The sequence below is a fragment of the Megalobrama amblycephala genome, linkage group LG15 (assembly GCF_018812025.1).
Source record: "Megalobrama amblycephala isolate DHTTF-2021 linkage group LG15, ASM1881202v1, whole genome shotgun sequence".
Taxonomy (NCBI): domain Eukaryota; kingdom Metazoa; phylum Chordata; class Actinopteri; order Cypriniformes; family Xenocyprididae; genus Megalobrama; species Megalobrama amblycephala.
The window spans coordinates 4,023,082-4,163,359 of record NC_063058.1 but is presented as its reverse complement, the minus strand read 5'-3'; the positions used below and the strand labels follow the sequence as shown (position 1 = coordinate 4,163,359).

Sequence of the window (140,278 nt, the reverse complement as noted above, 5' to 3'; positions counted from 1 at the left end):
GGTAACACTTTAGAATAACTCACGCTATGAAGCATTAGTTAAGCATTAGTAAATAGTTAATTCATCATTTATAAAACATTAATAGACATTAGTAAGCCATTTATAAATACAGCTATAAATGCTTTGTTCTTGATTTATAAGCATATCTATAATGAGTTTAATAATTGTATTTTCATACTTTATTAATGATCAATTTATCATTTCTAAATTATGTATTACATTATTCACAAACCAGTAATTTAGGAGTTGTCAGTGGTTCATAAGATCATTTAGGAAGTGTAAGTAAATGATTAATAAAATATTTAAATGTACATTTATGCATCTTATTATTTAGACATATAGTATTAGTTACTCAGTGTGTTAATAAATGCTTTATTAACATATTCCTAGTGTCAAAACTACCTCGGTACTAACTTTAAAACATTAGAGAACAGCAGTGCAGAAGATCACTGAACCTTTAAATCTCATTTATAAAAGCTTTACAAAGCATAAATAGTCCTCACTTTAGATGAGCTCACAAAAATAGTTAACTGACTGCTTCTAAATGTTTTATAATTATCTGAATTAATCATGAATTGCAGTAGGAATATGTGTTAATAAAACATTTACTAACACACTAAGTAACTATTACTATGTGTCTAAATAATAAGATGTATAAATGAATGTTTAAATAGTTTATTAATCATTTACTTACACTTACTAAATGAACTACTGACAACTCCTAAATAACTGGTTTGTAAATAATGTAATACTTAATTTAGAAATGATAAATTGATAATTAATAAAGTATGAAAATACAATTATTAAACACATTATAGATATGATTATAAATCAAGAATAAAGCAATTATAGCTGTATTTATAAATGACTTACTAATGTCTATTAATGCTTTATAAGTGATTAATTAACTATTAACTAATGCTTAACTAATGCTTCATAGTGTGCAGTTATTATAAAGTGTTACCCAAATATTTTGCCAGAAGAAAATTTTGATGCATTTTAAGATTAAATGCATCAATCTGGTGCACTTTGAGAGCTCAAAATTAAGAGCTTCAACCCATGTACAGTATGCACATTGACCAAAGAAACAGCATTGTACCTGGACATGAAAGAGGGTTCAAACATCTTTTTAGTTGTGATATTGTCTACATTGTGTTTTAGGATGCCAAACAATTATTACAATAATATAAAAATAATAACATAATAGTGTTTTAAGGCCTATATAATTATTCATATGACAGTTATATCCACATACTGTAACAGATGCACTCTAAATTAAATTTAAAAATAAAAAATTACTTTACACAACAGTACACAAAAACTATTTTACACAAAAGTTACTTTACACCATAGGCGTAATTTGCGGGTGGGACATGTCCCCACCACTTTTTGAAACATCTCGCAGCATCTCGCAGATATCTAATACAAAAGAAACACCTCTAGTTGATTATCAATTTGTGTTAATAATAGGCAATAGACAATCTGGCGCTGGGATGTGTTGTTTTTGAAATCATGTTGAGTGCTCGTTGTCGCTGCTATCAGAGGCGCAACAGTGTTCTCTTGGCGCTCGTGCACGATGCGCAGTGTTCACACGGACGAGCCCTTCAATCTATCGCTTAACTGTTGCAGAGACTCTCTATTCGTTACGTTGAATCACAAAACAAAATACACATAAACATGTCCCTGCTCTTGATATACAATCACTGACGAACATCTGTGGTTTTAATGAGAGAAAAAAAAATCATATATGATTATCATATACATAATAATCATAATCATAATCATATACATGGTTGGATTCGAACCCCAAATCTCTTGCATGCTAAACGAAAATATTATTTATATTAATATTTTTAACAGCGGATCCACATATTTATTAACTAATATACATACTCTTGAGACATATTTTATTATAGTAGATGTAAGGAAGAAACTATCATACTAATTTTAATATCATATTATTATTATTGTAATAATACAATTACAATACCCCCCCCCCCCCCCCCCCCCCCCCACATACACCTTTCTGTCCCACCCACTTTTTAAACAAAGTTACGCCACTGCGTAAATGTTTCTCAACTGGTGGGTTGCAAGATCGCACACTGTTCAATCACACGCAAATACGGCGCGCTGTATATAAATAAAGCGCAAAAGAATTACGAGCATGCAACGTCGTACTTCTGTTGTCTATAAAATAACCAAAAAGGCAATTTAAGCTGCGTTAAAAACTGTGCATGAATGTATGTAGGCCTATTACATAAATATCAAAATAATGAGTTTTACATTCTGTAATTTATGTGCCGTTTAATTTAGGTATGATAGAACTGTTGCAATTATATATTTTAACAATATAGAAAGTTAAACATAGAGCATTTACTTTTTTGGTTAGCTTTTGAAAAAGTCAAACACAGAATTGTTGAATAGTTCATTGATTATACATAAAATTCAATGAAGGTTGAATAATCTTTGAACTACAGTAATTATCTGCATGTCTCATCCATGGAGATGCAGCAATGGAGAACAAGCTATTGGGGCTTTTTGAGAACCAGAACTGACTGAACAAGTTGAATTTTAGCTATAGTGTGAGCCCCTTATATATATATATATATATATATAAAAGGTCAAATTCACTCAGCGTTCCATGATCTAATTCACTATCTCAATAACAATTAAGTACAAATTAACTCTATTTAATTGTGTTGTAGGCACATTCCAGTACATTATAGTTAGACTCATTTTTATGTTGAAATAATGAAGATTTCTGTGCCACTCCAGACTGGTTGCTGGCCCCTGCCTGGCCACCCCTGTGAAAAAATCCTGGCTCCGCCACTGCCGGAACCTGCAAAAAGCAAACCACAACAAAATTATTACTGTTTCTACTAACAACATAATAACAACCCATTTTTTTTATAACAGTAACATGCCAGGACTACATTTACGACAATAACAGTCCTATCTGTAGCTATTGCAAAAGTGTCTGCTTCATGTATTACAAGTCCAAACGTTTAGGTGGTTTTCTAATTCTGGAATAGCAACGTGGACTCTGAGTAACCCCTGTAATCCCTCCACAGTCCTTTTGAGAAAACTCAGAAACTGCTTGTTTCTCCTCTTCTGGTTCACTGGGTTGAAAAGAAGTGTCCATCTCTGAGCAATCAGTCTCTTTAACAAGTTCATCCCCTACAAACCTGGGTCTCAACTGATCACCATGTCTCCTGAAAGTGACATCAGCGTCTCGTCCCTGAACCTTGTAAGACACTGGCCCAGTTTGCTTTACTATCACACCTGGAACCCATTTGTTCCCTCCTCCTGTGGTGTTACGAAGGTAAACCGCATCTTTTTCAGAAAAAGACCTCTCCACCGCTCATTGGTCCTGATAGAACTTTTGCAGATACTGCTTCCTGAGAACAGTGACAGCGACATCTGGATGAACAAAATTCAGACGAGTGCACACATGGCGGTTAAGGAAAAGATCCGCTGGTGATTGACCTGTAGCACAGTTTGGAGTAGTGCGATAATGCATCAGGAAAAGCGAGATCTTATCTTCCAAGTCCATTGTCAAATGAGCAAGTTTCTTTATTCCGCCTTTAAATGTCTGCACATACCTTTCTGCCAGACCTTTGGTATAGCAGGATGACCGGGAGCACTCGTTGAATGGAGAATACCATTTTGCTGCATGAATTTTTTTAACTCCACAGACGTAAATTGTGTTCCATTGTCTGTAACAATGTGCTCCGGCAGTCCGTATGCTGCAAACAACCTCCTTAGTCTTGTGATGGTCGCTTGTGAGGTGAGGCTAGGCATTTTGAACACCTCCAACCACTTTGAATACGCATCCACAAATATCATGAATGTGTGTCCCTGAAAAGGACTGGCAAAGTCTATGTGTAGTTTTTTCCAACATTGACCTGGAAATTCCCAAGGGTGTAATGGAACTTGACGTGTTGCTTTTTGTTCCATCTGGCATGACTTACATGCTCTGCTAACCTGTTCCAGATCTGCATCTACTTTAGGCCACCACACATACTTGCGAGTGAGAGCTTTCATCTTAACTATCCCTGGATGACCCACATGCACTTCTTTCAGCACAATTTTTCTCAGTCTATCCGGAAATATCACTCTGGTGCCCCAGAGCACACATCTTCTCTCTGCAGACAATTAATTTCTGCGTGAGTGATAAGCTTTCAAACTCTCGTCCACATTCATTGGACCTTCCATTACATACTTCAGGACTTTGGATAACACGTTGTCTCAGCGTGTTACACGTGCCACCTGATCTGCATTCAGAGGAGCTTGTTCAAAATGTTCGGCGATTAAAGCATGAATATTCTCTGACACAGCCGCTGTGCCTACATCCGTCGTGTCAGGTAAGGGAACCCGTGAAAGACCATCCGCATTGCTGTGTTTCTCAGAAGGACAGTACTCAATATGGTAATCATAAGTTGAAAGAATGATCGCCCACCTCTGAATCCTGGCCGCTGCCATGGTGGGTAGACTTTTATGTTCTCCGAACAAAGTCAACAGAGGTTTATGGTCAGTTACCATCTTGAACTTCCTTCCCCACAGATATTGATGAAACGTTTTAATTCCAAAAATGAGCGCCAGTCCCTCTTTCTCAATTTGAGAGTACTTTTTCTCAGCAGGCGCAAGAGTTCGTGAGGCATAAGCCACTGGACATTCCTCTCCAGTGGCCATGGTGTGTTGTGTAACAGATGTTATATCAATTTATTAATTTCACACAAAATCTCTCCCAGTATTTTTATACTGATTTTTGTTATTTGAGTTATTTTCTATGCTTATAAGTTCATTCTCTTTTGTGTTTGTAGTAATTGTTAAACAATGGTACACGGCTCCTTTAAGAATTGAGTTCCGGTCGCTTTCCTTCAGTTCGCGGTAAGCGCAGCTGAAGGAAGGTGAGTTCTACTTAAGCTCTGTCTATAAAGTTTAAAATTAGCTATTAAATGACAGGAAACAATCTATTTTTGTGTTAAAAATGGTTCTGGAACATGATGTATTTGTTTTGAGTGTTTAACCAAGATCTGTGGCTAAAATTATTTGTTTTGACTGGCAGGTCGATGCTGAAAGGCCACAGATTGTCTTTTGATTTTGTTTTTATTATCTCAGGTATGTTTTCCATCTATGCTTCTGTTCATATTATTGTCTTGAATTTATATAAAATGTTTTATAGTGTGAAAAATGTTAATGTTAAATGTAAAGTTTGTTGATCAGATCATATGCAGTTCATGTGAAACTGTAATATAAAGTGCAGTTCGCGGTAAGGGCAGCTGAAGGAAGGTCGATGCTGAAAGGCCACAGATTGTCTTTTGATTTTGTTTTTATTATCTCAGAATAAAAACAAGTGGTCTAAGGAATCTCTGTTGTCCGGTCTCTTCAATAAACCACAACGCAGAGTAGGGCTGGACAATTAATCGAAAACTAATCGAAACCGAAATTCAGAACCTCTAACCGACGTAATTTTCCCATGTCGGTTATTTCGTTTTTTTTAATCCTGTTAATACTTCCCCCTTAAAAACATAACTGCGTGTGTAACCACGTGACTCCGCCCAGTCCAGTCAGTGGCATAAAAGACTTCGGTAAAGTTGGTTTTATATTCGCACATTCAGACTTCTGATGAATTCAGACTTTCCAATAAATGTGCAATAAATTAATGTTTGCGAATTTTAAGCAGCGACATGATATTGACAACCAACGATTGTCAACTTACAACATTTTTCACAGTCGATCAAAATAAGCAAGTATTGTTTTAATGGCATATTTACTTGTGAATGTCCACTGAATGTCCAATGTAGTGTGATTAACAAGGCTATTGAATACGGATGTCCGAATGTGCGAATATAAAACCAACTTTACCCAAGTGCATAAAAGCAAAACACGGAGGTGAACGCTGGTTCAACACATAGTGATGGCGCGCGAGCGATGAGCCTTGCGTCTTGACTAAACTTTGTCAGTTGTATTTGTTTTATGGTTTGGACATTCAAGCGATTAGACGATCGGATGTGTATTATATCGAGCTACCGCGCTCGCATAGATATATACATCTATGCCGCGCTCGCGCAGCTGCATGTGGCACGAACACTCATACAAACAGCTGCGCAAAACGTGAAGATCGCGCGCACACAGAGGAACGCAGAAACTTGTTGTCAGCGCTGTCCTGTGATTTATCACTAAAATAGCTTAGAAACTTAAAAGTTATAGCATCTATTTTTCTACTTTTGAAGGAACTATTTACAACCCACAGCTTCACAATTAATAGAGAGACGGTATGACTAATTCACACACGCAATCACTACTGGTACTGTGCTAATTTATCTTTATCTGATTTACAACGAGCAGAAACCTGTAAGAAATGTTACAAACCATAGATAAAATAACTGCTGATAGTGAGCTATGATGTCAGATCACTCTTTCAACAGGAAAAAAAATATCCCACCTTAATAGTCAATCATAGGCTATTTACAGTACAAACCTTGTCAGTGAACTATGAGGGCAAAAAAAACCAAAAAACAAATCAGAAATAAAATAATCGTTCATTAATCGTAATCGAGGTAAAATGTTCAATTAATCAAGGTTTTGATTTTAGGCCATAATCGTCCAGCCCTAACGCAGAGTGAAGGCGCAGACCGGTCACAATGGTGCTGTGACTTTTCTCTGATGCAAGTCATCGTGGATCCTCTTTGATCAACATCAGCTTGGTCACCGAGGTTTGCTGCATTCTGGAGCGTCCAAATTCTGCCTTGTACCTGTGCTGAAGAAAAATAAAGGTTGGACATTAGACTGCACATAATTCAGAAAAAGACTGAAAGCTCATATTTTTAGAAAAAAAAAAAAAACGGAAGAAGAAAGGTTTTGAAATTGTTATGCCATTCGTGTTTGATTATTTGGTTGTGCGTTATTTTTAGCTGTGTGCACAAGTGAACAGTTTTTTTTATGTGGTCATTAACTGTTCTAATTTACCTTTGATTTGTAAATATTCAAGATGTCACAAAATAGTGATAAGACAAGTTACTCCCCTAGTGATGGGTTTGAATTGGGTTTTGCTAGGGGTCGTATCTTTGCTGAACTTGAACAGACACCACTCAGAAGGACAGTTAATATTGGTTCTCCTGAATTCTGTTCTACCCGTAACCCAAAGTGGAATAGTCATGACAGTCTGGAGGTGAACTACTCACCACAAGGAGCTGGTCCTTTAAACCATTAGACCCACATTTGGAGAGGGGATGTGTGGGTGAGAATCAAACCCTCATAAGTGATCTGGAACAGCAGTACGAGAATGCATGCCATACAGCATCTGATGGAACCTGTGTGATATACGCACAAAATATGCAGAAAATAAAAGCTTTTGATGATCTTTTCTATACTTCTGTGGTTGTGAATGACCAGTTCCATATGAGAGGAATGCTTGACACTGGCTCCATGTCTTGTACCCTCAGTGAGACAGCTGAACAAAAGTTGTTGGCTGAAAATGTCGTCCTGGACAAAACATCGCTACCTGAGAATATCATTCTTGTCGGTGTTGGGGGTAAGACCGCACAGCCAAACTGTTTGTACGAAGTTACCATGAAAGTGTATGGTATCAGCTGTCGAGTTCCACTTCTCGTTGTTCCAGGACAACATGATGATTTAATTATCGGCACCAACTTGATCAAGCACATTGTGAATCAAATGAAGAGCACAGATGAGTATTGGGACTTCATATCGCAAAGGGCTACACAGTTATCGCCGGATGGTGAACACTTTTTGGATGTGATGTCAAATCTCACACGCTGGCGACATGATGAGATACCTAGCAAAATTGGAACAGTGAAGCTCCAGCATGCTGTCACTCTTGCTGCGAGACAAGAACACTTAGTGTGGGGAAGACTGCCCAGCAACACTCCATTGTCCCTTGGGAGCACCATTCTCGTTGAACCAACTTCCTCCAAGACTATGCCAAGCAATATCATGGTAGCCCGTGTGATAACATCTATGCGAGCTGGCAGTGGTGACGGACGCAAGAGCGCGTGAGTGTTTTGCTTAATATCTGTTCTGAGTCAGTTGCTTCGTTTATTCTTTGCTGCTAGGAAGGATTTAATTCGTATCTGTGTTTGTCCTATTTCCTACCTCGACTATATAGAATTGTATTTTAATTGTACTTGTTTAGAATAACAGCTGCGTTTGCAGACTTTATTGGTGTTATTGCCCGCACTTAAGCTTTAGTTAGTTTCGGTTTTCAGCCATTCACGGGTTTAGGCTTTTGCACTGCTGATTTGCAAGGCGGGCCTGGCGAGGGTAAACATACTTAAACTCGTGTAATTCAGAAGTGAGCAGGACTAGCGAGCTGGCAGTGGTGACGGACGCAAGAGCGCGTGAGTGTTTTGCTTAATATCTGTTCTGAGTCAGTTGCTTCGTTTATTCTTTGCTGCTAGGAAGGATTTAATTCGTATCTGTGTTTGTCCTATTTCCTACCTCGACTATATAGAATTGTATTTTAATTGTACTTGTTTAGAATAACAGCTGCGTTTGCAGACTTTATTGGTGTTATTGCCCGCACTTAAGCTTTAGTTAGTTTCGGTTTTCAGCCATTCACGGGTTTAGGCTTTTGCACTGCTGATTTGCAAGGCGGGCCTAGCTCGTTTCAATCACGTGTTAATAAGCAGTATATTAATTGTGTGTGCGTGCTGTCGCGGAAGCGTCAGCGGGAGCGTTCAGCCTCCTCGTGTGAAGACCGACTCGGGTAAAGACCTGCGACTCTACCTGCGCGACTCCACCGAGCAACGAAACCGGTAGGCACTTAAGTTTCTTCCCTCCTTTCACACTTTTCCTTCTTCCTCAGCATGTGCTTTCAACTCATTCCTGTTGTCTCTCGGCAACGCTCCACTAACCCACGTAAAAGGCAGCGCAATGTTTCTAACCTGCGTCCTGTTTACTCCTCTTCTAACACTAATACTCCCCCTCTCTGTCTCTGTGGGTCTATGGAATTGTCAGTCAGCAGTTAACAAAGCTGACTTCATTCCAGCCTTTGCTACTAATTCTTCTCTTAATATCTTGGGCTTGACTGAGACCTGGATTCGTCCAGAGGACTCAGCAACTCCTGCTGCTCTCTCCAACAACTTCACTTTCTCTCATACCCCTCGCCAATCTGGTAGGGGTGGGGGCACAGGTCTTCTCATTTCTGACAATTGGAAATACTCGACTCATTCCTCTCTTTGCAACTACAGTTCATTTGAGTTTCATGCTATTACAATCGCAATTCCTGTCAAAATTCATATCGTAGTACTTTATCGCCCCCCAGGCCAACTGGGTACCTTTGTAGAGGAACTGGACATGCTGCTGTCCTCATTCCCAGAGGATGGTAGCCCACTTGTAGTTTTTGGCGATTTCAACATTCATCTAGAGAAGCCTTATGCTTCAGACTTCCACTCTCTTCTAGCCTCATTCGATCTTAATCGGCTCATTTCCACAAGTACACACAAATCTGGCAACCAACTTGATCTCATTTACACACGCAACTGCATCACCGACAACATTCTTGTAAAACCTCTGCACATTTCCGATCATTTCTTCATTACTTTTAATCTACAACTCCCCATTTGTTCACCACCAACCCCGCTACCAGTTACCTTCAGACGAAACCTGCGCTCTCTTTTTCTTCTGATCTTTCCTCTACTGTATCATCCTCTCTTCCCTCACCCTCACAATTCGCATCTCTAGATGTGAATACAGCAACAGACACTTTATGTTCCACATTAACTTCTTCTCTAGATAGTATCTGTCCTCTGTCATCCAGGCCTGCACGTGCCACTCCCTCTAATCCCTGGTTATCTGATGTTCTTCGTGAACATCGGACCAAACTCAGGGCTGCAGAGAGGAAGTGGCACAAATCAAAAGACCAATTTGACCTAAGTAGCTATCAATCTCTGCTCTCATCCTTTTCTGCTGAAATTCATGCTGCTAAATCTTCCTATTTCCACAACAAAATCAACAGCGCTCCAAACACACGCACACTTTTCAAAACATTCAACTCTCTCCTCTGCCCCCCTCCACCACCACCCACCTCATCCCTTACTGCTGATAATTTTGCTACATTTTTCACTGATAAAACATCTACCATCAGCAGTCAGTTCTCCGCTCCACACACACAGGAACTCAGACCAACCACACACACAGCCACACACCTCCTCTCTTCATTCTCCCCCCTCACTGAGACAGAAGTATCCAAACTTCTCCTCTCCAGCCATCCCGCCACCTGCCCTCTAGATCCCATCCCCACACACCTTCTACAAGCCATCGCTCCCACACTTTTACCAGCACTGACACACATCATCAACACATCTCTCCACACTGGCACTTTCCCTAACACATTCAAGCAGGCTCGGGTAACCCCACTGCTTAAGAAACCCACATTAAACACGTCTATTGTAGACAGCTACAGACCTGTTTCTCTCCTACCATTCATAGGAAAAACACTTGAACGAGTTGTTTTCAACCAGGTGTCATCTTTCCTCTCACAGAGCAACCAATTGGATGTCAATCAATCCGGTTTCAAGAGTGGCCACTCGACTGAGACTGCACTGCTGTCGGTCACTGAATCCCTGCGGATTGCAAAGGCTGATTCCAAATCATCAGTTCTCATTCTGCTCGATCTATCTGCTGCCTTTGACACGGTGAATCATCAGATCCTCCTGTCCACCCTCTCATCACTGGGCATCACAGGTACTCCGCTTCTCTGGTTTGAATCCTAACTCACAGGAAGGTCTTTCAGGGTTGCCTGGAGAGGGGAGGTATCCAAAGCTCATCAACTAACCACGGGTGTTCCTCAGGGTTCAGTTCTTGGACCCCTCCTCTTCTCCATTTACACTACATCACTTGGTCCCATCATTCAGGCACATGGTTTCTCCTACCATTGCTATGCTGATGACACACAACTCTTCCTTTCATTCCAACCAGATGATCCCACAGTAGCTGCACGAATCTCAAGCTGTCTGGCGGGCATCTCGGCATGGATGAAAGAACATCATCTACAGCTCAACCTGGCTAAGACTGAGCTTCTCGTCTTCCCTGCCAATCCGACTCTAAATCACGATTTCAGCATCCAGATAGGTACATCCTCAATTACCCCGTCAAATTCGGCCAGAAATCTTGGAGTAATCCTTGATGACCAACTGTCCTTCAAAGACCACATTGCAAAGACAGCTCGGTCATGCAGATTTGCACTATACAACATCAGGAAATCAGGCCCTTTCTAACAGAACATGCAACACAACTTCTGGTCCAGGCCCTGGTCATTTCTAGGCTTGATTACTGCAATGCTCTTCTGGCTGGACTGCCATCATGCACAATCAAGCCTCTACAAATGATTCAGAACGCTGCAGCACGTCTCGTCTTCAACGAGCCCAAAAGAGCCCACGTCACGCCTCTCTTCATCTCTCTTCACTGGCTACCACTTGCTGCTCGTATCAAATTCAAGGCGTTGACGCTTGCTTACAGATCTGCCACAGGCTCAGCACCCTCCTACTTCCACTCACTCTTACGAGTCTACACTCCTACCAGAAACCTGCGCTCATTAAAGGAGCGAAGGCTTGTGGTACCATCACAGAGAGGCACAAAATCACTTTCCAGAACGTTCTCGTTCACTGTTCCTTGCTGGTGGAACGATCTTCCTGCCTCCATCCGGAATGCGGAATCCCTGGCAATATTCAAAAGACAGCTGAAAACCCATCTCTTTCGTGAGCACTTAACCTCATCTTAAAAAAATAAAAAAAAAAAAATAAAAAAAATAAAAAAAAAAAACTTCTTACTCCTATCCTTTCACTTCCTCTAATCCCTCTCTATTGTAGCTTAGGATAATCTGAGCACTGCCTATAACTTGTATTATGAGCACTTCTTGTCTATTTGCCTCGTCATGACGACTCGCTTGTTGTATTCCTCACTTGTAAGTCGCTTTGGATAAAAGCGTCTGCCAAATGAATAAATGTAAATGTAAATGTAAATGTGGGGTGATAGGTGGATACCTATGAAAATAACCAATTTGTCTGACCAACCTGTCACGCTAAGGAAGAATTGGAAATTGGCAGATGTTTCACCTTGTCTGGCTGCAGAAGATTTCCCAGTCTTTCAGGGCACTGGAAAGATAAAGGAGGTTAGTTCAGAGATGCAAACTACTCCAAATTGCACTTTAAATTTGACACTGCAAGATGTTGGGTTAAGTGAAATTGACATTGATCTCTGCAAAGTCACTGATGCATCCAAAGAAAAAAACTTGTACAGTTATTAGTGAGTTACAATGATGTGTTTTCCAAAAATCCCTTGGACTGTGGAGAAGCTAAGGCATTTGAACACCGTATCCAACTTACAGATGAGAGGCCTTTCCGTTTACCATATCGGAGGATCCCTCCTGCTCATTACCAGAAGTTGCGTCAGGTGTTAACTGAAATGGAGGAGCAGGGGATAATTAGAAAATCGGTCAGCGAATATGCATCGCCCTTGGTGCTTGTATGGAAAAAAGATGGAAGCCTCCGCATCTGTACGGACTTCAGGTGGCTTAATGCGAGAACACTAAAAGATGCTCACCCACTCCCTCATCAGTCCGACTGCCTTGCTGCTTTAGGAGGTAACAATTACTTCAGCACCCTGGACTTAACCTCTGGATTCTATAATTTGCCCATGCATGAACAAGACAAAAAATACACCGCTTTCATTACTCCCATGGGACTACATGAGTATAACCGCATGCCTCAAGGCCTGTGCAACAGTCCAGCTTCATTCATGCAGATGATGCTGAGCATTTTTGGGGATATGAACTTCAGCAGTTTGCTCTGCTATTTAGATGATTTGCTTGTGTTTGCGCCCACAGAGCAAGAGGCTTTGAGCAGGCTTGAAATGGTTTTTCAGCGGCTTCGGTTACATCACCTCAAACTGAGTCCCAAAAAGTGTCATTTCTTGCGTGATTCAGTGAAGTTCTTGGGTCATGTCATTTCTGGCCATGGTGTCTCTGTGGAATTCACGAAGGTGGATGCTATATCAAAAATGAACAAATTACAATTTATGGAGGAAGATGGCTTGACTCCATCAGCGCGAAGAATCAAGTCATTTTTAGGAATGATTTTCTACTATCAACACTTTATTCCTAATTGTTCTTCGATCGCCAAGCCTCTCTTTGCTCTAACTGCAGGTCAGAAGAGAAAAGGCGAAGGAAGTGTTAGGAAGCCTGTTGGCACGTTCAGAAAGCTGAATCCAAGTGATTGGACAGAAGAGTGCGATATTGCTTTCAATGCACTCAAGGAGAAGTTGTTGAACTGTGCTGTGCTTGTACATTCTGATTTCTCTAGGCCCTTGATTCTTTCGATTGATGCATCTCTGGATGGGTTAGGGGCTGTGCTATCCCAAGTTCCAGCTGGGGAAGAAATAGCTCGGCCAATTGCCTTCGCCAGCAAAACCCTGACCACGTCACAAAAGAAGTACCCTGCGCACAGGCTCGAGTTTTTGGCTTTGAAGTGGAGTGTGTGCAAAAAGTTCAGCCACTGGCTCAAGGGGCACAGCTTCACAGTTTGGACTGACAACAATCCACTTACGCACATTATGACTAAGCCAAAACTTGATGCCTGTGAACAAAGGTGGGTTTCAAAATTGGCCCCTTATTCTTTCGACATCAGACATATTGCAGGAGTTAAGAACATTGTGGCTGACACCTTAAGCAGAGATCCATTTGCAAGGTCAATTAGTCATAGGCTCATGAATGAGAGTTACAACCGCTTACTTACTGAAGCTGATGCTGTGGAAGAAGAAGGAATACAGGATGTGTTTCGTCTGAAGGTTGAGTGCCACTGATAAGTGATTAGATTGGATGTCAATCAAGCTGTCACGTGCAGTCATGTGATCCAGCAGCTGTCAAGACACTTTGCCAAGTCCAAGAAGACTGGGAAACAGCGGCAGTGACACGAGCAGTTCAGTTAGTGCAGTTAGTTCAGCAGGCTGCAGCCACTAGCCAAAATGAACAACCTCTGCTTATGTTCTCTCATGACGAGTTGGAGAGAAGTCAAGAGCTCGACCTTACAATTTCCAAGGTACTCCCTTTCGTACTTCGTAAAAGACGCCCTTCCAGACGAGAGAGAGAAAAGCTCGACTACAAGGCATTGGCTCTTGTCAAGCAATGGGATCACCTAAAAGTGTGTGATGGGATTCTGTACAGGGTAACTAAGGACCCAATAAGCAGACAGAGAAGACATCAGTATGTTCTGCCTCAGAGCATGGTAGGAAAAGCCCTACATGGTCTGCATGATCTTGCCGGTCACCAAGGACAGGCTAGGACAGTTCACTTGGCAAGACAGCGCTTCTTCTGGCCCAAGATGGAGCGTGAGATCAGAAAATATGTGAAGTGTTGCAAGAGGTGTATTCTGGCAAAAACACCTGAGCCAGCTGCTCGAGCTCCACTGGAAAGCATTCAAACCTCCACACCTATGGAGTTGGTTTGTCTTGATTTTTGGAGTGCAGAGGATAACAAACAGCACTCAGTGGATGTGTTGGTTCTGACGGACCATTTCACTAAACTTGCACACGCCTTTCCTTGCATCAACCAGACGGCTAAGCAAGTTGCTCGGAAGTTATGGGACCATGTGTTCTGCGTGTATGGTTTCCCTGAGCGGATCCACACGGATCAAGGAACAAATTTCGAAAGTGAGCTCATTGCTGAATTGTTAACACTTTCTGGGGTCTCCAAATCTCGCACGACTGCATATCATCCTATGGGCAATGGCATCACAGAGCGGTTCAACCGAACCCTAGGAAATATGCTTTGCTCCTTGCCCTTGAGATCTAAGGATAAGTGGCCGCAACAAATTCAGACTCTGACCTTCACGTACAACTCCACAGTACATGAGACGACGGGTTACGCACCTTTCCAACTCATGTTTGGACGTGTCCCACGATTACCTGTGGATGTAATGTTCAAGCAAGTATCGAAGGATCCAGTGATTGTTGATTACAGCAGCTATGTCGCAACTTTAATGTCTCATCTTCACGAAGCAGCTGAAATTGCTCAAAAACATGCTGTGCAGGAACAGAGGAAACAGACAAAGGTTTATAACCGCAAGATCAAGGGAGTACATTTGAACAATGGAGATAGAGTGCTCATTGCCAATAAAGGAGAAAGAGGGAAAAGAAAGTTGGCAGATAGATGGGAACCTACTGTGTACACCATTGTGGATAATGACCCTCAGACACACATATACAAAGTGAAAGATGACAAAGGACACATTAAAGTGGTACATCGAAATATGCTCTTAGACATCAGTTTCTTACCAGTGACTTGTCTTGAGGATGAAACATGTAGATCTTCAGTTGCCGACTGCACAAACGATTCTGACTGCGAGAGCCAATCAACAAACTCCACTGATTCCTTGGAGGACGAAGATCCTGAAAACAGAACACATTCATTAGTATTCAATGACGATGTCTCAAAGAGTTTGAAATCGTTTGATGTACAAATGGAACAGGAAGAAGATGGGAGTGATAGCACTTACTGTGTTGATTCTGTTCCAGACAGTCAAAACCAGTTGCTCCCTGATAAAACACTGAGCGCAGGAACTTCTGATTGTGATAAAGTATCGGCAACAGTTGACTTTACCAATTTAGGTATCACTGACCCTGACTTACCTGTCTGTGATGATGTGTCAGTGTCAGTTCCTGACCAAGCGCAAGGCACGGTTACAACACGAGCTGGTAGAGTAGTAAAAAAAGTAAACCGTTTGATTGAAACCATGGCCCAAAAACCATTTAAAATGGCTAAGTTGTCAGACAGGCTTCAGAAAAAGTCTCAGTCGCTTTTGAGCCTATTCTAATCTTTATGATTGTGTAGGAAGTTTACTTTCTATATATTTTTCTCTTCCTTTATCTTTTTGAGAAATCTTTTTTCATTAAGTGTAATATATAAAATGTGAATGAGGATTTGTTGCAAAGGTTAAGTGTGGTATGATGTACTTGGCAACATACTTTACTAAGAGGTTTTGAGGTCTGATCACCCTCAAAAGACAGAACTGGAATTCTGTAACTGGAATTTTTGCATTGTGATTCTTTAGAAAAAATCCTCTTTCTGTACATGCAGAATTTTGGTGAAATTAGGGGAGGTGAATGTAACAGATGTTATATCAATTTATTAATTTCACACAAAATCTCTCCCAGTATTTTTATACTGATTTTTGTTATTTGAGTTATTTTCTATGCTTATAAGTTCATTCTCTTTTGTGTTTGTAGTAATTGTTAAAAAATGGTACACGGCTCCTTTAAGAATTGAGTTCCGGTCGCTTTCCTTCAGTTCGCGGTAAGCGCAGCTGAAGGAAGGTGAGTTCTACTTAAGCTCTGTCTATAAAGTTTAAAATTAGCTATTAAATGACAGGAAACGATCTATTTTTGTGTTAAAAATGGTTCTGGAACATGATGTATTTGTTTTGAGTGTTTAACCAAGATCTGTGGCTAAAATTATTTGTTTTGACTGGCAGGTCGATGCTGAAAGGCCACAGATTGTCTTTTGATTTTGTTTTTATTATCTCAGGTATGTTTTCCATCTATGCTTCTGTTCATATTATTGTCTTGAATTTATATAAAATGTTTTATAGTGTGAAAAATGTTAATGTTAAATGTAAAGTTTGTTGATCAGATCATATGCAGTTCATGTGAAACTGTAATATAAAGTGCAGTTCGCGGTAAGCACAGCTGAAGGAAGGTCGATGCTGAAAGGCCACAGATTGTCTTTTGATTTTGTTTTTATTATCTCAGAATAAAAACAAGTGGTCTGAGGAATCTCTGTTGTCCGGTCTCTTCAATAAACCACAACGCAGAGTGAAGGCGCAGACCGGTCACAGTTGCAGAACCGCTCCAATTCCATATGCCGACGAATTACAGGCTAAGGTAAGTGGAAGACTTGGATCATAATGTACCAGAACGCTTTCATCCGTCAGCAAATCTTTGCATTTTTTAAACGCTCTTTGCTCTGACTGTTTCCATTCCCAGGTTACATTATCTCTCAACAGCCTGTAGAGAGGAGCTTCCATTGTACTTTGGCTGGGCAAAAAACGTCCATAGTAATTGACTAAACCCAGAAATGCTCTCAGCTCCTTCACACTGGTACACAGTAAAATCCACAGAGTTAAATCAACTCTGCTCAGATAACATTTGGTCCCTCTCTGAATATTGTTAAAATAACACTGAAGCAGAGTTAAAGTTAATGAGATAATTAAGCTATTAATTAAGGGATGATTGAACATTAATGATGAACACCTGCTGTTAACAAGCAGAATAACTGAAGAAAAGAGTAACACAAGAACTACAAGTGACTTCAGCCAAAACCATTTAATTGAAATCAACAGAAGGTAAAAGACATTAAATCTCTCAAGATCTGATTAAAAGATCTGATTTACTTATTACTAACCATATTGACTTTATTTCTGTCACATGTCTAAATAATTTCTTATTGAGAATTAACAGAGGTTTAAATGTTGGTGTTTTATTGGTCAATAAATTTTGCCACCATCGTGGTGGTCAGGGCTTGTTTTAGTTGGGGTCTTGACCTTTTTTATGTTTTTAAAATAATTTGTGTTTGAGCAATTGCAATAGTGTTTCACAGCAAACACTTGTGCTTTGCCGAATCAAAAGACTAAAGGAGCAGATCCACATAAGTTTGCAGCTTGAAAGCCATTTCAAATAAGCATCCCCAAGAGGTCTCATTCTCTTTGATTTCTTGACTGAAATTCAGTTATCAAAAAGTTACAACAGAAACAACAAAATTCTATTAAACAAATGCCACCGTAATACTTCAGTGCTAAAAATGAGCAGCTATTACAGCTCAAGCTTATACAAGAAAATATAGCATACAATCCTCAACAGTGGTGACAATAATTATTCATACTGCAGTGCATGATGGGAGTTTTGTCATATGGTGATACCCAGCATGCATTGTAGCATGAAGCATCTTATTTTTATCACCATTGTTGAGATTCATATGCTGATGATATGCTGTTTTACAGGGTTGCTAATGCAAAACCAAAATGTACAAATAACTAAACATATGATCAGTTGCTTTGGATACAATCAGGCCATCTCACAATGACTATATCAGCATATAAGCACTGACTTTACAACAACATATACATTGTTGCAGAGAAAAACCTGACATAGAAAGGATCTGCTCGTTTAGTCTTTTGATTCAGCAATGCACAAGTGTTTGCTGTGAAACACTATTGCAATTGCTCAAACACAAATTATTTTAAAAACATAGAAAGGTCAAGAGCCCAACTAAAACAAACCCTGACCACCACGATGGTGGCATAATTTATTGACCAATAAAACACCAACATTTAAACCTATGTTAATTCTCAATAAGAAATTATTTAGACATGTGACAGAAATAAAGTCAATATGGTTAGTAATAAGTAAATCATATCTTGAGAGATTTAATGTCTTTTACCTTCAGTTGATTTCAATTAAATGGTTTTGGCTGAAGTCACTCATAGTTCTTGTGTTTCTCTTTTCTTCAGTTATTCTGCTTGTTAACAGCAGGTGTTCATCATTAATGTTCAATCATCTGTTAATTAATAGCTTAATTATCCCATTAACTTTAACTCTGCTTCAGTATTATTTTAACACTATTCAGAGAGGGACCAAATGTTATCTGAGCAGAGTTGATTTAACTCTGTGGATTTTACTGTGTAGGTGCTGGCGCATCCTTGATTGCAGCCACTTTGTCTGGAGATGGATGAAGGCCCTTGCTGTCTAACACAAATCCTAGATATTCAATTAGCGTCTTGCCAAACTCACATTTTGACTTCTTCACTCTCAAGCCGTTCTCCTTGAGTCTTTGCAGCACTGCCTGTAGACGCAGCAGATGTTCATGTTCTGTTCTTCCAGTGACCAGGAGGTCATCAAGGTAAACGACAACATCAAGATCTTTCATGATGTTCTCCATAATTCTTTGAAAAATTGAGGGTCTATTTTAGAAAACACAGTTCCTCCACTCAGAGAAGCCATCAACTCCTCAATCCGGGTACGTTTGGGTATGTTTCTGTAGTAGCTGCTTGATTCACAGTTAATTTATAGTCTCCACACAGTCTTATAGTTTTGTCTTTTTTTATCACCGGCACAATGGGTGCTGCCAATTCACTGTGTTTTACAGGTGTGATTATTCCAGCCTTCTCCAGTCTGTCCAATTCTGTGTCAACTTGAACCTTCATGGAAAAAGGCAGTGGGCGAGGTTTACAAAAACGTGGGGAAATTTCAGGATTCACCAGTATCTTTGCCTTAATCCCACTGAGTGTGCCTAATTCCTCTTTGAACACCTCTGGCCATAAATCTAGCACCTCTTGAAGTGTCTTTGGTTGATGCACTTGACTGACATGTTTAATTTTTTTCCAATTCAAGGTAAGCTTTTGTAGCCAATTTCTGCCACACAGAGCTGGCCCCTCCCCTTTTACTACAATCAAGGGTTGCAGTACACTTTGTCCTTCATAGCTCACTTTCGCTTTAAACTGTCTCAATACAGGCATAATCTCTCCTGTATAAGTCTTAAGTTTGACCCCTGCGACCTCTAGTGGCTCTGTTGGGAACGCAGCTTGGAGCAGTTTCTCAGATATGATGCTCACGGCCAGGGTTGGGCAAAAATACATCAAAATAAACTACAAAATACAGCAGCCACAACATGTATCAAAATGAACTACTGTATTTTTGTATTTTAAAAATACTAAAAAATACTTTTACAAGGGAGCATGAAATTTCTTCAAAACCTTTCATCAATTGACTCAGTTGATTAAGTAAATAATGTTTGATATCACCAGCTTTTCTCTGCCCAAGTCAATCAATAAATCTGACATATGCAACCAAAGGCACAATATGTAGGATTTTTAGATTAAAATATCCAAAAGACACTAGAACAATGTTATATATTATGTTGACTTGTGTACTTAGATTATCTCAAATGTTTCTAAGAATGTTTAATTCCATAGAAATAAACTATTTTAACCAGGACACAGACACTTGGGTAAAGTTGGTTTTATATTTGCACATTCGGACATCTGTATTCAATAGCCTTGTTAATCACACTACATTGGACATTCAGTGGACATTCACAAGTAAATATGCCATTAAAACAATACTTGCCTATTTTGATCGACTGTGAAAAATGTTGTAAGTTGACAATCGTTGGTTGTCAATATCATGTTGCTGCTTAAAATTCGCGAACATTAATTTATTGCACATTTATTGGAAAGTTTGAATTTATCAGAAGTCTGAATGTGCGAATATAAATCCAACTTTACCCAAGTGACACAGACCATGTCTGTGCGTCGCCTATCACCCAGCCAGCAGAGCCATGTGGGGCCCAAATGGGTTTGACCTGGGCTATCTAACTGGGACCCAGCCAGTTTTGCACCCAGTTTCCATGTAGGCCCCACATGGGTTTGCCCAGATGAAATGAACACTGCTTAGTGTGCACACTACAGGCTGTTTAATGTAACACTTAATCAGTGTTGGAGGTAATGAGATAATTAAGTGATTGAATAATGATTTTGTATTAGTGAAGAACACCTGCTGTTAACAAGCATAATCACTGAAGGAAAGAGAAACACAAGAACTACTTCCAGCCACAGCCTTGGATGAAATCAACTGAAGATAAAATACATTACATCTCTCAAGATCTGATTAAACAACTCCACAAACAACATTAGCTTCACTTATTACTAACCAGATCAACAATAATAATCTCAACAATGGTGACATGCTTCATGGTGCAATGCATTCTGAGTGCATCATACGAAACTTATCCATGGCTCCCAGAATGCATTGCACCATTGAAGCATGTCACCATTGTTGAGATTCATATGCTGATTCTTGATGTCTGTGTGCGAGTAAAACTCACAGGAGCCCAAAATATGTAAATGGTGTGTTATAAATCGTTTGATGTTCTGATTAAATTCTATTATTCTCTTGCTGTAGAATCATAACAATAAAACAGAATTAATAACATACTACCCGTATAAACCTCCCACATAATATCAATGAGTTAAGCCAATATATGATGATTATATTCTTATCATCAATCAGCTTACAGCATCTGATTACATTTTCTCTTGCTGTTCTCACCATAACAAACAGACACAGCTGTCAAAAGAAAAACTAATGTTAAAAAGTCAAGAGCCTGACTAAAGCACACACTGATCGCCACAATGGTAACATCAAATCAAACTATTACTTTCATATAAGTAATCAACATCTAAGCCTCTTCTTAATTCTTAATACGAACTTCTGTAGATGTCTGACAGAAATAAAGTCAGTCTGGTTAGTAATAAGTGAAGCTAATGTTGTTTGTGGAGTTGTTTAATCAGATCTTGAGAGATGTAATGTATTTTATCTTCAGTTGATTTCATCCAAGGCTGTGGCTGGAAGTAGTTCTTGTGTTTCTCTTTCCTTCAGTGATTCTGCTTGTTAACAGCAGGTGTTCTTCACTAATACAAAATCATTATTCAATCACTTAATGATCTCATTACCTCCAACACTGATTAAGTGTTACATTAAACAGCCTGTAGTGTGCACACTAAGCAGTTTTCATTTCATCTGGGCAAATCCATGTGGGCCTACATGGAAACTGGGTGCAAAACTGGCTGGGTCCCAGTTAGATAGCCCAGGTCAAACCCATTTGGGCCCCACATGGCTCTGCTGGCTGGGCAGTGACATCATTACCCTCGATTTCCAACATCAAAGACACCTTAGTATATTATGTGTTTTATTAGACAAGTGAGCAACTGTCGGCACAAATGATGTTCGACTTTGCCAGTCGGAGATCACTAAAATTAACATTAAAGAGGTATGTGAACTCGCAAGTACAATGTCAGGAGAAGTAATTTGCTCTGGCCCTCTTCCTGTTCATCGAAGTGATGAGATAGTTAGCAGATTATCATCACTCAATGGCTGGCTGTCTAAGTGGTGTCCGCAGAATAATATAGGTTTCATAGACAATTGGAAACGTTTTTGGGGCAGACCTGACCTGTTGAAAAGAGATGGTACTCATCCGTCCCGGGATGGTGCTGCTCTTCTCTCTAGTAATATGGCACATAGTCTTAGAGCTGAAACATGACAAACTGGGGCCCAGGACAGGAAGCAGACAGACTGGCTAAACCGACCGTCTGCTAGCTGCCTCACGTTACAGAAGTCAGATAAATCCCAACACATAGAAACTCTTACACCTAGATATTATCACATAGAGACTGTGTCTGTACCCTGAATTAGTAAAAACAAAAAACTTCCAAACCCATTTAATGGTAAAAATTTAATTGATGTTCAACAAATAAAAAATAGAGATAATAATGATAAACAAATGATAAAGCTTGGATTGTTAAATATTAGATCACTTTCTTCAAAAGCACTTATTGTAAACGATATTATCACAGACAATAATCTAGATGTGCTGTGTTTGACAGAAACCTGGCTAAAACCGGACGATTACATTACTTTAAATGAGTCTAGTCCTCAAGGTTATGATTATCGACACAATCCTCGTCAGAAAGGCAAAAGGGGAGGTGTTGCTGTAATTTATAATAATATTTACAGTATCAGCCAGAAGTCTTTCAAATATAACTCCTTCGAAGTGATGGTGCTTTACGTAACATTATGTAAGTTGACATTTGTGCTGGCTACTGTATACAGGCCACCAGGACACCATACGGACTTTATCAAAGAATTTGCCGATTTTCTATCAGAATTAGTACTAGCTGCAGATAAAGTCCTTGTTGTTGGTGATTTTAATATCCATGTAGATAATAAAAAAGACTCATTGGGATTGGCATTTACAGAGTTTATTCTAAACTCTATTGGTGTTAGACAACACGTGTCAGGACCCACTCATTGTCGTAATCATACTTTAGATCTAATATTGTCACATGGAATCGATATTGATGCCGTTGAAATTCTGCAGCAGAGTGACGACATCTCAGATCATTATCTAGTCTTGTGTGTACTACATTTAGTGAAAGGGGCTAAACTGCCTCCCTGCCATAAATATGGTAGAACCATCACTTCTACCACTAAAGATCGCTTTATAAATAATCTTCCTGATCAGTTTCATCGCCTTAGCATACCAGACAGCTTAGAAGACCTCGATGTTGCAACAGAAACTATTGCCTCTGTCTTTTCCAGCACATTAGACTCAGTTGCTCCTTTGCGTTTAAAAAAGATTAAGGAAATTAATCCAACGCCATGGTACAATGAGCACACTCGAGCCCTAAAAACAGCAGCTAGAAAAAATGGAGCGCAGCTGGAAGAAAACAAAACTAGAAGTATTTCGCATTTCGTGGAGAGAGAGAATGATTGAGTACAGAAAGGCCTTAAAAACTGCTAGATCTGCCTATTTTTCAAAACTTTTAGAAGAAAATAAACACAACCCTAGGTATTTATTTGATACAGTGGCTAAATTAACAAGAAATAAAGCTTCAACTTCTGATGTTTCCAAAGAGCATAGCAGTAATGACTTTATGAACTTCTTTACTTGCAAGATTGATAATATTAGAGAGAAAATTATAACCATGCAACCGTCTACTACAGTATTGTGTCAGACAGTGCATTGTAGTGTCCCTGAAGAAAAATTCAATTCATTTACTGCTTTAGGAGAGGAATAATTGTCTAAACTTGTTAAATCATCAAAATCAACAACATGTATGTTAGACCCTATACCGACTAAGCTATTGAAAGAGATGCTTCCGGAGGTCATAGATCCTCTTCTTAATATTGTTAATTCATCTTTATCACTAGGATACATACCAAAAACTTTTAGGCTGGCTGTTATTAAACCTCTTATTAAAAAAACACAACTTGATCCTACAGAATTGGTCAATTACAGGCCGATTTCAAATCTCACTTTTCTGTCAAAAATTAAAAAAAAGGCAGTTTCATCACAACTATGTTCCTTTTTAGAAAGAAATAGTATCTGTGAGGATTTCCAGTCAGGATTTAGACCATACCATAGTACTAAGACTGCTCTCATTAGAGTTACTAATGATTTGCTCGTATCATCAGATCGTGGTTGTATCTCTCTATTAGTGTTACTGGATCTTAGTGCTGCATTTGACACTATTGATCACAATATTCTTCTAAATAGACTTGAAAACTATGTTGGCATTAGTGGAATTGCATTGGCATGGTTCAAATCATACTTATCTGACCGTTATCAGTTTGTAGTAGTAAACGATGAGATGTCATATCAATCACAAGTTCAATATGGAGTACCGCAAGGCTCAGTACTAGGACCGTTGCTTTTTACTCTGTACATGCTACCTTTGGGAGATATCATTAGGAAGCATGGCGTTAGTTTTCATTGTTAAGCTGATGATACTCAGCTCTATATTTCTTCGAGCCCTGACGAAAATCACCAATTCGCTAAATTAACAGAATGTATAGCTGATATAAAAACTGGATGACCAGTAATTTCCTACTACTAAATTCAGGAAAAACAGAGATTCTAATTTTTGGACCGAAAACTTCTTCACGCAATAATCTAGAATACTGTCTAACACTGGCTGCTCTGCTAAGTCTTCATCGTCAGTTAGGAACCTGGGTGTGCTCTTTGATACCAATCTTTCATTTGAAGGCCATGTTACTAGCATCTGTAAAACTGCATTCTTCCATCTGAAAAATATATCTAAACTACGACATATGCTCTCAATGAAAAATGCAGAACAGTTAGTTCATGTGTTCATGACCTCGAGGCTAGATTACTGTAATGCTCTACTGGGTGGTTGTTCTGCTCGCTTGATAAATAAACTACAGCTCGTACAAAATGCAGCAGCTAGAGTTCTTACTAGAACTAGGAAGTATGACCATATTAGCCCAGTTCTGTCATCACTGCATTGGCTTCCTGTTAAACATTGTATAGATTTTAAAATCTTGCTAATTAGCTCTGGACAGCAGGTTAGGTGAGACATTTTCATTAATAAATCCACTACAGTACTCAAAGTTTTTCTGTCTTATAGATTTTTAAAAATAATTATTTATCTTCATTATATTTATTTATTGGTTTGGTGTTTTATTTATATTTGTGAGTTTGTGGTCAGTATTTCAGAATAAAGTGTGTCTCTTCTCCACTAGCGTGTGTGTTGGTCAGTATGTGAATCATCTCGTCCCACTTTGTCCATCTCTTTAAATAACCCAGAGCAGCTGAAACAAAGCCTGAGAGACTGGAACAGTTAAAGGTGCTAAAGAGGATGTTTTGTTTTATACATTTTTGCAATATTACTTGAAACTGTCTTTACTAACTGATAAAAGACTATTTATTAGGTGCACTGAAAGGAATAATATTAATATACATCATCTGTGCACGAGGTAAGGGCTTAAAAACATCAGCCAATCGTTTACGCGATCATCGCGTAAACGATTGGCCTTCTGGCTTGTCAATCACTGCCGTGACGTTCCTTGTGAGAGACTTGCGCGCAAGGAGGAGGACGCACAAGAAAGACTTTAAGTCACTGAGAAGAGGAGAAAATTGTCAGAAGAACGTAATCTAACCAGAGTCGTTCTTGGAGAAACATTTCAACGCTGAAGAGCAAGAGAGGTGTAAAGACAGACACGCAGTTCGCAAAAATTCTTCTCGACAGGTAAAAGTGATTATTCTTTCTTTGTGGAATAATTATTGTTGTACTGTTATTCAGGTATATCGACGTTGTTCTTGTACTGTAGTTGTAAGGCAGTGACCAGTCTGCTAAATACTACATGCTAGTTGAAATGGGAGTAGCGTCGTGTCAGCATCTTCAGTGCTCTAATACACAGTAAATTACAACTGAGTTCACGAATTTACAGAAAAATAAAGCATATTCAGTATGCAACTGTAATGCTATACGATAGCTAAGCTTTATTGATACAGTTTGTGCCTAAATACAAACATATCCGAAATTTCGACTTACAATGTTGGAAATGCTTTGACTGTATTGGCAGATATTTTTCAAATAACAATGTTTTTGTCAGGAGTAACTGCAGATTATGAGTTACCTGCGGTGAGTCCGACATAATGAATCCACTAACACGACACAGCGAATGCCGGTGGTAAACACTCGTGTTCCAATACTCGTGCACGAGTTTTGGGATGCGTTCCCTAGAAATTAGCTGTGAAGGAGGGGGGCTGTTCTTACGCATGCACTCATTTCAAAAATTCAGTAACAGTCTTTGGATTCTCAGTCGACGAAAAAATCCTCTCTATCACCTTTAATGCTGAGGACTGAAGTGACATGACTGAAGAAAACATGCAAACTAACTGAATATATATGAGGGCACAACAAGACCAGATCATCCAGACATTTGATCCGTGTGGGACTGTGAAGATGACTTGAGTCAAACCAAAATATAATAGATCTAATAGTTCAGATCATGGGTGACAAAAGCCTGTTTTACCAGCTGATAGGTGTGTTCGACATCGGCTGCGGCCAGATGCAACTGATCGGCGAGAGTAGCCGTGTGCAGGCGGGGAGGAGCTGAAAACGGAGACGTGAAGTCGGATAGTTTCTGCTTCACGTAGTGACGCCCCCCAATAATACTGCACTTGCATACTTTATTACAGCTGAAGTGAAATAAATACAATATTTGACTAACACACCGATCTTTCAAAAATACATTTTCATTCAATACTTTATGTAATGCTTACAGTGTATTTTTACAAGAATAAAGTTCAACATAAGCATATATTATTTAAATACCAATGTAGCGGGGTCTACGCTTTTTATCAGTTTTATTTTGATACACAATATAACTTCGTGACTACATGAAAAGAGCTTTAACTGTTATAAAAATACAGATTTGTGAGCATTAGTGGAACTGAAGGCGTGACAATAAACACGAAACACACGTGATCGTTGTCATGCGGTGAAACCGACCAATTATGGAACAGCTGTGTCGTCATCAGAACTCGCGCAGCTCCTCTTGAGATGCTGTGCTGGCTGACTCAGATGGCTGCTCTTGAATCGCTCTCGCGGTACTTTGAAATCATACGTCACAGTCACATGCCTTCAGCGCCAGCTCAAGTCGGACAAAAGTACTAACCGGAATGCACTGCTTCAAGTCAGCCGTCAATTGGTCTGCGCAGCGCCACATGAGCTCAAACACATCTAATGACTCTTCATGTGACTCAAATCCATCTGAGCATCAGTGTCATCATTAACAGCAGATCTTTCTCATGTTGTGTGTGAAAACTCATCTGTATCTATGAGAAAACACACGACACAAGAGACAAACAGTGGATGTTAATGATCACAGGCTCATGTGAATATGAGTTTATATCAGACAGACGTCTATATCAAACACTAGAGAACATGACAGCAGGATCACAACTGTCTGTCTGTTACATTCACGCCTTCCTGGACTCCAATTCCCAGCATCCTCCTGTTCTCCACACCTGTCTTCACTTCCCTCATCAGTCTTCCCACCATCTCCCCGGATTCCCAACACCTGTTGTCCTCGTCAGCACTCCCTTTAAGTTGGACTCACTCCCTGCACTTCTTGTCTGTGATATTGTTTGCTTTAGTGTGTTATGTTGCATCTCCAACCCTTGTTTACTACTAAAGCCTATCTTATTGTGGATTTCTGTACTTGACTCATCTCTGCAGCAATGCACATAACAGAATCACAGACCGAAACTGCTGGAGATCTGCATTTAAAAGATGGGCTTATTCCTTGTCTCTGAGATTCCTGCCTCTTCTGTGTCTCCTAAGCCATCCACAGCATCGGATTGCCTCGTTGGGTTCCGGCAGGATGGTCGATCGCTGGAGAGGTATGTGGAGGAATTTGTCAAGCTTGCTTATTTGGCGAATTGGCCAGATGCATGTTTAAACGCCTGTTTTCTGGCAGGGCTGGATGAGGACATGATTTGTTTTAAAGAACCTGCCTGTTATTTTTCCCTAGTTGATGCAATTAATCTGATTTTGTTCCTAAATTGTTCAGAGTTTGTAATTGAGGAGGTTCTCGATAGATCATACGATCCTCGTCCAGTCACCCTAGAAACACAGGCGGCCTGGCCAGTTTGCCAATCTCCATTTTCCTCCGCCTACCCCTCCAGATGGGTGTCACCTGGGCAGAGGTGTATAGTCCAGGGGTCAGAAAGTAGAAGTCCTGCCATATTTTTCATTTCACCCACTGGAGCGGTGTTAAAGTTAATGAGATAATTAAGTGATTAATTGAGTGATGATTGGCCATTATTGAAGACACCTGATGATAACAAGCAGAATCACCAAAGGAGAAAATCACAATTTTTAAGCCACCATCGTGGAGATGAGTGTTTGCTTTAGTTTGGCTCTTGACCCTTGACTTTTTAATATTAGATCTTGCTTGGGCTGTTAACTGAGTCAAGTAAATAAAAAAGAGGATCAGGTGGTGTTGGTTATGTTTTCACATAATCATTAATTGATCTGAATCACTGAACTCATTTAGAGCCTAATCTCTGAGTTAGATTAACATTATTGATTACAGCAGAACTGTGATTCTACAGCAGAAGATCAGCTTTTTCAATATAATCCAAAGGTTTTCACAAAAGTTGTTCTGAATAAAACAAAAAAATTATTTTAGGCACACACGGACATCAAGTATCAGCCTGTGAATCTCAACGACGGTGACAGGCTACATATTCTGATAAACAGATCAACTCTGAACATTAGAAAACAAGCTACTAAAAAGTCACAGAAAAAAAGCAAAAAATAAAATAGTGAGAATAAAGGAAATTACTAAAACAATTCAGCTCATAATTTATTCATGCAGCAATGCATGATGGGAGCCATGGATGAATTTTGATTGGTGGCACCCAGAATGCACTGCAACATGCTTTATGATGGCCACCACTGTTGAGATTCACAGGATGATTCTTGATGTCTGTGTCTCTAAATAAAAGTGATTTTTTTTATTTTTTTTTATCAGAACATCTTTTGCAAAATCCCTTAGATTATATTGATAAAGCTGATCTTGTGCTGTAGAATAACAGTGCTGCTGTAATCAATAATGTCAACCTAACTCAGAGATTGGGCTCTAAATGAGTTCAGGTCAAATTACAATTATGTGAAAACACAACCAACACCTGATCATTTTTACTCTTTGCTTGTCTGGCTGTTACAACTCAATTAATAGCTCAAATAAATCTAATTTTAAGAGTCAAGGGTCAAGAGCTCAACTAAAACAAACCCTCACCTTGATGATGGTAACTTAAAAATTGTGATTTTCTCCTTTGGTGATTCTGCTTGTTATCATCAGGTGTCTTCAATTATGGTCAATCATCACTCAATTTATCACTTAATTATCTCATTAACTTTAATACTGCTTCAGTGGGTGGAATGAAAAATATGGCAGGACTTCTACTTTCTGACCCCTGGACTATAAACCTCTGCACCTGGGCTGCCTAAATGGGGCCCAGACATTTTTGTCCACGGTTTCCATGGAGACCCCACATGGGTTAGCCCAGATGAACTGAACACTGCTCAGTGTGCACACTACAGGCTGTTAAATGTAACACAGAAACATGCTGGAGTTAATGAGATAATTAGGTGATAACGAGCAGAATCACTGAAGGACAGAGGAACAACAAGAACTACGACTTCAGCCACAGCCTTCGATGAAATCAACTGAAGATAAAAGACATTAAATCTCTGAAGATCTGATTAAACATCTCCACAAACAGCATTACCAGCTTCACTTATTACTAACCAGACTGACTTTATTTCTGACATAAGTCTACAAAAGTTGTTATTGAGAATTACCAGAGGTTTAGATGTTGATGATTTGTTGAAAATAAGTTTGGTTTGATGTCACTGTGATCGAGGTCAGCGCTTACTTCAGTTAAGCAGTTTGACTCTTGACTGTTTTAGTGTTAGTGTTTCTCTGGCTGCTGTTTGATGATAAAAATATAATTATCATGTAGTGGCTTTATTCACTGATCTAATGATTGAGCTTTATATGATGTATGTACTTAACTTTGAGCTGGATCTTTTCTAGAATAACAATACAGTTAAAAAATCAGATCAAAAAAATAAAACTGAAAAATACAACGTACATTAACTCCTTTAAAACACCTGCAAGATTTATTAACACACAGACATCAAGAATCAGCGTATGATTCTCAACAATGGTGACATGCTTCATGCTGCAATGCATTCTGGGTGCCTCATACAAAACTCATCCATGGCTCCCAGAATGCATTGCAGCATGAAACATGTCACCATTGTTGAGATTCATACGCTGATTCTTGATGTCTGTGTGTAAGTGAACCTTGCAGTAGGTTTGAAGTGTTTACTGAACAAAGTGTTTTTCAAATTTTCTGATTGAAACATTTTTATTGTTGCAATTCAAGAAAAAATCCAGCACAACATTAAACACATTTTGCTCATAAAAACTTAAGTGAATTCATTAATTATATACTTATCTAACAGTTGATCATATTGTCACTTGTTTCTCTTGCCACAAATAGCTAGAGCAGCCAGAAAAGCACTAAAACAGTCAAGAGTCAAACTGCTTAACTGAAGTAAGCGCTGACCTCGATCACGGTGACATCAAACCAAACTTATTTTCAACAAATCATCAACATCTAAACCTCTGGTAATTCTCAATAACAACTTTTGTAGATGAATGTCAGAAATAAAGTCAGTCTATTTAGTAATAAGTGAAGCTGGTAATGCTGTTTGTGGAGATGTTTAATCAGATCTTCAGAGATTTAATGTCTTTTATCTTCAGTTGATTTCATCGAAGGCTGTGGCTGAAGTCGTAGTTCTTGTTGTTTCTCTGTCCTTCAGCGATTCTGCTCGTTATCACCTAATTATCTCATTAACTCCAGCATGTTTCTGTGTTACATTTAACAGCCTGTAGTGTGCACACTGAGCAGTGTTCAGTTCATCTGGGCTAACCCATGTGGGGCCTCCATGGAAACCGTGGACAAAAATGTCTGGGCCCCAGTTAGGCTGCCCAGGTGACACCCATCTGGGCCCCACCATGCTATGTTGGCTGGGCTCCAGCCTCCGCCGAGTGAGATGGCTTGAGTTCATACAGGCAGAAAGTGTCGCTTGTGTTAATTCTGACACATTCACTGAGTCAATGATTCTACAGCACAAGATCAACTTTATCAATATAATCCAAAGGGTTTCTCAAAAGTTGTAATTAAAAATAAATAATAATAATACTAAACTCAAACTTTATTTTAGGCACACAAAAACATCAAGAATCAGTCTGTGAATCTCAACAGCAGTGACTGTCATAAAGCATGTTGCAGTGCATTCTGGGTGCCACCAATCAAAATTCATCCGTGGTTCCCATCATGCATTGCTGCATCAATAAATTATGAGCTGAATTGTCTTAGTAATTTTCTTTATTCTCACTATTTAAATTTTGCTGTTTTTCTGTGACTTTTTAGTAGCTTGTTTTCTAATGTTCATAGTTGATCTGTTTATCAGAATATGTTGCTTGTCACCGTCGTTGAGATTCATACGCTGATTCTTGATGTTTGTGTGTGCCTAAAAGAATGCTTTTATTTTTTTTATTCAGAACAATTTTAGATAAATCCTTCAGATAATATTGATAATCTTCTGCTGTAGAATCACAGTGCTGCTGTAATCAATAATGTAAATCTAACTCAGAGATAGGGCTCTAAATGAGTTCAGCGATTCAGATCAAATAACTATGTGAAAACATAACCAAAACCACCTGATCATCTTTTAACTTTGCTTGTCTGGTTGGTTTTAATGCAGTTAAATCTGCTCAAACAAAATCAAATATTAAAAAGTCAATGGTCAAGAGCTCAACTAAAACAAACCCTGACCTCGATGATGGTAACTTAAAAATTGTGATTTTCTCCTTTGGTGATTCTGCTTGTTATCATCAGGTGTCTTCAATAATGCTCAATCATCACTCAATTAAACACTTAATTATCTCATTAACTTTAACACTGCTTCAATGGTACTTTAACTCAGGAGTACGCAAACACATGAACACTAAGCAGTGTTATATAGCCTGGACATACTATTAGATAAATCTTACCTATTTCATTTACATATGATTTACAAATATGAATCACGTTAAAGGTACAATCTGTAAGATATTCACAGTAAAATATCCAAAAAGCACTAAGCTAGTGTTATATATTTTGTCCAGCTGATTACTAACAATATCTCTAATGTTTTCAACTACTTGTAAATCATGAGAAAGTTCCCATTCTAAACAGTGACACGGAGCAGTGCAGTCACCTGTCAATGACGTCAGTTACCCTTTGTTACCGCCTTTACTGACGTAGAAATCACATGACAACAGTGTCGTGGACAAATGCGGAAGTAGTGTCTAGCGTCCAGCAAAGCACTAGCTTGCTTGAAGCAGTTCCTTATTTACTTCTTGCACATTTTATGGTGGATTGTGTTACTTATTTATGGAACATAATTACTGTTTACCATCTGCCGCTGGTTCTGTCGACAAGGACAGCTCCCATAAACCTCATACTCATGACCGGAAAAGCGGAAGCGGTGCCGGTGACTGTGACATAATAAAAGTTCCGCTGCTCGTGAGGTGTGTGTTGCGCAATCGCTCCAGCGGCCCTGTTCAGCTTCCGGAACACTTGGTCCTGCTCTGCTTCATACTACAGTAACGTTAAAGGCGCTCTAAGCGATTCTGAGTGGAGTAACTTCCTGTTGACGTTCGAAGTGTTGTCAAACAAAACAGAGGCTAGCTAGACCCTCCCTCCTACTCCTCCTGGCCCTCCCCTCCGTGCTTCCTGAAACAGTCATGAACGCGCATTTAAAATGTAAGTAGCTTGCGTATTGACGCTGCTTGTCGGTTATTGGCTGGAGCATGTTTATTATGTTAAGTGGTCCAGGCTGCACCAGTTTGTTTTTATTGCAGTTTTCGGAGCTTGTGGCGACTACAGAGACTGCGTTTTTTTACAGTGTGTTCAGGGGACAGGCAGCTAGCGCATAGTGAGGAGATGTTTGCTGTACGTGACAAAAAAAAAATTGGGCCTAAAAACGCGTCAAATCGCTTTGAGCGCCTTTAATAATCGCATCATGAACATGAGTTCTTCCCGACTCCAATCCCTATTCTTTTGCACCGTCCGTTGAGATGGAGACCACATGTCCCAAGTTTCCGCTCTAAAACTTGGCGTCATCAAACTACGCCTTTGTTTTGAATAGGCCTCTAGCGACCTCTAGCGGAAAAAAATATTACAGATTGTACCTTTAAGTTTATTAGTTTGTTTATGTAAAAACTATGTAATCCAAATGGATGGAAAATTTGGATGTAATTCAATTACATAAAACTTAAGTTTAGACTGAAATATTTTTGGGACTCCCCTGATTCAGATCGGTCATAGTTAATGCTATGATAAAGCCCGCCGGACGTTGACATGATTGGTTACAAAGTAGTTTGATTTTTCAAACCGTCTTTGGTTCACTGCAGTTTTAAAGAAAAAAACACTCAGCTGATGAATTTGCACATGGTTTGTTTTAAAGCATATTTAAAACACTACATAGACATATAAACAACATTAAAAACTGATTTTCACCACAAGGTGTCTTTAAGATTTTTTTTGTGAACATGACCCATGTTGTTGTTCTTTGACATGCTGTTTCGCACACACCCAGGAACTCAACAACACTTCCACACCAGGAAGAGACTATCGTGTAATTTCTCTTTCATGACTCTCTACTTTCTTGAGTAAAGAAAACAGAATGAGCAATTAATGAAGGAGGAAAATTTCAACAAGGATTTATGAGAAATTTGTTTCTGAACAAACAGCAGATTTTTCTGATTTTCATGGTTATTCATTTTTGAAACTATCATTCAGAAAGTGAAAGTAAGAGATAAAGTTTAGATCTCTGAAGCTCAAAATGGCGTCACTGCATGTATCTGGAGAAGAACTTTCTTGTTCGGTGTGCTCTGAAATCTTCAAGTCTCCTGTTCTTCTGTCCTGTAGTCACAGTTTCTGTAAAGAGTGTCTTCAACAGTTCTGGAAAACCAAAACAACTCAGGAGTGTCCTGTCTGCAGGAGAAGATCCTCAAAACTCGAACCTCCAGTTAATCTTGCATTAAAGAACTTGTGTGAGTCGTTCCTGAAGGAGAGAAATAAGATCCGTTCATCAGAGTCTGAGGAGATCTGCAGTTTACACAATGAGAAACTCAAACTCTTCTGTCTGGAGGACAAACAGCCTGTGTGTGTAGTGTGCAGAGATTCACTGAAACACGTCAAACACACATTCAGACCCATCAGTGAAGCTGTTTCATCATACAAGGTAAGAGATTTATTTCTGAGGATTAAAGCTTGTCGATCATACAAATGTCTCAATACCATTTTGCACATAGTGTATACATTGGCGTACAGAGACCCCACCCGCTGATGGGCCATGTCGCAGATTCACCTATTTTCTACCACCCACACAGCTAAAGGACTCCGTGGCGGATCCACAGCGGAGGTATCGCGCAGAGGTGGAAAGTCCAGGGCTCAAAAAGTAAAAGTCCTGCCATATTTTTTTTTCAACCCACTGAAGCGGTCTTAAAGTTAATGAGATAATTAAGTAATTAATTGAGTGATGATTGAGCATTATTGAAGACACCTGATGATAACAAGCAGAATCACCAAAGGAGAAAATCACAATTTTTAAGTTACCATCATCGAGGTCAGGGTTTCTTTTAGTTGAGCTCTTGACCCTTGACTTCTTAATAATAAAATTTATTTGGGCAGTTTTAACTGCATTAAAACCAACCAGACAAGCAAAGTTAAAAGATGAACAGGTGGTGTTGGTTATGTTTTCTCAAAATCATTATTTGACATGAATCACTGAACTCATTTAGAGCTCAATCTCTGAGTTATATTTACGTTATTGATTACAGCAGCACTGTGATTCTGCAGCAGAAGATCCAGTTTTTTTTTTTCAAAATAATTCAATCATCAAAAGTTGTTCTTACAAAAAAAAAGGCTTTCATTTAGACACAGACATCAAGAATCAGCCTGTGAATCTCAACAATGGTGAGAATAATAAAGCATGTTGCAGTGCATTCTGGGTGCCACCAATCAAAACTCATCCACGGCTCCCATCATGCATTGCTGCATGAATAAATTATGAGCTGAATTGTCTTAGTAATTTCTTTATTCTCACTATTTAAATTTTGCTGTTTTTCTGTGACTTTTTAGTAGCTTGTTTTCTAATGTTCAGAGTTGATCAGTTTATCAGAATATGTTGCTTGTCACCGTCGTTGAGATTCATATGCTGATTCTTGATGTCTGTGTGTGCCTAAAAAAAGGATTTTTTTTTTTTTTTTTGATCAGAACAACTTTTAAGAAATCCTTCATATTTTATTGATAAAACTGATCGTCTGTAGAATCACAGTGCTGCTGTAATCAATAATGTAAATCTAACTCAGAGATTGTGTTCTAAATGAGATCAGATCAAATAATGATTATGTGAAAACATAACCAACACCCCCTGATCATCTTTTCTCTTTGCTTGTCCGGCTGTTATAACTCAGTTACAACAGCCCAAACAAATTCCAATATTAAAAAGTCAAGGGTCAAGAGCCCAACTAAAGCAAACCGTGACCTCTGTGATGGTAACTTAAAAATTGTGATTTTCTCCTTTGGTGATTCTGCTTGTTATCATCAGGTGTCTTCAATAATGCTCAATCATCACTCAATTAATCACTTATTTATCTCATTAACTTTAACAGCGCTTCAGCGGGTGAAAAAAAAAAATATAGCAGGACTTTTACTTTCTGACCCCTGGACTATACACCTCTGCCGCGAACGGACCCGTATCGGAGTCCACTTGCGCGCAGTGACGGATCTGTAACGAAGGCGGATCGCGGACCCCGCCTTGGCTCCGCGCTGCATCCACTCCGCATCCGCGATTAAAACCTTACCTCCGTGGCGGGTCCGTTTGGGACCCGCAAATTGATACAACCGTTACAGTAAAGGCGCGTGCGCGTCCGCGGATCCGACATGGGTCCGCTCAAGACCCGCTGATTGACAGTAGAATTTATGGCAGGGATGGACAACTCCGGTCCTGGAGGGCCGGTGTCCAGCAGAGTTTAGCTCCAACCCTAATCAAACACACCTGAACCAGCTAATCAAGGTCTTTAGGATTAGTACACAGCAAAAACTGCAGTGTTAAATTAACTCTCCTGGGAGTACATGTGAGACCATACTCAAGAGTGTTAAAGTGTTAAAATAAGAGTGTTAAAAGAACACTGAAAAGTGTTAAAGTTAATAAGATAATTAAGTGATTAATTGAGTAATGATTGACCATTATTGAAGACACCTGATGATAACAAGCAGAATCACCAAAGGAGAAAATCACAATTTTTAAGCCACCATCGTGGAGATGAGGGTTTGCTTTAGTTGGGCTCTTGTCCCTTGACTTTTTAAAATAATATTTAGCTTGGGCTGTTTTAACTGGGTTATGACATCCAGACAAACAAATGGAAAAAATGATCAGGTGGTGTTGGTTATGTTTTCACATAATCATTATTTGACCTAAATCACTGGACTCATTTAGAGCCCAATCTCTGAGTTAGATTGACATTATGATTACAGCAGAACTGTGATTCTACAGCAGATCAGCTTTATCAATATAATCTGAAGGATTTCACAAACAGTTCTGAGCAAAAAAAAATGTTTCTCTTAGGCACACACAGACATCAAGTATCAGCCTGTGAATCTCAACAGTGGTGAGAATAATAAAGCATGTTGCAGTGTATTCTGGGTGCCACCAATCAAAATTCATCCATGGCTCCCATCATGCATTGCTGAATGAATAAATTATGAGCTGGATTGTTTTAGTAATTTCCTTTATTCTCATATTTTATTTTGTTCCGTTTATGCGACTTTTAGTAGCTTGTTTTCTAATGTTCAGAGTTTGATCTGTTGATCAGAATATGTTGCTTGTCACCGTCATTGAGATTCACAGGCTGATTCTTGATGTCTGTGTGTGCCTAAGAGAAAGATTCTTTTTTTTTTTGCTCAGAACAACTGTTTGTGAAATCCTTCAAATTATATTGATAGAGCTGATCTTGTGCTGTAGAATCACAGTTCTGCTGTAATCAATAATGTCAATCTAACTCAGAGATTGGGCTCTAAATGAGTTCAGATATTCAGACCAAATAATGATTATGTGAAAACATAACCAACACCACCTGATCATTTTTTCCATTTGTTTGTCTGGATGTCATAACTCAGTTAAAACAGCCCAAACTAAATATTATTTTAAAAAGTCAAGGGACAAGAGCCCAACTAAAGCAAACCCTCATCTCCACGATGGTGGCTTAAAAATTGTGATTTTCTCCTTTGGTGATTCTGCTTGTTATCATCAGGTGTCTTCAATAATGGTCAATCATTACTCAATTAATCACTTAATTATCTTATTAACTTTAACACTTTTCAGTGTTCTTTTAACACTCTTATTTTAACACTTTAACACTCTTGAGTATGGTCTCACATGTACTCCCAGGAGAGTTAATTTAACACTGCAGTTTTTGCTGTGTACTAATCCTAAAGACCTTGATTAGCTGGTTCAGGTGTGTTTGATTAGGATTGGAGCTAAACTCTGCTGGACACCGGCCCTCCAGGACCGGAGTTGTCCATCCCTGATTTATGGCGTCGCCCGGATGCGGACCTGATCCTCTGGGCGGCGTCAAAACAAATGTGACAGTCACGCGGATTTGGCGACTTGAATGCGGATCCGCCTAGGAGTCCCCTGCTGTGTGGGCAGTAGCCTTTTAGAACCGAACTCAATTGACTTAAGATGAATTTAAGATCACAGGAAATAGTGCTAAATTACAAAGATAAAAAAAAAGAAAGAAAGAAAAAGTTAATGTTGTTTCTGTCGCCCATTTGTAAGTTACAGAAGCAGGCCTTGACACGCTGTTACTGTAATAGCAGAAGTGTGCTATTAGCTGATGTAGAAAAACTTAGCTAAAATATGTTTGGTCTTTGCTGAGACACATTATTATTATTATTATTATTATTATTATTATTATTTTGCACAAATGTATTTACCCTATCGCCTACTAGTTCTGTTAATTCTTTATTATTCTACTGTGAATACATGAATTTTGTTTAGGTCTATATCATTTTATGCACCGAAATTACTGAAAATTTGCGGCTATGTTCTGTTGAAATAGTTTTGGAGGGCTGAAAACAGCAATGTTTAAATATAGCTGCAAGCAGTGATGGCGGCCCCAAGCCCGGTTGCACCACCAACCCGGTGGCTTCAGGGCAACTGTGCACAGTGGGCAATATGCATTTAAAACCTCCCTGAACTATCATTTGTGCAACAGTCTTATGCTCCAAAAGCATGCTTTCATTAAATTTCAATATGTGTGGTATAAAAAATAAAATTATAAAATTAATAAATAGAGCCAAAGGGGGGGCGCACGTGCGCATATCATGGAGTAGTCGCCTTTTTCTGAGCTCTTCTCCGTTGACGTTACATTTCGAATATTTTTGTAATTAAAGTACCGTCAATCCACTTCACAGTCGATATTGACTTACTGAGAGTCAAATTTAGTAAGTTGTCTTGAATATTTAGTGAAATTTAAGTGCGTTCAGGGTGATTTTCGTTACTTCGCTGACTCGTTCTGTCAGGAAAATGGCGTCTAAGAAATCCTCAAAAACGGTTGCAACTAAGGAGGATGTCAACTCAGGTGATCCTATTTCACAGGGAAATGTGAATGCGATACTTGTCGCAATCGGTACCCAAGGGGGATGATTTTAAAAAGTTGATAGAGGATAAGATGACAGCATTAATCAAACAGTTTCAGTCTTATATGTCTGAGTGTTTAACCCAATTTTTAGAGACCAAATGACAAGGGGGATGTTTCAGACTCTTGTTTGTGGGAAACTTGTAAAGTTGTGTTAAGAGGTCATATTATTACATATGAATCTTCGTTGAGCAGGGAAAAGCGTAGGCTTCTGCCCACATAGCAACATTGTGTCGGCCCAGAACCGGCCCACATCTGGCACATGTGGCATGATGATCTGGCCCCACATGCTGCAATGAATTACGGCCCTTGTGTGGGCCGTTTCTGTTTGCCAGATCTGAGCCACAAGCAGGCCACAGCAATGCCACATGTCAGCCAAGAGCAAAGAAATAAACCAGAACTGGACCTTATCTGAGCCACAAAATCTGTGTATATTAAGTATAGAGTGATCTCAGCCTTAATAAGCCTGTTAACAAGCAGAATCATTAAAGGAAAGAAGAGAACAGAAAAAGAAATGAGCAGAAACACAAGAACTACAACTGACTTCAGCCGCAGCCTTAGATGAAATCAACTGAAGATGAAAGAAGACATTGAGTCTCTCAAGATTTCAACAGATGATGATTAAACAACTCTACAAACAGCATTACCAGATTCACTTATTACTAACCACATTGACTTTATGTTAGACATCAACAAAGGTTGTTATTGAGAATTAACAGAGGTTTAACTCTGTTTCATTTGAAGTCACCATAATGGTGAATAGTTGTTCCATTAGTTGGGCTCTTAACTCTTATTATACATTTATTTTCTCTGGCTGCTGTGACAGTGTGTTTGTTAAACACATTTGCAGTAGTAAAGACAGCTGAAGTAAAATGACATCATATGATGATTGTTATCTGTTGATTGTTTTGTGTCATCATGAAATGGCCTGATGTCATTTTAACCTAATAATTGTGCTGTGCTATTAATTTATATTATAACCCTGTGTTACTACAGAATGAATTATTGCACCAATCAGAAGATTTTAACAGACATGAGCACTAAAAGTTAGTTCATGATGACACACACAGACATCAAGAATCAGCCTATGAATCTCAACAGTGGTGACAATTAAAAGTGGGATGCATGCTGGGTACCAGCATACTACAAAACACCCAGCATGCATTGCAGCATGGCACTTTTGATTGTCACCATAGTTGAGATTCATATGCTGATTCTTGATGTCTGTGTCTTTCATCATAGACTATTTTTTAGTGCTCATGTCTGTTAAAATCTTCTGATTGGTGCAATAGTTCATTCTGTAGTAACACAGGGTTATAATGTAAATGTATTAACGGCAACACAATTGTTAGATTCAAAAGACATCAGGGGCAATTTCATGATGACTACAAAACAACCAACAGACAGCTATCATCTTCGAATGAAAGAGTTAAACCTCTGTTAATTCTCAATAACAACTTTTGTTGATGTCTAACAGAAATATAGTCAATCTGGTAAGTAATAAGTGAATCTGTTAATGCTGTTTGTAGAGTTGTTTAATCATCCTCTGTTGAAATCTTGAGAGATTTAATGTCTTTCATCTTCAGTTGATTTCATCTAAGGCTGTGGCTGAAGTCAGTTGTAGTTCTTGTGTTTCTGCTCATTTCTTTTTCTGTTCTCTTCTTTCCTTTAATGATTCTGCTTGTTAACAGGCTTATTAAGGCTGAGATCACTCTATACTTAATATACACAGATTTTGTGGCTCAGATAAGGTCCAGTTCTGGTTTATTTCTTTGCTCTTGGCTGACATGTGGCATTGCTGTGGCCTGCTTGTGGCTCAGATCTGGCAAACAGAAACGGCCCACACAAGGGCCGTAATTCATTGCAGCATGTGGGCCAGATCATCATGCCACATGTGCCAGATGTGGGCCGGTTCTGGGCCGACACAATGTTGCTATGTGGGATGTTTCCCAGCAAACAGGGAATGTTAACATAACTTTTACTACACTGTTAGACCTTGCCAGGCTTTTTTTTTTACAGTAAAATACTGGCAACAGAGTTTCTAGTACTTTGCTGTTGATTGTATAGTTATTTACTGTAATCTACAGTAGGTCATTGTAAAATACCATGCATTAAAATAAAACTTGTATTTTCATTCATTTAATTTGCAGAAACCAACAGTCTCAAATTGCCCGACTGCGATTCAAATTAAATATTCCAGCCCATAAAGTACTGCATACACAGTAAAATCCCCAGAGTTAAATCAACTCTGCTCAGAGAACATTTAGTCCCTCTTTAAACAGCAGAGGTGGGAAGTCCAGAAAGTAAAAGTCCTGCCATATTTTTATTCCACCCACTGAAGCATTAATGAGATAAATAAGTGATTAATTGAGTGATGATTGAGCATTATTGAAGACACCTGATGATAACAAGCAGAATCAACAAAGGAGAAAATCACAATTTTTAAGTTACCATCATCGAGGTCAGGGTTTGTTTTAGTTGAGCTCTTGACCCTTGACTTTTTAATGTTAAATTTGTTTGAGCAGTTTTAGCTGCATTAAAACCAACCAGACAAGCAAAGTTAAAAGATGATCAGAACTAAAACAAATCCTGACCACCATGATGGTGGTGTAATTTTTTTTGACCAATAGATCAATTAGATCTTTAGAGATTTAATCTAAGGCTGTGGCTTAAGTCAGCTGTAGTTCTTGTGTTTCTCTTTTCTTCAGTGATTCTGCTTGTTAACAGCAGGTGTTCATCATTAATGTTCAAACATCACTTAATGAATTGCTTAATTATCTCATTAACTCTAACTCTGCTTTAGTGTTACTTTAACACTATTTAGAGAGGGACCAAATGTTATCTGACCAGAGTTGATTTAACTCTGGGGATTTTACTGTATAATTACAAAGAATTTACAATGTAACTTTCGATAATTATAGTGTACCTATAAAGTAAGTATGTGTAAGTATAGGGGAACAATATGTAAGTCTGAATAAAGGGGTAACAACCAGGAAAATAACAAATTATTTATTCTGTAAGTATTTAAGAACTAAGGGGTACTTATACTATTATGATAGACAACAATCTTACGTTTGGGAGCAATTTAGCGAGAAAGTGCACTGATTAAGTTGTTTCAAGGAAAGTAGAAAGAACTATTGCAATCTTTTTTAATACATGGGGAAATATACTTTTGTTTCATGTAGTTACAGGGTAAGTAATAAAAAACGCAAACAATCTGATATCACTCTGAAACCTTTATTTGAAAAACAGCTTATTTCAAAACAGGTCTACAACACTTATTTTTCATTTATTAATTTTTTTAAATAAAATTTTCATTTCAAATTCTACACAGCAAAAACTGCAGTGTTAAATTAACTCTCCTGGGAGTACATGTGAGACCATACTCAAGAGTGATTCTTGATGTCTGTGTGTGCCTAAAAGAAAGTTTTTTTTTTTTTTTTTTTTTTAAATCAGAACATAACATAAGAACATAAAAACGGGCTGATGACTTCCTTGTTCTATGAAGTCCCTCCTTCAGAAATACGTAACGAGTTCTGATTGTGCCAGCGGTTCCTGTGTTGTGATTCGACAGCAGCTTAGCGAACCTTGCCCGGAAAGGTCACGCCTCTTACCATAACGTGGAGATGCACGCGCTCAGTGTTATTGTAAACATGTCTTTAATTTTACCCTATCAATTTGAGCCGGAATCAGACCCGGTGATTGGACTGCGGGATGAAAATAACAGCGTTTCGACGACATGGCGACAAACACACTCTACAAACGCAACTCTTGTGTATTCCTGTGGGCGGAGGTTAGTCAAAAAACTGTTTTAGTGACGTCATTACAGAAGGAAGTAGAGGGATGTAGTCCAAACTGGCCGTTCGATGTAGGCGACTTCTGTTAAATAAAATATCTCGCTTGGCATTGAACTTTGAGCTTTAAAATTTTACAGATTTTATTTATTCTCTAACAACAACATTACACACTAACTAAAGTTTGAAACATAGGATCATGAAGTACAGGACCTTTAAAACAGCCCAAACAAAATTTTATTTTAAAAAGTTAAGGGTCAAGAGCTCAACTAAAACAAACCCTGACCTCGATAATGGTAACTTAAAAATTGTGATTTTCTCCTTTGGTGATTCTGCTTGTTATCATCAGGTGTCTTCAATAATGCTCAATCATCACTGTTAATCACTTATTTATCTCATTAATGCTTCAGTGGGTGGAATAAAAATATGGCAGGACTTTTACTTTCTGACCTCTGGACTACACCTCTGTGGACAATGAACACAGGTGGATTTTATTGATGGCATTTTGAATGCACAGAGATACCGTGTCGAGATCCTGAGGCCCATTGTTGTGCCATTCAGCCAGAGGTGGAGATTCCAGGGGTCAGAAAGTAAAAGTCCTGCCATATTTTTATCTCATCCACTGAAGCATTAATGAGATAAATAAGTGATTAATTGAGTGATGATTGAGCATTATTGAAGACACCTGATGATAACAAGCAGAATCACCAAAGGAGAAAATCACAATTTTTAAGTTACCATCATCAAGGTCAGGGTTTGTTTTAGTTGAGCTCTTGACCCTTGCCTTTTTAGTATTAGATTTTGTTTGGGCAGTTTTAACTGCATTAAAACCAACCAGACAAGCAAAGTTAAAAGATGATCAGGTGTTGTTGGTTATGTTTTCTCAAAACCATTATTTGATCTGAATCACTGAACTCATTTACAGCCCAATCTCTGAGTTAGTTTTACATTATTGATTACAGCAGCACTGTGATTCTGCAGAAGATCAGCTTACACAATACAGAATTATTTTTAAAAAAAAAAAAGTTGTCCTTATCACAAAAAAAAAAATAAAAACTTCTTTTAGGCACACACAGACATCAAGTATCAGCCTGTGAATCTCAACGACGGTGACAAGCAACATATTCTGATCAACAGATCAATTCTGAACATTAGAAAACAAGCTACTAAAAAGTCACAGAAAAACAGCAAAATTTTAATAGTGAGAATAAATGAAATTACTAAGACAATTTAGCCCATAATTTATTCATACAGCAATGCATGATGGGAGCCATGGATGAATTTTGATTGGTGGCTCCCAGAATGCACTGCAACATGCTTTATGATGGTCACCACTGTTGAGATTCACAGGATGATTCTTGATGTTTGTGTGTTTAAATGAGCACTTTTTTTTTTTTTTTTTTTTTAAATCAGAACTCTTAAAAAAAAAAATTGTATTGTAAAAGCTGATCTTGTGCTGTAGAATCACAGTTCTGCTGTAATCGATAATGTAAATCTAACTCAGAGATTGGGCTCTAAATGAGTTCAGTGATTGAGACCAAATATGTAAAAACATAACCAACAACACCTGACCATCTTCTAACTTTGTTTGTCTGTTTGGTTTTAATGCAGTTAAAACTGCCCAAACAAAATCTAATATTAAACAGTCAAGGATCAAGAGCTCAACTAAAACAAACCCTGACCTCGATGATGGTAACTTAAAAATTTTGATTTTCTCCTTTGGTGATTCTGCTTGTTATCATCAGGTGTCTTCAATAATGCTCAATCGTCACTCAATTAATCACTTATTTATCTCATTAATGCTTCAGTGGGTGGAATAAAAATATGGCAGGACTTTTACTTTCTGACCCCTGGAATCTCCACCTCTGCATTCAGCAACAACTATCACCTCATGTTGCAGCATGATGCATGGCCCCATGTTGCAAGCATCTGTACACAATTCCTGGAAACTGAAAACATCCCACTTTTATTGTGGCCAGCCTAAGGCACACCTGTGCAATAATCATGCTGTCTAATCAGTATCTTGATATGCCACACCTGTGAGGTGGATAGATCATCTCTGCAAAGCAGAAGTACTCACTAACACAGATTTGTGAACAATATTTGAGAGAAATGGGCCTTTTGTGTACATAGAATAAGTTTTAGATCTTTGAGTTCAGCTCATGAAAAATGGGGGCAAAAACAAAAGTGTTGCGTTTATAATTTTGTTCAATGTCAAGACCTCCAGCATGCATAATCAACGTTTCTTGAACATGAACACAAGAACTACAATTGTCTTCCAGCTATTGCACATTACTACACTGACCAGTTAAACTTTATTTCTACAGAAGATCTTATTGATAACATAAATGTACATGTTGATGTTTTATCGAAAATGTTTGGTTTGGTGTCAAACCAGTGTTTGGTGTAGTTGAACTCTTGACCCTTGACTTTTTATTGATTAATTTTTGTTTTTGCAAGCCTCATTTATTATGGCAAAAACAAATGTGGAGAAAAAAATTATTGAGTGCTGATGATTATGTGTTGATGAAAAAATAACCATTAAACAGTCTCTTGATTCACTGAACTCAAGCTGTGTTTAATCCCTTGTATTACATAATCACCACTGTGAAACTACAGAAAGAGCTCCAAAAACGATCAGTTAAAAAGATTTTTTTAAACACCATGCAAAAAACAAACAAAAAAAAAAAACAACAAAAAAGTAAATGCAGATTTATTTAGACACAAAGATATAAAAAAAATCTAACCATCTCAACAATGGTGGCAATAAAATGACCATTCAGATGCAGAATTTATTCATGCTGCAGTGCATTCTGGTAGTTTTGTATTATGCTGGCACCCAGCATGCATTGCAACATTAAATTTTTGGATGTCACCATTGTAGAGATTCATATTCTGATTGTTGATGTCTCTGCTATCCAAGTTATGCAGGAGCTTAATATGTTTTATGTATTATATGACTTCAGTATTTTTATGGATGACTGATTACTGAAACATTGCTAGTTCTTACTAGTGATGTGTCGTTCTTGAACGATTCGTTCATTTTGAACGAATCTTTAATGTGACTCGGGAAGAACGAGTCGTCTCGGGGGGTGATTCGTTCAGTCGCGCATGTGCAATATTCTATAGGGTGTGATTTAGAACACAGCCTCTGAGTGTCGACTTTGAGCGATGTTAAAGGGTTAGTTCACCCAAAAATGAAAGTTCTGTCATTAATTACTCACCCTCATGTCGTTCCACACCCACAAGACCTTCGTTCATCTTCAGAACACAAATTAATTTTAGTTGAAATCCGATTGCTCTGTGAGGCCTTTATAGGGAGCAACGACGCACCAAAAATATTCTTGTTGCTTTATAATATTAATATTAAACCACTATACTCACATGAACTGATTTAAATATGTTTTTAGTACATTAATGGATCTTGAGAGAGGAAATGTCATTACTGGCTATGGAGGCCTCACGGAGCCATCGGATTTCAAGTAAATTATCGTAATTTGTGTTCTGAAGATGAACGAAGGTCTTGCGGGTGTGGAACAACATGAGGGTGAGCAGTGGTGTAATGTAATGAAGTAATAATACTTTGTTACAGTACTTAAGTATTTTTTGGGAGAATCTGTACTTTACTTGAGTTTTTATATTTCTGTCAACTTTTACTTTTACTCCACTACATTTCCTAAATAAAATGTATACTTTTACTCCGATACATTTTCCCAAAGCATTTTCGTTACTTACTACAAAATAAAGTCGGAAGAACACAAACTGTAAGCAAGCATGTGCAAACAAGTGCTCGCACAACCGCGGTTGATTTTCCGGGTTGCGTCCATTGCTGGAGCGGCTGAGAAGAGAGCGCTGTCATTACGAGACATTACGAGAGCGACCTCTAGAGGCGAAATAAAAACTATCATTGATGCCTCGTATGTTTTTTTTTTTTTTTTGACACGTGACGTGAGGCTGCGCACTGCACAGAGCGGGTCACTTCAAAAACGGATTTAAAACGGACAACAAAACGGTATGTTATACAGTGTACACTACTGTACATGTTTTCATATCATTATAAAGTAATTCGTTTATTGACTAGATGCTGCATTAGTGGTGAACAGTATGTTTGCCGTCGAGGCTGAAAGGATGCTAACATTAGTACCTCAAGCAGTTAAAACAATGTGACAAAAACACAAACTGTTTAATGTCATGTTTGTTATCTATTTGTTCGCTGTTATGCATTCATTATCCAGTGAAGTTGCATATTTAATCTGTATCCTCATCATGCAGTGACAGAAACATAAATCAGAAATGTATTCGATTTCAGTTATTTATTTTTCGGCACTGTAACACATTTTGAATAGATAATCAAGTATTCTAAAATAGAACCAAATAATGTGTGAAAGTATACATATAATAGACCCATGCTCTGCCTTAGTGTGTAAAGATGGTAATTTTTAAGCATGACTGTTTGGATTTATAGGAAATGAAAACACTTTACAATAAGAGTCCATTTGTAACATTAAATAAGGTTATTAAAAATATTGTTCATTTTTAACATTTACATTTTAACATTTTAAAGTTGTCTCTTACATTAGTTATAATGCACTATGAATTAACATGAACGATCAATGTATAATTAATATATTAGTATTTTTTATATTTAAAACTTACAATAAACATTTAGCCCTTTTTTAATTCAAAGAAACAAAATGTAAGAGTTAAAATTGAACACAATCTTGCTGCTCAAACTGTGTAAAACAATTTTTAATATTTTTTTTTGCTCCTTTTGTATTTTACATTTACTTTTATTTTCAATACTTAAGTACGTTTAATATCAAAAAAATACTTTTTGTACTTAAGTACAAAAAATATCACATACTTTACAACTTTTACTCAAGTAACATTCTAAACAGTGACTTTAACTTCTACCAAAGTCATTTTCTGGTAAGATAACTATACTTTTACTCAAGTATGGTTTTCGAGTACTTTATACACCACTGAGGGTGAGTAATTAATGACAGAACTTTCATTTTTGGGTGAACTAACCCTTTAACATCGCTCAAAGTCGACACTCAGAGGCTGTGTTCCAAATCACACTCTATACCCTCATTCACTATTCCCTACATTAGTTCACTATTATAGTCCACTTGAGAGAATAAATGGAAACACATGTGAATTCAGACAATGATGAACACCTGATGAGCAGAATCACTGAAGGACAGAGAAACAAGACCAGAAAAAAGAGACGAGCAGAAACACAAGAACTACAACTGACTTTTCATTTTTGGGTGAACTAACCCTTTAACTCACAGTATATTCCTGTAGGCTACTTTCTCCAAAATGACAAATATTACCCAGAATGCATTGTTTTCTAAGGTATATTCCAATTTTAATGGAAAATGGTTTGCTACTGTCACAATTTGGCCATTTTCTTACAGCAAGGTTTAACAGTGAGTGTACACATGGTTATGGAATTATTAACTGAAATGTAAAGATGCTTTTTATAGTGCCACCTTGTGGCCAATGTTCACAAAACTTGGTACAAGTATTAATTGTTATAAAATGTACACCCCACAAAGAAAATACATACCAATTTTCAATTTCATGAATCATGGTTGCAGAGTTATAATGTTTTTATTTATTTATTTATTTTTGCAGCGCTTGGTGGAATTTTATGAAAATTGATCCAAATCCTAACTTTTTTGCCAGCATTGTCTAGCTGCTGTGTTCTTATTTTGGTGATCAAACCAATGTTGTTATAAATAATTTTGCTACATAAATGATGGTGTTCATCTTGGAATCTTTTGGAATCAATAATAAATTTAAGACAGAAAATAATGATAAATGATGTAGTCTTACCCTTCTGATGACAAGTGAGATTCTTAACTGGTTTGAAAGTTGGAGGGTCTTCCAGTTTACAAAGCGGTTTCACGCTTTGAAAAACATAGACATTATATAAATAGCATAATTTTTTTAATGGGAATATTAAAACTCCTTAGCGTTTTGCTATATTTTGTTCGTGTTGTTTTTTAAATATTATACTTGCAGAGGAACTCATTATTTCAAGATCAACATCAATAAATTTAATTTAAAAATAGCATATGTGAAGAGCAATACAAAAAGCTAGCAAACAATATGCATATGCACTGTTATTTACTTCATTGTTTATGAAATATTGTCATTAGTTAGTCCTTAAGTTCTGTGAAAAACTTCTTGACAGTGATCAGACATAATTTCACTACAGATCATAATTCTGTAAAATGGATATACTTACAATATTATCTGTGCTGAACAGTCCGTCTTTTTCAACTGGCAAAAATGAACTAGACAGATAACTAGATCAGGAAGCTGATTTATACTGAAGCCAACGCCCATTTTCTGAAAGTCACATGCTTTTTAGGAAAACCATAAATGTGTTTCATACTGATCAACGAGATTAAGAAGCGTTTTCGAAAGTAAGCATGCTCTCTGTTTTTGAGCTGAATTCTCATTAAGATGTGTAATTATAAGGAAATTATGCTATGTGGTATAACCATACTTTTTAGCTAAAAATCAGAGTAATGAAAATTGCATGTAAACTGGAATGAAGAGTTCTGCTCATGTCATGTAAACATCTTACAGCAATCAATGCTGCCTTCACGTGCAATCGAAAATTTTATATAATTCCCACTCGTGATTATGAGCTCATTGCATTTAAGTTTCCAAAGGGCTTTCATGGGCAATTTTTATCTAGGAAACTCAATAATTCCTAGAGCATGTGAAGGCAGCATAAGAACTTACTATCATTATGAGAAATAATTGTATTATTGGTGCACATGTAAACGTAGTCAATGAAGCAGTGTTGAAGTTAACAAAATAATTAAGTGATTAATTAAGTGATTGAGAATTAGTGAAGTAAAATACAGGTAATAATATCTGTGTGTATTTAAAGAGTGCCATTGCTCAAAAAATTTAAGTTGTCACCGGGGATGAATTTAAATGATATGTAATTGTTAATGCATAACCTATTTAATCAAAAACTGCGCTCTGAATAAAATTAGTGAAGGAGGGTGTTACATGATGATTATATTTTTATCATCAAGCTAACATCATCTGATCACATTTTTTCTTGCTGCACCCTATACCCTCATTCACTATTCCTTACATTAGTTCACTAATATAGTCAACTTGACAGAGTCAATTAAAAGAAGTGAATGAATTCAGACACTGATGAACACCTGATAGGCCAGGGGTCCTCAAATCCAGACCTCGAGATCCACATTTCTGCAGAGTTTAGCTCCAACCCTAACAGTTAAGGTGCAGTATGTAATAATTCTGTCCGATTGAGGTCGCTAGAAGCCTATTCAAAACAAAGGTGTAGCTTGATGACGCCAAATTTGAGCGCGGAATCTTGGGACATGGTCTCCACCTCAACGGACAGTGCAAAAGAATAGGGATTGGAGTAGGGAAGAAATCATGTTCATGGATGTGATTATTAACGTTACTGTAGTATGAAGCAGAGCAGGACCAAGTGTTGTGGGAGCTGAACGAGGAGCTGGAGCGATTGATCAACACACACCGGCGCCGCGCCGCTTCCGCTTTTCCTGTCATGAGTATGAGGTAACGCAGATCTGTTTATTATTAGATACATTTGAATGTGTTGAAAATTAAGTTATAACATCACTCTGTGTGTTCACTCTGCGGCTGCTGTGAGACACTTGTTTGATGACGACAACTGCGATTGTTTTGCCAAAGAAAATGAAGCAAAAGATCAAACGGTAAAAGTACATCAAAATAACATGAAAAAATCATAAAATAGTAGGAAGTACAAATCAAAATAATTAACAAGTAGTTTAATCTAACGATAAAGAATAGATGTTAAAATTGAGCATGAGTTTATTTTTATCTCTTTGTCACATGACACTATTTTAAAGGTCGTAGAAGATCTAACGTCTTCTTTTATCTTCAGTTCATCGAAGGCTGTGGCTGAAGTCAGTTGTAGTTCTTGTGTTTCTCTTTTCTTCACTGATTCTGCTTGTTAATAGCACATGTTCATCATTAAAGCGTAATCATGCCTTAATTAATCACTTAATTGTATCATTAACTGTTGGAGTTGGAACTAAACTCTGCAGGAATGTGGATCTCGAGGTCCGGATTTGAGGACCCCTGGCATAAATTTCACTCATTCATTCATTCACTCTCGCTGTACTTTGATGTCATATGCCAATTGTTCCGCACATCTCCAATACATCTCGAACAAGCCTCATGTCTACATGTCTAAATGCTTTGAGTTACTGCCATGCCACATAGCAACATTGTGTCGGCCCAGAACCGGCCCACATCTGGCACATGTGGCATGATGATCTGGCCCACATGCTGCAATGAATTACGGCCCTTGTGTGGGCCGTTTCTGTTTGCCAGATCTGAGCCACAAGCAGGCCACAGCAATGCCACATGTCAGCCAAGAGCAAAGAAATAAACCAGAACTGGACCTTATCTGAGCCACAAAATCTGTGTATATTAAGTATAGAGTGATCTCAGCCTTAATAAGCCTGTTAACAAGCAGAATTTACTGAAGGAAAGAAGAGAACAGAAAAAGAGACGAGCAGAAACACAAGAACTACAACTGACTTCAGCCGCAGCCTTAGATGAAATCAACTGAAGATGAAAGAAGACATTGAGTCTCTCAAGATCTCAACAGATGATGATTAAACAACTCTACAAACAGCATTAACAGATTCACTTATTACTAACCACATTGACTTTATGTTAGACATCAACAAAGGTTGTTATTGAGAATTAACAGAGGTTTAACTCTGTTTCATTTGAAGTCACCATAATGGTGAATAGTTGTTCCATTAGTTGGGCTCCTAACTCTTATTAAACGTTTGTCTTTTCTGATCGCTGTGACAGTGTGTTTGTTAAACACATTTGTAGTAGTAAAGACAGCCGAAGTAAAATGACATCATATGATGATCGTTATCTGTTGATTGTTTTGTGTCATCATGAAATGGCCTGATGTCAATTTAACCTAATAATTGTGTTGTGCTCTTAATATATTTACATTATAATCCTGTGTTACTACAGAATGAATTATTGCACCAATCAGAAGATTTTAACAGACATGAGCACTAAAAGTTAGTTCATGATGACACACACAGACATCAAGAATCAGCCTATGAATCTCAACTATGGTGACAATTAAAAGTGGGATGCATGCTGGGTACCAGCATACTACAAAACACCCAGCATGCATTGCAGCATGGCACTTTTGATTGTCACCATAGTTGAGATTCATATGCTGATTCTTGATGTCTGTGTCTTTCATCATAGACTATTTTTTAGTGCTCATGTCTGTTAAAATCTTCTGATTGGTGCAATAGTTCATTCTGTAGTAACACAGGGTTATAATGTAAATGTATTAACGGCAACACAATTGTTAGATTCAAAAGACATCAGGCCATTTCATGATGACTACAAAACAACCAACAGACAGCTATCATCACCTGATGACATTTTGCTTTACCTTCCTTTGCTACTGTAACAACAAACACACTGTCACAGCGATCAGAAAAGACAAATGTATTATATAAGAGTTAGGAGCCCAACTAATGGAACAACTATTCACCATTATGGTGACTTCAAATGAAACAGAGTTAAACCTCTGTTAATTCTCAATAACAACCTTTGTTGATGTCTAACATAAAGTCAATCTGGTTAGTAATAAGTGAATCTGTTAATGCTGTTTGTAGAGTTGTTTAATCATCATCTGTTGAGATCTTGAGAGACTCAATGTCTTCTTTCATCTTCAGTTGATTTCATCTAAGGCTGCGGCTGAAGTCAGTTGTAGTTCTTGTGTTTCTGCTCATTTCTTTTTCTGTTCTCTTCTTTCCTTCAGTAAATTCTGCTTGTTAACAGGCTTATTAAGGCTGAGATCACTCTATACTTAATATACACAGATTTTGTGGCTCAGAAAAGGTCCAGTTCTGGATTATTTCTTTGCTCTTGGCTGACATGTGGCATTGCTGTGGCCTGCTTGTGGCTCAGATCTGGCAAACAGAAACGGCCCACACAAGGGCCGTAATTCATTGCAGCATGTGGGCCAGATCATCATGCCACATGTGCCAGATGTGGGCCGGTTCTGGGCCGACACAATGTTGCTATGTGGGTGGGTGTACACACACTAACCGCTCTGAACCGTGCCCGAGCGCGTTTGACCCTCAAAGCCCGGTTTGTTTGACAAGTGTGAGTGCTCCATTCTGTACCCTGGTGCGGTTTGGTTAGCTGGCTCTGGCCCGATTGGAAGAGGTGGGCAAGAGCGCGGTTCGGTTGGGCTCGAGCACGGTTCGCATACAGTGTGAGCTCAAACCATGCCTGAGCACGGAACGGCTACTACTTTTGTGTGCGCAACTGTCAACATTATGACGGCAAACATCTTTATTACTACTCTGATAATACACTTATCAAACCAAACCTTGTCTTCTCTCTGAACACCCAACATGTAGTTGATCATCACATTGATCAGGGTTGTTTTTCCTGTTCCTGTTTCTAATAAATAAATTGCTAATAAAACAATCAAATGCACCTTTAACAAGTCAACAAGCTGTGTAAAATAAAAATGTTCTGTTTTTCTGACAGATCAAACATGACCAGTTTATGTCAAAAAGAGAATAAATTTGGTGAAGTCATCATGAAAAGCATCTTAACTGAAGATGGAAATTCTATTTCAAGATTATAAATTCTAATTCCAAATTACATAAGAAGGAGGAAACAATGGTGTGAGACTCACTGTATGTCATTTCCATGTACAGAACTCTAATTATTTAACTATATGCCAAGGTAAAATCAATTTTAAATTCTAGGGCACCTTTAAATTATTTGAAGATCATTTGATTTGCTACAAATTGATTTGCTACAAAGAAAGCTACAAATTATTTTATTTCCTTTTATTGAAGGGACAACACAAAAACACAAAAGGAGGTTCTAAAGTTTGCATGATACACATGCTGACACAGTGAACAGCCCACATGCAAGGTGAATAGTTTCAGGGGGTTTTTTTCTCCTTTTTTTCATTATTATACAGACACTATGTACCCACTGAGCAAATTACGTCCAGAAGACGTCTTTTTGAGGTCTTGTCTCAGGTTGAAAAGACGTCCACTGAGGGGCCAGAATGAAAGTTTTTATGACGTCTTTTTTTGACGTCTTCTGGACATCCGATATAGACGAACAAGCAGAATCACCAAAGGAGAAAAATCACAATTTTTAAGCCACCATCGTGGAGATGAGTGTTTGCTTTAGTTGGGCTCTTGACCATTGACTTATTATATTAAAATTTGTTTGTGCTGTTTTAACTAAGTCATAACAGCAAGATAAGCAAAGAGAAATGATCAGGTGTTGATTATGTTTTCATATAATCATTATTTGACCTGAATCACTGAGTTAGTTTTACATTATTGATTACAGCAGAACTGTGATTCTACAGCACAAGATCAGCTTTTACAATATGATTCAAATGATTTCAGAAAAGGTGTGCTTAACAAAAAATAAAAGATCTTTCTTTTAGGCACACACAGACATCAAGAATCAGCCTGTGAATCTCAACAGTGGTGACCATCAAAAAGCATGTTGCAGTGCATTCTGGGAGCCACCAATCAAAATTCACCCATGGCTCCCATCATGCATTGCTTCATGAATAAATTATGAGCTGAATTGTCTTAGTAATTTTCTTTATTCTCACTATTTAAATTTTGCTGTTTTTCTGTGACTTTTTAGTAGCTTGTTTTCTAATGTTCAGAGTTGATCTGTTGATCAGAATATGTTGCTTGTCACCGTCGTTGAGATTCACAGGTTGATTCTTGATGTCTGTGTGCACCTAAAAGAAAGATTTTTTTTTTTATCATGTAAAATCTTTCAGATTATATTGATAAAGCTGATCTTGTGCTGTAGAATCACAGTGCTGCTGTAATCAATAATGTAAATCTAACTCAGAGATTGGGCTCTAAATGAGTTCAGTGATTCAGATCAAATAATGATTAAGTGAAAACATAACTGACACCTGATCATTTCTCTTTGCTTGTCTGGCTGTTTTGACTCAGTTGAACCGATGTTAAAGGGACAGTCATCACATTATAAAATGCGGTTATATTTTTTCCGGCATCACCGGGGCCCTCCCTCAGCCCGGGGCCCTGGGCTTAAGCCCAGGTAAGCCCGTGCATTAATGCGGCCCAGGGTATATCACACTGAAGTTGGCTGCTTATAAATTATCATTTATTTAAAATAAAAGTCCTTATTTGGCTAAATTACACTTCCTTAATAGCATAAACACAGGCTTTGTAAAAAATAAATAAATAAATAAAAGATTTGCCTGGCAGCAGAGTTTCGAGTGAATGTCTGTTAAAAATCAGAAAAGTACTGTCAAATAATAAAAAAATGTTAAAAAAAGATTTAAATCCAGAAAATACAGTAATTTACTGTTAAACCTAACAGTCAAACTTAATAAAAGAAATCTGTCAATTTCACACAACTATTAGTGAAAGTTCATTGCATTTACTAGATAATTTTTTAACTCAATAGAGAATAAATGTTGAATTTTTTTCTAAGCATTTTGTAAGCATATTCGCGCATGACATGCAATAGTAACCCAGCCAACATAGCATGATGGGGTCCAGATGGGTGTCACCTGGGCAGCCTAACTGGGGCCCAGACATTTTTGTCCATGGTTTCCATGTAGGCTCCACATGGGTTTGCCCAGATGAAATGAACACTACTCAGTGTGAACACTTTAGGCTGTTAAATGCAACACAGAAACATGCTGGAGTTAATGAGATAATTAGGTGATAATGAGCAGAATCACTGAAGGACAGAGAAACAACAAGAACTACGACTTCAGCCACAGCCTTTGATGAAATCAACTGAAGATAACAGACATTAAATCTCTGAAGATCTGATCAAACATCTCCACAAACAGCATTACCAGCTTCACTTATCACTAACCAGACTGACTTTATCTCTGTCACACGCTCTTATTGTGAATTACCAGAGGTTTAGATGTTGATGATTTGCTGAAAATAATAGTTTTGTTTGATGTCACCGTGATCGAGGTCAGTCTTTGCTTTAGTTAGGCAGTTTTACTCTTAACTTTTTTAGTGTTAGTTTTATTGTGTCTGTTGTCGCTGTTTGTTATGGCAACAATGACAAGAGAAAATATGATCAGCTGCTTTATGATAAGAACATAACTGTTATGTAGTGGCTTATTTCACTGATCTAATGATTGAGCTTTATATGAATAAAATGTTACGTTTGTGTTGACTCTTCTAGAAATACAATGATAAAACTGTTTTAGTCAGAAAAGCTGAATGAGTTTTAAAACACATTGTACACTAAACACTTTAAAGCTCCAGCAAAACTTTCTCACACACAGACATCAAGAATCAGCGTATGAATCTCAACAATGGTGACATGCTTCATGCAAAAAAGAATACATTGCAGCATTAAGCATGTCATTAAGCGAGTGAATACAGGAGAATTATGCCAAAGTCATTTCAAAATGCCACACTTCCTGCTATCAACAGGTGGCGCTTTGACCGTAACTGAATATTGCTATGTTGATGTCTTCAGGCCAGGACTTTTATTGAACATGTGAAGTTTGGAGTAGATCAGACATCTTATGCCTGAGTTACAACAACTTCCTGTTTCTTTAGTGGCGTTAATTGCATAAATTAGCACTCAGCCAAGTGTTGCATGATTTAACGTGTCTCTAGCATGTTTGGTACTTCGTGGCATAATAAAATGTGAATCTGGTAGTGAATTACAGTGTAAAGCATGATGTTTCCTGTTGCCAGTAGGTGGCGCTATAGCTAACTGAATATTGTCATATAGATGTCTTTAGGCCAGGACTTTTATCACTCATGTGAAGTTTGGAGCAAATCAGACATAGTATACCTGAGTTACAGCAGCTTCCTCTTTCATGGCGAAACATCAGACTTTGTCAGGCCGCCACAGACACGCCCTTCAGTGAAAACTCTAGATCTTTGATATTTATCATTGCTAAGGTCTTAAGATTAGACTGATAACATTTGATGTGTATCTGGTTAAATCTCTATGAGGAGTTAATCACAGTGTAAAACATGTAATTTCCTGTTGCCTGCAGGTGGCGATATGGCTATAACTGAATATTGTTATGAAGATGTCCTCAGGCCAGGACTCTAATAAAACATGTGAAGTTTAGGGCAGATCAGACATTGTATGCCCGAGCAGTGTTGGGCACGTTACTTTAAAAAAGTAATTAGTTATAGTTACTAGTTACTTCTCACAAATAGTAACGGAGTTAGTAACTGAGTTACAGCATTATAAAAGTAACTAATTACCAGGGAAAGTAACTATTGCGTTACTTTAATTTTTTTTTTTAAATATGTCAAATAACTTGAATGCCCCCAATATTAAATATAAGTCTAAGAATAAATTATTCTTGATCTGACTCGTGACTCATGATCCGCTCTTCCTCACGACATGGAATTTCTCTGTACTGTACTATACGTGTTGGTAGCCATTAAAGAAAATGTAGTTTCATATTTATGTTTAAATAGTCCTATGTTATGTTTTAAATTCATTTACTTGATTATGAAAACTGAACAGCATGAGTAAGATGCATCATAAGATGCGCAATATATCGGGAGACATGGAGTGGGTCAGACACGATTTTGACCACTTCATTAAGTTTTGTTTTATAGAAAGCCTCTCTTTAAAGTGAATTTCATTTTGTAAAAATTGTATCTTAATTTTAATCAATGTTTGATCAATCAATTGCCTGGATTTAATAAATAAGAAGCAAAAATAGCAGACTCATGGCAGGCGCAGGCGCGATCACTGGCGCGTGAACTGGAGCGCGTCTTACAGGCTACAGAACCGAAACTCAGAGGCTGCTTGCCTCACAGACATGAGAAATATATCTATAGAAAGCTTGAAATATCTAAAAACGAAAAGAAATAGGCTAGGCCTACTCTGATTATGCAGCCTAATCCGAATGAAATGTGCACTCTCTTTCTACGCGTGTCCAGTATATGCGGAGATGATGAGAGTCTGCAATGTCAACTTCATCTTTGCAGCCGACACTGATTCAGAAAACATTATTTTATTAATAAACAATTAAAATGTCTCCTTGCTGTTTTGGTCACATTCATAATTATTACTTTTGCCGGTTCTTTATGGCAAGCTTTATGCATGCGCTTGAGTGTCTATTACATAAACGCTCATATTATGGTTTATTCTCTCCAGTATTTAAGAAATTAAATTAATATAAATGTGATTAGTCAACTAATGGTTTAAATGAATAGCTACTATTCGACTAAACAACTTATTTCCCATTTTTTCGATCCAGCATGTCACAAAGGGTATTCTGGTTTGAGCTCGCACTCAGCTCGCATGCTCATAGACACACAGACAAAGCATCGAACATTATCAGTTTAAAATTATATTTGAGTATGACTAACCCCAACACACACCAGAGAAAAAAAACTTTGCAGGTCCTATGGCTAAGAGAGAGCCTACTCAGATGAAAACCGCTTCAGTGAGCTCAATTATAGTAACGCAGCATTTTTTTTGCCAGCAACGGTAACGGTGTTGTAATGGGAGAAAAAGTAATTCATTTGATTACTTGTTACTGAAAAAAGTAACGGCGTTAGTAACGCCGTTTATTTATAACGCCGTTATTCCCATCACTGTGCCTGAGTTACAACAACTTCCTGTTTCATGGCGAAACATCAGACTTTGCCAGGCCACCACGGACACGCCTTTCAGTGAAAACTCTAGATCTTCGCAATTTAACATCGCAAAGGCCTTTAGATTAGACTGACCAAATATGATGTTGATCTGATTAAAGCTCTAGGAGGAGTTCATTAAAGTACAACGTCTGGAAATGGCAAAAACTGCCCAAATTTTGCAAAGAAAGTTCAAAATATCTGACTTCCTGTTGGTTTTCAGATTTCACTCCAAGAGACTTTTTTGTAGGTATTGGGCTGTTAGATGTGTGTACCAAATTTCATACCTGTACATGAAATGTAGTGTCAGGGGCACTTCGTTGAAATTTTTTAGGTGGCGCTATCGAGCCATTTTGCCACACTTAATTCTGAAACCCATATCAGACGTAAATTTTCACCACTTCTGATGCATCTGCAAAGTTTCATGAGTTTTCGAGTATGTTTCGGCACCTCAAAAAAGTGATTCACCTTACATGGCGAAACATCAGACTTTGTCGGTCACCACGGACACGCCCTTCAACGAAAACTCAAGATCTTTGCAATTTAACATCTCAAAGGCCTTTAGATTAGACTGGCCATATATGATGTTGATCTGGTTTAATCTCTATGAGGAGTTAATCACAGTGTAAAACATGTCATTTCCTGTTGCCCCCAGGTGGCGCTATGACTGTAACTGAATATTGTCATGAAGATGTCTTCAGATCAGGACTCTAATAAAACATGTGAAGTTTGGGGCAGATCAGACATTATATACCCGAGTTACAACAACTTCCTGTTTCATGGCGAAACATCGAACTTTGCCAGGCCACCACGGACACGCCCTTCAGCGAAAACTCTAGATCTTTGCAATTTAATATCTCAAAGGCCTTTAGATTATACTGAACAAATATGATCTTGATCTGATTAAAGCTCTAGGAGGAGTTCGTTAAAGTACAACATGTGGAAATGGCAAAAACTGCCAAAATTTTGTAGAGAAAATTCAAAATATCTCACTTCCTGTTGGGTTTACAAACTTTGCACCCATGGGCTTTTTTGTAGGTATTGGGCTGTTACATCTGCCTACCGAATTTCATAACTGTACGTGAAACGTAGCACGAAGGGCACTTAATTGAAATTTTGTAGGTGGCGCTATCGAGCCATTTTGCCACACTTAATTCTGAAACCCATATCAGACGTAAATTTTCACCACTTCTGATGCGTGTGCAAAGTTTCATGAGTTTTTGAGAACGTTTAGGCCAGTGGTCTCAAACTGCCGGCCCGCGGGCCATTTACGGCCTGCCCTCCCCCTCTACCCGGCCCGCAACTGATCTCAAAAATAAAACATAATCCGGCCCGCTAAATTATTATTATTATTATTCTCCTCTAGTTGCTACCTGTCTGATATGCAAAGAAAAAGTCGCCGTTCTATGGGGGCATATTCACATATCGCGTCACATAAGCGGTCGAGCCGCATTCTCCTTCTTTCCAATGCGCTTCTGTCGTTGCTATGCAACCATGAGCCGCACTCTCAACCGCGTCGCTTCTATTATGAGCGCTCTTGCCCAAATTACAGTAAAAGCACTCGACTTTGAGTCACGAGCGTCGATTTAAACCACCGAAACGCGTCCGATGCAGCCATTAAACGTTACCGATGCTCAAACGGCATCTTGGACAAATGTGTCTCAGCTGTGTGAGCACAAGCGCTGCCAGGTGTCTGTCAAGAAACAGAAGAGTGTACAAATGTATTCAGGGATTGTATTTGTTCAGTACAGTGTTGGTCAGTGCAAGATTTTAATGTTATTTAAGCTAACATAAAGTAAGGGAAAATACTTCCACTAAATATTAAAAACTAATAATGTATGTAACAATGAGAGATTTTTATTTTTTGGCAAAATAAAGTTGATATATATATAGTTCCAGTTTTTTTTTGTTTATTTCTGACCCCTCCACGCCACAAGTGTTGATGGTTTTGTTCCTAAATTACTATATTTTTTTTATTGCATGCACATTGTTGGATGTGAGAAGTTGCAATTAATAGTATATTAGGCCTAGTAGTATTATATTAGTAACAGTATTATATAATTATATTACACTCTGTAACAATGAGAGAGACACTGCTGTTTACATTTAGTATGGTAAATAAGATATTTATAGTATAGGTATAAAGATATTTTAGTAGGCAAATTTGATGTAAATGAGAAATAATGCAAAGGAAAGTAAATTTTCTGAAATGTTGCGCTTTCTTGCGGTTGAATGTTAATATGGCCCTCCTATGAGGTGTCAATTACAGAAACGGCCCCCCGCCAATTTGAGTTTGAGACCCCTGGTTTAGGCCCTCAAAAATGCGATTCATTTTGGAGAAGAAGAATAATTGAAAAATAAAAGAGCCCAACTAAAGCAAACACTGATCTCCATGATGATGCCTTAAAATTGTGATTTTTCTCCTTCACTGAATTATTCACTTAATTATCTCATTAACTTTAACACTGCTTCAGTGGGTGGAATAAAAATATGACAGGACTTCTACTTTCTGACCCCTGGACTATACACCTCTGTGTCTGACAGAAATAAAATCAATCTGGGGAGTAATATAGGAAGATATAATGCTGTTTGTGGAGTTCTTTAATCCTCCTCTGCTGAAATCTTCAGAGATTTAATGTGTTTTATCTGAAGTTGATTTAATCTAAGGCTGTGGCTGAAGTCAGTTGTAGATCTTGTGTTTCTCTTTCCTTGTTCATTACTACTGCTCAATCATCACTTAATTATACAATTATTATCTAATTATCATGCTGTGAACTAGAAATGTTCTACAACTCATTCAGTTTGAGTTCTGTTTCAGCCATTGTGTCCACATAACTTTCCTTAACATTGAGTGCAATGAACTCAAATTTATTTAGTACATATCACTGTTAGGTTTTACAGTGTAGTGCATAAGTACATAAAGCATAAGTGCACAGTGTGTAATTTGGGACACAACTGTGTAACTGTGTAATTGTTGTTAATGGTATGTGTGTTGACCTGCTCTCTCAATTGTCCAAGACAGCTTTCTCCAAAGGGAGACAATAAATGATAAACTAAATAACGTCATAGATGTCATTGAACTCTATTCTCTATTCTTAGAAATATTAAAATCTGAGTGAATTATTATTCAAAAATAAAGAACAAAATTAAAATAGTTTTAAAGTAGTTTTAGATAAAGTAATCACAGGACTTGTCCCTATAATTTACTAAAAGTATTTCATGTAACTATCCAACTTTTTTCTCTGTGGCATGTTTGCATTGTTAGGTTTGCAGGTTTCATTGTAAATAAAAGCAAAAACAACATTCCACTTGTGCGTGACTGGTATAACAATGAACAGAACTGACTATTGACTGACTATTGACATTGCATGTGGGCTTTATCAGCAAGTGTGCATCACACAAACTGTAGTGGTTGGTGGTTTTGTGTGGTATCGCAATCACAATAGTATGCCATACTTCCTTTTGGTAAAGAGAAGTTTCTTGTTGAAACATCTTTTGTCTTTGCTCGTCTGGCTGTTATAACTTAATTAAAGCAGGCAAACAAAATCTACATTTAAAAAGTCAATGGTCAGGAGCCCAACCCCAGCCAGCACAGCATGATAGAGCCCAGATGGGTGTCACCTGGGCTGTCTAACTGGGGCTTAGACTTTTTTTTTTCTTGCCTTCCTTGCCATAACAATCAGCAAGAGCAGCCAAAGAAACACTAAAACAGTCAAGAGTCAAACTGCCTAACTGAAGTAAGCGCTGACCTCGATCACAGTGACATCAAACCAAACTTATTCTCAACAAATCATCAACATCTAAACCTCTGGTAATTCTCAATAAGAGCGTGTGACAGAGATAAAGTCAGTCTGGTTAGTAATAAGTGAAGGTGGTAATGCTGTTTGTGGAGATGTTTAATCAGATCTTCAGTGATTTAATGTCTTTTATCTTCAGTTGATTTCATCGAAGGCTGTGGCTGAAGTCGTAGTTCTTGTTGTTCCTCTGTCCTTCAGTGATTCTGCTTGTTATCACCTAATTATCTCATTAACTCCAGCATGTTTCTGTGTTGCATTTAACAGCCTGTAGTGTGCACACTGAGCAGTGTTCAGTTCATCTGGGCTAAACCATGTGGGGCCTCCATGGAAACCATAGACAAAAATGTCTGGGCCCCAGTTAGATAGCCCAGGTGACACCCATCTGGACCCCATCATGCTATGTTGACTGGGACTAAAGCAAACCCTGATTTCCATGATGGCGACATACAAATTGTGATTTTCTCCTTATTAGCAAATCCGAGTGACTGGAACAAAATACTGAAGAGGACTTTTACTTTCTGAACCTGGACTCTACACCTCTGATATTAGTACCTTTTGGAGTAAAAAGGTACAAAAATGTCCCTTTAAAGGTACTCAAGGTAGGGGGGCAAGATTTCTTTTTATATTTCCATTTTAAATGATGAAGGCGAGCTAGTGGATATCACACAAACAATGTCTCAAGTCTCAAGCTCCAGTCAATTAGGCCTATTCACTACAGAAACTGAAAGTAAAAACTGACTGAGCTTTTGCCATCCGACGCTGCAATAATGGCACATATTCTTTTGGAGACAATGAGAGATGAATCTAATTTATTTTCGTAATATTTCCTCTTGTGGCCCATAGTGAGAAAAATAGTATTTTTGTGAATTGAGAAGTATTTTGTGTTAAATAAGTTGTTCTTTAAATTAGGAGTAAGCTATCTAACTAATATTTTATTGTCCTCGCAGCACGTCGGTTATGAGTTTCAGGAGTATCTTTGAATGGCTCGTGCGCTCATGGGAAAAAGAGTATCTTTGAAAGGCTCGCACGCTCATGGGCAAAGGAGTATCTTTGAATGGCTTGCATGCTCAGCAGGCAAAGTAGTATTTTTGAAAGGATCACGCGCTCAGGGGGCAAAGGAGTATCTTAGAAAGACTTGCGCACTTAACTGTGCACGAGACAGAGGGGAATGTGGGAAATGAAGTATACCGGGGCCTTAACCGCTCCAAATTAGTGAACTGGAGCTGACGGATCACTTCTGGAAAAATATGGGGGGGCAATGACGTACATCCAAGTCATGAGAATTATGACATTGAGTTTTCCTTGAGCTTTTAAAATATATGATATCTTTATACCATTGAAACATCCTACAAGTTTCATAGCTTAAATTGTCTTCCTTGCATTTATTTAAAGGGGTCAAGGCATAGATTTTGTATTATTTTATTATCACTCATAATGTTAACATTTGATTATTTTCTACCCTCATTCTGACCCACACAAAGGGGGTATTAATATTAAATATTAATACATGTTAAAAGGCTGCATGAATAACAATTAAAAAGGATTATTTTAATTAGTAAAATTAGCTTTAAAGCTGCAGTAGGGAGTTTTTAGAAAACGTTGACTTTGTATTTTGCAATACATGTAATGTAACTATATGACGTTGCACTATTTCTATAAGCAGAGGTGGAGATTCCAGGGGTCAGAAAGTAAAAGTCCTGCCATATTTTTATCTCATCCACTGAAGCATTAATGAGATAATTAAGTGATAAATTGAGTGATGATTGAGCATTATTGAAGACACCTGATGACACAATTTTTAAGTTACCATCATCGAGGTCAGGGTTTGTTTTAGTTGAGCTCTTGATCCTTGACTGTTTAATATTAGATTTTGTTTGGGCAGTTTTAACTGCATTAAAACCAACCAGACAAGCAAAATTAAAAGATGATCAGGTGTTGTTGGTTATGTTTTCACTTAATCATTATTTGATCTGAATCACTGAACTCATTTAGAGCCCAATCTCTGAGTTAGATTGACATTATTGATTACAGCAGCACTGTGATTCTGCAGAAGATCAGCTTATACAATACAGAATTTTTTTTTTTTTTTTTAAAAAGTTGTCCTTATCACAAAAAAAAAAATTCTTTTAGGCACACACAGACATCAAGAATCAGCCTGTGAATCTCAACAACGGTGACAAGCAACATATTCTGATCAACAGATCAACTCTGAACATTAGAAAACAAGCTACTAAAAGTCACAGAAAAACAGCAAAATTTTAATAGTGAGAATAAATGAAATTACTAAAACAATTCAGCTCATAATTTATTCATGCAGCAATGCATGATGGGAGCCATGGATGAATTTTGATTGGTGGCTCCCAGAATGCACTGCAACATGCTTTATGATGGTCACCACTGTTGAGATTCACAGGATGATTCTTGATGTCTGTGTGTTTAACTGAGCGCTTTTTATTTAAATCAGAACTCTAAAAAACAAAAACAAAAAATTGTATTGATAAAGCTGATCTTGTGCTGTAGAATCACAGTTCTGCTGTAATCAATAATGTAAATCTAACTCAGAGATTGGGCTCTAAATGAGTTCAGTGATTCAGATCAAATAATGATTAAGTGAAAACATAACCAACACCACCTGATCATCTTTTAACTTTGCTTGTCTGTTTGGTTTTAATGCAGTTAAAACTGCCCAAACAAAATCTAATACTAAAAAGGCAAGGGTCAAGAGCTCAACTAAAACAAACCCTGACCTCGATGATGGTAACTTAAAAATTGTGATTTTCTCCTTTGGTGATTCTGCTTGTTATCATCAGGTGTCTTCAATAATGCTCAATCATCACTCAATTAATCACTTATTTATCTCATTAATGCTTCAGTGGGTGGAATAAAAATATGGCAGGACTTTTACTTTCTGACCCCTGGAATGTCCACCTCTGTCTATAAGTAATAAATAGCTAGTAAGATAATATAACGGTAACTAACGTTACAGTATGTAAGTAATATTCTATCGATATGTAATGATAAATAACGTTTGCTAGTACATTATTTCAGCAACATGACAAGCCAGTGAATTAGCAGGTTTCAATAGTTGCTTTGCACAGTGCGTGACATTTTATCTGTATGTTATGCAGCTAGAGTTTTGACACTGAGTCAATGGGCTCCGACGAGGATATGGCAGGACTTTTACTTTCTGACCCCTGGACTATACACCTCTGCTGAACAAATACACAGGTTGAGTTCATTTTAAATCTACACACAATATGTGTAAAACAATTGAATTCTTCCAACACATTTTTATGCAAAATTGACACAAAATGTGTAAACTAGAGTGTTACACATAATGTCATTTTTCTACACACTTCTTCTTAGAGTGTCTGTTGTCTCATTCCCTAACCTATAAAACATATAAAATACATAAAATACTCTATAGCTAACTCTGTTGATGGTCATATTTTGTATTACCAGAGCTATTTATCTTTTCTGTGCACAGCATGTTTGAAACCTGTTGACACGGTTTGAGGTTTTCTTACAAATCACATGATATTCAAAAATAGGTGTTGACTCAGTATAAATACAACTGTGGATCTTCCTGTTTCCAAGTTCCTGAACTGAGTTGCTGAAGGAATCACTGTTACAAACCAGGAATTTCGTAAGTTAACTTTGGTCTTTGATAGGCCTTATAATGCATACAGAATACTATTTGCTAATACTCAGTACTTAAAAATACAGATGTAAGGAGAAAGAAAGGGATATCTTTATTAACAATATAAATTCTGTTTACAGAACTGTTTCTGTCTTTCAGAACTGACGTCTGCCTCCACTGATTAAAGTGTAAGACTACTGCTTGTTCAATCACTGATAATCATTAGAGCATGATTTACCAATTAACTGATTTATTTTTTTAAAGAATTTACTAAAATTATCATACAGTACAAATGTTTCATCTAACATTCTTGAATGTTTACCACATAATATTGAATTGAATATAGCTGCAGCATTTTGCCAATACTTAAGTTAATAAAATAAGTATGTCTATACACTATTACATTCCTAAATGTCTTTGTGAATGAGAAATTATCGACGCTACAAGAGGATCTGCATACTGTAAGTGTTTTGCTGTCGTTTCTAGTTGATTTTAGTGCTGTATAGTTGCTTTACTGCTTGTTTACTGAGGTCACGTGGCAAATCGCGTTTGTTCTCGTTCGCTCTGAGTCAGTAAGGCGTGGCCAAAGCCAGCTTAGTATATAAACAGTTGTTATTTAGCATTCATTAGAGAGAATCATCGACGCTACAAGAGGATCTGCATACTGTAAGTGTTTTGCTGTCGTTTCTAGTTGATTTTAGTGCTGTATAGTTGCTTTACTGCTTGTTTACTGAGGTCACGTGGCAAATCGCGTTTGTTCTCGTTCGCTCTGAGTCAGTAAGGCGTGGCCTGCTGAACTAACTAACGTTGTAATAAGCTGGTATAAGTGCATAGTGTACCACGGCAGCGGACGCGGCAGCCCTCATGTGAAGCCCTCCTCGTGTGAAGACCGAAGAGTGTAAAGACCAGCGACTCCACCGAGCAACGACACGACACTTGAGTATTGCTCTTTTCTTTTTTTTATTCTTTCTTTCCTCTTTATACAGTGTGTTCTTGTCTGTCTTTTGACTTGTTTTAGATATGTGCTTCCAAATTCCCTCTATTACTAACACTCGTAAATCGCGTGCTACACGCTGTAGGCAGCGCAACCATAACAACCTGCGTTCTTTACCCATGTCACCTAGTACATTGTTTTCTATTTCGATTGGGCTCTGGAATTGTCAGTCTGCTGTCAACAAAGCAGACTTCATCACAGCTATTGCTACTTATTCAGATCTCCATCTCATGGCTCTGACTGAGACATGGATCAAACCAGAGGACACTGCCACACCAGCAGCCCTCTCCTCTAATTTCACTTTCTCACCCACGCCAGACTGGGAGGGGTGGTGGTACTGGTTTGCTTATGTCCAATGAATGGAAGTTCAATCCTTTGCCATCTCTCTCTAAAAATGGCTCATTTGAATCACATGCAATTACCATCACCTACCCTACTAAAATTCATGTTGTAGTTGTTTATCGTCCCCCAGGTCAGCTAGGTAACTTCTTGGAGGAGTTGGATGTGTTACTCTCATCCTTCCCTGAGGATGGCACTCCTCTGCTAGTACTTGGTGACTTAAACATCCATCTAGACAAACCTCAGGCTGCTGACTTCCACACGCTGCTTGCCTCATTTGATCTCAAGTGAGTGGCTACCTCAGCTACCCACAAATCAGGTAACCAATTGGACCTCATCTACACACGCTGTGGCTCCACCGACAATACACTGGTTACTCCACTACACACCTCGGACCACTTTCTCATTACTTTCACACTCAACCTGACCCCCAACTCATCACACACTCCACCACATGTCACTTTTCGGCGAAACCTACGCTCCCTCTCACCATCTCATCTATCCTCTTCGGTCTCATCCACACTTCCTCCCGCTAACCAATTCTCATCAATGGACACTAACACTGCTACTGACACTCTCTGCACCACTCTATCATCTTGCTTAGATGATTTCTGCCCCCTTTTAACCAGACCAGCCCGCGCCACCCCTCTGCCCCCTGGCTCTCTGATGTTCTCCGTGAGCATCGGTCTAGACTCAGGGCTGCAGAGAGGAAGTGGCGCAAATCTAAAAATCCTACTGACCTTAGCTTATATCAGTCACTCCTTTCTTCTTTCTCTACTAATGTCTCCAATGCTAAAACCTCCTACTATCACACTAAAATTAACAACTCAAATGACTCCCGGACACTTTTCAAAACCTTCTCTTCTCTTCTTTGCCCTCCTCCCCTCCCTCCCACATCAGTTTCTTACAGCTGATGACTTTGCCACTTTCTTCACACATAAAATAACAACCATCAGCAGCCAATTCTCCACACCACACACTGACAAGAACATCTTAATGAAAACACACAAATTCTCCCTCCTTCTCCATGCTATCTGAGGCAGATGTTTCCAAACTCATTCTTTCCAATCACCCCACTACCTGTCCGCTAGACCCTATCCCCACTCATCTTCTTCAGGCCATCTCCTCCTCAATTCTATCTGCACTCACTCACATTATCAATTCCTCCCTTCACACTGGAACATTTCCCACAGCTTTTAAGCAGGCTAGGATTACCCCACTGCTTAAGAACCCACTCTGAATCCAGCACTTTTAGAAAACTACAGACCAGTATCCCTTCTTCCTTTCATTGCCAAGACATTTGAGAGAGTTCTATTCAACCAACTGTCTACTTATCTCACACAGAACAACCTTCTTGACAACCACCAGTCTGGTTTCAAGAGTGGCCACTCAACTGAGACTGCCCTGCTCTCGGTCACTGTAGCCCTGAGACTGGCACAAGCATCTTCAAAATCATCAGTACTCATCTTGCTGGATCTGTCTGCTGCCTTTGACACAGTGAACCACCAGATCCTCCTGTCTACACTCATGTCGAAGGGTGGAAGGCACTCATGTCACTCATGTGGAACTGCGCTCCAGTGGTTCGAGTCTTACCTCTCAGGTAGGTCCTTCAGGGTATCTTGGAGAGGTGAGGTGTCCAAGTCACATCATCTTGCTACTGGGTACCTCAGGGCTCTGTGATTGGACAACTTCTCTTCTCCATCTACACGTCATCACTAGGATCGGTCATTCAGGATCATGGTTTCTCCTATCACTGTTATGCTGATGACACACAACTCTACCTCTCATTCCAACCAGATGATCCGACGGTTGCTGGTCGCATCACAGCCTGCCTGACAGCCATTTCTGCCTGGATGAAGGACCACCACCTCCAACTCAACCTTGCAAAAACGGAACTGCTTGTGATCGGTGCAAACCCAACACTTCATCACAACCTCTCAGTTCAACTTGGGTCTTCAACCATCACTCCTTCCAGGACAGCCAGAAACCTTGGAGTGGTGATGGATGATTGTCTAACCTTCACAGATCATGTTGCAGCAACGACCCGGTCCTGCAGATTTGCCTTGTACAACATCAGGAAGATTAGACCCTTCCTATCGGAACATTCCACACAAATTCTTGTCCAAGCTCTTGTTCTATCCAGACTGGACTACTGTAATGCTCTCTTGGCTGGCCTTCCAGCATGCACTATCAAGCCTCTGCAACTGATCCAGAATGCTGCAGCAAGACTGGTCTTCAACGAACCGAAGAGAGCGCACGTCACTCCTCTCTTCGTCAGTCTGCACTGGCTGCCAGTAGCTGCTCGCATCCAATTCAAGGCTCTGATGTTTGCCTACAGAACGACCGCTGGCTCTGCACCGCTATACCTTAACTCACTACTTCAGACTTACGCGCCCTCCAGAAACTTGCGTTCTGCAAGTGAACGGCGCCTTGTGGTGCCATCACATAGGGGCACAAAATCACTCTCACGGACCTTCTCCGGGNTACCTGCAATATGTATCATTTTAAAAAGTATTAATGATGATGAATATAATAATAAAAAAACATAAATATTTAATATCAATCATTAATAAATATTATGAACAATCATTTAATATGAATCAATATTTTATTAAAAATGGTATAGTATAGTATATTTAAATAATATAATAGCTGTATGCATTTTGCAAATAAATATAAATTTAAAGTTAACAACAATGATATAGTATTCATTATAATACAATTATTAATTATAGTAATTTCTCCATTATCTTACAATAAAGGTTATTGTGTATGTAATTGGCTAATTGAACCACAGCTCTGAGACTGAAGAAATTTCTTGCTCTTACCAAAATAAAGAGCATTTTTCTGATGCTACAGTATGTTTGCATAAATAAAAACCCTCAAATATCTAAAATCATGTCAATTGTTGTGTGAACTAAACATGCTCACCCTGCTCATTTGGTTGGAAGTCCACCGTCTCCACGACCACAAAGTCATGCCAATCAATCTGAGCATAGGCCACCCTCTCCTTCTCTCGCTCCTCCTCTTCCTTTTTCCTCTCTCGCTCCTGGAATTTGGCCCACTCCACACGATATCTGACCTAAAATATTGGGGAAAGATGTGATATTACAGGTCAATCTGATCTGTCCTTCCCTTTTTTGATCATATGAGTTTCAAAGCTCAGATTGATCAATTCTACAGCCTGAGAGAACATTTTGGGACTAACTGAATTTAATAATACTACTAATAATACATGACATGTTATATATTTAGCAATTTCAGTTCTAATGTGGTTTTAAAACTCCAACATAAACAATACGCCCTCCTCATACTAGGCTTATGTTATGTAGATGTCTTAACATCCACTCAGTTATTCCTTTTCAACCAGAATGGTTCCCGTTCTGGAGGCAGAGCCTGTTCTCGGCCAGGCGAGCAAGAGCCTGATGCGAATCAGAGCGTGTTTCCACGAACTTGAGGAACGAACAGTGACGTAACACTGCCATGTGTTGTATACCTGATTATAACCACGCTAAAAATCAAACGGTGTGCATCCCATTGTTTGAGCAGACAGTGCAGCACTTCTGTTTTTCTGTTCACAGTACCAGGAGTGATTCTAGTGTACCAAGCTACAGACAGCTCACAAAAACTCCTGATTTTCTCATCTGTCCATTTTTTGAGATATATTGAAACTGAAACCATTGATTTACTCTCTTGCGCACACAGTTTTATATATTTAAATATGAAGAGCAATGCTGTGCAACGTTATTACACTGCTCAATGAGAATGCCATAGACAGTGGCAGCATTTCTCCACCCCCGCTCCCCCAGCTCCGTTTGAGACCAGCAAGTTTTTAGGGCCAGAGCTGAACCGATCTTTCTGGCCCAGAACCACATTCAGGAATGGACACAGGCCAGGAACCCGCACCGGAACCGTGATGGTGGAAAAGGGGAGTGTGTGATCTGGAGTGGCTGTCATAATTAATTACCTGGTCCAAGACCTCACGAGAATTCTCTGCTTCCTTCTTTAGTTTCAGCAAAAGACCTTTCGGAGGGATTAAAACCTGCAAGAAACCAATCAATTAAGTGAATTAAATGTCACACAAAAGCTCTACTTTTATTAGCAACCTCAATCTGATTCATCCTGAGTATTGCTGCCGTACCTTTGTGTATTGTTCCACCAGTTTTGTAAAGTAGTTGAACAAGCTGTGCTGTGGTCGCAGGAAGTCAAACTGGTAGTTCCTCTGCTCCTTCTGCATCAGCTGTGTGAGAAACTGACGACCATTTCGGGCGACGAACTGTGCGGTCAGCTTCACCACATCCAGGTCAAAGGCTGCGATGGAGGGAGGGTCTGCAATGAACTCAAACTCAGGTGGAGGCTCCTTGGGCACCACTGTCTCATGGATCACCTGTGCCTGAACCTAAATGACCACAAACACATAAGTTCTTCATAAGATATCCATATATGAAAGGCTTTCAAATCAGACTGCTTTGATTATGACGACTGGTTTTATTTCAATAAATGGAATTAATAACTAATAGGTGATGTATGAAGTCAATGACAGGATCCTGACCTTCTGAGGAAGCTGCTGTGATGCCTGCTGCTGCATGACTTTAGGCACAGCTGCAGACGGTTCCTGAGCTTTGCCCTCCTTGAACTCATTGACCTTGTGGCGGTAGTAAGCATGGTAAGGGTCATTGGGGTTGAGGAAGTTGAATTTTGGGTTGTTGATCTCATTCTGTCGAATCCTGGCCTCGAACTCAGGTCCATTCCTTTGGAAAATAAAAAAAATGGTTAATTATTGATTTAACAAATGTACAATAATGAAACTTGTGATATGATGTCAAACCTGGCCACGAAGCTGGCAGTCTTGTCAACAATGTTCCGGACTTCAGGAGGCGGATAGATGATTCCCACAATGGGCTTTGTGGCTGGAGTCTCTTCTTTCTGGTCCTCGGGCTGTTATTAAAACATTACACAACTTAACTTATCTGGTACTCCATAACACTTTGGTTGCAAAGATTGCCTCACAAGCCAAATTTTGTTGTATTCTGTATCTTAATCTGGCCAAAAAGAGTACTTTTAGTACAGTATTATATGTAAAACAGTAAAAGCAAGGTTTGAGAAAAACAGTATGTGACAAAATTCACAGTGCTCAAAAAGATTAGGCAAAAAGTACCCAGATAACCTACTACTTCAAGCAAGATTCTTAAGTGTGCATATGATCAGGGCCGGTTCTAGACATTTGGAGGCCCTAGGCATAATTTATGTTGGAGGCCCCTGACTCTTCTCCCCTCTTTAATATTGTAATAATTTTACCGTTACTCTCCAAATTAATGTAGAAACAACTTAAAGCAACAGCTTAAAAAAAAAATGTATCTGTGGCCTGGCCCAAATAAATGTATCCATATATTTCCTACCTTTTAGACAGGTAGGAAATAGTAATTGAATAAATTTATCAAACACTTTATGCAGTCTTCACTGCATAAATTATAAATTAAACATAAGCCTTATTAAAGCAATTGTCTCTGTTGGCTTTGTTCTTTGATGAACATTAATGACAGACATCACTGGTTTATTAGGCTGCTGTCACTTTAAGAGCTCCCGCTGATGTGACGCGCATCTCATTTTCTCACAACTCTTTAAGTTCATTTAAGACGTTATTTAACTCTTTTAAGACTACTCTAATGAGGATACTTGACAAAACAGGCATAATTCTGTGTGTTATTGTTTGTTCAAGAGTGAAAGGGAACTTGATATTGCTGCGCATTTCTGTCTTTTCTTTTCTGTGAGTCTTGTGTGTCAAATGCAGTGCACGTTATTAAAAAAGTAATTAGTTATAGTTATTAGTTACTTCTCACAAATAGTAAATGAGTTAATAACCGAGTTACATTATTATAAAAGGAACTAATTACCAGGGAAAGTAACTATTGTTTTTTACTTTTAAAAAAATGCCCCCAATATTGAATATGTTAAATTAAATGGACATGCAATTTCTGTGTACTGTATACGTGTTGGTAGCCATTAAATACGTATTTAGTTTAATATTTATGTTTAAATAGGCCTATTATAATGTTATTTTTAAATTTAATCTATTTGATTATGAAAAGTGAACAGCATGAGTAAGATGCATCATGCGCAATATATCGGGACACATGGAATGGGTCAGACATGATTTTAAACACTTCATTAAGTTTTGTTTTGTAGAAAGCCTTTCTTTAAAGTGAATTTCGTTTTGTAAAAATTGTATCTTAATTTTAATCAATGTTTCATCAACCAATTGCCTGGATTTAATAAATAAGAAGCAAATATAGCAGGCAATATAATAATGACATGGAGGTGCCGGCGCGATCACTGGCGCGTGAACTGGCGCGTCTTATAAATTAACCGAAACTCAGCGGCTGCTTGCCTCACAGACATGAGAAATATATAGAAAGCTTGAAATGTCTACTTTTAAACGAAATAATTCAAAACGAAAAGAAATAGGCTCTCTGATGATCATCCGAATGAAATGTGCATTCTCTAAGCGCGTCCACGGAGATGATGAGAGTCAGTAATGTCAACTTCATCTTCGCAGCCGACACGGATTCAGAAAACATTAGTTTATTAATAAACAATTAAAATGTCTCCTTGCTGTTTTTGTCACTTTCATAATCATTACTTTTGCAGGCTTTTTATGGCAAGCTTTATTTAGCATTTTGCTTCGCAACACCCACAGGATGTGTTCGTTTTGGCGAGTCCATCGGACCCACTCTGACTATGGTTAAGATAAACATCGTCACTATTTTTAGTTAATTAATAAATATTGAAATAAATTGTAGATAGGACATTTGTACATTTTTTTTATTTTTTTATTTTTTTTATTATTATTATTATTTTTTTATTATTTTTTTGTCCCTCTGTCTGGGCCCCATCCCGCCAATCGGGCCCTAGGCACGTGCCTAGTTTGCCTTTGCGTTAATCCGGCTCTGCATATGATGGACACTTTAAATTATGAAGCCACGGGAGAGGATTTATGAATGGCAATGAAGCAACATAACTGAAGCTAGTAGGTCACATAATAATGACAACATGGCGAAAGTAGTTCGTCGGAATTACGTTCATACTAGCACACACATTCCTACTATATAGAAAGTACTTTTTAGCGGTCGTAAAATAATTACTTATTCAAAATAAATACCTTCTCAAGAGAGTAGGCGGTTTCGGACGCAGCCATAATCTATAAACATGCAATACTATGGGTCTATTAACGTGTTTGTAAGTTAATGGAGACAAATATTTTAGTAAGTGAATATAAATCAGATGAATCTACCCTCTACTGACTCTAAAATAAATACATTTCAAGTTTCATACCTTGTTGTTTAGCTCCGGCTGCATGATCTGCACAGGCCCAGGCGGCATGACTGCGACACTACAGGCTCTTCTCTGGCCGAATCAAGTACGCTGAGAAAAATAAACAGTTATTGTCAGTCTACGGGTCATTTGTTTGAAAAAGTCAACGTACAGCCCTTAAATTTACTAAAGTACTATAATTCTATGTACACTTTCATACAACTTCACTAACCTCTCGTTTCGACAAACGCCACAAAACAGAAGACGACAAATGAACGACGACTTCCGGTAGGAGGCCAAGGGGGGTTGTGGGAAATGTGGTTCAAGTGGAATGATTCTGCCTACACGCGTCCATGGAAACCTGGTGTGTATAGAGCTAATGCACATGTTCTTGCTACAGAAACTCTTAACGAACAAACGCATATTTTGGTCTGTTAAACAATGACTCATCTCTTAGGCCGTCAGGACTGTATCGACAGCCTTCGGAGAGATCTTATTGATTTACAGGGAGCGGTCCTTGATGTTTTTTCTAAGACTGGACCCGTCCGTTTCCCAATCATGGAAGTTTCCCGATAAACTGTCATGTAATCTGGATTTGGTCAGTCTTTTAGAGGAGTATGACTATGTAGATGGTGAGGAGGAATTCAGTCAGCACTCCCACATAGTCCTGCTAGAGCTGCTGATTGACAGGTAGTCAACGTTGTGAATTGTGTAAAACAATTGTCTCTCATGCTGACCTAAGATACATTTATTTGATTAAAATAGAGTAAAAACAGTAACACTGTGAAATATTATTACATTTTAAAATAACTGTTTTCTGCTAATATATTGTAGATTTGCCATTAATGTGATGGCAAAGCTACATTTACAGCAGCCATTACTCCTTCAGTGTCTTATGTTCCTTCAGAAATAATTCTGATATGCTGATTTGGTGCTGCTGTTCAATATTTTTGTGGGAACCATCTTTTTTTTTTCTAAATCACAATTCATTATGTGCATTTGTGTGTTTGTCCCAGATTAATGCTGGTTCTTAGAGTTTTAACGTTCATGCTGAGCTGTTGCTTGAGAAGCAGAGAGTTTTATCATCTGGTCAAAATGAATCCTCTGTTTCCATCGGTCCTGTGGTCAAACGCTTCTGGAACAATCTACTTCAGCTCAGAAATCAACAAGCACAAGAAGTAAGAAGGATGATAAAGACAAAACACACATAAGACTTGCAAAAATAATCTTTGCTTATAAACTAAACAATTAAACAGTGTAATCAATTCTATTTCACTGAAAACAATCAGTTAATTTGGAACCTAAAGATTTACTAAAAGATCTTTTCTTTCAGGGGACTAATGGACAGCAACTTCGATCTCAACAGAGTTCATCATTCATTACCAGAACAGCAGCAAACACTCCTACTGTTAATACACACAATACACAGAGCACCTCCATGACAAGCCCCCATAAAACCACCTCAATTACCCCAGATTCCTCTTCCCACCACAGAAGAGTGTCCACTGCAGGCTCCTGTGTGTCTCCGTCCACTCACACTGTGAGCTGTCAGACAGTAGAGTCAGCTCTGGTGCCCTGTGAGGCCTGTGCTTGTGTTCAGGCGGTGATGAAGGAGAGCAGTGATGCTCTAGTGTCTCTTTGCCAGTCTCTGGGTTTGCCTTGCTCCATGCAGGGCTTCCTGGAAGCAGTGGAGGAAACACAGCAGCTGGGCCGCTTGTCTGCAATTGACATTTCCCAATGGGCAAGTGAGCAGCGTAAGGATATAAGCCGTGTTGGGAAACATGTTCTGGAGGTGAGGGTCTGAGTATATTATTATAATTTAAAAAAATCTGTTTTCTATTTGAATATATTTTAAAATGTAATTTATTCCTGTGATGGCAAATCTGAATTTTCAGCATCATTACTCCAGTCTTCAGTGTCACATGATCCTTTAGAAATTATTCTAATATGCTGATTTGGTGTTCATTTATTATTTCAATTGAAAAATCCTAATTACTCCAAACTTTTGACCGGTAGTGTATTTCCTCATTTGATTATTCTTTTTAAACTGGAGGTGAGAGAAACTGTTGAGCCACTGAAAAAGAAGCTGAAAGAGACAGAGATGGAGCGAGAGAAGCTGAGAAAACAGCTATCAGAGACAGTCAAAAGAGAGAAGGAGGAGAGGAGGAAGATGGAGGAGGAGTGTGAGCGCAGAATGCAGGAGGTAAAGATCAAGGGAGAGAAAGCAGTAAGGAGGCTAAAAGAGGAGCAGGAGGAGTTAAAGAGAGGTGAGTGTTTCTTTAAAACCCTTAACTCATATCTGAAACTTATTATATAAAAGTTAATACAGTTAATGTTAATAAACATTGTCATTCACAGGTGTGACGTTATTAGAGGAAAAAAATTCTGAACTCACAGCAGAACTGAATTTGCAGACAGAAGCAAAACAGAGTCTGGGTGAGCTGGACATCATTATAAAACTACTGGTCAGCTGTATCTACTACCACTTCTGTCCAAAAAAATGGAACTGTAATAAAAAAAGTTAAAGACCCTCTTCTTAAAATGCAATGGCAATTTATATATATATATATATATATTGTAAGGCCCGCCCAATCGGCCCAAAGGCGGTTTCCCACCGGGCGGGGAAGGTTTCTTGCGCGTTCCGTCTTGTCAGCGTGGCAAAGTAGTTTAATTCCAAATAATCTTTTATCTGACTCCATGTTATTATGACCTCGAATTTAGTTTAGAATGTCAGTTGATTATTGGTCATTTGTATAATAATTTGGCTTTACATTTGAATATTCTATTTAACTCTTTACTCTTACTGTACTCGTTCATTCGGTTCTCAGTGTCGCACAGGGTCCTCGCACTGGCCATTCATTAATATGCGGGCCCACGATCACAAACTCGCTAGTCTTGGTCACTAGACAGAGGTAATTGACTATACTAATAGAGTGCCGCTCTCATGCTTGCTTTCTCTAAAAGTATTTGGTTTAGTCCCCATAGAACTGTATACACTTGAATTAAAGTAACACTAACTCTAGTCAGGGGTCATAACCACTACTACAGATAAGCTGACCAATATTACTTCTCTTATAGTAGCTTTGGTTTGGTTACGCCATGGTTTCCCATGTACACTTAGCTAGAGTAACGTTACAATAAACAGAGGTAAGGCTCACCCTATTTAGGTTGGTCGATCAACATTTGTTGCCCTAAACAGAATTCCCTTTTTAGCCTTTACAGTCTAAGTACACTTGAACTAATGCCAAGCGTTAGTCGGAGCTCTAAAATCACAGTTAGTGTGCCCTATGCTCCACTCAACTGGACTTTAGTCCGTTACTAACCTGACGCAGATTTGCGGTAACAATGGATACATCGGAATCTACTAAAGTCAATAATTTCAGAGTAAATCAGAATAAAGTCAAATGTGACAATTTATTAGTCAGGTAAATGTATCATGCCAATTACATAATCAATTCAAAGATGATTAATACAAAACATCAAATGCTCAGAAATAGAGTAAGATGCATACCTGACATGCACATTGCTGAGTGTCCTGGACACTCAGCAATGTGGGCTCCATCTGAATACAGAGTCGCCCTGAGCCTTTTGCAACATTTCTTTAAATACTCAGACCAAGACAAAACATCCCCCAATGTGAGGCATGAACTTACAATCAGAATTTGCATTGACTAGGGTCACAGACCTCAGGGGTTCGCACCTTGCTGTGGAACAGGAGGTAATTTAGATGAAAGACCCTGGGAAAGAGGCACACCCATGGTCGCAACCAAAGTATCTCTAAAACTCTTAAAATCTTTAATACCTTTGGTTACTTTCGTGTAGACGAGACCATTGTACCAGTTCCACAGAGACATTTCAAACGATACCAAACATGACTGTTAATTCATTTGCATTGACAGAACATTATAATTTGTATATGATCTTTTTAAGTGAACTGAGTGATGGGAAGAATGTGTAAAGGGAAGGAAGTGGGGAGAAGGAGCAAATGTGAAGGAAGGACAGGATGGAAAGAAGCTTTCCCGCAACTTCACTCTGTGGGGTGTGGAGACAAATGGCTGTATGTGTTTGTGCTGTCCATATCTCAGGAGATCAAAGTATCTGAGGATCTGTTGATCTTACAATATATATATATATATATATAATTTAGCATATTGTGATAAAAGTTCATTATTTTCCATAATGTAATGATAAAAATTAAACTTTCATATATTTTAGATTCATTGCACACCAACTGAAATATTTCAGGTCTTTATTGTTTTAATACTGATGATTGTGGCATACAGCTCATGAAAACCCAAAATTCTCAAAAAATTAGCATATCATGAAAAGGTTCTCTAAACGAGCTATTAACCTAATCATCTGAATCAACTAATTAACTCTAAACACCTGCAAAAGATTCCTGAGGCTTTTAAAAACTCCCAGCCTGGTTCATTACTCAAAACCGCAATCATGGGTAAGACTGCCGACCTGACTGCTGTCCAGAAGGCCATCATTGACACCCTCAAACGAGAGGGTAAGACACAGAAAGAAATTTCTGAACGAATAGGCTGTTCCCAGAGTGCTGTATCAAGGCACCTCAGTGGGAAGTCTGTGGGAAGGAAAAAGTGTGGCAAAAACGCTGCACAACGAGAAGAGGTGACCGGACCCTGAGGAAGATTGTGGAGAAGGACCGATTCCAGACCTTGGGGGACCTGCGGAAGCAGTGGACTGAGTCTGGAGTAGAAACATCCAGAGCCAGGTGCCGCATTCCCCAGGTCAAGCCACTTTTGAACCAGAAACAGCGGCAGAAGCGCCTGACCTGGGCTACAGAGAAGCAGCACTGGACTGTTGCTCAGTGGTCCAAAGTACTTTTTTCGGATGAAAGCAAATTTTGCATGTCATTCGGAAATCAAGGTGCCAGAGTCTGGAGGAAGACTGGGGAGAAGGAAATGCCAAAATGCCTAAAGTCCAGTGTCAAGTACCCACAGTCAGTGATGGTCTGGGGTGCCATGTCAGCTGCTGGTGTTGGTCCACTGTGTTTTATCAAGGGCAGGGTCAATGCAGCTAGCTATCAGGAGATTTTGGAGCACTTCATGCTTCCATCTGCTGAAAAGCTTTATGGAGATGAAGATTTCGTTTTTCAGCACGACCTGGCACCTGCTCACAGTGCCAAAACCACTGGTAAATGGTTTACTGACCATGGTATTACTGTGCTCAATTGGCCTGCCAACTCTCCTGACCTGAACCCCATAGAGAATCTGTGGGATATTGTGAAGAGAAAGTTGAGAGACGCAAGACCCAACACTCTGGATGAGCTTAAGGCCGCTATCGAAGCATCCTGGTCCTTCATAACACCTCAGCAGTGCCACAGGCTGATTGCCTCCATGCCACGCCGCATTGAAGCAGTCATTTCTGCAAAAGGATTCCCGACCAAGTATTGAGTGCATAACTGAACATAATTATTTGAAGGTTGACTTTTTTTGTATTAAAAACACTTTTCTTTTATTGGTCGGATGAAATATGCTAATTTTTTGAGATAGGAATTTTGGGTTTTCATGAGCTGTATGCCAAAATCATCAGTATTAAAACAATAAAAGACCTGAAATATTTCAGTTGGTGTGCAATGAATCTAAAATATATGAAAGTTTAATTTTTTTCATTACATTATGGAAAATAATGAACTTTTATCACAATATGCTAATTTTTTGAGAAGGACCTGTACACACACACACACACTCACTGGCCACTTTATTAGGTACACCTGTTCAACTGCTCATTAACGCAAATATTTATTAAGATTTACTAATTCTATAAATGTTGAAAAATATTGCATTAAACAATTTTAACATCTTGTTCTTGACAGCCCTAATAAATACTTTTGTAGAATATTTTATTATTGTAGAATTTTATCTCAAATTTTCTAAGGGCACCCCCAGCACTACCCCTAGGGGTCCCTCGACCCCAGTTTGAAAAGTCCTGAATTAGGGAATGTGGCAAAGGCCTACAACAGGGGTAGGCAAGTTCGGTCCTAGTGAGCCGCTGTCCTGCAGAGTTTAGCTCCAACCCTGAAAAAAAAAGAAAAAAACTTCACCTGCCTAGCCATAGTAATCCTGAACAGCTTGATTAGCTTGTTCTGGTGTGTTTGATTAAGGTTGGAGCCAAACTCTGCAGGACAGCGGCTCTCTAGGACCGAACTTGCCTACGCCTGGCCTACAAGATAGATTTTGGGATGATGTAAGTAATGGGTTACATTTTTATTCTATAGAATGTGAGAGGGCTGCTCTTCAGGAGCAAGTTCATCATCTGCATAATTCACAAGAGACCATGTTAAAAGAGATGGAGGAGAGCAGGAAAAACCTGGAGAAGGAGCTCAGAAGTACACAGACACTATTAGACAAAGAAACCGCCAAAAACCACAGTGTGCAACGCCAACATGAGGTGTGTCATAGTATGATTACCAGGATAAATATCATAATATTTAAATCAACACTTTAACTTTAACAATGTTACTTCCATAACATGATATTCAATGAGGAAAAGTGTTGAGCCGGACTTGATTCCATCTATTTAGATCATGAAACATGGTCGTTTTGTGCACAGGCTCTTCAGGTGAAGCAGACGGCTCTGCGGAAGCATCTGGATGTGCTGGTTCAGCAGACTGAGGATCTACATGGCAGTCTGGAAGAATGTGAGGATGAAAAAGCTGATCTTGCCAACAAACTCACACAGATCATACAAGAAAAAGACACACTTCAGGAGCAACTCACACAGCAGCAGGTAAACATCTAAAATAACTCATTTAAAGTCAAAAATATTTAGTATGACAGAATCAGCCTGACTACATTAAAGTAAACCTGAGAGTTTCTTTCTCTGCAGTCCCGATGTAGTTCACTGTGCAATGAGAAACAGAGGCAGCAGACACAGATCACAGAACTGGAGAAGAGTGTGTCTCATCTGAAAGAGATGCTGGAAGAAGCTGTCCAGAGAGAGAGGATACTGGTGGCCTTTCCTGAGCTCAATCCACATGCAGCACCACAGAGTGAGTGAACTCTGCCCACTCCTGACACTTAAAGTTGGCATGAAATAGTTGCAATAGTCTTTTCTTCTTTATTGTGATGTATATCTGAGTGAAGCGGCTTGATTTTGCCAATCAGGAATTGATTGGGTTATTGGGGTTTGCTATTGCTCTGAGTGACAGGTTGTCCCCCACACCCTCGTGCCGTAAACATCATCAGAGAAAAGAAAAGATATCAGTGCAAGTGGAAGTTGTTTTGATTAAAAATTGCAAGTGCACATGAATTAAAATAAAAATACTGATGTGCACAGATAAATTTATAATAAATACAATATTGCAATACTGCAATATTTCATAAAAGAACAAGAATTGTCTATTTTGTTTTCATGGTGACTTTAAGTTAGGAACCAATTTCTTATTCAGAACCAGAATTTATTCAGAAGGCAGTGGCTATTTATACTCAGTGTAGAAATGTAGGTGTTATTTACATTGGGTGTAAGTAGTGGTAGATACTGTTTGCACAAGAGTGTAAAAACAAGTACTATGCTATTTGTTCTAAAGGTAAAATATCTGAAGAGCATGGTCAGCAAAGTGAAAATAGCCTTTGCCAACAGTGCAAGTAGACACTGCCTTTTTTAAAATAATGGAATGACATTTGGTTCTGCTAATGAACATTGGATTCTCCTGCAATAGAGTTTAACGTTGGGTTCTTGGAAGTAAAAATCCCATTGATTTTCGCCATAGGGAATTGATTTTTAAATGATAACATATTAGAAGAAAGAAAGAAAGAAAGAAAGAAAGAAAGAAAGAAAGAAAGAAATGTTTATTAATCAGAGAATTGCAACAAGTATGTTGTGCGGCTTGTGCCAGTAGAACCATCCACTCTGTGTATATAAAATCAACAACTATAATCACTAGTTTGTTAAAGCCATTAATTGCACAAACTTGTTACTTTGTCCTTTCATAATGTTGTGATTCACCTTGTGGCTGGTTGGTTTGGTTCATGGCTTATAACTTTTTAACGAAGATTTTTTTCTAAAAATACCCATGGGAAAAATGACTGGGACTAATAATTCCAGAACCAAGGCTGCTGAAATTTGGGTGGGCACTAATGCAATCTATACTATTAGCAGCACCGCTACTGAATCTTCGGCACAAAACATACACCGACCAGTGAGGTCCAAATCAGAAACAAAAGAAGAACTTTTATGAGCCATTTGTTCAGTGAATCAAATACATCAGCGTGACCATTGTGCCCCAGTTCCCCAAAGAATTACTCCGAGTTGACTCTTTTAAGTGAATCAAAACAGTAGTAACAAATGTAGTCTGATTCATGAACGTACTTTACAACACTTATGAGTAGTTTTTTTTTTTCTTCAGTAAATAAAAACCATGGAGGACAACTAATTATTTAATGAACAACTTCCTGGTTCTTTTCCAGTGATTTAAACAAATACAGCTTACAACTTGTGTTATGTTTAGGCATGTGAGACAGAAAATCAGTGCAGGTTTGAAAAATTAATGAAATGTGTTACCACATTTTGGTACTGTTATTTGATACATAGGCCAATTATTAGATTTTGCCTCTCTTAAATGATTTTAAAACCTCATTTGAAAGTCTGTACAAACACCTGTTGTTAAATTTTGTGCAATTTACACCCCTAACTGCCACTTACAACTGGTTCTCTCTGTGTGTCACAGCTACAGGTGATGTGATGTGTGACATGGAGCAGCAGCTGAAGGCAAACTCAGTGAGGATCCGGGTTCTGCAGCAGGAGAACGCCTCCCTGAGTAACAGTCTAGCCAGAGTGAAGGACAGAGAGGAAAAACAAAGATCTTCAGACTCTGGGATAGTAGAGATGGACAGAGAAGCTGTAGCGATGGGACCTCTGGACAGCTCTAGTACCTCCTCTCCCACCTCCCCTTCATCCATTCTTCATCATCAGACTCTCTGCCTCTCTCTCCACCAAGATGTGGAAGAAAGATACATGAACATTCGTCAGGCTGCTCGCATCCGGTCTGCAGGCACACATCGCAGGAGGAAGTGATGTCACTCAATGGACAGATAGGTCTGGAGACGTTGACCTTACAATGGACATATGGCATTTTATGAATGTTGCACAACAATCAACAAAGAATGTTGTATGAACTGGATCTTTAAATCCATGCTGTTCAGCAACTGGGTTGGAAAATATTGATGCTGGTTAATATTTCAGGCCAAAATGATGCTAAAAGAAGCTGGCTGACTTTATGTGAGGACTGTATCAAAATTAAATGATTTAGGTTTTGTTAGTATCATTACTGTCTGTGAACACACACACATGGGTTACCAGCTGCAAGAAGGAACATGACAATTGGGAAAGTAAATTGAGAAACTGATTCCTTTCCCAGTAATGCTCTCCTGCTCCCAGTTTTTTCTTTTCTTAAAAAGCACATTATGGTCACCATACTACTAAAATGTGAATTATAAAAATTAAAGTAAAAATCCCTCTGCTCATCTTGCGTCATATTTCCCACACTGTGTTTGATTGGCTCCCGCACTTTTCTATATTTAAATCTAACAGTATCAAGGTAGATAAGGGGGGAGCTTGATAGTATTATAAGTGTAAATATAAATATATGAAATTTTGTCTCATCAACCATTGCATGGGCCAATATGTCGGTCATTTTACAGTGCATGCAAAATTTGAAGACATATGAGATCCATTTTTGTAACCAGCCAGGTGTGAATGAAGCCATGCTTCTGAGGCACTATAGTGTTTGTGGATGGAGGAATCATGCGTGTGTGCATTAGTTTGGGTTTCTCTAGTATTTTAAAGCTCTTTTGTTTTGTATTGATTTATTAATTATCTTTAGTTTAGACTCTTAGGTTGCTGTTACTGGAAAGATCTTGGAGAATCAGCCTGCAATCAACATCCTACTGAATAACATGCGCAATTTTTATTATACTCTTTATGATAACACTGCAAAAGTTCACTTGAGTTTAGCAGATGGGTTTACTGTAACCCTCAATCAGTGGTATATATTTAAAAGTCTTTCCATCTGTGACTTTGGCGAAGGAAATGTACTCTGTTCAACCAAATTCACAACGCTGGAGCCATTTCCTCCTTTAGAAGACCATTTACAGGAGCCTGAAGAGACACAGTCATCTCAGGGCTGGTCACTGAGGCATTATGGAACTTTGAATATTTTTGTTCATGTGGTGCAACACTCTCTCTCTCGAATTTCAAACTGTTCCATATTACATGCAAGTAGTGCAGAAAAAGCTGTAGGTGTGAAAGCGTTCAAAACCAAGCCAAGGCCAATGTAACCATCAAACAGCCCAATGGAACAGAGCAGAGGGTGGTGTTAGATGATACACTGCTGCACTCCATTGTTAGCTTTAAGAGAGAGGGATACTGTGACAGTCAGCAGCTAGAGGAGCGTTTGACGAGAGCTGAGAAAATGACTGGTGAACGATGAGACTCTGCGTGTGCAAACAGAAGCAGTGGAAAAAGCAAAGACAGTGGCAAAATCTCTTGTGTTGACATGTTGTGTGACATGAAGCCTTGTCCATTAATAATTGCAAAAAGTTCTTTTCATTTCAATGAAAGATTAGTCTGTCTATTAAAAACATGTTCATCACAGAAGAGATGTATTCAAGTCATTGTATGTATGAATTGCATTTACGAATTATGCATTTACTACATTATATTAAAGGTGCCCTAGAACTTTTTAAAAAAAGATGTAATATAAGTCTAAGGTGTCCCCTGAATGTGTCTGTGAAGTTTCAGCTCAAAATAGCCCATAGATATTTTTTAATTCAGTTTTTTTAACTGCCTATTTTGGGGCATAATTATAAATGAGCCGATTCAGGGCTACTGGCTCTTTAATTCTCGTGCTCCACACCCACGGAGCTCGCGCTTGCTTTGAACAGTGCATAAACAAAGTTTACACAGCTAATATAACCCTCAAATGGATCTTTACAAAGTGTTCGTCATGCATGCGGCATGCATGCGTCGGATTATGTGAGTATTGTATACTGTTATATTGTTTACATTTGATTCTGAATGAATTTGATGCTGTGCTCTGTGGCTAACGGCTAATGCTACACTGTTGGAGAGATTTATAAAGAATGAAGTTGTGTTTATGAATTATACAGACTGCAAGTGTTTAATAATAAAAATAGCGACAGCTCTTGTCTCCGTGAATACAGTAATAAACGATGGTAACTTTAACCACATTTAACAGTACATTAGCAACATGCTAACGAAACATTTAGAAAGACAATTTACAAATATCACTAAAAATATCATGATATCATGGATCATGTCAGTTTTTATTGCTCCATCTGCCATTTTTCGCTATTGTTCTTGCTTGCTTACCTAGTCTGTTGATTCACCTGTGCAGATCTAGACGTTACTGGCTGCCCTTGTCTAATGCCTTTCATAATGTTGGGAACATGGGCTGGCATATGCAAATATTGGGGGCGTACACCCCGACTGTTACGTAACAGTCGGTGTTATGTTGAGATTTTAAACAAATGAGATTTATATAAGAAGGAGGAAACAATGGAGTTTGAGACTCACTGTATGTCATTTCCATGTACTGAACTCTTGTTATTTGACTATGCCGAGATAAATTAAATTTTTCATTCGAGGGCACCTTTAATCAATCATCCTTCCATTGACTTGGCAACATGCATTCAGAATATTACTTCAAGAACGATACAACTTTTATCATTTCTACAGCTGTTTCTTGCTCATTAATGTCCATTATTATGTATTTCCTTTAGATTTGTTTTTTCCCCTGTTTGTGTATGGTGTATGTTTATTGCATATGCCAGTAGAATGTAAATTTGACTTGATCAGAGACAGTTGTAACACAGGAGAACGTCGAAACAGCTAAATAATAAGTGACAACAGAGAGTCTGGGCTGTCAACACCCAGAATATTATAATCTGTTGTGGTTATTGTAATTTTTATCTTTTACATATTCATAAATTAGTAACACTTTCCATTTTAGTCTCATTTGTTAACTATTAGTTAACATGAACTAACAATGAACAGTACTTCTAAAGCATTTATTTTTCGTTGTTAATGTTAATCTCAACCTTCAATAATACATTAAGATCTGTTAACATTAGTTAATGTTGTGAACTAAGATAATTTTAACCTTGACAACTGAACAGATGTGAATGTATTACTGACAAAGGCCTCAGTATGTTGTTGTCATGGTAACCCTCAGGTTTGAGTGAAACCTCATCTTTTCACTACAGAGATCCATCAGTCTATCAGTGCTGTATGTAATATTGAATCAACTGCACACACAATGTTTTCTGTCACACTGTTTCCTGTGTTGGTGCCTGTGGTAAACTCAAGGTAAACACTGTATTGCACATTACTATGGAAAAATATTGTGTTTATAGGACTGACAAACTCAGCATGTATAAGCGAAATTTAACCCCAGTGTTTTGTTCTGTGGCACTGATGGGATTCTCATGTGCAGCTAAACATGATGGGGGTCATATTATGGAGTCTGGGTAGATTCTGGTTGTCAAGCTGCATCATTCATGTAGCATTTGACAAACACATAGCAAAAGTTAATGCTCCAATTATCTATGTACACCTATTTAAGCCAGGGTCGTCTAGGTTAAACTGGTAATTGGAAAAAATTCCCATGTGACTTCTTACAAGTTTAGCTTAACCTAATAATCCATTCCTGTCAGATATATTTATTTGTCATTCCTGTTGTTAACCTTTTTACCATGGATTATTTAAAAGAAAATTTATACTATACTTTTTGTGACTTAATATTAACTATAATAATAATTCCACAAAAATAAATATAAAAGAATACCCCACAAATTATATGAATAACAGAACCATATGATGCTTCAAAACATTTATTCATCACTATAACAGAATGTTACAAAGACAGAGGTATATGCTCATGACACAACAAAGAGGAAATTTCATAATAAGAGATGAGAGTGCAAGTGAGAAGGGCATAAACAAACCAAGCTGGTTTACAGGAAAATGTGTAGAAAGAGGTTAAGACAAAAACAGTGCTCCAAAATTTCTTTAAAACAAGATCCCAGCTTTATAATCATTTTCATCTTTGATTCAATAATCTTAAATTCCACAAAATTACAGTCTATACAAGTGTAAAATTACAAGTCTACAGTAGCTGTATGTAAAACTTTGGGAATGCTTCAGTATCTGAATCATTAAGGCCATTGGTTACATGTGCTATACAAACATACAGATATAATATTTACTTGTTAACTGGGATTTGTGCCTTCATCTAGTCTTCAACATCCTCATTAAGCAACTATGTTTGGCTGCCAGAAAGACATGAAGTGGATTATACAGCAGAGTGGACTGGCAGACAGTTTTAGATACAATTTCAAGACAGCTGTTGAACAAAAGTAGAAAGCAGACTTGGAATATAAACCTCCATTAGAAGCGTCTGAACAAACACCAGAGCAAGTGCGCTCAGTAAAGGGAGTAATTTATATCAATATTCTATCTAAAGCAGTGGATGGGCAGCCACAATGTGATGTGTTGGGCTTTTACCCTAATCATGTGATTGATAAAAATGGTATGAAGGACATAAACAGGAATATATAATGACATTTTGGTATACCGAGATGGAGCAGTCACATTCTTTATTTCAGAGAGGAAGAATTAGGAGTGTGCATGATTAAACAGAAACAGCAGGAAGTAGAATGACACATCATGTTTTTTGTTGAATGTGTGTAGCGCTGTACAATAATCTGCAGCTGCACTGACTCTCTCTACAGGGATAATCTGGGTCAATCTGTGAGGAAGGGAACGCTGTAAATCTAGGGGGTGAGGGAGATTACAGGGGCTTGTGAAGTGGAATATCCCTTACTTGCTTTTGTATGGAATATTTTTTAAAATCTGCTGTCCAGCCAGTATCTATATATGTATAAAATACACTCTTCTATGCTTGTACCGAGGAAAGGGTCCGTTCTGTGCTTGTTTCTCAATAATATAGTGTTAACGTGAAGTATAATTTATTATTAGTCATTTAAGTTGTAAGTTGCTAAACATTTATAATGCATCCCAACTAAAACGGACAGTCCACTTTGAGAAACTCAAGGTAAAGTGATCTGAAGGGCACACTGGTGATCAGGGGGCCAGTAATTCTCAACACTGTGTGTATGTGTTTGCCAATATAATTTTGAGTATTCTATTCTTCTTCTATTCTAATAAGGTCAATCATGAAACATAAAATCATGAAGCTTGCTCAATGACTAAATGTTTAAGAGTTTGTTCACACTTGGCAGGTTTGGTTTGATTAAAATGAACTCTGGTGCGATTACATGCTTAGTGTGGTTTATTTGATTAAGTGTAAACGCTGACATCTGAACCCTAGTGCGCACCAAACAAGCGGACCGAGACCCACATTTTCAGAGGGTCTGGGTCTACTTCCAAACAAAGTCTGGTGTGGTTAGACTTAAATATGAACACAACAACACAGACCAAAGATAAACAAACTAAAAACAAGATGTGATGTCACAAGGTGTGACCCTATAAAGTATAGAATGCTCAAGCATACTTGATTTCTCTCATCATAAGAGCTATGTTGCCCATTAGAGTTTAGTACAGGCATCAAAACCACGTCTTCCTCTGCAGCAGATCTTCATTTGTGTGCAATGGAGGAATTTATGCTGCTGTTTTGACTCCTTTACACATTTTATAAGCTCTTTATGAGTTCTCAGCTGGGAAAAATGCCACCATATGTACACACATACAACAAGCGCATTTAGCACACAGCATTGTTTTGGATGTTTGGCAAGTTCTGTCACAGAATATACATCAGAAAAGCTGTCCAATCAGGTTGTGACCTTATCCTTATGCCTCTTCTTTTGTGTCATTAGGCTTGGTGTCAAAAATGACAGCGAAACCAGGACTAAATGTGTCATTTTCTTTTCAAAAAGTGTTAACACACCCTTAAATGCGTGTGTCATGTTTTTGGAAATGATCTCTTCTCAAATAGTTTTTCAAATATTTATAGTATTTTTTCTAAGAATAAAATAAAAGATAAATTTATTTATTTTCAAGAACTTCATCCTTTTAATAAGTTTTTTCTTCATTCTGAAATCAGGAGTTGTATCACCCTGTCATTTTTTTGTTATTATTATTTATATTAGAAACATATTTATCATAAAAGAGGTGTATTCAAGTAATTGCATGTATGAAATGTATTTTTTTTTCATATATATTTAATAAATTAATAGATTTGGACAATAAAAAAAAAAAAATGTGTGTCACTGACCCAAATGCTAAAACAACCAGTCAGTTCCAAGGTACCAATGCCAAGTAAATGTCCCAGCTCTGTCACGCCACACTGTGTGAGTGTGTGTGAGAATAAGGGGAGTTTGGTGTGTGTGTGTGTGTGTGTGTCGACGCCACATGAGATGTGCAAATCTGAGTGTGGGAATAAGGATTAGTAAATGTTAGGGTAAGTGTGTTTGCAAAGGTAAGGCAAGTGAGGAGTGTCAGTGGACACAAATGAAACACGATTACTCAAGAGCAGCTTAAGGTTTCAAAAGGTTATCAAACAAACATATGAAAAACAGAAATACTTAATTCACTTTAACATCATGAATAGTGAACATTATTAAAACATGATTTTGGTTGGGTTACACTGAAAAATAAATAACTATACAGTTATACCGTATTATAAAAATAAATATTCATGATGGTGCAGAAAAGCGATGGAAAACAAAACAGAGAGAAGTGTTGGAATCAGGGACACTGAGGTTAGTGTGTGTTTAAAGAGTGTGTTTGTGACCCAGACACACAAAAGACAATTTATGTGTAAAAATAGGTAATGTTTGAGTAGATTCATGTGATCCCTTAATGATTCCTGCCTTCTGTTAAATTAAAATTATGGCTGTCAGAGTATGTGTGTGTGGGGGGAGGATATGACGGGGGAAGGGAGATAGATTTGAGTAGATTCCACATGATCCCATTACAGCATTTGCTGAGACACTCAGAGACCTTTAAACAGACCCTATATATTCTGTCTAACAACCAGTGATTGTCAGTGATTCCCACAGATCTGCAGAAACCATAAAAATATCAGGTATCTGCCAGTAACTATATTCCAAATTATCTTTCAACAACCACAGACTACTTGCATTATAAATTAACGTACCATCATACTGTGTGTTTCAGTGTTTGGACTACACAAATAAAAATGTTTCCTCTGAATATGCTCAAGCACCAACTTCCATCAGTGTTTGAATGATAAACAGCAGCCTGTCTTAAAGGTTTCAGCTTTCAAAGAGCAGCAAAGCGGATCTACTCAGGCTCTATGTAAACACCATAAAAGACAATGGAGATACTGAATCCGGTTGGGCCAGAGAATTATGGTGCACTTCACTTATTCCCATATATAATTTACATACAAGCCAGCATAATTGCTAAAGTAGCTTAACAGTGGATATGTTACATAAGAAAGAAAGTAAATGGCCCACAGTTATGTTTATGATGCCGAACAAAGGAAGTTGAATACATAAAATACAATGACTTACTGACTTTAGAAGAAATATTTCATGTTCAGTACAAGTTTTTTCTCACAGTCTTTGTGGCATAATGTTGATTACTACATGTTTTTACATTTGTCCTTCCTAAAAAAATAAGCAAATATCTGAGTTACAGTGAGACGCTTACAAAGGAAGTGAATGAGGCCAATCTGCAAACATTAAAGTCCCACTCTGCATTAAAAAAAGAGGTATAAGTTGAAATGAGTTTATTTTTTTATGGAAATAAACATTATGCCACAAATGCTGGGCTTTACTTGTATCAAACCCAAACATTCCTTTAATCCGTGATGAACAGTTTGGTTTATCTTGAACATGGTGACAGCAGTAGTAAATGGAAGTGAAACATAAGAGAAAGAAAGCAAGAGTAATAGAGCAGGCAGGCATGCAGGTGTACTGTAAACACACCTCAGCATGATCAGATCACCTGCTGGCAGGTGGATTGTCGAGGGTTGGTGTGTGTGTGTTGTGAGTGTGTCCTTCAGGCTGGACGTTCTGGACTGTCTCCACCAGGCTGCCGCTGGGAAGGACCACGTATCGCGCTGCCACTTCCTGCCCCTGCTTTTCCCGTAAACCTTCCTTACTGTGCCAGACGCCATACCCGAAATACACCAGAAGACCTGTGACAGAGGAAGAGGACAAATTTGATTATGTGACTCTGCTGGTTTAACTGTTTAAATGGTTTGTAGCAGTGCTGACAGGAGCTGAAGATAATCATGTTATTCTTTTCCCACAGATGAGTCCATAGCCAATTAAAGGGATAGTTCACCCAAAAATGAAAATTCTGTCGTCATTTACTCACCCTCAAGTTGTTCCAAATCTGTATAATTTTCTTTGTTCTGTTGAACACAAAGGAAGATATTTTGAAAAAAGTTTGTAACCAGGACGCTTTGGGCACCATTGACTTCCATAGTAGGAAAAAACTACTATGGAAGTCAATGGTGTCCCAAAACTGTTCAGTTTAACACATTCTTCAAAATATCTTCCATTGTGTTCAACAGAACAAAGAAAATAATACAGATTTGGAACAACTTGAGGGTGAGTAAATGATGACAGAATTTTCATTTTTGGGTAAACTATCCCTTTAATGCTGAGACACTAAAGACAATAGCTGCCTTGTCTCTTTAAGAGCTTGCACATGGCGAAGCATCCACCATTTAGCTATAAGCTTTGACTAAAAAAAGCTAAGAAAACAAGTCTAAACAATCTATAGACATGTCATTTTCAATTTATAACTTGTTGTAAAAATATTGAAATTAAAATTTAATTATAATGGTCTTTATATTCACCTGTCAGGGTAACAGTACATTTAATAGTTTGAACTCGAGGCTATTAGCTACAAGCAATTTCCAAACAAAATGTCAGTGTGAAAATAATTTAAAGGGACAGTTCACTCAAAAAATGAAAATTCTTTCTACATCTTACCAAATCTGTGACTAACAATTTACAATTCAGAATGTTCCATGCACAAAGCTACTGGATGGGTTTAAAAAACTTTAAGAGTACTTTTTTGTCTTTTTGGAGCTTGACAGTAGTCGCGTTTACACCTCCCTTCAAATTGTGCAAATTGAAAATAGTGAATTAAAAATACGCCCAATGGAAACACGTCAAATATTTTACAAAAATTCCTATATATCTTAAAAATGTTTTTTTTTTTTCGCTCATCGGAGGTGGTTTTTCAGGCAATTTAAAAAAAGAAATTTAGCAAAACTGCAATGGAAACAGTTTCTTTTTTTTCGCATTTACAGGTCATCTGGCGTATGTTAAAGTCAATCATTCTTTAAAGATGATGTGGTATGTTTGAACAGAAGACGAGACAGAGTTCTTTATTAAACTCATAAAAGAAAAAAGAATTACAGGAATACTGGATTCTAAACAGCAAAGAAATGCCACAATGTATCAAGTCCTTGAAGCAGATAGGATAGAGAAACACCCAGAAACACATCATACGTGGCTGCTCCGAAGTATAAAGGGCTTTCCTTGCCATTAATGCTTGGACATCACACCTATACATCTCCATTAAAAATAATGGCTAGTGCAATGGCTGGGATATACGTACACCTACCAACATTCATTGCCATAATTTTTGAATAATTATGCTAAAGGAAAAAATTAGTTTAGTCTCATAACATTGGTTAATGGAAATGCCGTCATTTCGCAATAGTTTTTATCGACATTTAGAAAATATCGAAAATGTTTTGTGTAAATCTGTAATGGAAACACAGCTTGTAATGGCTGCCATTCTCTTTAATGATAAGAAAAAAGTAGGTTAAACATTCAGCTTAACATCCCTTTTGTGTTTTACACAAGAAATAAAGACTTACAGAATGGAACAATATGAGGGTAGATATTTATTTTTGGGTGTACTATCACTATAAGACAGAGATACATTTATTGTTTTCAGTAATTTTCTTTAATAAGATAATGCTGTACTGTACTGAGTCGGTCAGTTCATAAAGTTTATGTCTCCTTTGCTGCTTTACTTTTTTTTACTTTTTTTTTACTAAATTTATGTTTATGTAATTCACAATACAGTGGTGAAGTAGAAGTGAAATGGATGAACTGGTACCTGCTGCGAGCCATATGGTGAAACGGATCCAGGTGAGCGGACTTAACTTCAACATGAGAAATACATTCAGGAGGATGCTGAAGCCAGGAACAAATGGCACCAGAGGAACCTGAATGATGAAACACATACTAGTGACTTATTTCTATGAATCTCAATATCTGTGTTTAAATCAACTGGTTCAAGAAATCTATTCAGTGATTATTTTACATACATCTTACATGAACTGATTATCATGTGGTTCCTGGTATACTGGCATTTTTTTTTTTTTCTTCTTTACTTATATGTTTTTTAATAAAGGGAGTTTAAAAGTTTGTGTGTTTGTTTGGTTTGTTGCTGCCAATTCCTCCTAAACCAAACTCATTTTGAAATTATCTAATTTACATTAAACAAACAATGCTAAAATCTATTTACATCTCTAGACTGAAACAATTTTTTCATGATTTTATATCAGATATCAGTATCCTCAGTTTACTCCCAAATGCTCTTAGTATTTATCAGTTGTCATTCATTACACATTCAAGTTTAAAAGATCAGTTAGTTAACATTTTGCAGATACTGCAAGGTGTAAATAAACTTATGATCACAACTGTACAGTATAAGCAATTGTAACATTTCATTATGTAGGCTTGCACAGGACGAATATTAGACAAATATGTGTGTAAGATAAAAACACACGTGCTTCAATAATAAATGAAATTCAACTAATTACGTGTACCATACATTCATTTCCATTTATTAAAGTGTAAAGTTCAACCAACAATAAAATTCTGTCATCTATCACCCTCATGTTGTTCCAAACCCATAAGACTTTCATCTTTTAAATAAATATTTTTTTATTTATCTTATAGAGATTTCTGTCCTTCCATGAAAAATCTAATCAACCAAACCTTGGTTCAAAATGTTCATAAAAAGAGTGCTCTGAGAATGTTCACTGATCAATATGTGAATATTTTCACTGATCAATATGTTAATAAAATCCTAAATTAAATTAATTTGGATTTCTTTTACGATCTCTTTATGAACTTGTTGAACATCAGTTTTGGGAGAATACACTTCAAATGGAAGGGACAGAAATTTTAAATTATTAAAAAATTTACGTTTATTTATGTTCTAAAGATGAACAGAAATTGTATGGTTTCTGAATGACATGACAGTGAGTAAATTGATGACAGAATTTGCTTTTTTTGCTAACCCTTTAACTATCTGGTATTCTGTGGTTTTGTCTAGTGTCTAACTCATTACCTAATAGTTACTCACCTGAAAGTCTTGTGATTGGGCTGCTGTTCATGGACCCAGATGAGAGCCAGACTGAGCAGGAAGACCAGACTGAAGATGACCAGAAGCAGAGTGAAACTCCAGACAGGCAGATGAAGCTGGTTATTCCCAAACACCAACACAGCACAAAGAGAGACTGCACTGACCATCAGAGCCAGCACAGAGAACGCCACCACCTCCCCTGGCTCACAGTCCCCCAGTATACGACCCAAATACGGTTCCCAACAAGCCTTCAGTGTTCCAGCAGCACGTCTCTCCTTCACCGCCTTCTGCCTCTCCACCAGCTGAAGTTTATCAGAGAAAGATTCATACTCCTTCGGCTCTCCGCTGTCCTGTGCAAAGGTCTGGGTCTCATTCACTGCCACAGATGGATCCACCTGCTGCCCTGACTGGTTCAGTGAAGGTGTGGATGAAGCATCTGTCTTGATTCCACCTCCTCCTGAGCTCCCAGTACTTTTATCCGATTGAAAGCGGAGCACTATGATGCTGGCCGCTACAAACGTGTAAGCAAGCAGAGTGCCAATAGAGAGGAACTGGACTAGTGCTTCTAGATCAAAGATGAGGGCAAGAAATGCCATAAGGCTGCCAAAGACAAGAATGGCGATCACTGGGACTTTGGTTACAGGGTTGACACGAGAAAAGACAGAGAAGAAGAGGCCATCCTCCGCCATGGCATACACAATCCGCGGGAGAGAGAAGAGGTTGCTGAGCAACACAGTGTTCATGGCTAGATGAGAGAGATTAGACGGTTTTAATTAGACAAAATAGGAAACAGTATAAACTCCATAGTCTTCTTTTTAATAATCTAACAATACTTCTTTATCTATATCAACATAACAGTTATAGAGACTGATATGTATAAAGTTCAGTCATGTCTTCCAAAAAAACAATATCTTAAATAAAAGAACCTTAAATAAATACAATATATAATATATAATAAATATATTTTACATGTCAAAGTGACCATATGAACATCAGTATGGATCTGTACACACACTAACGTTCAAAAGTTTGGGGTCAGAAATGCTTTTTTATGTTTCTGAAAGGCTCTTATGCTCACCATGGCTGCATTTATTTAATAAAAATACAGCAAAAACAGTAATATTGTGAAATTTTATGACAATTTAAAATAACTTTCTATGTCAATATATTTTAAACTGCAAGGCTGTACATTGACTGCAAAGCTGAATTTTTCAGCATCATTAGTGTCACATGACCCTCATGAAATCTAATATTCTAATATGCTTATTTGGTGTGCAAGAATAACAATAATATATATATATATATATATACACACACACACACACACACTTCTATATACCTAGGATGCATTAATCAAAAGTTGCTGTATGATCTTTATAATGTTACCAAAAATTTCTAATTCAAGTAAATGCTGTTCTTTTGAACTTTCTATTCATCAAGGTATAACAATAATCAATCAATCAATCAATCAATCCATCTATCCATCTATCTATCTATCTATTTATTTATTTATTATTTTATTATATTAAGTATATAAATTTTATATACTGTATATATCCATCCTGGAAATTTATTGAATACACTGTAAAATGCCCAGTGTTAAATCAACTCTGCTCAGAGTACATATGGTCCCTTTCTAAATAGTGTTAAAGTAACACTGAACCAGAGTTAAAGTTAATGAGATAATTAAGCAATTATTTTTGGCTGTAACTGAAGTCAGTTGTAGTTCTTGTGTTTCTCTTTTTTTCAGTGATTATGCTTGTTAACAGCAGGTGTTCATCACTAATGTGCAATCATTACTTAATTTATAGCGTAGTTTTCTCATTTATTTTAATTCTGCTTCGGTGTTATTTTAACACTAGAGAGGGGCCATATGTACTCTGAGCAGAGTTGATGTAACTCTGGAGATTTTGCTGTGTAGATTCCTAAAAGCGCATCAAAAAAGTGATGTGATATTGCTTCAACAAGACATGTGACTGAATAATTTGCTTATATTATTGGCCACTAATACCAATTTTTTTTTTTTTTGCAAATTAATGAATGAATGAATTTTTTTTTTTTTTTGCGAATGAATATTTCATGAATAAGTGGTTCATCCACCCTGCTCTCTATATATTAACACTGGCCATCGAAAACCTATACGGCAACCACCAACTCATACTCACCACAGATGGAGCCCACAGCCACAATGAACCCAGCCCAGCTATATCCCCGTCTGAAGAACGCATCTGACAGAGCTGAGTTTGGGTCGAGCGTATGCCATGGAACCATCAACGTAAGAACTGTGGAGACCAGGACGTAGGCTGTGGCCGCCAGGCCCAGTGATATGGCAGTCGCCGCAGGAACAGCCTTCTGAGGATTACTGGCCTCTTCACTGGAAGCTGCTATCACATCAAAGCCAACAAAGGCATAGAAGCATGTTGCAGTTCCTGCCATAATACCTGAAAATCCAAATGGGGCAAAGCCTCCCTCCTGAGCGCTCCAGTTGACTGGATCAGCCAGTGCGAAGCCAAACACCAAGATAAAGGCAATGACTACCATACTGATGGCCGAAAAGATGTGGTTGAGCCAAGATGAGACACGAACACCAAATGAGATGAAAAATGAAGCCACTAGGAGGATGGAAGCTGCTAAGAGGTCTGGGTAATGAGTAAGGAAGGGCACGTCCCAACGCATCACATGACTTTCAGTGAAGTTCTGGATGCGGTGATTGAAAATAGAGTCCAGATAGCCACTCCACGCACGAGCTACTGCTGCCCCGCCTAATCATATACTCCAAAATTACATTCCAACCAATCAGGAAAGCCCAGATTTCTCCCAACAGGAGACATAAGTAAACATGTAGGCGGAGCCTGTCTTTGGTACACGAGGCACCAAACTCAGCATAGCACAGTGCTGCCATGAGAGATGCAACTCCTGCTATGATGAACGACACCACGACAGCTGGTCCTGCGGTGTCTTTAGCAACAGTTCCTGTGAGAACATATAGGCCTGATCCCACCATTCCACCTACTCCAAGCAGAGCGAGGTCCACTGTGGACAGACAACGTTTCAGTGATGTTGCCATCACATCATCCTCCAACGTCTTTAGCCTGTTCAGCTTCTGACAGAACCTCATCACTGAAGAGCAGCCGGAAACACATGATGCCATCTTGATAGAGAATGAAGAGTTGGGAAAAGAGATGATATGAAATACACCAATGTCACACTTTGTCCATGGTTTTCAGAGTCAAACAGGCCCTACAAACCTGAAATACAAATAAACAGAAAATAAAATAAAATTTGTAATATACTGAAAGCCAAAGTCAGAAATAAATGTGTGTTTAGAGCAAAATTATATTTAAATACATTTAAGATATATTTAAATATTACATATATTTAAATATATTATTTAATGTGTGGGGACAAAAATGTCCTTATTGTGATTTTATCTAACATTTGATACATTTCAATCTATTTTATATATTCATTCTATAGGCCTGTCTAGTGATGGGTTTAATCCCTTTGTAGTGATATGTAGATCTATGTATCAGATATATGTATTGACTGAATGTATGGCTAATGTAAATGTTGGCATGAAACAGAAGTTGTTATTGTCTTTTATATTCTTTTTGAACATAAAGAAATGTGGGACGGGACTTGATTTTGTCAATTGGAATTGATTGGATCGTTGTGGTTTGCTATTGCAGTGATCTCATGTGAGTGACAGGTTGCTGGAGGGCAGAGGCTATTGTCCCATCCTCAGGACAGTAGACACACCATCAGAGAAGAAATATCATTGCAAGAGGGAGGGGAAGTTCTTTTGATTAAAGACTACAAGGAGGCAAATACATTTAAAAAAAATAAAAAATAATGATGTGCATGATCAAACTAATTAAATCATTTATAATAAATAGTGCAATATTCCATAAAAAATAAGAACGGTCAATTTTGATTTCATTGTGATTTAATGTGGTTGTAGATTAACAATTGAAAAACTGAATTCAGCTACAGTTTTACTCATAAATTTACATACCCCTTGTAGAATATGCATGATGTTAATAATCTTAACAAAATAGGGATTTTAAAAATTGCATCTTATTTTTTATTTTTGTACTGTCCTGAATAAGCTGTTTTACATTAACAGATGTTGAGTCCACAAGACAAAATAACTGAATTTACACAAATGAACCACTTCAAAAGTTTACATACCCTTAAATCTTAATACTGCGCAATTGTTACTTAGTTGATCAATTATGTTTTTGTGAGGGTTGTTCACCAGTCACTTGTTTTTCCTGAGCAGTTAAACTGCCCTCTGTTCATTTGAAAAATCCTCTATATATTGCGCTTTTTTTGGTTTTCTAGCATCTTCTGCATATTTGAACCCTTTCCAAGAGTGAACTCTAAGATCCATCTTTCCACACTGAGGAAAATTGAGGGACACAACTATTACAAAAGGTGCAAACTGCAAACAATCACTGTACTAAAATAAGAAGACCTTTTTTTAATTCTTATATTGTTAAAATTATTAACACCATACATATTGTGCAATTACTTATATATTTACTTCAATTAGCTTATTGTTTATACCTTAAATTCATTTGCTAACAGTGACTGTAAATTAAATTGCCTAAATTATTACATTGTTAGCTAACTGCGTGATTATAAATACATTTCTGAAATTACATAATTTTGACGCAGCCAACAGATTACTCTAAATTGTAATGTTGACATTCACTCCCTGTAAAGCTGCTTTTACATCCAAGTCTACTATGATGGTACACAGCAGAGTGCTCTATAATATAATATAGAAAAACCAGAAACCACTCAATTAGCCTATTTAACATGCATTTATCATGTTATAAAATTATGTGCATCATTTACAGACAGCAATCATCACTACAATTCATGGTACGTAATTTTAATGGGTGCGCTTCCTCTCCCAGGGGCTCAAAACCATAGAGGACTTTGGTCATATGTATATAACAGGCCCTATTAGTGGCTCTACCTTAAAGAGGTTACAAAAAATGCAGCCATTTGGCACAGAAATTCCTAGTCTGAACTGAAATACTAATTTATAATGCATAAACGTTCAATAGTATTTAATGCTTAATATAAACCTCTTTTTTTGTTGACAATCTACACATTCATGGTGCAGATGGTGATTCCCGTTCACATCACATCCGCTGCCTCTCCAGATCCACTGCTGGAGCGAGCCCTGGATGACGTCATTTCTGTCATCCTAATCTGAAAATCTCTATTGTACAGTCAATCTATAACTCACTTTAATACTGTATTTTTAAGAAATACAGGCTAAATGTTGATGCACCACCTTTCTCCGTGAAACGCAGCATGAATAATTAAACTCAACATGCATTTGAGATAGCAGCTATATTTTAAAAAGCTGAAATAAGCTCATATATAAGAGCCGGCAATATTATTTAGCGCTGTTATTGTTTGATTGAACTATACTGTGACAGCTGTCTGTTTTCAGCCACAAGGTGTTTAAGCATCGTCACGAAGACAGGTGAGAAACTGCCCCGCTCTCTTTCGTATTAACGACAAATCTAATCATTAAAAGCAAATAAATGCACATCCTCATATAAAACATATGACTTTTTACCTGTAAATGATTCGTTCTTTCATTCGTGACTTGATCGGTGAAAGCGATGTTGTAAAGCGTCATTGAACAGAGCAGAGGGTGGAGGAGAGAACAGGAGCTGTTTCCGCTCTTAAAGGTACAGTACTTTATTAATTTAGCCCTATTAAAAAATCCTTTTACCTAATGCCATTATGTTGGTACACAGACTTACTACTACTGGTATTAATATTTCATTTGGAGATAAAATACACTAAAAAGCCTATTAAAAGTAGTCATGTATCAAAATGTGCATATGGATAGGCTATGTGCTAAGCAAAAGCAGTGTACAAAGACATGATGTAGAACAACACACAATAACACGATCATATTTTGAACTAGATCCTATAACATGATTTATGAAATAAAAGATATTCCATATTAAACAGGAAAATCTGCATATATTACCAAAAGCAGTGGAAATCAATTATTGGCTAAATTCGAAATAGCACACTATATTGTACCATACAGAGATATTGATCCACTCTCTCAATCTCAAATGTAGTGCAGGGAAATCTGAATCATTGAATCAGTTTGTCCACAATAACTCTTAGCACTGGAATCAATGTCTTGATAGTATACTATTGAATCAATTGGTTTTAAAAGTTTCTATGGTGTGTCCTAAATGGCACCCTAAGAGACATAAAGCATTGGAAAGTCAGGCTGTGTCCAAAATCACCCCCTATGCTCTTATAAATTTCTGCTCATAAGTTTACATCCCCTTGCAGAATATGCAAAATCTTAGATCTTAAATCTTAACATAAGAGAAACATAAAAATTGCATCTTATTTTGTATACTGTCCTGAATAAGCTGTTTCACAGTAGCATTGTGTTTACATACAGTCCACAAGACAAAATAATTTAATTTACACAAATCAAGTTTGCATAAATCTTAAAGGGTTAGTTCACCCAAAAATGAAAATTCTGTCATTACTCACCCTCATGTCATTCTACACTAATAAGACCTTTGTTTATCTTCAGAACAAATTAAGATATTTTTTATAAAATCCGATGACTCAGTGAGGCCTCTACTGACAGCAATAACACTCCCTTTTTCAATGTCCAGAAAGCTACTGTCACGGAAGGCAAGAAGGTAAGATCCAGTTGCAGTTTTAATAGAACAATCCAGAATCATAATTCAGGCAAAGGTTTAAAAAAAACAAACAAAAAAAAAAAACAAAAAAAACAAACACAAACACAAACAGTCCATACATGAAAAAAGAAACCAAAACAGAAGCAGGAATACTGAGGTGCATGTAAACATGGATTAACACTTGACATATAAAGGCAGAAACAAACTCAGTATAAATAGACAGACACTAATGACAAAACTCAAGACAGCTGGGTGCAATGAAGGGATAATGAGTCCATGAAGTGGGTTATGGAAAATGAAGTCTGAAGAGGTGAGGCAATTGTCCGGGGTGGAGTGCCCTCTGGTGGCTAACCAGGGCACTCCAACTGGTGATCATGACAGTACCCCCTGTCTACGGAGCGGATACCAGACGGTCCAAAAAAAAAGACAAAACAAACAAAACTCTCCGGAAGGAGGTGGACTGGAGGAGGAACAGGTGGGCCAGTCCTGGCTGGGGGCGGAGCTGGAGGAATGGACCAGGCGGGCTCCAGCAGTTCTGGAGTCCTGGATGAGTGCCAGGGTGGTGCTGGAGGAACTGATCCAGCAGGTCTGGTGGTGGAGCTTGTAGCATGGATGGCGCTGACAGGGCAAGGCGCTTGGGAGGCGGCGGCAGGGCAAGGCGCTTGGGATGCGCAAGAACGGCCTCTGGGGTGGCCTCCGGACCTACAGCCGGCTCTGAGAAGGCCTCCGGACCTACAGTGGGCTCTGGGAAGGCCTCCGGGCCTTGAGGGATGGAGGAAGCCTTCTTCCTCCTCTTACGTGGGTGAGGCGGTGGCTCTGTGCTTACCTCCTCTGCGGGCACTGCAGCGGGCTCACCAGTTGCAGTTTTAACAGGACAATCCAGAATCATATTCCATCCAGGCAAAGGTCAAAAAATCCACATAAACAGTCCATAACCGAAACAAGAAACCAAAACAGAGAAGCAGGAATACTGAGGTGCACGTAAACATAGATTAATACTTGACAAACAAAGGCAGAAACAAACTCAGTATAAATAGACAGACACTAATGACAAAGTTTAAGACAGCTGGGTGCAATGAAGGGATAATGAGTCTGGGAAGTGGATTATGGGAAATTAAGTATGAAGAGGTGAGGCAATTCTCTGGGGTGGAGTGCCCTCTGGTGGCTAACCAGGGCACTCCAACTGGTGATCATGACAGCTACTAAAAACATATTTAAAACAGTTCATGTGACTACAGTGATTCAACTTTAATATTATGAAGTGCCCAGAATACTTTTCAACAATATCTGGTGATGGGTGATTTTAAAACTGCTTCACAAAGCTTCAAAGTTTTATGAATCATTTGTTTCGAATCAGTGGCTTGGAGTGCGTATCAAATTGCCAAAGTCACGTGAACTATTGAAGTTTCAAAACACTTATGACATATCGAAGAAAGTGTCTCCATTCACATCCATCCATCAGAAACGTATTCCACATGGCTCTGGGGTGTTAACAAAGGCCTTCTGGAGCGAAGCGATATACGTTAATGTAAAAAAAAAATCTATATTTAATAAGTTAGGAAGTAAATATCTAGCTTCCGCCAGATCGCCTTCAGTATTCTACTAAAATACGTAATTCTACTATTCTACTAAAAAACACATCTGGTGTTGCATCAGTTAAGCTTTTTCCGTGAGTTGAATAGGGAAGGCGTAGGACGTAGCGGAAACTTTTTGAACTGCGAGAGTTTTACACTTTTTTCATAAGTTAAATATACGCAGGCCGGTGTGGCGAAAACTAGATATTTTACTTCATAACTTGTTAAATATGGATTTTTTTTACACAAACGCATCGCTTCACTTCAGAAGGCCATGAACATAAACTATGCATATGACATTGACATTTTCTAGATTTGTGCTTATGGAAGTGCAATAATTCTAATGAAATGTAAATATAAACTTCTCAAATGAGAACAATCGTTGTGATTATATAATTTTGAGCAAAATAAGTGTTATACTATTATCAATTCAACCATTATGCAGCATGGCGAAAAAGTTTTCATTGACAAAAAAAAAAGGCCTATGTAATGTAAAATAATACTCATTGCATGTTGTGATATGTTATGCATATACAATTGAAAACTGGCCTTATTTAAAAATATTTACATTAAATATTGTAGTTATCGATCCAGTCAAATTCAATGTAAAAAATAAATCATATTATAAATCATATTATGTGTAAGATTGTATGAGCTTTGTGTCAGGGTTCTGTGTTTGTTTTCTGTGTCACATTCTTTGTCTTCAGTTCCCTTTCAAGGGAACTCGCGCTGCGTAAAAACGCTATGGGAACGCCTCCGCGTGATGTCGTCTGAAGCACGCGTGCAATCTGTCCAATCAGGAGACGGAACGTAGTGATGACGTCACCGACCAGGAAACATAAAGCCAGCCCGAAAACACTGTCATTCAGCTTCTGTGTCTTCAGCAAGCACTCATCGTGTGGTCTGTACTCTATTGTTGTCTATCTACTGTGTTTGAAATGGCGAGTGAGCTTTTCAGGAAGTGCGTGCACCCTTGTCCGCGATTCATCCCGGACGGGGACGCGCATGAACTGTGTGTTGTTTGCATGGGAGTGCAGCATGCCCAAGCAGCTCTCGAGGGAACTGCTTGCAAGTATTGTCTTCAGCTCCCACTGAAGACGCTGCGCTCCCGCCGAGCCCTCTTCGAGGAGAGTGGCTCGGTTCGCGCTCCCCAGGGCTCGGGTCCCGCTTCTGCCGAGACAGGGCGGCGCCTTATGTCCTGGGGTTCGCAAATGGATGTATCGGAGGGGTTAGAGACGGGCTACGCCTTATCTCTGCCTTCATCCGGTGCATCCGGCAGTGTGTCTATTCGGAGGCAGGAAGCACGCTTTGCGGTTTCTTCCGCTCCGGGTGACACGGTCACATTAATGGCGTCTAGTTCTGAGGAATTAGACGTGGTTAGTGTGGCCACGGGGGAGTCTGAAGATCCGCCACTTCAGACTCCCGCCAGCGAGGAGCTCATGGAGGTGCTCTCTCGTGCTGTTGCTAAGTTGAACATTGACTGGCCGAGAAGCATGAGCAGGCGGTGAGAAGCAAACTTGATGAAAGCTTCTTGCCATCCAGGTCTGCTCAGCCTCCACGTCGGGCATTACCGTTCTTTCCCGACCTCCACACTGAGGTGTCGAGGTCGTGGAAAAGACCGGTATCCACCCGTGTCTTCACACCGCAAACCTCCGTGTACAGCAATGTCGCGGGGATGAGAAGACACGGGTATGGGGCGTTGCCAAGGGCGGAAGAGACGCTTGCGAGCCATCTCTCTCCGCACGCAGCATCGTCCCTAAAAGCCCCGACGTTGCCCACTAAGCCGCTCAAGACAACTTCAGCGCTAGTGGGCAAGGCATACTCGGCTGCGGGTCAGGCTGCGTCATGCTTGCATACGATGGCTATCATGCAAGCATACCAGGCTGACCTGCTGAAGGATTTGGGTGAAAGTGAGGAAGTGGGGCCGGATCTGATCCGTGAGTTGCGTTTGACTGCCGATCTCGCTCTCCGTGCCACCAAGGAGACGGCCAAATGTGTTGGTCGCTCTATGTCTGCGATGGTGGCTACGGAGCGGCACCTGTGGCTTAATCTCACTGAGATTAAGGACAGGGACAAGTCATTCCTTCTTGATGCCCCACTGAATCCTTCCAGCCTGTTTGGTGACGCTATCACTACCGTCACCGACAGGTTCCAAGAGGCTAGGAAACAGTCTGCAGCCTTGCAGCAGTTCCTGCCTCGGCGGACCCAAACTCCTGCTGCTGTTGGGCGAGAGCAGCAGAAGCAGAGTACGAGCTCCTCCCACAGACAACATCAGAAGGTGAGTGTTGCCACCCGTGCTCCCCCTCCGAGGAGTTGGGAAGCGGGCCAACACTCACAGGCGAGGTCCTCGAAGGGTAAGACGGATCTGAGGGCCGTCCTTACCGCTAAGAGGTCCTCGTCGAAGAAATCCTGACGCCAGATCTGGCAGGATCCTGAGGCCTGCCCCCGTTGGAGACAAACAGTGTTCACCTCATTACACGGTGCCTGTGAATCTTCGGCGTCCTCAGGAGGGCGCTCTGCCAACCCCGCTGCCATGCCTCTACAGCCACACCAGTGTTTCCCTGCCGGTCCGCCGCTACAGGGCGCTGTGGTGGTTGCTGCTGTTGCCACACCAGAGGCCAGTCTCGAGAGACTGGTACCCCTAGTGGATTTTTTGTCAGAGTGGAAAAATCTGTCAAAAGTATCCCAGTGGGTCCTGCGAACTAAAGAAAAGGGGTATGCGATTCAGTTCAAAACACGCCCACCCCGATTCAGCGGGATTCTGCCCACGGTGGTGGATCCCGAGCAGGCTTTGGTGATGGCACAAGAAGTGCTATAGAGAGGGTTCCTCCTCCCAGCAGAGAGTCAGGCTTTTACAGCAGGTACTTCATTGTTCCAAAGAAAGACGGAGGATTACGCCCCATTCTGGATCTACGACATTTGAACAAAACTGTAGCGAGGCTCAGGTTCAAAATGCTGACAATAAAGCATGTCGTGTCACAGATCAGGTCCGAGGACTGGTTTGTGACAATAGATCTGAAGGACGCGTATTTCCACATATCAATTCATCCACATCACAGAGAATTCCTGAGGTTTGCTTTCGGGGGCGAAGCATACCAATATCGGGTTCTCCCCTTCGGCTTAGCCCTGTCACCCCGAACTTTCACCAAGTGTGTAGATGCGGCACTGGCGCCCTTGCGTATGCAGGGCATCCGCATTCTCAACTACATCGACGATTGGTTGATCCTCGCCCAATCAGAGGAGATAGCGGTTCAACATCGAGGTGTTGTTCTCGCTCACATGGAGAAGTTGGGGTTGAGACTGAATGCAAAGAAAAGTGTGCTTTCTCCTGCTCAGAGAACCACTTATCTGGGCGTGGTGTGGGATTCGGCGATTATGAGAGCCCGTTTATCTCCGGCTCGAATAACATCGGTCCTCACTACAGTCTCGGACATCAGGCAAGGCCAGTCACTCACTGTAAAACAGTTTCAGAGACTGTTGGGTCTTATGGCAGCAGCGTCCAACGTTATACCTTGCGGCCTGCTGTACATGAGACCGCTGCAGTGGTGGCTCAAAACCAAGGGGTTCTCACCGAGGGGGAATCCGTTTCGTACTATCAGAGTCACGCGGCGATGCTTACGTGCTCTAGATGTATGGAAACAACCTTGGTTCCTGTCCCAGGGACCCGCGTTGGGAGCTCTCAGTCGTCGCGTCACGCTAACGACAGATGCATCCCTCACGGGCTGGGGGGCGATCATGAGTGGTCGCTCTACACAGGGTCTGTGGCAGGACCATCATCTCTCCTGGCATATAAATCGCCTGGAAATGATGGAGGTATTTCTGGCTCTGAAATACTTCCTCCCAGACATCAGAGACAAACATCTGTTGGTCAGAACAGACAATACATCAGTAGTCTCGTACATCAATCATCAGGGGGGTCTGAGATCACGCCCGCTTTACAAGCTGGCGAATCAGATTCTTCTGTGGTCCCAAGGGAAACTGCTATCCCTCAGAGCAGTTTACATCCCAGGGTACCTGAATGTGGGAGCAGACATCCTGTCGAGGCAGGGGCCGAGGCCCGGGGAATGGAGACTTCATCCCGAGGTGGTGAAGCTCCTTTGGGAGAACTACGGCGAAGCCCATGTGGACCTGTTTGCGTCTCGAGAGACGACTCACTGTCCACTGTGGTTCTCCATGATAGACCCAGCACCTCTTGGGCTGGATGCTATGGTACAGCCGTGGCCGAGGCTACCACTGTACGCATTTCCCCCGATCGCTCTGCTCCCGGGAGTTCTGGAGAGAGTTCGCCGGGAAGGGGCTCAGCTATTATTAGTAGCCCCGTACTGGCCGGCCCGAGTTTGGTTCTCGGACCTGATTTCTCTTCTGGACGGGTCTCCGATGGAGATAATAATAATACTGCACCCCCGACCGGAGATATGGAATTTGTGGGCGTGGCCCATCATAGATTCCGGTCTCTCAACCGAGGTTGTTGAGACCATATTCCAATCCAGAGCTCCCTCCACGAGGAAACTCTATGCCTTGAAGTGGAGATTATTCACTTCTTGGTGCGAGAATCATCAGTGGGATCCAGTCAACTGCCCGGTTAGCGCAGTACTGGACTTCCTGCAGGAGAGGTTCTCCACAGGGTTATCCCCCTCCACACTAAAGGTGTACGTGGCGGCCATAGCTGCTTACCATGCCCCTTTCAGTGGAGTCTCTTTGGGGAGACACCCGCATATTACACGTTTCCTCCGTGGCACCTTGAGGATGAGACCTGCAGTACACACTAGAGTACCGACATGGGATTTGGCCACTGTGCTTCAGGGCCTATCTATGGCACCCTTCGAGCCCATCGAAGAGGTTTCTGAAAAATTTCTGACACTCAAGACAGTGTTCCTCATTACGATTTCATCTCTCAAGAGAATTGGGGACATTCAAGCTCTGTCGGTATCTCCATCGTGTCTGGAATTTGCGCCTGGCAATGTTAAGGCGTTTCTACATCCAAAACCGGGATACATCCCTAAGGTCCTCTCTAATACTGCGAGACCTATCATTGGACGCCTATGTTCATAGAGCCGCTAACTGGAGAAAGCATGATCAATTGTTTGTTTGTTTTGGTGCACCAAGCAAAGGTCTACCAGCATCCAAGCAGACTATGAGCAAGTGGGTGGTTGAGGCCATCTCACTTGCTTATGAGGCGGTCGGCAGCCTTCACCATTGGCTGTCTGGGTGCACTCTACAAGGAGTATGGCTGCCTCCAAGGCATTTATTTCGGGGGTTTCCCTTTCTGACATTTGTGATGCAGCAGGCTGGTCCTCACCGCACACATTTGTGAGGTTCTATGAACTAGACCTCGGCTCCGCTCGAGGGGCACAGGTGTTACTGTGAGTTGTGCGCTTCGGCTACACACTATCGGGCACTTGTAACTATGGCGACGTGGGTACAGCATTCCCATAGCGTTTTTACGCAGCGCGAGTTCCCTTGAAAGGGAACGTCTCGGTTATGTATATAACCTTAGTTCCCTGAGAGGGAACGAGACGCTGCGTAACTCTGCCATACTCCCTGCATGCCCGAGAGTGACTTGCTTCAGACTTTAAGAAGCTGAATGACAGTGTTTTCGGGCTGGCTTTATGTTTCCTGGTCGGTGACGTCATCACTACGTTCCGTCTCCTGATTGGACAGATTGCACGTGCTTCAGACGACATCACGCGGAGGCGTTCCCATAGCGTTTTTACGCAGCGTCTCGTTCCCTCTCAGGGAACTAAGGTTATATACATAACCGAGACGTTTTCCCACCACTAGTTTGTTCCCTTAGTTACCCTGATTTAAGTTACCCTGTGTCCTGTTATTTAGCCTCGTTTGCCCCTCTGTTTGCCCTGTATATATTCCCTGTGTTCTCCCTCAGTCTTTGTCAGTTCTTGTCTGTAGTATACATCTATGTATTACGTTTGTGTTGATGGTGTTTCTTCTGTTTCCTGGATTATCATTAAAGTCTTCCTTTCTGCATTCCTCCTCATCGTGAGTGTTTATCCACCATGGCACATGACACTTGCCCCTCACTTCTGTTCTGTGGCTGCTGTTCTGAAACTGCATGTATATTACATGTATTTATATGGCAAGCCATTTTGTCTTTTTTCACTAGTTAAATATTAATTAGCCGACTTTCAAATTTATTTACAGATATCAATAACTAATTTCTTACTAGTTGAAATTCCTGTTTCACATATCAGAAATACACTTTTACCTGTAAAATCATAATTTTTTAACATTAGTTCACAAGTTTGTTTGCCCATATAATTTTCAAAGAAGGCCTAATTGTTTCACATGTTTTTTCACATGTAATTTTCTGTTGAGCTTAAATTAGCGTATTAGACTATAGCAACATGTAGTTACATTTTTTGAAAACGATTTTAATGGATGTTTAAAGGTGTTATAGAGGATGTTTTTTGACGACTGAGAAACCAAAGACTGTTTGTAGTGAGTTGGGGAGAAGTGAGTTGTTCATTAGATACTTTAAACACATTTTAATTAAGACTATAGGAGATAGATGCTGTTTAAAAAAAAGTTTATGATACAGTTTAAGATGCTATACTATTTCTTTCTGAGTTTTGCTGTCAGCTGATTTAATAGCAGTGGCCTCAGTGATTTTTAATTTTATTTTGTCATTAAAAAAGAGACAAGTTCTTAGAGCAGTTCACATGCAGGGAACCTGGGGGTTAGTTTGCCTGTGAAGAGTAACACTGAGTGCAGATTTTCACAAGTGTAGGTTTCTGCAGGTCAGAGTGATGGACATGCCATGTGTGCTGAAAGGTCTTTGCCATTTGTTGCGAAAGCTGCCTGTTAGATGGTAAAGTTAGGGCCGGGGTAGGCAAGTTCAGTCCTAGAGAGCCGCTGTCCTGCAGAGTTTAGCTCCAACATTGAAAAAAAAAAACCTTCACCTGCCTAGAGCCTTAGTAATCCTGAAGAGCTTGATTAGCTTATTCAGCTGTGTTTGATTAAGGTTGGAGCTAAACTCAGCAGGAAAGCGGGTCTCTAGGACCGAACTTGCCTACCTCTGGTTTAACATATAATGACCAATGGTGTTAAAAATGAAGAAAGAATTACACATGGCAAGTATGCATATGTGTTAGTGGATACATGTAGTGCATTATTGACCTTCATGACCTTGGACACAATTGTTGTACATGTCTCATACAGCTATCATGAGAACAGCAGAATAAAATGAAAAAAAAATAAAATAAAGTTCAAATTGACAATTCTCTTTCTACAAAATATGATTTGTGAATAATTGTGTTGTGTGGCCAAATTAATTAATTACAAAACAAGTATTCTCTGGAAGCTGGGCTAAATTAATAGACACTGTTAATGCATTCCTGGTCAGACCCTCAGTCACCTCTCAGATACCAAATACAGACATTGCCTGTATATACCAGCATAGATTCACTTGCTTTTTAAAAAAAAAACTATGATTTCCAATTCATTATACAATATAAGAAGAGGATGCATATATTCAGTTTCTCTGATTTGCTCCTGTTTTACCTGCCTGAGTTCCTAGTTAGTTTCCTCGGTTATCAGTTAGTTCTGCTCTGATTTATCCTTGATTATGTTCTCTGACGTTAACTGCATTGCTGCAATATGCAGCTCACTCGTTTTGGCTGAGGGGAAAGTGAAGTTTTATAACTTTATATATTTATTTAACTTTACCGTTGTAGTGCGCTGTACGTTTGACTGAATTGTTTGCTTGTCTTTATTTCTTATTGTATAGCTTCTCATATTTATTTATAATGTTTATTATTGATAATTAAAACTGACGTTTAACAAAAAGAGAAGGTTCTTTTGTCTTATTTCATTTTATTATAGGCTACATACAGTGAAGATAATCAGACTACATATGCACATATTGCCTGAACCACACATTAATAGGTTTCATATTTTTTTAAATAACGAAAAGAGGCAGGGTTGTGTTTTATATTTTGTTTTGTTATATAGCCTACATGAAGTGAAGATAATTAATGCACGCGTTGCCTGAACAACATTTGCGTGGCGCCTCTTGTGTTGTCATTCCCCTTGTAGCACGCGCAAGTGACGATTCTCTGTCAACCAATCAACGTTCTGCAGAGTGTAGCTCCACCCTTTTGGTACGGTACTGTTATGCTTGGTACCCCAACGAAAGGGTCCCAAAAAAGTGGTACGGTACGGTTCGGAATTAGGGTACCATTCACAACTTTTGACAATGGAAACGGAAAAAAATGCGTACCGTACCGAACCGTACCGTACCGCTCAGTGGAAACGAGGCATTAAATATACTGTATGTGACACTTTGTTTTAGCTAAAACAGATTCCATACAAATGCACAGGAATCTACACAGTAATTTCTAATTGTAAACCAGCTTTCATGAATATCATATCGTCAATGGAAATCATTAATATCATGATGATATCATGATATTCAGGAAAGCTTGAAAGTTTTGTTTAGGTTTTAATTTAGAGAATTTCAAACTGAAAATCCACTAGATGGTGCTTTTGAGTTAGTTTTTGAATCTCTTGCAGACAGAGGGTGGCAGCAGTGAGTAGTTTTTCCATGGTCAGTAAAGACTATTCTAAAACTTTATTTCCTAGCAACAGATGATACTACAGTAGAATCTGAAATAAACCAGTATGATTGGTTCTTTTCATAGGGATTTTTAGGGGATTTTTCAGTTATTTTTTTATTAAAATAACACATGCTTGATAATGTGATATTCTATCTTCATATAAAAAACCAAGATTGCTTCAGTTTAAAATGCATTTATACATTCTGATAGTCAAAACTTGCATTACTACTATTTTACAGTATAGGTTTGCTTTCTCATGAAACCACATGAGTGGTCTGTAGACTTGTGTGGCACGCTTTCACATCCCTCCAAATCCTGGTGACACATCCTGTTTTAGAAATGATCTGAACATGCCAGTGAGCTCAGTATGATCCAGTATGATCTCAGAGCATGTACTTTTACATGGCTTTTTTTCTTCTTCTTTTTTTTTTTTTTAACTATAAAACAGGCAATCATGGAAACTGATCATCAAAAAATCATTTAACTCTCTTTTTAAATCATCTAGACTTAAGTAAAACATACCCAAAGGAATTTTTTTTTAAATATTTAATATAGCTTGGATTTTAAGAGTTGTATCTCCCAGGAAACTTTACCTTATTTAAGGTATATAAAAAAGGCCATTAATGTCTCCGTGATTTATTTGATGCAAATAAAATAAAATAAAATAAAATAATATGCAAAATATGCTGCATGTATGAAAATTGAGCCATTTCTTATATTTTTTCACTGCTGAGCTGTTTTGTCTCCAACCTCAGGGGTGGGGAACACTCTAGCTCTTGAGGTCCACTGTCCTGCAGGGTTTAGCTCCATCTCTAATGAATCATATAATATAATTTATGATACAATATATAATTTTCTAAGTAATCCTGAAGACTTTGGTTGGGCTTTTTAAGTGTATTTGATCAGGGTTGGAGTTAAACTCTGCAGGACAGTGGGCCTATAGAAGCAGGGTTGGACACCCCTGTTCTACCATAAAACGAGTTGTGTGAAACTCTGGAAGAAAATATCTAGTTAAAAATGCAAAGATGTAGTCAACTAAATGTAATAATATCATTTTTACATGTGAATATTACCATTTGCACAATCTTTTTTTACTCAAATACACAGACTGTAGGGGCCTTAAGGCCAGAAGGTCTTATAAGGATCTTCTCTAAAGGCCTGGAATGAGATTTCTACTGAACACCCCCACAACCCATCTCTCACCCATCACCCCAGAATGTGCAATAATACAATGACCTGTACAGGGGGCCCAGTTTTACTTGAGACACCACTCATTGTCAATACTGTGGATAATCTTTTTTTTCTTATCCTAATCTGGCAATGCCTACTTTCTACAAAGTCTACAGGTGGGCATGTTGGCTTTAGCTCAAACTGACAAAACAAGCACAGAACATTGGAACCAAGTCACATGATCCACATACTCTAAACAGATGCTATAATAATAGTATTGGATGAAAATTTCTTTCTTGTGCCTCCTACAAGAGACTAAAGAATATGTATCCTGTGGTGCATGTTACCTGTTTAAGCGTTACAATATTAATCAGTTTTGTGATTAATCATACTCTTGATTAACACTAAATAGTTGAATTGTCATGTTTCCTTTGGCAATACAAACATTGCTCGTATAATCAATGACATTAAAAGTGACTGATTTTGATTTATTTAGCATTACAGTGTTAACCTTGTGACTGATTGGGCTTTAAACTCTGATTGTGAAATATGTTCTAGTTCCTTAATTAGTTTCAATACTCTCTAGTTTATCTCTTAGTATATTACTGATATCTCAATATGACACATAAAATGCACTTAAATAATAAAGGCCTTGATTTACATATTTGTATTAGAGGTTGTACTGCAGTTTGCATTATGACAATGCAATTACATGAATCCAATTACATAAACATAATGTAATTTGCATTGTAAAACAGGTAACAGGCAAGAATAATACCCCTTTTCGTCAATCCCACAAAAAAACAAAAAGTGAACAGGTGTGTGTTTATTGGAATGATTACTGTATGTGCATGGCCTGTAAATGATTATTGTGTAGATTTTACAGAACAAAGAATTATGCTAACACTAAACATTGAATCTACATCCATCAGACTAACAGACAACACCTACATATCATATCACCATATGTAACATTTATTAGCTTTTATTTGATCAGAACAGTGGAGAACTGACTGGAAAGTACAGATAGAGAGGAAGGGAACAGGACTGCATTATGATCCAGACCCTGTCCCCACAAGCTCAACAAGCCCTTCCATATGTCCTGCACCAACATCCTGTTTTGTTATGGTCAACATAGCAAAGAAACTGCACTTGTCAAGCTATTGGGTTCTTTAAACACCATGGGCCCTATCTTGCACCCAGCGCAATTGACTTTGTACACCGACGCATGTGTCATTCCTATTTTGCACCCGCGCAAAGCGCGCTTTTCCCTCCACAGAAGCACGTCGCTAAACTAGTGAATGAACTTGCGCTCCCTGGGCGGTTCAGCGCAAAAAAGGAGGTGTGTTCAGGCGCATTGCCCGCGCATTGCTATTTTAAGGAGCTGAAAATAGACTGCGCCATAGACCAACTCAAACCTGGTCTAAAGTCAATGGCGCAATATTTTTTTGTTAGAGCGCGTTGGTAGAAACTGCGCCTCTGGGCGCGTCCACAGTGCGCGTTGACTTTGCTTATTACACACAGGGATGCGCATCACACAAACATGCCAAATATTAAAAACAAAAGGATTACAGTGTAAAAGAATATTATTGTGTAGGCTACATAAATATAAAAATGTAATGATGAATAGTCATTGCGTGTATTAGAATTAGGCTACCTATTTTCAATTCAGCCTATTACTACTTATAATGATGAACGAAATTGGCTAATTAATTGAACAATCGTGCCAATACACACACATATATATTAACTGACTCATCGCGTGTACGCCATGTAAATAGCAATCCGCCATGGCGCGAGCGCATCTCGCTCTTAAAGGGAATGGGAGATGACACTCTGATTGGTTTATTTCACGTTACGCCCAAACCACACCTATGAATAATGAAGCTACTTCAGACCAACCCATTTTAGATTTGCGCCGGGCGCAAGAGCCATTTATCCCGCCGGGAAAATAGCAACAGCGCCGAGACCCGCCCTCAAAGTTACTTGCGCTTCGCGCTTTGACACTTGCGTTTCAGGTCGTTAAAATAGGGCCCCATGTGCATGAAGCTACAGTGAATGTGATTTCATCAAGTGCAACATGTTCCTAAATCACCATCTTTATTGATCTTGGAACAACATTCTAATCAAACAACCAGATTTGATGGACAAGTTTAGAGTTAAGTTTATGTTAAGCTTACAACCAGCGTTCAGTGCAGTTAGTGTAGGGATAACTAATGGGTTGGGTAAGGTTTAGGAGTAGGGGTAGGGATATGGTTAGGATTACATTTTCAGACAGGGATGTTGTTCAACAAAATATACCAAAGTAAACAATTTAAGAATGTGTGAAACAGTGCCTCTCATGTCACTGAAGATAATGTTAGTTAAAAGTATTTAAAAACAAAGACTCAGCATGCTTTGAGTTACTCTTTAGAATATTAACTAGTCAAATTTGCTGTAAACATACCACTTGAGAAATGACAAATACATAGTATGAACTTTCAATTTATTATGGACTAAAAAACAATAACAATGTTTAAACTTACTTACAAATAATTTAAACATTCTAAAAGACAGGTTTGTATATTATTTTTGATCTTGAGTGGTTATCATTTCAAGTTTACCCTAGAAACATTGATGTAGCATGAAATGTGTCGGTTTTTTTGTTTTGTTTGTTTTTTTGTCTTTAAAGGAACTAACAATCAGTTATGACCAGTTATGACCTTTGTGCAAGTGTTAATAAGTGCTGTTGGTTTAAAAAGGTGTTTAGTAAAATTTGAATTAAGATATATTATAAACATTATTAAAAAAATGTGAACACAGTGATATATTATGCAGTGGTTACTATTTATTAAAAATATTATTTTACTAGGCAAATAAGATTCTTCTGACAGAAAATAATAGTACCTGATGCACACACACACATTCTTATTCACCTGTCCTGCAAGTCTTTGTACTGGGAAAAAACCAGAGCCCCCAGAGGAAACCCACAAGGAACATTCAAACCTCACACAGCTTAGTATTGTTTCATACATATCCTAGACACTTTTTATTTTATATTGCCTTATTTTCAGGTCTTATCTCACTTCTCATGCACACAACCATGCACAAACCAGGTTCTTTAAAATGTTCCTGTCATTAAAATTAATCCATGTATCATTGCATTACTTGTATGAAAAGTTATACATTTACATATATCTTATGTAGTAAATTATGTAGACCAATTTTTCAAATGCAAAACAAAATGATTGTTTTCATTTTGATAACTGTATATTGATAAGTCATAAAACAATTTGTATGTGGTAGGTTGTTGCTTTTTAATTTAGAAAACTGTGTAAATGTAAAACAGGAAAAACATTTTTTTGCCCAGATACAAGAATATCAGATTTAGGGACAATTTTGATTGGTTGAGGGGATTATAAGACTGCTACATGATCCACAAGGCGGAGTAAAGACCTGCTATCATTACACAAAAAAAGAGTTTGTGTAGTGTTTGTTCCATTTAGCTCAGAGAAAGATGGAGCTCTATGTGTTTATGTTCATGCTTGCCACACTTGTTGCTTCTGAGAAAAAAAGTAAGTCAGTGAATTTGTTAAAAGACACTTATCTTTAACAGCATGCAAGGAAACTAATAAGTAATATGCTTTCTAAAAGTTTGTTGTAGTGTTTAAATGATTGTGGTTTGAAAAGATTTGTTTTGTATTAATATTTGATTTTTTAAAAATTGCATAATATTCTGTAAACAGACGAGGTTTTAAATATTTACAGATAAAACATGAACAGCTAATTCAATTATGGCATTTTTAATGAACAAAAAATATTTTGTTCTTATTTACAATCTTTGCAATGTATGAATGTTATGAATGCCTATTCAAATAATCATATATCGATCTTTCTCACAAACAGTATATTGTCTAAATCGAAAATAATGTGTTGTCACATTGAGCTAATACTTATATATTTTAACTTTTTTCTTTTTCAGCTGTGCATAAATGGTTCTTTCTTTTAGGATGCTCTGATACAGAGAAAGAAATGTTGTATGGAGTGGACGGAGAGGAATACTACTATGCAGACTATGTTAAAGGAGTAGCAGTAGATGCTCTTCCTGACTTTACAGTTCACCCTTCCTTCCCTGGACTATATGACCAAGCCTTAGCTGAGATTCAAATTTGCAAAGCAAACTTAGCTTCATCTATCAAAGCTTATAAAAATCCACAAGTGAAAATGGGTTGGTATGCATTTGAATTACCCCTATTTAATTACATATGCTCATTTTTATAAGAAAACATCAGTTCAATAATGTTGTGAAATTGACTGTGTAAAAACTGTTTAAAAAACTGTCTCTTAAATGCTTGAAATAACAACAGCATAAATGTATTTTCCTGTGTTCACAGACAAACCTCAGACCTCCATCTATGCTGAGAATGTTGTGCAGCTGAATGTTGAAAACACACTCATCTGTCATGTGACTGGATTCTTCCCTCCTCCTGTCAGAGTCTCATGGACTAAAAACAACGAGGGATTAAAAGCAGACAGTCTAAGTCAGTATCGCCCAAATGATGACGGCACTTACAACATCTTCTCCAGTCTGACGTTCACACCTGTGGAGGGAGACCTTTACAGCTGCACTGTGAACCACACATCTCTTGATCAACCTCAGACCAAAACATGGGGTGAGTGTGTGTTTTGTTTAAAATCACTGTACTTTTAGATTTCTGTTATTTATTTTTCACAGTTGTTGTTTTTTTTTAAAGTATATATATTCACATAAAATAGATGATAAAGAGCAGCCTAAAATATACATATGAAAACCAATCAATTGCACAACACTGGAAAAGTCTAAATTTATTATTATTATTCTTTTTTTGTTGCATAAATAAAATGGTTTTGTTTATATCCCAGATGTGGATGTTGCTGTACCCAGTGTTGGTCCAGCTGTGTTCTGTGGAGTGGGTCTGTCTCTGGGGCTGCTGGGAGTTGCTGCTGGAACTTTCTTCCTCATTAAAGGAAACAACTGCAACTGACAACTCTGAGATGGAAGCAAACTCAGAAAATAAACTATATATAGTGTGTAGCAAGCCCTGCAAATAAATGTTTCATTTGGCCCAAGTGGAATTGAAAATAGTGATACTTTATTCTGTCACTCATCACATCGATGACAGGAAGCATCTTACAATTTTAGGAATAGATCTCAATGTGAAGAGTTCAGATGCAAAAGCCTCTAAGTGCCATCTGAAATTTTCTTCTAAAATGAGCATTAATATCAAGCTTGTATGTTTAGGTTCAGTAATTTCACTTTAATGGCAATTAATAGGTCCTTTTCATTGCCATTAAAGTGAAATAACTGAACATTAACATACAACCTTGATAAAAATGAAGAAAATTTCAGACGGCACTTAGAGGCTTTTGCATCTGAACTCTTCATGTGTTCTTTAACAACATTAATATTGTCTGGTAACTAATGCAGAAATGAGGCAACATCTTTGCTTGAAATGTAACACCAAATACACTTACATACAATATCTAAAATCCTTGAAATGATAGTTGATCTTTTTGCTAATACATCTTCAGTTCATCCAGAGTGATATCTGAAGATTGATTGATTGATTCAATTAAAAAAAATTTTTCACAAATATAATGGTATTCTTAAAAATTGTGTTACTGTGTGCTTGAAAATATATATATTTTTTTTTACATTTCCTGGCATTGTTGTAATCAATTTAAAGTTATAAATTCTACAAGGTCTTGTACGTTTTCTGTGATACACTCCAAATAAAGCTTCTATATTTTGATTTCACTTGTGATTTTATATTGTTTTGTCATCATTAAATCTGTCCCAAGGCAAGGTAGCCTCAAAAGCAATATATGTTCAAAGGCAGAGGAACAGACAAAAATAGAATAGGAACAAAAACAACATGATATCTTAGAATGACCCATGGAAATATTGTAGCCAATATCTACACTTATGCATTTGGCAGACACCAAAGTGACATCCCAGGTGAAAAAAAAAGTACATTTCTTTAATATAATTAAAGTGCTCTATTTTCACGCACTAATTTTGTACTTAATATACTAAAAATTCTCCTTAAGTACTTCTTAAGATCATCTTAAGAACATCTAAGTGTACTCAACCGTGCTATCAAATTCTCAAAACATTGCACAAAAAATATCCCTAATGTTTTAAAAACTGCAATACAGCCACATTTGTACATTGTGTTTCAGTAAAATGTACAAATTTCAGTTGTTTAAGAGAGTTAAGAGAGTTTAACTGTGAATTCCCAATGCAAAGAAAATGGAGAAAGAAGAATGAGAAAGGAAGGAAATGAGAGCAAGAGAGAAAGGTGATAAAGTTAGCAGAGGTGGAAAGTGCAAAAGAAGAGGTGAGAGGAAAAGTGGAGGGGGGGGGGGGGGGGTAACGAGTAGAAGAAATATGTAGGATTGAAGAGTATATATATATATATTTTTTTTAAATGTTCCAAACTTTGAAAGCGGACACTAATAAATTACTACAGTATAAAACACTATATTCACATGCCTCAGTGAAGAACTTTGTGACAAACATGAATGTTCATCATTATATATGTGCATCTGTAGCTATCATTAGGCAGTGAAATTAAGTCTGTTTTATTGTCTGTTTTACCTTTTTTTAGAGAATGAACCATTGTTTATAGAAATGTATAAATCAGCTGAGAAAAACTAAAGCAGCTTGCTGTCTGTCATATAAAGAAGAATGTACTAAGTAAATAAAATAAAGTAAAAAAAATACAGGTTTTGTGTTTAATAGCAATAACATTTTCTTTTGTTACTTTAAGCTTTTTTATTGCATTCTGTAAGACACAGGAAGGTGATAAGATGCTGTGCTAAACAAATTGACCTTGTTACAATCAGTACAGTGAGGGATGGTCATTATCATTTTTGCTCTCGAGAAGTTCCTGTTGCGATTTGTCAGATTGGTATTTGATTGTAGCAAACAACTTTAAAACATACACTTTAAACTTGAAAATGTTAAAATATGATAAAATATTTATTTAAACGCTTACATTTATCAAAGAAGGTTAAACAATACAGTCATTGTGTAACTGGCTTTAGTTCTAAAATAAAACAGGATCTGCTTAGCAACACTTGACACTCATATGTGTAGAGACTGATTGGCTGGTTGTTTTAAATGTTCACCTCATGAACAAAGTATTGCTGGATTCCTCTTCAGTTGGGACAGTCACGGTGAGGGAAAATGTCACTGCCGAAGGTCTTGAGTTGTTATCTCATATTGATGCTGTCTGCATTCACTGGAGCAGGTAAATAAAATGAAGAGTAATGCAAAATGAATAGATAATGACAGTAGCATTCTGCTCATTATTAATTATTATTGGTAGAAGTAGTTGTAAAAGAAAAAAAAAACAGTTCACTGTTATATATAATGTATCCAGTTCTTCTGTTCTTGTGTAATTGAGCAAATCATCTAACATAAGTGTAATATTGATTTAACATCATTTTTTTTCTTCAGATAATGGATACTACTATTCTCGATGGGCAGAATGCATCTACAGTTCACATGATCTCAGTGACATGGTGTTCATTGATAACTATATCTTCAATAAAGATGTGTATGTACAGTTCAACAGCACTGTAGGGAAGTATGTGGGGTACACTGAACATGGAGTAAAGAATGCAGAAGCATGGAACAATCCCAGCCAACTGCAGCAAGAGAGAGCTGAGGTGGAGAGATACTGCAAACATAATGCTGAAATAATTCAGAGCGGTGTCATTGATAAAACAGGTAAGCAGCACAAGATTCTGATCTCTCCTGTCACAATAGGTACTTTTACACAACAGTTTGCTCATTTTATAATTCTTTAAAAATTTGTGTTATGAAAACACCATAATGGTCTTTTAAAATGCCACAATAATAATAACTATAATAATAATAATAACAATAATAAAACACAATACTTACGTTTTAATTTTTGTTTGCCCTTGAACATATAAGGAATACACTCCCAAACACATGCAATGTTTTTGAAACTTTATAGTACACCTTGAATGTAATCACAATATTTATTGTACATGCTTTTAAGATGTTATTGTTATTGATTCAGTGCCACCAGAGGTTAAGCTCAGTTCAGTGACTCAGGCCGGTGGCAGACATCCAGCTGTGTTGATGTGCAGCGCTTACCGCTTCTACCCAAACCAGATCTCAGTGTCCTGGATGAGAGATGGTAAAGTTGTGAAGTCTGATGTGACTTCAACTGAGGAGATGCCTAATGGAGACTGGTACTACCAGGTCCACTCCCACCTAGAATACACTCCCAAATCTGGAGAGAAGATCTCCTGCACCGTGGATCACGCCAGCTTAACTAAACCCATCATCGTAGACTGGGGTAAGAGGAAACATTTATTTTCCCTCATATAGGACATATGTTACATATTTTTAATATTTTTATTTCATATTTTTAAAAATAAAATTTTAGCCAATATTAAACACTAAAATATTCAAATAAAGCATAGTTTCTGTACATCACAGATCCCTCTCTTCCTGAGTCTGAGAGGAATAAAATTGCCATTGGAGCTTCTGGTCTGGTGCTGGGAATCATCATAGCAGCTGCTGGACTCATTTACTACAAGAAGAAATCAACAGGTCAGTGGAAATGAGAGCAAATCAAGCTTATACTCATCTATGTTTATACATCATGTCTCATTCAAGTTCTTTATTAATCACTTTTTATTTTGATAGGGAGGATCCTTGTACCATCTTAATGATGGTAAGTTTTTAATTAACACTTTGAAAACTCAGTTTGTGATAATAAAATAAATTATCATCACATTGTTAAACTGATTCACATAATAATCACACAAATTACAGGTCAGACTGACTGGAAGAGGAGTCCACAATTCATGGATGGAGAAATCATTTTTTGAACTTTATACTGATGTTTAATTTTTAACAACAAATACAATTTTGGAAAATGAAAACAATAGCAACAAATCTAATAAATCTGATATTTGCAATTTTTAAATGTTGATGATAATATAATGATGAATAAAATATAGAGATTATAGAGAGAAGCACAGATTATTATTCTTGCTTGCTTTTTTATTACTTTTACTGGATTAACATGCATATAGGTTCATAATGTTATAAAACACATTCTTGTAAGTCTTGGTTACTAATAAATATCAGTCAGGCTCTGGGTCTGAGAAACTCTGAAGTCTTTTTCTGATTACTATTTTACTCTTTTTTACAATATAACAAATATTAGAACTACATTTGTGCAGTCTTATATGTAATATATTTGATGTTTTTTTTTGTTTGTTTGTTTGTTTCATAAATTAGACCATTCATTCATTAGACTTATTCATTCTGACAAAGATTCTTCTGTATGATTTGATGACTGCAAAATATCCATGTTTTCTTTAGAAACACCAATTAAAACATTTCTTGGTTCTATGCTGTACATTAATTTCAGCTCTAAATAAATGTCTTTTACAAAAGTTTTACAATTTTTTTCAAATAGCTTATAAGATTTCTCTTTTTAAAAACTCCTCACGCAGTGTTTTTTTTCTTCTTTCTAAAATGAAACCTCAGCAGTTCATCTTTCTTCCAAAATGCCCTAAAACACTTAATTTACAGCTGAACATAAACTCATTCTATACCATAATGTAGCAAACATTATTACAGTTATCATAACACAATGACCTGCATGGTCGCACTACAAAACCATTTATCCGAATTATTCGATTCCTTTATAAAAACAAATGAATGACAGCTCTTTTTGTGTTTCATGCAAGCACATGTTACTAGGGTAAATCATAAATGTTGTAATTGAACTCTTTCAACATGTAAAAAAAGAAAAGAAAAAAAAAAGATACTTCTCAAACTCTAACACTGAACAAAAATGTGCCTACAACATATCTGTCACAGTTCCAGACATTCCATGTATGTCCAACTTTGCAGATATTCTGCAGATATGTACAGACAATATATTCTATATAGAAGCGATACTTCATAATTTAGACAGTGGTCATTTACTTCATGAGGACAACAATTCATCTTTTGCTTTACACATAGCCATCACAGTTAAGTTGTGAAGATGTAACTGGACCATATTCATCGCAGCGACGTACCAAATAACATTCCATCATGCCGACGTTATAGTGGTACTTTGCTGGAAATAGGGCGAAGTCTTAATTACCAAAATACCATGTAATAAAGGTTTATTTATAATATCTTCTCGCCTTTAGTCTGGGACATGGAAATGAGCTTGGGCCATTACCCTAAAATACAAATAGAACTGATAAATATTTCATTCTCTGCTGTAAAGAAGAAGAAGAAAAAAAACTGGTCCCACTTCATATTAGGTGGCCTTAACTACTATGTACTTACATCAAAAAATAAGTAGCTACAATGTTCTTATTGGGTCTATATTGAATTGCAAAACACTTTTGCTGATATTAAGGTGGGATACGGGTAAAGTTAGGGAAAGCTTTGGAAAAAGCTTTTTTCTTGCTAAATCCATAAATTATAATGGTTTAACAGTGAATACCTTTAGGAATCACTACATACATACAATGGAAACCAATTAAAAAAACATATTAAATTCTAATAGAAAATGGCCAAAAAAACACTGCATTTATTTCATTCAAATACTAAGCCAATATATTCTGAACATGATGAATTCTTTAGCCATCAGTATAGAAAATTTAAAACATCAATTCATAAATTAAACAATATCAATAAATAATGCAACCAATGATTAAAATGTTTTATTCTTTTTATTAAAACAATCTTTCATCATTAGTGGCGGGTATATTTAAACAAATACTGATTTTATCACAGGTATGTTATTGATATTCTTATTGATACTACACTCTAAAAAATGCTTTTGCGATTGGGTTGTTTTGACCCAGCGGTTGGGTTAAATGTTTGCCCAACGTGCTGGGTAGTTTTATTTAACCCAAATATTGTTTAAAAATTACTGTACGACTGCTTAAATGAACTTAAAATAGATTGTAAATTAAAAATCAGACACATAATTACTAGAGGAAACAATAATAATCAAAAGATGAGCATTTATTAATAAGCAATTTAATAAATATTTATTGCTTAAGTATTATTCAAATGTTTGTTTATTAAACATATTAATAAATATTAATTTCCAACATATTTTGGGTTCATTTTAAGCAAGAAATACAGTAATTTTTAAACAATTTTTGGGTTAAATAAAACTATCCAGCAGGTTGGGCAAACATTTAACCCAACCGCTGGGTTAAAACAACCCAATCGCTGGGTTAAAACAACCCAATCGCTGGGTTTGTCCATTTTCAACCCAACTTGGGTTGTTTTTAACCCAGCATTTTTTAGAGTGTACTCTCCATAATTTTATGCAAAAAATAAAGACACAATAAAAAAGATATGAAAGGATTTAGCAGTTATTACTTTTTTTTCAGTTATTTCCTGAGTGTCCTGTATATGAGGCAACTGCTATACAAATATCAGGTGGTGATGTGAATACTGCTAATAGAAATAGGAAAATAACAACATTCATGAAGCATAAAGATTTGTAAAAAGAACAATATAGATATTTGTAGCATCGCTCCTGTTTTATTAACAGTTTTTGTTCAAGAAAAGGAGCATGTTGACTTTCTCAGGCAGAATCTGATATCTCTCTTTACAAACCATGTCCCCATGGAAAACACTCTTTCAGACAGTGTTGAGGAGGCAGAGGAAGTGCAATGTCAGAGACTTTGGATTTCCTGCAAATTGGAAGCTTTTTTATTATTATTATTTTACCATATTATTTTATCAGGTTTATTGCTTTTTATTACAAGCAAATTGCAAATAGCAATGGCATGAGAAAATTATGTTTAACTTCCTCCTCCTCCTCTTCATCCTCTTCCCCATCCTGAGCCTGCACAATCGCCTTATCATTCTTCTCTGGCAGCTAAAGAGCAGTAGCCCCTCACTGCAGAACACACAAGATCTAGTGGGCGGAGACAGGTTGGTGGGAGGAGTTGGATCCAGATCCGGGGTGGAGATGGGTAGGTTTAGGGATATGTAAAGTGGGAGAAGTTGGATCTAGATCCAACCCTGCCCCCTGGATCTTGTGTTCTGCAGTGAGGACCATCTTGCTGAAAGGGAGGATTAACTTGTTAATGTTGCTAAGCATACAACCAGACAAAATTCCAGAATCTTTTTAATGTTTTTTAAATATGTCTATGCTGACCAAGAAATACAAAATACAGTAAAACAGTGATATTGTGAAATATCCTTTTAATTTAAAATAAGTATTTTCTATGTGAATATTTTAAAAATGTTGATTTCAAAGCTGAATTTTCAGCAAACTTACTCCAGTGTCACATGATCCTTCAGAAATCATTCTAATATGCCGATTTGAAACATGTCTTATTATTATCAATGTTGAAAACAGTTTCGTTATCAGCTTCATATTTTTGTGAAAACCTTGATACATTATTTTTCTTACTGACCCCAAACCTTTGAAAGGTACGAGTGTACACAAATATTAAGTAGCAAACAATAATAATAAGAAATATTTCTTGAACACCAAATCAGCTTATTAGAATGATTTCTGAAGGATCATGTGACACTGAAGACTGTACATTACTGAAGACAGTGTACATTATTGCATTTAAATGAAAATACACCTTGTAATAGAGACTGCATACATTCTCAAAGAACTTATATTTTGATGAATACTTTATAGGGTCCATTAAAGTTGACCTAAAAAAATACCATAATATCATCATCCTGTTCACACTCACACACACACACACACACACACACACACACACACACACACACACACACACACACACACACACACACAGGCGTAGCTATCTTAGTGGGGACAGGCATAGCTATCTTAGTGGGGACTCTCCATAGGCGTAATGGTTTTTATACTGTACAAACTGTATATTCTATCCCTCTACACTACCCCTATCCCTAAACCTACCCATCACAGGAAACATTCTGCATTTTTACATTTTCAAAAAATCATCTTTTAGTATGTTTATTAATCCATTTCCCTCGTGGGGACCGCTGGCTGGACCCCACAATGTAGGTGATCTCAGGTTTTTATTACATCGTGGGGCCATTTGGTCCCCATGATGTAATATAAACAAGAACACACACACACACACACACACAAAATAAATAATAAACAATAGTTTTACAGTAATTGTATATCTCATAGCTTTAAAGCTGCAGTCTGTAGCATTTTTGGGTTAAAAATTATCCAAAATCAATTTGAGGAAATACATAACCATCAAGTGTTTAAAACTATCTCCTTACCTTAGCCCGATTCACAACTGTAAGCTTGTAATAATGTTTTATAATTTGAGTGGTACTGAAATTCAAGCTGTCGCTGTTCGTCTTTGCGTTATTACTTCACGTCTGTTTACATGAAGAAGGAGTCCCAGCTAGTATAGGCTATATCATGTGAGGATGCTGCAGGTGACAGATCATTTATAGCCTTTTCTCAATATTTGAACTTATAATTGAACTTATTTTGATGGTGGACTGTATGGTATGACAAATGAACAATTAGAGATTAGACTGAAATCTACAGGCCACGCTAATACTAAATGCATGAAGTCACGCAATGCTGATTTTGTTAACATTAACAATTTGAGAGCAAAGTATAATAATAAAAATTTGCATGGTTTGATGTGATATGAGCTAAGTGATTGTTATATTTAATCACCATTGGCAGTGTGATTTATTGTAATGCTTTTTTTTTTGCCAAAAGTGGCAGACATGTTACTTGTTCAGATGACATTCTCTGGTGAAAAATCTTATTTTGGTCATTCTAAGACAGAAAAACCTTTGAAAATACATAAAACACTGCTGAAAGTGATATTAAAGTCCCAATATAAGGGCATTAGGTACAGTTTGTTCATTTTCTTGTACAACCTGTACCTAATATCTGGTAGTATAGTAAGTATAATATCTATTTGGAGTTTTTTCCATTTTGATGAGGATTTTGATGACTACCTGATACCATAGAAAACAAAGAAAATTTTCTTACATTTTGCTACAATTAAAATTCTAGTACTGCTGTTAACATTATGTTTAGAACAGTTAGTTATTAGGAAAACAAGCCAAACCAAAATGAGAGTTACTTTCACATGAATAGGGAACTTTGGTTTCAGCATTGGCATGTTCATTATTGTTTGAGGAAATATGATATTTTTATAGATCTAAATATTTTATGTAAGTTTGGCTGTGTCTGTATGAATACCATGGATATTTGGGGACTTTACATAATGGTTTAACTTCCACAGGTTTGGTCTCACCAGGCCACACCAAGACAATAGCACTGTGTTATGTGTGTGTTTACCAAGTTTTGAATAGTTGAATATAATTAAGGCATGTTATTAGAATCTTAAGTGTTATTTTTTCATTATTAGAAAATACATAATTATGTTTGTTACTTTTTAAATATGAAGGCTATCTAACATGTTGACTTTGTATGAATGTATTGTATTGTATGAATTGTATGTCTGGGGAATTTTCCAAGCTGGATTAATCTAACTGTTACCTGGTTTAACCACATGCTTATCCTCACAATAATGATGTGTTTGTATTTTTTATACCTGAAAGTCACAAATAAGAAATAATTATAAGAATACATTGGCATACATACCATACATTGCACAAGAAACAATGAACCGGGACTATTATCAAACATCAAAACTATTAGTCATGAGAATGAGCCAAGATCAGATGGCATTTATTTTTTGTTTATTTCTTACTGTGGCAGCAGTCACCGGCACACAATTAAGCACCATTTTTCTATCAATGCAGTGAATTGTTTTCTATCCATACCATAACCCAACCTTTCAGAGTTAAACAGCTGTTCCAATCCAATGAAATGCAGTTCAATTCAAATGTGGACACCATGACTGCATTATAAAGACCAGCTGTAACTTAATAATTTTGTAGTTTGCTTGAATAGATTTAAACTTTGATCTTTTTTTATTTCAGTTCTCCATTCATTTGTAATGTTTCTGAATGATCAACTCCAATTTACCTAGAAACCAATGACATAACACAATAACTCTGCTCTCATTGGCTAGAAGCTCTTCTTCTCCAAACAGGTTTGTGTTTATGTCATTTGTGTATGGTTTCTGCTGGTGGTTTAATGGATTGGGGGAATTATCTTGCAACCTCTAATGCAGTTTTGGTTTTCGATTTTAAAGTCTAGTAGAGCAGCTTCCATTCCAGCACTTCCAAACCTTCCATTCACAACAGTCTTTTTTTTTTTTTTTGCTACCTTTAACAAATGCTTAAATACTGTAAATGTGCTCTGGTGCATATACAGACTGACTGTAAGTTTTCTGTCATCTATATAATTATACATCCCCCACCCTTCAATAGCAGCCTCTTTGCAAAATCACAAAACAATCCCAGCTTAAATGTGCCACACAAACTAAAATCAGACTGAATCTATCAAGGGCCTACAGCTGCTTACTACTAAATTTGGGATGCTTATATTTGTTTATATTTGGGTCAGTGGTCTGTTTACACCTGAGATTTAATTACCTTAACAACCTCTGTTCCCTTTTTGATTTTGCATATTTTGTCCATTTGACTTATTGATGTTTGTTATATGCTTTAATTTCAGTAATACCATGAAAGACAAATCTGGCATTGTTTCATTGATAGTATAAAGGATTTGAAGTGGCAGAAATCTGCGCTATTTATATATATAATTTATATTTTTGTGTAACCTATACATTACACACATATTGTCTTTTTCTATGAAGGCCCTTTCAAAGAGCCATGTCTTTAAAAAAAAAAGGCTTCTAGTCTTCACTAACTTAAATCTACCTAGAAACTGGTGACATCTAAATATTTCCCTTCTCTCACTGAGAGATCAGTGGCAGCTTCTTCAAAATGGTTTGTGGCTGCGTTTCACGTGAACAATGCTACCAATGAAACTGAAACTGAAAGCTGTAAGAGATTGTTAGTTTCCTCTTAAAGCCATTATTTTATAGTATTTTCTTTCTTTTTTATTCATTTTATAGGACCATGGTTTGCCAATACATTAAATAACTCCACATGAGACTCCAAATGCAGATAGTGACATTGTTAATAATGCTGTTAACAGCATTTGCATAAGGTTCATATGGTTCAATAAAGTATCAATTTTATGATATAGCCTATCATGTCATTAGATACAAGTAAAGTGATTTTATTTTGAACAATCTGACTGTTTTACAATCAGTGAAAATAAATGCTTCTGTATTTATTTTTGACATGTAACTGAATAATGTTTAGATTTCAATTTGCCAAGAGACTCTGTATGTAATAAAATGTCACTCTTGTGATTGGATAGTTTTGGAAAGTTATTCAGGAAGAACATGCTATACCCAGTTCATGGTTGTGGTTTTGTTTGTCAGATGCCAATATTCTGAAACTAAATCCTCCTAAGTTGATTGTCAGCTTTCTGTGGGAAATGTCAGCATGTTTACTTTCTGATACAAACCGCATTCACAAGACTACAGACAGAGTATCAAATATATAGCCTACATAATTATATATATTAAAATTAATCATTTTAAAAAAGTTTAAATTGAATTAAAATTGTACATATAAATTATAAGCCTGATTAAAAAGTTTTATTTCTTTTTTATATTAAAGCATGAAGACCATAAAACATTGTAAAAGGTAGGTGTTCAATGCATTTGTTAATTATCAAATGTTATAACACTGTAACTTAATATAATGAATGGGGGAATAAGCTATCGTCATCAAGATGACAGTAACTTTCACATAATTAATGAACTTTCTTATAATCATGTGACTTCTGCATGAGGAAGTATTACAAACCTTAATATTTGGTCTAGGTTTGGCTGTGATTATGACAGCCATGGAGCTCTGGGGACTTTCCAAAACTGGTGTAACATGATTGTGCTGGTAAAATACTGAAACAGGCTCTTTTGCAGGAATGCAGGAATGCAGAAGCATCAGCAACTCAATGATGTTTTGCCAATCTGATAAAAAAAAAAAAAATCCATATAGTTTCATAATACTGTTATCACAACAATAATTTCACTGTTTTGATGAGCAGTTGTGCCATAAAACAGGACATCTGAGATTCCACAATGTTACATAATGTAAATCTTTTACATAGCAAATCTTTAATTCAAATACCATATACCTATAAAAAACGTAATAACTTCAATACAATCTGCTAGACTGCAATCTTCCATCTATGATCTATCCATTCTCTGGACCGCTTGTCCTGGAAAACATCAAAACATCTCGGACCAAAGGCACGGAAATCTCCTGAATGGACGGCAGTACATCACAGGCCAGTTTGGACTGCCATCTTGTGGTTGTTAATATTTCAGGTATCCAAGATCACACCCCTTCTGTTTTTAATTATTGCGATATTTACTGTTGGGGTCATACTGTCACCTAGTGGTTAAAATACAAATTACAGACTTACAAAGTAGTTAGTGGTTAAAAATACAAATTACAGACACCTAGTGGTTAAAACACAAATTACAAAATACAAATTATTGTCTCAAACTTATTACAGTCACCATGAAAAAAAAATCAAAATTGGCATTTTTTTATGAAAGACTGCAGTATTTTTTAAATAAATGATTTGTCCATGCACATCATTAATTATTATAATTTTTATTTTTATTTTTTCAAAATTCAAATTTATTCAATCTCTAATCAAAATAACTTCTTCCAATTGCAATGTTTTTCGGTGTGAGGTAGGGGTTGCATGACTACTGATTTCTGCTAGTCGATTTCTTATCAAAACAATACTCGAGTTACTCGACTACTTGTGGTTCATGCTACTGTAAATGGCAAGACATGAAATAGTTCTTATCAATAAATGTTTATTAATAGCCTAATGCAACAATTATAAGTAAACTCTCAAAACATTTAAATTATGACATTACATATTTTAATTTTCAGAACAGAGTAAAGCCAAATAAACCCACGATAACCCGGGTTGCATCAACAGACGATGATCATGTATCGATGATAGCCAGTGATATTGTCAAAAGCATCAAATATTGGCAATATTCAGAGGATTTGGCATTTCCAATTAATGTAGGCCTGTTACATTCTTCTAGTTTATTACTAATATTAGATTAGGCTACTTTAATTATTAAATTAATATGAATACATTTGCCCCGAAATAATTTCATAGCGCATCACATGACTGACGTGCTGTGAGGATAATAAAAGCTTAGGCTATTAGCTCTTTGAATAGCCTACCAACCAAGCTTTCACCGGCATAACTCTTGCGCAAAGTTTGCATGTTGCTTCTTGTGTGATATCCATTGGCTCCCCTTCTTGGTTTAAAATGGAAAGATTTACAATATTGTGACGTATCTCTCTTTTTAAAAATATTCATTCATGGTTAAAGGTACAATCTGTAAGATATTCGCAGTAAAATATCCAAAAACCACTAGGCTAGTGTTATATATTTTGTCCAGCTGATTACTAACAATATCTCTAATGTTTTCAACTACTTGTAAATAATGAGAAAATTCCCATTCTAAACAGTGACACGGGGCAGTGCAGTCACCTGTCAATGACGTCAGTCACCCTTTGTTACCGCCTTTACTGACGTAGAAGCCACATGACAACAGTGTTGTGGACCAATGCAGCAGTAGTGTCTAGCGTCCAGCAAACCACTAGCTTGCTTCAAGCAGTTCCTTATTTACTTATGTACGTTTTAGTGTGGATTGTGTTACTTATTTATGGAACATAATTACTGTTTACCGTCTGCCGCTGGTACTGTCGACAAGGACAGCTCCCGTAAACGTAAGCGTACACATTAAACCAAACGACCCAAGAAAGGTTTGGGACAAGAGGAGAGAAAGAGCGAGGATCAATATCGGTCTTGCATTTTCTAGATGGAGAGAGCTTCGCGACAGAAAGAGATGCCAATCTCGCTTGTGTTTTACTCGACAGGTGAGCTGTTTTGATTCGTATCTTTACAGAAAACGTATGCCATTACAACGATCAACATGAGTATTATGGGACATACACACCAAACGCGGGGCATCGCGTCTGATCCATAGTCTGGATTTATTATTGATTTGAACACTTGAAACTGTGCTGTGTTATCACACCATCGAATTGGACAAACATTCTAACATCGATGACAAAACATTTCGTTGTAAACGTCCCATTACTCGGGTCTAATTCAATATAATAAAACTATGACATCAAACACAACATTTATAAAACTTTACCTCATCCGTTAAATCCATGATTTATCTTTCCGTCTGATTCATGGCCGTCAGCGGTTGGGTAGAAGACAACAAATCCCATCATTCCACGCACCTTCTTAGCGTCATCAAACCATGTGATTGTTATTGTTTTGGCAGTGCGCCCTCTAGTGGCAGATCCTACGACCTATATTTTTAATGCACGATTGAGTAGTCGATTGTTTCTGACAGTGCCAACTAGTGGTTGAAGTAGTCGATCTCTCGACTACTCGACTAGTCTATGCAAGCCCTGTAAGGCCTGTGATCTCATGTAACCTGCCACTTACATGAGATCACAGCAAAAGCAAACCACAGTGATCCAATGATCCAGTAAATTCCCAATGGACAAAATCAAGTCAATGTACGTCATAATAGGGATGAAAAGTTTCCAGTTTTCGGTATGCCACCTTTAACCAAGATTTAAAATTGCTATTGTATTATGTGAATTTAATAGGCCATTTTTATTTGCTTGACAAATCAGTAAAGTTCCAACTCATATGAAAATAAAAGGTCAAAAGGATTATTTTGCAATTTGGCTATTTCATGCTATGCTTTACATCTATGTGTTTGTGGTTTTAAAACCATATGCTCACCCATGCACTAGCACAGGTAAAACCAAATTTATCATTTGTGAATTTTATATACAGTACAGTCCAAAAGTTTGGAACCTCTAAGATTTTTAATGTTTTTAAAAGAAGTTTCATCTGCTCACCAAGGCTACATTTATTTAATTAAAAATACAGTAAAAAACAGTAATATTTTGAAATATTATTAAAATTTAAAATAACTGTTTTCTATTTGAATATATTTCACAAAGTAATTTATTCCTTTGATGGCAAAGCTGAATTTTCAGCATCATTACTCCAGTCTTCAGTGTCACATGATCCTTCAGAAATCATTCTAATATGATGATCTGCTGCTCAAGAAACATTTAATGTGTACAATTGTACAAAATATTTGTGTACAAAATTTTTTTTCAGGATTATTTGATGAATAGAAAGTTCAAAAGAACAGTGTTTATCTGAAATCTAATCTTTTGTAACATTATAAATGTCTTTACTGCCACTTTTGATTGATTTAATGCATCATTTAATGCTGTTGTATTAATTTCTTTAATTTCTTTTCAAAAAAATACACTGAAGACTGGAGTAACGATGCTGAAAATTCAGCTTTGCATCACGGGAATAAATTACTTTGTCAAATATATTTAAATAGTACACAGTTATTTTAAATTGTAATAATATTTCACAATATTTCTGTTTTACTGTATTTTAATTAAATAAATGTAGCCTTGGTGAGCAGACGAAACTTCTTTTAAAAACATTAAAAATCTTAGTGGTTCCAAACTTTTGGACTGTACTGATATATATATATATATATATATATATATATATATAATCATACTGCACACACAGAATATGCACTCTGTCCACCCATATACAGAAATGAATTGTGGAGTAAATAAATATAATTGTGAATATATATGTGTATATATGTCAGTCTGTGCTAACCTGAGATCTGTAAAAATATATTCTGGGACCTGGTATGGATTAAATTCAATGACTATTTTTAATTGTTCACATGTTCATAGACCTCAGTCAGAATAGTACCATATTTCATTTGAAAATGAGGCTGTGAGGGACAGAAGTACAGTACATTGTGTTTAATGGTTTGTACTGTTGTTTTAAAACATACCAATTACCAAGCTGACAAGACCCTTGACAAAATAACAACAAAAACTTTTGAAAGTTCTCAGTTTTGAAAATTACATGTGATCTTGGGCTCAGAAGTTTTGGAAGATCATTTAGTCCATCTCTGCAAGATGGACATTTCAGGATAAGAGATGGACTAAAAGTGAACTCCCACACCTTACTGCCAGATTCTGGAAGATAAATTCTTCAAACAGTGGTACAAGAGGATGTGGTGCTGGTCCTTCAGGAGTCACTCTCAAGCTGTCTGTCTATAAGGCCTATAAAAACCCAGTCTTCATGTAATTTATAACACTTCAGCTTGTGATTCTTATTAAGAGCAGGTCGCTTTTTAGGATTCTTCACCTAACCTAAGTCTCTGAGATCCTGACACCTCACACTTCTGAAGACTCCAGGTAGGTTTCAGTACTGGGAAATGGTGGCGCTGGAGACTAAAGGGTTCCTGATGGTTTCACACTTAATTCTTCACCTTAATTCTTAATTATTTTGCAGTTAACGTGTCTTTTCTTCTCCAGCTGTTTTTGTATGACCCCGCTGACCCAATGAGCATTTCACTGTCCAATGGTCATGCTTTAACTTTGCAATTTCTAGTATTACATTAGTATTGAGTCCTTCTCATGAGTATTTAATAATTTTTGACTTTTCAGTCTGAGTTAAATCTCTTTTTTGGCTCATTTTATCTGTAAAAGAAAACCTGCCTAATAATTCTGCACACCTGAATATAGGGCATTTTTCATTTCCAGCCTTCATGAACAATTATGTATCACTTATAAATGATTAAAAACAATATTAATAGTAGTTATTAAGATTGATGTGGATTGGAATTGGTAAAATGTGCTTGGAAAAAAAATATGATCAGAAAATCAACTTGCCTAATAATTCTGCACACAGTGTAATGTTAAAAAAATGAGACTTTAAAGGGTTAGTTTACCCAAAAATGAAACTTCTGTCATTAATTACTCACTCTCATGTCGTCCCAAACTCGTAAGACCTTCGTTCATCTTTAGAACACAAATTAAGATATTTTTTGATGAAATCCGAGGGTATCTGATCCACATATCCACACGAGTGCAGCATTGTCATTGCACATTTTGAGGTCCAGGAAGGTAGTTAAACAAATTATTAAAGGTGCCCTTGATTCAAAAATTGAATTTACCTCGGCATAGTTAAATAACAAGAGTTCAGTACATGGAAAAGACATACAGTGAGTCTCAAACTCCATTGTTTCCTCCTTCTTGTATAAATCTAATTTGTTTAAAAGACTTACGGAAAACACACGGATCTCAACATAACACCGACTGTTACGTAACAGTCGGGGGGCTCCACCCCAATATTTGCATATGCCATTGCCAGCTGAGCTCATGTTCAAGCCATTAGAAAGGACAGAACGTCTGGATGTGCACAGCAGAATCAACAGACTAGGTAAGCAAGCGAGGACAATAGCAAAAAAGGGCAGATGGAGCAATAATAACTGACATGATCCATGATAACATGATATTTTTAGTGTTATTTGTAAATAGTCTTTCTAAAAGTTTTGTTAGCATGTTGCTAATGTACTGTTAAATGTGGTTAAAGTTACCATCGTTTCTTACTGTATTCACGGAGACAAGAGCCGTCGTTATTTTCATTTTTTTAAACACTTGCAGTCTGTATAATGCATAAACACAACTTCATTCTTTATAAATCTCTCCAACAGTGTTGCTTTAGCCGTTAGCCACGGAGCACAGCCTCAAACTCATAGAGAAACAAACGTTTACATCCAAAATAAATCATTTACTCACATAATTCGAAGCGTGCATACAGCGTGCATGACGAAGATCTTGTAAAGATCCATTTGAGGGTTATATTAGCTGTGTGAACTTTGTAAATGGGCTGTAATAGTCAAGAGCTCATGTGGCAGGGAAGATGCGATTGGCAGGGGGCGGGGCCGAGTGTAAATCAGTGCATATTTAATGATGCCCCAAAATAGGCAGTTAAAAAAATTTATTAAAAAAAAACTACGGGGTATTTTGAGCTGAAACTTCACAGACACATTCAGGAGACACTTTAGACTTATATTACATCTTTTAAAAACATGTTCAAGGGGACCTTTAATATAGTCAACGTGACTACAGTGGTTCAACCTTAATGTTATGAAGCAATGAGAATACTTTTGTGTGCCAAAACAAAAGAAAAATAAAAATTTTACTGGTGAATACTGAGCCCGCGTTCGGACCTAAACACGGAACCGCTGAATGTAAACAATGTAGCAGAATGAGGGGACAGACAAATATGTAGAATAAAGTTAGTTAGTTTTGTTTTTGCAAGTATTCTCGTTGCTTCATAACATTAAGGTTGAACCACTGTAGTCAAGTCATGACTATTTTAACCATGTGTTTAACTACCTTTCTGGACGTCAAAAGGTGCAATGACGTTGCTGCCTATGTGTGGATCAGATACCCTCGGATTTCATCAAAAATATCTTAATTTGTGTTTTGAAGATGAATGAAGGTCTTACAGGTGTGGAATGACATGAGGGTGAGTAATAACCGTTTAAAGTGTTACCAAAAGAAAGATTACCTTAAAAGAGAAATGATATAAATGTTGCTGTGGCATCACTGAATGTGTGTATAGTTGCTCCGTAGTCTCTGGATCAATGACATACAGTATTAGTAAATTATGACCATTTTTGATATATAATGTATTGTGTAAATATGCGTATCTGTTTATACTTGCCAAAAAATCCAGTTCTTGGCAAGGTGTCAAGACCTTTCTTTGTCCATGATGGCTCGGGTGCTGAAAATAGTATGCAGAATTATATTGTTAATAAAACTACTATCTGCTGTTATAGACAAATGACAACAACATTATAGTTCACAGTAAAAAATAAATAAAATAAAAAATAAAAATCTTTTTAGATTCATTCTTACTCGTTATTGGTGAGGAGAGCAGGGCCTGTTGTATGGTGTTGATATTACCTAAAAAATAAAAAAGAAAGAGAGTGAGATTTGTATCTAACAACACTTTCACACAGTACTTACCTTATCTAATGCATCCATGCATCAGGAATTACAGCTACACTGATCTGAGGTGAATCTCACTAATGAAAACATTCTGAAAGTGTTACTTACTTTTTTATTGTTACTTAATCTTTAATATTAAATTTAATAGGTTTATTAATAGACCCGTTCGATTGTTTCAAGAAAATACTTAAAATAATGTATGCTTACCTTCATTGCTAGTTTTTATAGGAACACCCACCTGGAGGGTAAAACAACGCCAAATTCTATATATAACTTATTGATGATGCACACTAGATATACAGGCGGGCAAACAGATGAACACAGAAAACACAGTTTGTCATTAGGCATTGCATTTATGTTCTAGGCTCATCTGCTCGCCTGTATATAGTAAGCAACATCAATAAGCTGTATAAATATGTATCAAAATTTGATCTTTTAATTCTACTATTTTATTACTTTAAGGTACTTATAGTGAATACTCTACAGTTTAGTGATTGAAATACTGCTGCAGTTGTTATGTTTCTGTATTGCAGATGTCTGTGTAACAAGTATTCACTGAGTTTGGTTTCATTTTTGTGACGCACTCCAGAAAAAAGTTAATGGAGACCGTGGTGGAAGAAAGCACACCGTGTTTGTTTTCTGTATTTTACAAAGGCACAATATTTTGTTTTGATTGTTGACATAAATATAAGTAAACTATAAATCCTTTACAGTTTTGAATGAAGTATTGCTTTTATCTGTATGACCATAAATGACATTTTGCTGCTATGTGAAAAAAATCTACCACAACGCCCTGGTGTGTTTGTTGACCCCAGAGGGATGCGAATCAGATAGTAATAGTATGCGCATTTGGTATGCTGTCCGAAGAGAGGGCTCAGAGCTCAGTATTTGGCAAAAACCCAGAGTACCCCACCCCCGTATTTAGGAAAGTAACCAGGTGAGTGTGAGGAATTACAGGGATGCTGAAAAACTGTCAAGGAATATGGATGAGCTGACTGTGTTAACATATCATGCTGATTGGGTAGATATGTTGATTACTTGACAGCTGAAATGGCATGATGATTAGAAACATTATTTGAATGTGTTCCTCCCAAACATTGTTAATAAAACATCATTTAATGAATCTTAAACAATTATTGCACTTGCATCTGTGGACACTAACAGATTACAGGTGGTAGACAATTAAAGGCACAGTGTAGTTTTGTGCCTCTGTGTGTTTTCTTTCTCTCCTCCTCCTTTTTTTCAGGCATGCATACACGGGACAGTTATTGGTTCAGGAGGCTGCTAATCTTCATCAGCTTGCATGACGGTATGCTATCCGCTGCCAATCCTGTACGGGCACCAGGGTTTAAAAGAGCGGCTGGACGGATGCGAAGAGAGCTTTGCTTTCCTGTTTTTGTGCGTGTTTAATCTGCCCTTTTGGTTAAGTTTCTTTGGTGCAAGGACAATCTTATGTTGTACAATTTGGAGTTGTCATTTCTGTTCTTTTCTTTTATTTGTTTTCTTATTTGTTATTTCGACTGTGATTCTCCTTGCCTATGGGAAATGAACAGGTAGTATGTCATGTGACGTACATGTTGCAACACTCAGTGACTTCCATGTATAGACACATTAGTTAGAAGTGAGCGCCACTTATGTATGTTTGGGTAGTAAGAGTAGGTAAGTTATGGTGTTTGACACGCTGAAGACTTGCTTTCTCATTTTTCTTTTCAATTAGTTTTGATCTTGAGTTAGCTTGAATTTTGCTTTTGTTCTTTTCTTTTCTTTGGCGCCTCTCTTTTGTCCTTTTCCCCGGTTTATTACATTTGTTTATCTTCTTTTTGCTTATATAAATATTGTCTGTTTTTTTTGTTGTTGTTGTTTTGTTACTTCGTTAGTATTTGATTATTGTATTATTATCCTTATTTCCTCACACCTCTTCCCCCTTTTCTTTGATTGTAAAATAAACTTTGCTTATTGGCAGTTCTCAAAGCGTTTTGTCGTTTGCTACCACCACCTGCACACGCAATGGTCACAATCTCAATGTTACTCCTTCTAACCCTAGACCAAAATTAGGAAGTTGTAACACACAGTTACAGTAACTTAGGACACTAAAAAGACCTTTTATTGACTGAAAAACACCAGAAGAATGATGCCCAGGGTCCCTGATTACCTGTGTGAATATGCTGCAGGAGGCATGAGGACTGCAGATGTGAAAAGAGCAATAAACTGCAATGTCTGCAATGTAAGATGCCCTAGACAGTGCTACAGGGAGATGGGAAGGACAAATGATCGCCCTTGCAGGGGCAACCCATGTGTAACCATGTAACCACAAGATGCGTTCAAGAATTGGCAAGTGGAAAAGCAGAGTAACATCTCACAGCAAGAACTAGCAGATCTAGTGCAGTCCATATGAGATGCACTGGTGGCCAGACCAGATACTGACTGCTGTACAGTTTTGATATTTACCCAGTTTATTCAGTTTATGTCCCAGTTGTTGAACTTTTTTATAGTTTTTTACAGACGCTAGGACACATTTCTCAATACTTAGGTCACTTTTGCGAAACTCTTCACACAGGGAGCACAACAGAAGTCTATTCGCCACGACAGCACGGGTGGCTGCAGCCGCCTCCGTCCCCTCTTCATTCACTTCAGCAAAGGACTTATGCACCACCTGAGAAAGCACCAGATCTTCGCTGGGAGACATTCCTGAAAAATCAGTCTGGTCACCAGCACCAGTGTGGTCAGGGAATCCACGTCCCCTTCTGCCAGCAGGTCCTTGATCTTCTCTACAAGTATAAATTGACAGTTTGTAACTCTGCGCACATACACATTCAAACGCACAAACCCATAGACTAAACACGTAAATAAATGGCATTAAAGGTGCCCTTGATTCAAAAATTGAATTTACCTCGGCATAGTTAAATAACAAGAGTTCAGTACATGGAAAAGACATACAGTGAGTCTCAAACTCCATTGTTTCCTCCTTCTTGTATAAATCTCATTTGTTTAAAAGACTTCCGGAAAACACACGGATCTCAACATAACACCGACTGTTACGTAACAGTCGGGGGCTCCACCCCAATATTTGCATAATGCCATTGCCAGCTCATATTCAAGCCATTAGAAAGGGCAGAACGTCTGGATGTGCACAGCAGAATCAACAGACTAGGTAAGCAAGCGAGGACAATAGCAAAAAAGGGCAGATGGAGCAATAATAACTGACATGATCCATGATATCATGATATTTTTAGTGTTATTTGTAAATAGTCTTTCTAAATGTTTTGTTAGCATGTTGCTAATGTACTGTTAAATGTGGTTAAAGTTACCATCGTTTCTTACTGTATTCACGGAGACAAGAGCCGTCGTTATTTTCATTTTTAAACACTTGCAGCCTGTATAATGCATAAACACATCTTCATTCTTTATAAATCTCTCCAACAGTGTAGCTTTAGCCATTAGCCACGGAGCACAGCCTCAAACTCATAGAGAAACAAACGTTTACATCCAAAATAATTCATTTACTCACAGAATTCGAAGCATGCATACAGCATGCATGACGAACATCTTGTAAAGATCCATTTGAGGGTTATATTAGCTGTGTGAACTTTGTAAATGCGCTGTAATA

General features: G+C 37.8%; 6 protein-coding genes, 1 long non-coding RNA gene and 1 pseudogene across 7 annotated transcripts; 5 read left to right on the top strand and 3 right to left on the bottom strand.

Annotated features, from left to right (window-relative positions):
• Positions 1–33,446: 33,446 nt before the first annotated feature.
• Positions 33,447–49,169, bottom strand: LOC125246666. Its single transcript, XR_007179911.1, has 3 exons — positions 48,769–49,169; positions 48,354–48,427; positions 33,447–34,073 (listed from the first exon to the last, which is right to left on the bottom strand). It is a non-coding gene; the product is annotated as an uncharacterized LOC125246666 (long non-coding RNA).
• Positions 49,170–64,926: 15,757 nt separating this feature from the next.
• Positions 64,927–69,804, top strand: LOC125247989. Its single transcript, XM_048159544.1, has 5 exons — positions 64,927–65,674; positions 65,809–67,288; positions 68,346–68,601; positions 68,799–69,497; positions 69,764–69,804. Exons 3-5 carry the CDS (start codon positions 68,529–68,531, stop codon positions 69,802–69,804), a joined length of 813 nt encoding a protein of 270 aa, XP_048015501.1. The 5' UTR covers positions 64,927–65,674; positions 65,809–67,288; positions 68,346–68,528.
• Positions 69,805–69,903: 99 nt separating this feature from the next.
• On the bottom strand, positions 69,904–74,624 carry LOC125246576 (splicing factor 3A subunit 1-like). Its single transcript, XM_048157535.1, has 7 exons — positions 74,545–74,624; positions 74,334–74,423; positions 71,830–71,939; positions 71,554–71,752; positions 71,143–71,400; positions 70,969–71,043; positions 69,904–70,083 (listed from the first exon to the last, which is right to left on the bottom strand). Exons 2-7 carry the CDS (start codon positions 74,379–74,381, stop codon positions 69,919–69,921), a joined length of 855 nt encoding a protein of 284 aa, XP_048013492.1. The 5' UTR covers positions 74,382–74,423; positions 74,545–74,624; the 3' UTR covers positions 69,904–69,918.
• A 129-nt stretch (positions 74,625–74,753) lies between these two features.
• On the top strand, positions 74,754–75,166 carry LOC125246650 (coiled-coil domain-containing protein 157-like). Its single transcript, XM_048157628.1, is given in 2 exon segments — positions 74,754–74,867; positions 74,869–75,166. Coding segments are annotated over 2 exon segments (252 nt in total). The 3' UTR covers positions 75,007–75,166.
• Positions 74,862–83,594, top strand: LOC125246563 (coiled-coil domain-containing protein 157-like). Its single transcript, XM_048157518.1, has 9 exons — positions 74,862–75,002; positions 75,329–75,490; positions 75,646–76,104; positions 76,366–76,579; positions 76,671–76,748; positions 80,557–80,729; positions 80,892–81,068; positions 81,168–81,330; positions 83,008–83,594. Exons 3-9 carry the CDS (start codon positions 75,751–75,753, stop codon positions 83,352–83,354), a joined length of 1,506 nt encoding a protein of 501 aa, XP_048013475.1. The 5' UTR covers positions 74,862–75,002; positions 75,329–75,490; positions 75,646–75,750; the 3' UTR covers positions 83,355–83,594.
• A 7,591-nt stretch (positions 83,595–91,185) lies between these two features.
• On the bottom strand, positions 91,186–100,412 carry LOC125246656 (annotated as a pseudogene).
• A 15,739-nt stretch (positions 100,413–116,151) lies between these two features.
• On the top strand, positions 116,152–118,494 carry LOC125246584 (SLA class II histocompatibility antigen, DQ haplotype C alpha chain-like). Its single transcript, XM_048157557.1, has 4 exons — positions 116,152–116,272; positions 116,680–116,925; positions 117,092–117,370; positions 117,600–118,494. The coding sequence occupies exons 1-4, from the start codon at positions 116,215–116,217 to the stop codon at positions 117,719–117,721; spliced, it is 705 nt and encodes a 234-aa protein (XP_048013514.1). The 5' UTR covers positions 116,152–116,214; the 3' UTR covers positions 117,722–118,494.
• Positions 118,495–119,850: 1,356 nt separating this feature from the next.
• Positions 119,851–121,903, top strand: LOC125246581 (H-2 class II histocompatibility antigen, E-S beta chain-like). The gene is made up of 6 exons (XM_048157553.1): positions 119,851–119,992; positions 120,202–120,474; positions 120,794–121,075; positions 121,219–121,332; positions 121,429–121,456; positions 121,558–121,903. Exons 1-5 carry the CDS (start codon positions 119,929–119,931, stop codon positions 121,449–121,451), a joined length of 756 nt encoding a protein of 251 aa, XP_048013510.1. The 5' UTR covers positions 119,851–119,928; the 3' UTR covers positions 121,452–121,456; positions 121,558–121,903.
• Positions 121,904–140,278: the final 18,375 nt, after the last annotated feature.

Excerpts from the sequence above, each read along its gene's own strand:
- LOC125246576 (XM_048157535.1), bottom strand. The coding sequence starts at position 74,381 with ATGCCGCCTGGGCCTGTGCAGATCATGCAGCCGGAGCTAAACAACAAG. Across the intron at positions 71,401-71,553 it reads CACAGCAGCTTCCTCAGAAG|GTTCAGGCACAGGTGATCCA; the intron begins GTCAGGATCCTG and ends GTGGTCATTTAG. Across the intron at positions 71,044-71,142 it reads TGGTGGAACAATACACAAAG|GTTTTAATCCCTCCGAAAGG; the intron begins GTACGGCAGCAA and ends GGTTTCTTGCAG.
- LOC125246563 (XM_048157518.1), top strand. The coding sequence starts at position 75,751 with ATGACAAGCCCCCATAAAACCACCTCAATTACCCCAGATTCCTCTTCC. Across the intron at positions 76,105-76,365 it reads TTGGGAAACATGTTCTGGAG|GTGAGAGAAACTGTTGAGCC; the intron begins GTGAGGGTCTGA and ends TTTAAACTGGAG. Across the intron at positions 76,580-76,670 it reads GCAGGAGGAGTTAAAGAGAG|GTGTGACGTTATTAGAGGAA; the intron begins GTGAGTGTTTCT and ends TGTCATTCACAG.
- LOC125246584 (XM_048157557.1), top strand. The coding sequence starts at position 116,215 with ATGGAGCTCTATGTGTTTATGTTCATGCTTGCCACACTTGTTGCTTCT. Across the intron at positions 116,926-117,091 it reads AAATCCACAAGTGAAAATGG|ACAAACCTCAGACCTCCATC; the intron begins GTTGGTATGCAT and ends CTGTGTTCACAG. Across the intron at positions 117,371-117,599 it reads ACCTCAGACCAAAACATGGG|ATGTGGATGTTGCTGTACCC; the intron begins GTGAGTGTGTGT and ends TTTATATCCCAG.
- LOC125246581 (XM_048157553.1), top strand. The coding sequence starts at position 119,929 with ATGTCACTGCCGAAGGTCTTGAGTTGTTATCTCATATTGATGCTGTCT. Across the intron at positions 121,076-121,218 it reads ACCCATCATCGTAGACTGGG|ATCCCTCTCTTCCTGAGTCT; the intron begins GTAAGAGGAAAC and ends TGTACATCACAG. Across the intron at positions 121,333-121,428 it reads CTACAAGAAGAAATCAACAG|GGAGGATCCTTGTACCATCT; the intron begins GTCAGTGGAAAT and ends TTATTTTGATAG.